General features: G+C 35.5%; 2 protein-coding genes and 1 long non-coding RNA gene across 3 annotated transcripts in view; 2 read left to right on the top strand and 1 right to left on the bottom strand.

The window, feature by feature from the left end:
• The window catches only part of LOC148946201 (uncharacterized), a 14,419-nt gene extending 10,720 nt beyond the window's left edge, over positions 1-3,699 (top strand). Inside the window, exon 2 of the long non-coding RNA XR_016142516.1 lies at positions 1,697-3,699. This is a non-coding gene — a long non-coding RNA (uncharacterized LOC148946201). The remainder of the gene's footprint in view (positions 1-1,696) is intronic.
• A 16,223-nt stretch (positions 3,700-19,922) lies between these two features.
• LOC148946200 (uncharacterized) lies at positions 19,923-20,447 on the top strand. The gene has a single exon (XM_089097632.1). It carries the CDS (start codon positions 19,923-19,925, stop codon positions 20,445-20,447), a length of 525 nt encoding a protein of 174 aa, XP_088953758.1.
• A 26,054-nt stretch (positions 20,448-46,501) lies between these two features.
• Positions 46,502-140,080, bottom strand: LOC148946199 (cleavage and polyadenylation specificity factor subunit 1-like). The gene is made up of 19 exons (XM_089097864.1): positions 139,900-140,080; positions 133,255-133,396; positions 129,190-129,458; positions 105,158-105,283; positions 98,253-98,567; positions 89,799-90,016; positions 87,565-87,728; positions 83,086-83,311; positions 77,759-77,855; positions 71,959-72,111; positions 70,423-70,608; positions 69,425-69,514; positions 61,869-62,027; positions 59,992-60,144; positions 56,094-56,270; positions 55,227-55,359; positions 53,843-53,983; positions 51,613-51,742; positions 46,502-46,736 (listed from the first exon to the last, which is right to left on the bottom strand). Exons 1-19 carry the CDS (start codon positions 139,957-139,959, stop codon positions 46,550-46,552), a joined length of 3,126 nt encoding a protein of 1,041 aa, XP_088953990.1. The 5' UTR covers positions 139,960-140,080; the 3' UTR covers positions 46,502-46,549.
• Positions 140,081-144,179: the final 4,099 nt, after the last annotated feature.

The raw sequence follows: 144,179 nt of genomic DNA, 5'->3' as shown, positions 1-144,179 counted from the left end.
TTCGTTTTGAAAGCTAGAAATGGCCGTATATATCCAAAGTGGACTTATTTTAGGCCATATTTCGATCCAAGAACTGTTTCCAGATTAATGCTCCTTTTGTGGGGTTTTACGCTGACTTATATTTAAGTTTGAGAATTTGATTTAATAAAATTGAATATTTTCAGTGCTTCACAAAACTATCGATTTTATAATCATTTTGTCTCTTTTTATAGAAATAATTCTTGGTCTTTAGAAAAAAGTTTCTTATGAAGTGTGGAATTCCTTAGAATATTTAAAGCTAGCTTATACTTGTGATTTTTTGCTTTTGCGAATTGTAATGCAGAATAATGGCGTAAATTATAACTATTTGTTCGAAGTGTCTTTATGTATATTTTCATGTGACGCCAAGGTTCTTTTAATATCTCAAAACGCATGTTTTTTTATGTATTCAGTATTGAGAAGTTCTTTCTCTTTTATTTAGGGTAAATAAAATGAACATGTGCAGTATATAAATAATGGATATTACTTAAAAGCTTTACAAATTTTCATATTTTGATTTATTTCTTTGACGGGGAGGTAGTGTGGCCTTAGAAATTATTGAATGAACCTTTGCTGTGTGGGCTTTAGTAACTAAGAGAGCGAACAAAATTCTTCCAGGGGATGGGGAGTGCAAGCCTAGGATTTTTCCAGAGGGCTGTAATCTTACTTCATTGAAAGGCGAGAAAAGTATACAAAATTTTCAGAATACTAAAAGGTTGTGTGTGCTTTTTTTCAATTTTTAATTCCAAAGGGGAGGAGGAGAAAGGGTAAAAGCCTATTCCGTCGCACTTTCCTGCAGACACAAATTATGAAGGAACCTGAACATACGAAGTCAAAGGTCGACACAGTCATTTGATACTTCTTTTTAAATTTTGTGTATATATCTTTATTTTTAGGGGCTTACAATTTTGAACTAAAAAAAATTCAGGTCAAGTGCCTGATTGCTAAAAACTTGACGAATAGTTGGTTCACCAATAAGCGTGTTAAAAGGAAAAGCATTATATATTCTGAAAAAGAGTGTCAAAGAGGAGGAAAAAGAGGGAGAGAGGAAACGGAGATAGAGCTTTAAAATTAGAAAAAAAGAGCGCTTGATTGTGTTATATAGGAGAATTTGAGCTAAAAAGCTGCACAAGAATCCGGAGTTGCGAATTCTTCAGAGATTATTTTCAGGCAGTGGAACTTTATCTATTAATTGAATATTCTATTTGTGCATACCTCTTATTGTGTTCAAGAAAAGGCTGGCTCACTCATAATTATGGTAAGGGGAAACATCCATATAGTGAATTAAGCAGGACCTGGTCAGCTGCTGTCAATCACTACGGTGTGCTCTCAATCAGTCGGAGCTCCGAAGTAGCAAATTGTCTCCAGTCACTGTTGTGTTTAGCATACTCTCAAGGGGTTCTAGAACACACTTGACTTCAAATTATTATGGATTTCAAATTAAAAAAAAAGTTTAACTGTCAAAAAGTTGATTTACTTAACTGTAAATGTAATTGGATGAATGATGCTGCCTTATATTTTATATTTTGTTTTGACATTTCTATTATACAGCATTGAAAGTGCCGATTAGACCAGCTAATCCCCCCTAAAATTCAGCTTATGGGTGCCAATGACGTGTTTACTATATCTTAGAGCTGAGGGGACATTTTTTATTCATTATTTTTTTCTGTATTTTTAGGTTCGACGAATGATTGGTTCGCTTATAAGTCTAGCAAAGGGAAAAGCATCCATAGAGGGAATTAAGGCTGTATTAAAAAGCAACGAATATGCATGGAATGATTCTTGGGTTGTAGCCCCTGCCTATGCCTTGTACTTAGCTGATGTTGAATATCCATCCAAAGTTCTTAAAAGAGACTACATTAAGCCTTATGACATTGACATAGGACTAAATGCTACATTGGATGCAGTTGAAGATATTAAAATACAAACTGAAACAGATGAAGTGCAATAAATCTGGGGCTTTTTAGGTAGTTTGAACTGGAATCAGTTGATTACTATTTTAGGTTTCTATTTTTGACAGAATCAACTGAATTTCTAACTAGTGATAACGTTTGGTTTTGAGATCTCAACGTTGGAAGCAGTTGAAGATACTAAAATAAATGCTGAAACTAAGGAGACTGGTAAACTTGGTGATTTTTTTCAGTTCATAAAAATGCTCATAACTGAGTTTTGTTGTGTGTTTGATATAATGGCCTGAATTTCTTAATAGTAATTATATTTCACCTTGCAAAACCAAAAGTTGAAATAGCTGAAGATATTAAAATATACACTGAAACTGAAGAAGTTCAATGAACCTAATGCTTTTTATGAAGTCTGAACTGGAATCAGTTTATATTGAGAAAGTCGCCTGAATTCTCTAATAGTCACCAGTTTTGTGAAATGCCCATTTTAGGTAGTAGAAGATAATAAAAACAAATGTGAAATTGATGGGACACATAATGCTTTGTTTTAAGTTGGAATCTTTTGCTTGCTGATTTAAGCCTTATTTTTGATAGAATCCACTGAATTTCTTTATTGCAGTTACATTTAGTCATTAGAAGCCAATAACGGATGTAGTTGAAGGCATTAAAATAGGAACTGAAACTTGGTGGTATACTCTAGCTTGAATTAGAATCAGTTGTTCTTTTATTCACGTTTAAATACTGACAGAATTGTCCGTGTACCTTCGCAGCGATTCATTCAGCTTTGTGAGATGAATATTGGGAGTTGTTAAAGATATTAAAATATAAGCTGAAACTCTATGAACACGATGCTTTGTTTTAGTATTAATTAGAATCAGTTGGTGTTTAATTCAGGTTTAAATACTGACAGAATTGTCTTAACACTTTAGCAGCGATTCATTCAGCTTTATGAAATGAATATTGGAAGTTGTTGAAGGTATTGAAATAGAAGTATAAGTTCTATTAACTTAACGCTTCATTTTAAATCAGCTGGTCCTTAATTCAGGCTTAAATACTGACAGAATTGCCTGAATACCTTGGCAGAGATCCATTCAGCTTTTTAAAATAAATGTTGGAAGTTATTGTTGATATTAAAACAGGAGTTGAAATTCAAAAAAAGCCTCTGCTTTGCTTTCAGTTTGAACTGGAATCAATTGTTTGCTAATAGGTATTTGATTTCCAACAGTGAATTCCTTAACAGTATTTATATTCGGCTTTATGAAGTCAACATTACAGGTTGATCAAGATAATAAAATAGAAGTTGAAATCAATAAACTTGATGCTTTGTTTTAGTCTGAACAGAACTAGAATCAGTGTATAATTAATTTATATTATATTGTTGACATAAACTTTCTAAGTAAAAATATCAGATTTAGAGGAAGTAGTTAAAATAGAGCCAGCATCTTACCAACATTGAGTCTAATACAGCTAATGAGGTCAATATTTTCGGTTGTCCTCCAATTGCATTGATAATATTCTTATGCATGACCTTTGCTGTACCTAACACTATAATAACAAACTCTTAGTACCATTCATTTCCCATTTTAACAGTGTTTCGAAATATAATGGTTGCTGCCTGATTGAATACAACTGAATTGAAAAATATTTACTCTGTAGGAAACAACTATTAATTCGCAGGAAAATCTTAATTTTTCCACTAAGAAAATAAGCGTTGACGTAATCGTTGGACAGTATTACAATTGAAACTGAAATTCAATAAACTAGATGTCCAGCTTTAGCTTCTTCGCTGAAAGCTTTCACAGCTAAAGACATGTTCTGTTATCATTTGGATTGAAGTAGACTGAGTAAATTGTAGAGTTATGTTTTTTTGTAGTTATAAAATATATAGCTGCAACGTAATGACTTACTGTTCGTTTGTATTTATTATATTGATAGGTTACTAACAAAAATTAGTAAAAAATTTAATTTATTTCGTTTTTAATCTAAAAAAGAGATTTGACGTGTGGATTTTGAACTTAAGGTGTACTAATCCAAATCTTGAATTTTTTAGTTGATTTAAAGCGTTACGAACAACAGGCACGAAACAACTGATAACAAACATTTAAGTATTTTTGTTGAAATAAGATATAGATGCAAAGGTAGGACTTCCAGGACTTGATAATAAAGAAGATTGAGCTTGGACTGAAACCTATTAGTACTAGAATTACATACGCTTCTGGTGTTCAAGTAATTGAAGACAAGGCATCATCTTCATATATAGGAAAGTCTTTTGGATTTGTTGTCGATCACAAACCTGATCTCGAATTGGCTGAAATAGCCCCCAAATTCTTCATCGGTTCGCAGGATGTTGCTGCAGATATAGCCCTATTAAAGTCAAGAAATGTGACACATGTAGTGAACCTGGTTGGGTCAAGTATTGAATGCTCGTTCAAAAATGAGATTGGATACAAAACTTATGAATGGTTAGATACAACAGATTTTGATATACTACCATATTTAGAGGAAATAGTGTCTTTCATAAAAAATGTCACGAGGAATCATGGTTGTGTCTTTGTTCACTGTAACGCGGGTGTGTCTAGAGCTCCAAGTGTTGCTGTGGCTAATTTAATTTATGAAGTGATTACTATGGAAAAGATATTTGAAGGATTGATGGTTTAATTAATTTATAATAATCATCCTATTGGATTTTTTAGTAGATATAAATAGTTAAAAACAACAGCAACGAAACTCCAGAGCAAAAAGATTTTAAAAAAAGCGTATATTCCATTCAAGTTATATTTATTCTTGATTAATTGTTTGCAGTTAACGGGCCAGACTAATAAAATTTTCAAATCATTTAAGAGTTTTAAGAAGATATGCAATGAACGAATTTTATTTTCTGTCTCCAGACAAAATACGTTTATTTTTTGTCTTTGTTTAATAGAATTCTTCCCTGAGGATCTTCCCAAGAGGAGAGTGTCACAGCCCTGTGGCATCATTTGCACCATAAATTTACGTTTTTGGGGTCGTTCTCTTGGTCTTATCACGTTTTATGGTCCAAGTTGTTTAACAAAAATTTTCTCTTGTTCAAAAGAATTATTAGTAACAACTTGGACCATCATTTTAGTTTTTTGGATATTACTCTACGCACATTTTTATAATTATAGTACTGTTTAGAACCCTTCTTAAAAAAAAATAGTTTCGTAATAAAGATGTGATCCTATTCCCTTAAAGATATGTTTATTCTAGTTTATTTTGTTTAAGTTAACGTGCTAAACTAATAAACTGTTCAACTATTTCAAGGGTTTCAAGAGATTTTTTTGCAAGGGTTGTTGAAAATGAATTTTATTTTTTGTCTCCTGATAAAATAGTTTATTTTTTGTGTGGTTTTAATAGAATTCTCACTTGAGATCTTCTCAAGAGGAGAGTCTTTTTCCGTTTTTGCTTTTGAAAAGCTCGTTTTTATTAAATTGCTGATTGTTTTCCAAATCATACGCAGGCCTAACCAAAATATAATCTGAGGTAGGCCCCTTAAATCCCCGGTTGATTATTTTGGAAATGTGTAAATCAATAATTGTAAGTTGATTAGTGACGTCCTACGTTTAAATTTGCATTTTCAATTTTGGATAAAATTTGAATATGCTTGAAAAATTGGCGATAAATAGTGATTTTGGTAAAAATTGAAGTAATCCATATAAGTAGAAAAAGAAAATAACACCATTTAAAATTGCTGAAAACTGTTTTTCTGGCAGTATTTGCCATCCCAAAGAAATTTCCTGGCGGGGCTTATGATGACCAGCCTTGCATTTTCCAACTCTGTGCTGGTAGATATGGGAATGTAAAATATTAGCTGTAAAGAGAAACAATTCAATTAATTCCTACTCCACGCCTTACCTCTTTCAACATTTATCTGAAGCATCTTGAAGAGTAGGCAGTTTGTTCCTTAAAAGGTAATTTCTTAGGAATCTACCCTACCTTTACCTAAAAAATGACTCCCCCCGCTTCATTCTAGCTGATACGTAATTACAGATCACCAAACGTAGCCTAATTTTACGACGAATAAAACAAATCAACTTGGTTGAATCCAGTATTGCCACCATGTGGCATTACTTCTTTTGCAAGTGGGAGGCCTAAAATACAGTTATTGGTGCTTTTAAATCAATTAGCTTCTCAGAATTTAAAATCGCTCGCAAATTCATCCTTTTCGGTGTAAAGTCGTAGTTTGATGCCCTAAAATAGCAAGAAAACCAGACTTTCACCTGGCCCAATCTGTATGGTCGCACAAAAAAGAGCTTTAAATTCACGTATGAATGATCTCCCTTCCAATTATCTTGGACTTTGGGTTTGATACCCCTGGAAAGAAACAAAACAAATAACCATGCATCAAACATGTTTCTTCTGAAATGCGACATTCCTCATTTTGAAGATTGGAGCTTGAAACTTCTATGGTAGGGTTGTCTTATATGATGTATCTAATAAAGGGATTTTCAATAAGATCGCTTGCTTTTTTGGGGGGTGTTTCCCCTTTTTTCAAGAATAATGCAAATTTTCTCAGATTTTTGGTTTTAGGTTATAGATTTAGAATCAGCATAAAAAGCCATTACTGCCGGTGTAGCAATTCTCATGAGAATTTCATTTTTAGTTTTGGTGAATATTGGTCCAAGTCCTTTTTTACTTCCAGTTTTTTTTTCAAAATCTATTTTATCAGATTCTCTTGTGACGAAAATTTTTTTGAACCTGTTCATTTTATTTAGTTGAATAGGACAATAAAAAGAAAGAGGGTCAATTTGTCAGCTGGATAGTAAGTTTAAATTTTGTTTTTCTTTCGCTATTCTATTTTTTTAATGTCAGGATTATAAGGGATTTAAGTTCGAGGGGGAGAATTGTCCTGTTATGGAAGAGGCACATTTTACACGGCCGTTATAAAATCAAAACGTGGTATCTATGCAGGCAGGATGATTTTTGAGTATCTCTACGCCTTCTTAAACTATTCTAAGGCGTAGGCAACTGCAAAAAGACAAATCTACATCTGTTATAATCTACTGCAGCAATTAATCTTTCTGTAATTTTGTTTTGAGTTTGATTTTTTTTTAAAGATTAAATGCATAATAATTAAGTATATTTTTAATTAAATAAATTGATCCCTTTGCCAGGAATCCTTGTCGTTTAAATTTACTGTATTTCGTTTTCTTTTGCATGTAATTTAATTGTTATTTTTATTTGAAAGTTCTTTCCTAAACGTATTTAAAAAAAAATTATTCCAACAAAAAAAATCCCTGAAATATGTTCCCTGTCACCCAACGACCACTGATATTTTGGAATTCCCCCCCCCCTGGAAAATTTTCTCCCGGCGCCCTTGTTCGGCCTTTTCAGATCATCAATCCATCTCAATAGTAATCTCCCTCCCCTTCTACTCAAAATCTCATTGTAAAACTATTATTAAAATTGTTAACACAAAACTTTTGTTATCCAAACCGTTTGACTGGATGTTCACCTTTCGTCTAAAACTTAAATAAAATCCAAAAACTAATTCTTAACAAAAAAATACTTTACTAATGTTCCTATTAAAAACCATTAAACAAATTGTGTTAATTGTGAAAGAACCCAAATCAATTTTTAAAAACGACGGTTATTCCGAATTCAGAACCAAATAGCGGTATGACGAGCTTCCTACTGCTTTGCTGTAGTGAGAATTAGAATTTGTAAAAGTAAATACTGAATCACTTCTTCGAACAATTAAATCGTTGTTATGGTACATTTCCTAGTAAATGAACAATTGCACGTTTAATACCATTATATAAAAAGGAGATAAATCTATCTAAATAACTATCGCCCAATTAAAATTTTATCACCATTGTCTAAACTCTTAGAGATCATTTCAAAATTGCACGTGTAATACCATTATCAAAAGGAGATAAATCTAATGTAAATAACTGTCACCCCGTTAGAAATATATATTATCATTGTCCAAACTCTTGGAGAATATTTCAAAATGATTGGCTCTTACTTTTTTAGCTGTTTTTTTTTTTTTTTTTAATTGGATATCAGTTTCAACTTCTAGCAGGATATTCAACAGAACAAGTTGTCGCAGGTCTTTTGTTGGAATTAACAATATAAAAATCAATTAGATATCAATGACCATATATCGAATGAATTTTTTGATGTTCAAAAAAAGCATGGGATACTCAACCCAACCCTGATATTCTTTTTAACAAAACGGAAAGTTCAGATTTATGAGGAAGGAGACATTAAATAATAATCATATCCTTGTCAAATCCATTGTCTTAAGCAGTAATCGATATTGCTTAGTAGAACATTGAAGTTCGTAAGATGTGCGACAAATCCCTTGTCATACTACCAATTTTATTGTATTAATAAAAAAAATTATAGCTCTGGAAAAATGAGAGTTTTCCCATGGCCTATAATTGATGCCACCTACCTTATAAGCTGTTTCTGTTCGCGAGTACGGACAAATTTACAACTTTCCTTTCTATGATTAGGACTGAGGCAGAGGAATATCATCAGAAGTGCATCCAAAATTTAATAGATCTAAATAGATAAATAGAAGAAGTGGACAGATGAGTCAACTTCAATAGATAGAAATAGGGTGCCATAACCCCTTTGAAAACGAAAAACAGAAAGCGTCATTTTGAAGGCGTTCCTCTTATTTCTCTTACTCCTATTTTCTCGGAACTTTATGAAGGATTCCTTGTAGATTGGCTAAAGGAAAATACTCTTACTGACCTGAGGCAATTCGGGAACCTAAAATCTATTTCAATTTCCCACTACCTCGTTTTTCTTATCGACCGCATCGGGAAAATCCTCGAAGAGCTTAATTCCTGGATAAATTTAATTTCCATTGACTTTCAGAAAGCATTTGACCTAGTTAACCACAATTTTCTTCGTTATGAAACTTGTCAACGAACTTAATATTGATCCATAACGGTTAAATTGGATGCCTTCTTCTTATCAAATAGATTCCAGGTTGTCATATATCAGAATCATTATTCTAATCCTCTCTCTATTCACAATAGCATACGCCAAGGTACTTAGATACCCTCCTAAGTCCCTCTTTTTTTCAGTCATGATTAAGAGCCTTGTGAAAGAACTTCCTGACAGATGGAAATTTGTTGATGACCTAACGGTTGTTTAAACTTGCTTCAGATATTTAATAAGCAACCCTATGAGTATCCACAATGAAATTACAGGTGACACCTCAGACTTAACGTGGCAGTAAACCCATCTAAGTCCATGATAATACCGACTTGTTTCCTCAAATCTTCACCCTATTGTCTTAATCCTATCCCTTCTGAAATCTATGTGTTGACGCCTATTGGCGTCAAAAGTTCTTCAAATTTAAAGTGATCCATGTTAAAGATATCATCCATAGAGCTAATGTGTCTGTCACCCTCCTTAAGCTCCTAAATAAATTTAACGTCCCCACTCTACATTCCTTAAAGATTCACACGTCTTTTGACCACCTGCATCTCGAATATGCTTTTTCAGTTTGGCACCCTGGTATCTCCCGCGAAGAATTGAAAAAATTGAATCGGTCAAGGAAAGAGCTTTGCGAATAATTTTCAAAGAATTTTTGAAAAAGTATTTTCCCCAAGCCTCACTCCCCATCCAGATTAAAGCCACCTCGAGCTGTTTCTGAACTTATCCATATTTTGTCCCTCATTCGCTGCGTTGCTTTCAGATATGAAACAACATTTGTCCCATGCATTAAAGAAAAAATTAATAAAATATCCCACTAGTTTCCCCCTCTTTTTGTCTTTTTTTTTATTGGATGATGGCGCTGCCCAGGTTTTTGAAAATATTTACTTGTTTTGCCCACCCACCCTCCTCCCATCTTTTTTGATGTGCCATTTAATTTTTATATAGGTTTATGTTTCGTTATCTTTTTGTGTTTATTCTTATATCCCCTTCCCTCCTTTTTTTTAGTTTGACCAGTTTTTAAATTATTACTTTATCCTTCTGACGACCCTTGTCCCTCTGGGTAGACTTACAGTTAATATTTTTTGGCGAAAGTGTTATTAGTTTGAACACCATCTACGTGCCACAGTTGGAATCAGCGTATCTGTATTACCAGCTGTGATTTTTTTTTTCAGCTTGTTATTGGTAATGGAAGAGTTGTTTATGTATTAAAGAAATAGAGGAAATTTCGAAATCGATCAAGAACAGGAGGGCAAGAGGTAAGAAAATTTCTAATTTTTCTTTGAATGAAAGGTGGAGCCTGGAAAAAAATAAGCTTACTTGGAAGGATTACTACTTCATTTTGGGATGAATTTTGCCTCATATATCTATTACGCCATCTACTGGTGGGTGAATAAAGTTCAATGTCCATTCAGTATTTTGAAGTTGAGAGCTGGACACAATAGAACAAATTTTTATTTTGATTGTGTTTTCCTTACCACAGATGAAATTTGGTGTAACTATTCAACGTCCAAAATAGATAGGCAAAATGGTATACCGTGAAGGGGAATGGTTCCAAAACAGTAGAAACTGTTTAATTCTGGCAGGGAAAGAGACTGTTTTCCGGAATATTCCTTTGATCTAATAAGGTCTAGCAACCTCATAAAAATAGAAAACCATTCCAAAATCAAATAAGGCATCATTACTTGGAATACGGAAAGCAACAGCTGGGAAAAATAGGCACACTTGAACCAAACAAACATTTTTTTTTCATCCAGGCAATATGCCACCTTACTCTCTATGGTTTTAATATTAGGTCATAAGCGCTTATCTTTTTAATTGACTGTATAGTTAACTTATTGATACCTTTTTAGTTTCCCTTTTAATTTTATATAGATGCATATCTTGTTCTTTTTTTGTTTTTATTCACTTATTTTACCCCCCCCTCTTTTTAATGTTCCTTTTATTTATTTTTTAGCTTGTATTTATGTTATTTTTTTTTAGTTTAGTTTGACAAGTTTTTATCTTTTCAACTTTTTAATTGACTTCTTACTGTAAAATTACTAAGTCACAAATAATTGTTCATTCTGATTTTCTTTTTCGTTGTTGTTTTTGCATTTTTGCCGGTTTTCGTGTTTTCATATGATAATTTGACTCCAAAGTCTGAATTTTGTCTTTTATGGGCTTGTGGTAGTAATTTTGTTTGATCAATATTTTACTTTACCAACCCCGTAGAGATCATAAAATTAATCTAACTCCAGGGTGGAGGTTCTAAAGCTTAATGAAAAATGTTAATGAATGAACTTGAAACTACATTATTAACGAAAAATGTTTTAAATTATTTTTCTTTACTGATTTGTGTTTTCTTTACTTTCGCTTATGGTTATCTTCAAAAGTTGAGAACTATGTTTTCTCTTATAGTTACCTTGTCTGATGCCTTTGCAATCATTGACGCTAATGATTTCGAGAGTCTTTCTACAGAGGGAAGTGGTGATGAACTCTTTGAGCCTCATGAATTAGAACTTGAAGATACAAGTGAAAAACCTGAACATACTTGAAGCCCTTCCAGGCCATGAAAGTATCATTGATGAGGAAGTATCTTAGCTTGAATCTGATATTGAAGATGATATACCTCTAGCCGATCGGGCTCGAATGCAGCAGCAACCTATGAAACAACCGAATTTGATGAAATGGAGGAAAAGCATAAGGTTTGAGATTCACTTGGGTCCAGTAAGAAATGAAGTTATCTTTACTGACCGTTCTGTTTGGAAACAAAAAGAGTTTTTCACACAGAGCTTCCCCCAGTCTTTTATCGATCAGACGGCATATGCCACAAACTACTCCTATAAAAAACAATACCACAAGAGCCTAAATGTCACTAGTGACAAACTTAAGAAATTTTTGGAATTGTAATATTGATGGGTAATGTCAAATATCCTCAAATCAAAATGTACTTGAAGGCACAGTACCGTGTAAACCAGATATCAGAAAATATTAGAAAAAACGGTTTCTTCACTCTAAGAAGCAATCAAAAATTTGTTGTAGATGAGGAAATTTCTGATGACCTTAAGAAGAACAATCGGTTGTGGAGAGTTCAGTCAATTATCGACTGTTTCCGTACCATTTGCCTCTCTTTCCCGAGAGACGAAAAATTGTTCAATTGATGAGCAGATGATGACAATTTTACGGAAAAACGTCGTTAAGGCAGTATTTACCTAATAAGCCAAACCCCGTCGACCTCAAAAACTTTGTTTTGGCTAATCCAAAGGGCCTCATACTTGACTTCGAGATTTATCAGGGTGCCACTACGCTTCCTGAAAGTATGCGATGCCATGGCCTTGCAGCTGGAATCGTACTCAGGCTATCTCAAACTCTCCCACCCGGATCTAGCCTCTACTTCGATTGATTTTTTAAATCAACAAAACTACTGGACCTTCTGTGTGAAATGCAGAGAAATGCAACTGGCACAATCATGCAAAATAGATTTGGAAAAGAGACCATACCTCTGAAGCCATAGAAAGAAATGAAGAAGAAAGGGAGAGGGTTGAGCGTTGAATTTGTGTGAGAAGATCAGAAGCTAGCCATCACGGAATGGTTTAATTCAAGAATTGTGACACTAGGCTCAAATTACAAGGCAGTAGAAGAAGAGACAACAGTGGAAAGATGGGGCGAAAAGCAAGGGAAGAGGATCACAATCTCTTGCCCAAGGTCTCTAGCCGACTACAACAAGTACATCGGTGGAATGGACATGGCTGACCGTAAGATCAGTTATTACCAATTCACTTCCAGAACTAGAAAATGGATTGTAAGATTCCTTCATCATTTTATTGATGCTGCATGCTCAAATGGTTATATCAAGATGCAGGCTCATGAACAAAATAGCAGGCAAAGCTTGAAAAAACTCATCTTATATCGTTTTCATGTTGCAGAGCACCTTTTCTGTCGGGCAAAACCGGAGCAGTATGTTGAGGAAGGTGACTATTGTGAAGTACTTTCGGCTGGTAATTTCATTAAGTGCCAACCTTTACCGCCTGAGAGACTTAGAGGAGCCATTCACTTACCCGAATACTAAAACCTAAAGAACGCAAAGAGGTGCAGCCTTCCTGGCTGCTCAATGAAGACGAAGTGATGGTGTGTTGAATGTAAAGTGTTTCTATCTCTTTTTGGTGACAGAAACTGCTTTTCTCGTTTCCACCAGTAAACTACTGGCGGAAAATAAATTCCCTACTTCTTTCTCTTGATAAAAATAAAAGTGTTAGATAGTTGACATATATGTTTGACTACTTGGTTAAGAACCGATGTCCACGGGAGTTGACATTGGAGTTCGGAGAGGGGGAGGGACTGAAATATTTTTTGAGGTCATTTTTGAAATCAGTGATTTTTTTCGCGTCTTCAATGCCTATATCTATGCCGGTAGTCAGGATGTTATACAATTAAATTATTGACACTTTTTATTGTCCCCTTTAACTTTTATACATATTAATATCTCTTTGTTTATTGTGTTTATCCGCTATTTTTGCCCCCTTCTTTTAATGTTTCTTTTAATTTTTATTAGCTAAGGGTATTTTTATTTAAGTTTATTTTGACCAGTATTTATCTTATAACTTTTTATTAGACTTTTTACAGTTAAATTATGGACCCACAAATGATTATCCATCCTGATTTTCTTTTTCATTGTTGTTTTTGGGTTTTTTGCCAGTTTTTGTGTATTCATAAGGTATTTTGACTCCAAAGTCCAAATTCGGACCTTTGTGAGCCTGTGATGGTGATTTTTGAAACAAATATTTTATCCTATCTTACCCTATGACGCAGAATATATCGAGTCACGCAAGGCTCTACAATAGATCCGCTTTTATGCTTCATGTATATTAAGAAAGCTTCAGTGGTACTTGCAGTGGAATGATATATTTGCGATTCTATACACAGGTGATACAGCTATGTCAGTTAAAGTAAAAAACATATCTATGTCGAGACAAAAATTAATTGTAACTACTAGTTTAGATAACAAATGGTTTGTCTCTGATTATTTAGTGTAAATAAGATAAGATAAGATATTTATTTCAAAAAAATGACTATCACCAACCCCGAAGGGCCGAATTCGCATTTCGGAGTCATAAAAATAACACAGCAACTAAAAATCTGGCTAAACAATGCCAAGAACAACAATATCAGAAAGGCAAAGCCATTCATTAGTAAAAAAAAAGTGTCTTATGTAAGAAAGTTAAAAAGGTAAAAACTAAAACAAAACCAAAAAAAGATTGAGATAAATATAGCGATAAAAAGGTTAAAAGAGAAGATATAAACAAGGGGGGAGGGAACAAAAGAACCTAACGGACACAAACTTGGGTATCACTAGTACAAAAAAAAACTAGTGGTTTAATTGTTAAGAAAGTTGAGTTTATGGTTTTTTGGTACTCACAATTGAGTCACAACGTGATACTTCAAAAGCTCTTTGAGACGCTCTTCGTTCATTCATTCATACACCTCATTTCTTTTACTCCTTAAAGAGGGCACTAAAACTTCAATTTTCAGATATGATGGGACATCTCCTGGAATTTTAAGACCACCGGTTGAATATTACAATCGCTTGAATAAAGTCAAACATTCCGTGACCATCCGTACCAGAAAAGTATGAAATTTTGTAATTCAGTAGATAAGAATTTGAGACCTCTGCTTCAGGCCTCTCAAACACGATCAATCTCGTGTTGTAGTTTTATATAGATTGCATTCGTTTCGAAAACATTTTCCATCCTGTCTTAAATTGTTCAAAATTCTTTACTATAATGACTTTTAAGGGATAAATTTAAAGTTTAGTACTTACTACAATGTCCAAATGCCATAAGAAGTTATACTTTTAATACTATATTAGTTCCTTCTCTTAGATTTGGCTTCACTTTTTCCGGATTACTCTCTCTGCCCCTTTATCCGAAACACAAAAAGACTTAAGATTTCACGGTGAAACTTAAACATATCAAACTCTTAACCGAAAATTTTTACTTAATTTTTATTAATTTATAATTTTGTTTGAGGGTGATATGATTTCAAAGGGAAGTTTCTACCCTCTTTTCAATTCCCGGTCTTTATGACGAACTTTAAGATTTGCATAAAAATGCATCAAAAATAAAAATACTACTGAAAAAGGCCTGTCCTCTGATCTTTTTAAAGCGAGGGAGGTGGGGACACTGAAATTTCCAAAATAATATTTAAGGTTGTTATGTTTGGATTTTTAAAGATGAGAGAAAGAGGGTTTATTGGAAACTTTTCGCTATTGAGGCTCCCTCCCTACCCTTTTTACCTTTGCAGAGGTAAGTATATGAGCATAAATATATATTTTCTTTCCTTTAACACCATTCTTTTCTGTGAAAATGTGAAACATATTCTTCTGCAAAAAAAAAGGGGAGCTATTCTCCCGTTGGCATTCATATTGCAAACTAAGTCCAAATATATACTTACAAATTAAGGGAGTGGTAAACTCTCCTCTATTTTAATCTTAAGGACCTCTCACGAAAACACGAAGAATCTGCCCCCGAAAAGTTAAAGTTTTTAGCTTTCAGACATCCACTCATTTCTCTCTTCCAGTATCTGACAACAATGGAATAGTTTAACCGTTAGTACTGCTACATAAATGCTCTCTACCAAAGCCGTTCATTTATTTTGGACTCCATATAATTTTATGATAAATGTGTCCGATCACTTTTGACTATTAATATGGGCACTAGCTCTCTCAACCCAGTTGAATAAGCCCTTTTTAGAGTTTCTAGGACAAGATTTTCAGTAAAAACCTTTTATTCCCCCGGGGCATAACTTACACCCTTTACCTTAGGGGCTGCGGGGGGTTTGTCATCCTCAAAGACATAATTTTCGGACTTTTCAACTACGTTGAACAAAATGCCTATCTCAAAATTTTGATTGGGTGTGTTCAGGGAAATGATGGACGTGGGAGGGTGGCTAGTTGCTTGCTCTCCAATCACTTTCAACGATTAAAAAGGCACTAGCCCTTTCAATTTCCAATTGAATGAGCTCTTTTCGAAGTTTCCACGCAACGCTTTCTATAAAAACCTTACATGCCCCCAGGGCATAACCTACAACCCTTGCCCTTAGGAATGTGGTGGGGGGGGTTCATCCTCAAAGACCTAATTTCTAGAAAATTTCAACTACCTTGAAAAAAATGGCTATCTTGAAATTTTGATTGGATATGTTTGGGGAAATGGTGAGCGTGGGAGGGGGTTAGTTGCCCTTAAATCACTTTCGACTACTAAAACGGGCACTAACCCTTTCAATTTCCAATTGAATGAGCCCTTTTGGAAGTTTCTACGACAACGCTTTCCATAAAAACCTTATATGCCTCCAGGGTACTACAGGGTATAACTTACAACCCTTGCCCTGAGGGTTGGGGGGGAGTGTCATCCTCAAAGAAATAATTTCCAGAACATTTAACTACGTTGAACAAAATGCATATCTCAAAATTTTGGATTGGATGTGTTAGGGGAAATGGTAGGCGTAAGAGGGGAGTTAATTGCCCTCCAATCTCCTTCGGCTATTAAAAAGGGCACTAGCCCTTTCTATTTCTAATTGAATCAGACCTTTTTGAAGTTTTTACGACAACACTTTCTATAAAAACCTTATATGCTCCCAGGGCATAACTTACAACCCTTGCCCTGAGGGCTGTAGAGGGAGTGTCTTCCTCAAAGACATAATTTCCAAACCTTTTAACTACGTTTAACAAAATGGATATCTCAAAATTTTAATTGGTTGTGTTTGGGGAAATGGTGGGCATTTTTCGAGCTTTTTTTGAAGTTTCTACGAAAACGCCTTATATAAAAACCTAATATGCCCCCAGGGTACAACTTACAACCTGAGGGCTGTGCCCTTTTTAAAGTTTCTACGACAACGCTTTCTATAAAAACCTTATATGTCCCCAGGGCATAAGTTACAACCCTTACCCTGAGGGCTGTGGGTGGAGTGTCATCCTCAAGGACACAATTTCCAGACCTTTCAACTATGTTGAATAAAATGGCTATCTCAAAATTTTGATTGGATGTGTTGGGGGAAATGGTGGGTGCGAGAGGGGTGTTAGTTGCCTTTTGATCGCTTTTGGCTATTAAAAAGGGCAGAAGCCCTTCTATTTTCCAATCTAATGAGCCCTTTTCAAAGTTTCTATGACAACTCCTTCGATACGAAGCTCCCTGGTCTAAAAGAAAAAAAATTAATTGTGCCAACATCGTTCTTTACTTAGGCATCTGCATTGCGCTACCTATAATAATTGCGTCAGAGGTAAGTCCGCTTCTTTACTAATTGTGTTCATGCATATTTATGAAGTTCATTGGCATGGCACAAGGTTAATGAACAAAATTTGTGTTAATAATTTGGTTACGTCTAGTTTAGGGTTTTCCCTTATTTTTAGAGGGGCTAAGCTATGGAATCCGTTAGATGAGAATGTTAGAAATAGTAATTTAAGTGAACTTAAAAGGCTGTTGAAGAATGAATTGTTTTCTAGATATGATTTTAATGATTAATGCAATAGGATGCAAAGTTGATAGATCAAATTGGTATTAAATCATTATAGTTAGTGTTTTATTTTATTCAGGTGTGTCAAGGAAGGACTTGAGTGTGGACTGCAAGGACTTGAGTGTGGACTGCCAAATGAGTGGTATCAGGGTATATAATGTTGTAGTTGCGTTTTATTTTTTTTAAACCCCTTCTAAGGTTTGTGTTAGTTTGTTTTTGTTTTTTATCCTTTTTTGGTTTTTTTATTTGTTTGGTTATCCCTCCTCCATATCATTTTGTGACATGTGGAGGGGATGTGTTTTATGTTAAGTTTTTGTCAATAATTGTTATTAAATAACTAAAAAAAAATATTGATTTGCGACACCCCAAATTAACTTTAATTTTTTTTTTCTCCAACCGGCTAATAAATTACTGGGGTGGCCAATAAACCTAAGACAAAAATAAAGACAAAATGAAAATAAGCTGTATAGATTCTTGAAACCCTAAAAGGGGCTAAACATCGTGTTCCCCCAACCTGCGTGAAACTTCCAAGGTTAGTAAAAATCAGAAAACTTGATGGAAAAACTAGTAAAAACGGTATGATTAGATTGTTTTTGTGGCTGATTAGATTCTTCTTTTTTTTCACTAGTTCTTTTTAAAATTTTGGCCCGTGCAGACACTTCTGTCAAAATTCTGTGAAAAAGAAACATTAACTAAAAAAAAAATACAAGTTCACAATCAAATTTACTCGTACTGATTCTTGACCTTCTATTTTTAATTCTTATTTCTTAAGCCCCAAAAAAACTTTCTAATAAATAAAATGACCCTAACATGCAATTATACAAGAAAAAAAAAACAGATTCAGCAAAATTCAATACGTAATTTCTTTTTAAAAATAAAACGGTGGCTCATTATATGTCAACTTAAAATAATGAATACAGAATGGGAGCCAGGGCTCAGCCCCACAAAAAAAACAACAGAACTGTTGCAGATTTTCAATTCATGTCAGTAATACTTTCCTTCTCCTCCTACTCAAAATTTCATTGTAGAATTATTATTAAAATCGGTAACTCAAAAATTAAAAAAAACTCAAGAATTGGTAACTATTGTTATTCAAAAATTTTGATCGAATGTTCACCTTTTGTCCAAAATTTAGATAATAATCTATTTTAATTCTTAACCAAAAGAAACTTTATAATATTCCTATTACTAACCATTAAAAAATTGTGTCATTTGTGAAAGAACAAAATGAATTTAAAAAAATGAATTTATTTAAAAAAAAATGAATAAATAACAGCATGACATGCTTCCCCTTATTTTGCTAATATATTTTGCATAAGTAAATACCAAATGACTTTCTTAGTATGATTATTCATTGTTTATGTATATATACTAGTAGATCGACAATTGTAAATTTTTACATAAAAAAGGAAATAAACCTATCCAAATAAATATCGCTCCATTAAAATTTTACAAACATTGTCCAAAGTTTTAGAGATCGTTCCAAAATTACATATGTAATACTATTATTAAAAGGAGATAAATCTAATGTAAATAACTATCACCCCGTCAGAAATTTAGGACCTTTGTCAAAGGTCTGAATTTTACTTTTTTTTTCTATTTTTATTAAATATTTTATGTTTTTATTAAATTTCGGGCAGTTTATTCAACAGAACAAGATATCGCAGCTGTGTTATTGGAGTTATTAAATTTGGAGTTATTAAGTTATTAATTTGGGAGCTTAGACAACATAAAGATACTCGTCCAAACCCTGATATTCTTTATAACAAATGGAAAAGGCAGATTTACATGGAAAAGGACAAGAAATAATTATGTTATTCATGTAATATCCATCGTCACAACCAATAGTCGATATTGATTGGCTGAACATAGAAGTTCTTAAGATATGCAACTGCTCCCTGACCCTATTACCAATTCTGTTTTATCTTAAATAGAAAATTTACAGCTCCAAAAATGAGTATTTTTTTATGGTCCATAATTGCTGCCATCTATTTTATACGCCGTTTTCTATTTCATTTTCTAGGATAAAAACTGATGAAGGGGAATGCCATCATAAGTGCCTCCAAAACTTTAATAGGTTCTGAATAGAAGAATAGCTGAAGTGTATAGATGATTCAACTTCTCAATCATCTGATGAATCAACTTCTGACTCAATAACTGCTTAGATAATAATGGGCATATATCGAATTTTGCTATGCCAAAAAAGAATTCAACCGTACTGTTGAGAAAATAAAAGCACAACAAGTGGAGAAGCTGTCAAGTAAATGTAAAAATGACCCAAACATCCTTGGAGGCAATTCCAATCAATCAGGGCTGACAATGATGTGCTAAGTCCCATTTCCGATGAAAGTTGGGTAAGTTATTACAAGCATATGTTCGCGCCACCACCCAGTGAGCTGGACTCCACTTTCAGGTCTAGCTAGAAAGACATACAGTTAGCTTGAAACTCCGCCGCACTGCGGTCATTATTTATAAATGGCATATTGAAACAATTGTAAAAATATTGAAAAGAAATAGTCTCCGGGGCTCGATGGGATCACTCCGGGACACTTAGAGCATAGCACAGAACTTCTTTATGAGTATTTAGCCTAACTTTTCCAAATGTGCATTGAGCAGGAACCCAAACCTACCAAATTTCACGGTGGCTGCACATCAACTACTCTGAAGAGGAATAAAGGCCCACTGCTTTGCAAAAGCTACAGGCCAATCACAGTTTTGTCGGCTATTAGCGAAGTTTTTGAAAAAGTACTGCAGCCTTATATTATTTCACATGCTCTAATGGGAGACAAACAGCTTGGATTCAGATATGGATTGGGCTGTGGACACGCACATAGGCTAATAATGGGAATAATAACAAATTCATCTCTGGTCAAAAAATCCACTGTTTTCTGCAGCGTCGACACTACTGCGGTGTTCGACTCTACTGTCCACTCGCAAGCACTGTGCTGCCTCTTAGATTCAGGCGAAGATACCAACATTATCCTTAGCTGTCCACTCTCAATGATTGATACTCCTAGACGCGCACTCGTCTTGTGTTGGGATGGGAAAAAATCGCTTGACACCATAGGAAAAAGCTTTCTAAACCCATTAAGCTTTCTAAGGGAGTTCGACAAGGGTCTGCTCTAAGCCCCATCATGTTCAATTCTGCAATTTATTCCGTAACTAGACTCATTCGAGGGCCGTTTTTATAGTGGCCCTGGATCTCAGTTTTATTTCATATGCAGACGATTTGTTGCTCCCAAGTAGCACACTAAGGGGTTTACAAGAGAGTCTTCACCTCCTAGTGACCTTATACAGAAGAATAAGACTACGGGTCAATATTGAAAAAAATGGAATTTATTGTTTTTAACGGTGCTAATTTGCCAGATGTTAATCTCGTCATCAGTAGTATTAGAATCCAGCAGCCACAGTCTCTGAAATACCTTGGCATTACTTATGGCCAGACGCTTAGATCCACTAGAGGCCTGTTGACCGATTCAATCTGTAGATCTATTCGATCGGCTTGTGGAAAAACAGTCAAATGCCAGAGGTCATTCAATCGTTTTATTATTTCAAAACTTTACGATGCCGTTGTCTCTCCCATAATTTTGTATATATCACCCTTGTGGGAAATTTTGTCTCTCACCGAACGTCGAAAAATACGGAGCACTTATTACCGATACGGAAAATTTTTGCTGGGACTTTTGCTGAAAGTTCTCTAACACGAGGAACTCATCGATATACGCCATAATACATCAACTAAAGTATATTATTATTTTTTTTAATAAAATTTTCTGGTAAACAGAAAATTTACAGCCTCAAAAAATAAGCGTTTTCTCATGGTCTATAATTGGGGTCATCTACCTTATAAGCAGTTTCTGTTTGAGATTACGGAAAATTGAGCTATTTTATCTTCTATGATTTGTTAAAGTGCTATTAGAAGTGCCTCTATAGATTTAATAGTTTTGAATAGATGAAGTCGATAGATGAATCAACTTCAATAGATGATGCAAAAGATTGGGTGGTCCCATTTATAGGTGTCCCGCAAAGCGCTACAATAGGTCCCCTTTATGTATAAAGGGGACCTTTATATTACATTTTCTTTATGTATATCAAAAATCTTGTATATCAAGAAAATTGACTTTATGATTTTCTTCCTCTCACAGTATGGCACTCTACAAGCTCTTTGAGACGTTCTTCGTTCATGCATTCATTCATGTGATCTCTTTTACTCCTTAAAGAAAGCAATAAAACTTCAAATCTCAGTTAGGATGAGACATTTCCTGGTATTTTCTGAGTACCGGTTCGATACGATGATCAACGGAACGAAGTCAAGTAATCCGAGGACTTACCAGAAAAAGTACAAAATTTTGTATTTCATTAAATAAGAATTTAAATCTTTGTTTCACGGTTCTCAAACGTGTTAAATCTCATGGCGCAATTTTAAATAGACTGCATCTGCTTTGAAAACATTTTCCATCTTTTCTAACATTGTTTGAAATAATATCCACAAGCCACATGAAATTATATTTTTTTTATGCTATTTAAGTTGCTTTTTCTTCGGTTTGGTTTCACTTGGCCCAGATCATTCTCTCTCTCTCTCTCTCTCTCTCTCTCTCTCTCTCTCTCTCTCTCTCTCTCTCTCTCTCTCTCTCTCTCTCTCTCTCTCTCTCTCTCTCTCTCTCTCTCTCTCTCTCTCTCTCTTTACCCGTAATATAAGAATGACTTACATAATTATTTGCATATATTTGCATAATACTACTTCAAAATAAAAATCGCGCCTGAAAAAGCCTGCCTTCCGATGTTTCTTGGGGCGAAGGGGGGGGGGGAGGGAGAGGTCGGAGGATGCTCTGAAATTTTAAAAAGCACTTTTTCAGGATGTTATGTTTAAGTGTTTTAAGGTGACACGGGGGGGGGGGGGTTCAATTGGATATTTACCACTTTACAGGTAAGTATACGAGCATACATACAATCTTTCCTTTAACACTATTCTTTTCTGCGATTAAATAAAAAAAAAAAGTTTTTTTAAACTGAAAGTAAGGAGCGACATTAAAACTTAAAACGAACAGAAATTATTCCGTATATGAAAGGGACTGTCCCCTCCTCAAAGCCTCGCTCTTTACGCTAAAGTTTTTTATTGTTTAAAAGAATAAAGTTGTGAGACAGAGTCAAACTTTTGCGTAAAGAGCGAGGCCTTAAGGAGGGGACAGCCCCTTTATATACAGAATAATTACTGTTCGTCTTAAGTTTTAATGTCGCTCCTTACTTTCAGTTTTAAAAACTTGTTTTTTTTAATTTAATTTCTGATCGTTTTTTATTTAATGCAGCTTTTATTTTGGCTCAACGTCATTGAATAAGTAAAAAAAATTTGCATAAATTTTACTTTTCTTTTGCTAAATGAATGTCTTTACAAATTGACTTACGTAACTAACTTCTATATTCGTATATTTTTCTTCTGGCAAAAAATAAAAAGTTACAGATTTTTGCAGATATGAGCTTGAAACCTATGTAATAGGGTTTTCTGATACGCTGAATCTGACGGTGTGATTTTCATTAAAATTCTTTCACTTGTAGGGGATGTTTCCCCCCTCTTTAAAAAATCGAGTAAATTTTCCCAGGCTCGTAGCCTTTGATGAGTAATACTAAACTTAATATAATTTATATATTTAGAATCAGCTTTATAAACACATTCTTTTGATACATTTATTGACATCAAAATTCCGTTTTTAAAAGTTTCGATTACTATTGAGCCGTATCGCTTGTTTTTTCATTGTTTTTTTTTTTATTACGTATATGAGGGGGTTCTCCCCTTAGTCAATAACACGCTCTTTACGTTAAAAGTTAAAAAAAATTTGATTCAAAAACCCCTGAATCACAAAGGCCGTTTAATTAGAATAGATAGCTCTTTTGAAAGCACTAAAAAAACTGTAGCGTAAAGAGTGAGGTATTGACTTGGGGGAGAACCCCCTCACATATGTTATAATTTCTGTTCGTTTTAAGTTCTAATGTTGCTTCTTACTTTCAGTTGAAAAAACTTGTTTTTTTTATTTAATTTCTGATCGTTTTTTAAATAATGCTTGGAACTCCGGCGCCCCCTTCATAGAAATGTACCTTACCCCAAATAAACATCCTCCACGGAAATATTCTCCAGAGTAACCCCCTCCTCTAGCCCCCCCCCCCTCCAGAAAAAAATCCTTCCTGAAAATGTCTGTATACTTCCCAATAACCAATAAATAATGCTGGCAAGTCCGGCACCCCCTTCATGGCAATTTCCCATCCCCCATGAAAACTTCCTTCATGGACAGATCCTCCAACATAACTCCCGACCCACCCTTCCCTCCCACTACCAGAAAAAAACCTCCTGAAAACTTCTGTATACTTCCCAATAACCAATACTATATGTTAACATTGGGTAAAGTTCATAACTTTTAGCCCTCCCCCTGGGGACTTCGGGGGATTAAGTCATCCTAAAAGACATATTTATCATATTTTCGACCATGCTGAACAAAATGGCTATCTCAAAATTTTGATCGGGTGACTTTGGGAAAAAAAACAAGCGTGGGAGGGGGCCTAGTTGCCCTCCATTTTTTTTGTCGCTTAAAAAGGGCACTAGAACTTTTAATTTCCGTTCCAATGATTCCTCCCACGATATTCTAGGACCACTGGGTCGATACGATCACCCCTGGGGGAAAAAAAAACAAAAAAAAACAAACATAAAACAAATAAACACGCATCTGTGATCTTTCTTCTGGCAAAAAATGCAAAATTCCACATTTTTGTAGATAGGAGCTTGAAACCTCTACAGTAGGGTTCTTTGATACACTGAATAGGATGGTGTGATTTTCATTAAGGTTCTATATAACTTTTAGGGGGTCTTTCCCCCTTTTTATGAAAATCAGCCAAATTTTCTCAGGCGCGTAACTTTTGATTGGTAGCACTAAACTTGATGAAAATTATATATTTGAAATCAGCATTGAAATCTGATTTTTTTGATGTATCTATTGGTATTAAAAACCTGTTTCCTAGAGTTTCGGTTACAATTGAGCCGGTTGGCTCCTTACTTACAGGTTACCACGAACTGTTTGAAAATGTAAAACGCATTCTTCGGCACAAGAGGAATAGCTACTTTCCCAATAGTTGTTATATTTCACACTATGTCCAAATATATACTTTCAAATTAAGGGTGTGGTAAAGTCTCCTCTGTTTTAATCTTGAGGACCACTCACGAAGACACGGAGAATTTGGCCCAGAAAATTAAAGTTTATAGCTTTCAGACATCCACTCATTTTCTTCTTCCGGTTCACTATCTTCTTCTTTTTTAAAATAAAATAAAATGCTAAGTCAATCCGGTGTTTTTTAATATTTACGTTGACAATTATTTTATTATTTCCACCATAAATTCTGCCAAAAATTATGGAATATAGATAGAATAGTCCCAAATTCCTTCTTTTCTGCATTATTTTATTTGTAATACTCTCTTTTAGGTTGAACAATTTTTCATAAAGGGGGAATTCTATGGGGAGAAAATACTTAAAACCTCTCATTAGGGTGAAATTTCTGTGAATAAGAATAACAATGGCCTTTGTAGGGATTAGGACCATGTATTTACTGTATACTTAATCTATTACAGAAATTCATTCAAGATTCTTCTACGCAAGATTTTACGGTAAAGCGTATCAAAGGTAAAGCTTATAACGGTAAAACTTATCAAAATTTTAAGTGAATTTGGCCCCAAAACTAAGAGTTATAAGCTTTGAGACATCCTCTGCTTTCTCTCTTGAAGTATATTGCTACAACGGAATAGTTTAAGCGTTAGTACTGCTGCATAAAGGCTTTCCACAACAGCCGCTCAAAAATCTTAGAGTCTACTTAATTTTACCATGAATGTGTCCCCGTGCACCGTTTGCCCTCTGTAGGTATATCAAAAGTTGTCGAAAGCTTTATATCGAAAGATTTTCCAAAGTTTTAAACCGATTGCCAAACTCAGAATGTTTGTTTGGTTACATATTGGTCCTTTTTGGAGCAACCTTTTGGCAAGCCACACAAGATGGCAGAAATCGAAAGTTTCTGGTGAAAGAAAATATTGTTATTTACCAAGGTAATATAACGCTTAGTTCCCCTTAGAATGAGCCCCTTCGATGTTTTACGACCAATAACTCGTTATATTAACCCCTGACAAAAAAAAGGTCATCTTCGAAAAAGTCTGACGTTTTGTGTTTTTGCATATATAAACTTGAAACCTCTGGTATAGGTCTCTTGGATGCGCTGAAATAGACAGCACAATTCTTATCAAAGTTGCTCCTTGTTTTTGTCCGCTTTTGAAAAATTATGAAAATTTCCAAGCGTCGAGTACTTTTAAAAGGTATTTTGAAACTAATTGAATTTTGGATTCTTGGCGACATTGTGCAACCGGATTTTTTTTTTAGTTTATGAATTTATATAAAATCTCAGTTACTTACAATTTTGGTTACTATAAGCAGAGGTCGCCCCTTCAACAGGATTTGTGAGCTCGAATTATTTGATATATTCAAAAGTAAGGCAACATTAGCATAAAAAATGTGCTAAATGTGCGTTCTTTAATTAGGCAGCGCAATAGCGCTGCCTAAGTAAAGAACGATGTTTGCACAATGTATTATATTTTTGTTTCTTTCTTTGTTTAGATCAGGGCACTTCGTATCAAAGAGGTTGTCGTAGAAACTTCGAAAAGGGCCCCGTTTTAATAGTCTAAAGTGATTGGAAGACAACTTACACCTCTTCCACGCCCACCATATCCCCAAACACATCCAATCAAAATTTTGATATAGCCGTTTTATTCAACGTAGTTGAAAGTTCTGGAAAATATGTCTTATAGGATGACACCCCCCCCCCCCCAACAGCCTTCACAGCAAGGCTTCTAAGTTATGCCTTGGGGACATATAAGTTTTTTATAAAACATATTGTCGTAGAAACTTCAAAAAGGCCTCATTCCATTGAAAATTCAAAGGGCTGGTGCCCTTTTTCATAGTCAAAAGTGGTTGGAGGGCAACAAACCTCCCTCTCTAGCCCACCATTTCCCCAAACACATCCAAGCAAAATTTGGAGATAGCCATTTTGTTCAACGTACTAAAAAGCTCTGGAAATTAGGTATTTGAGGATGACAACCCCCCCACAGCCCTCAGGGCAAGGGTTGTAAGTTATGAACTGGGGGCATATAAATTTTTTATAGAAATCATTGTCGTAGAAACTTCAAAAAGGGCTCATTCGATTGGAATTCAAAGGGCTAGTGCCCTTTTTAACGGTTGAAAGTGATTGGACGGCAACGAACCCCCGTCTCACGCCTACACTTTTCCCCAAACTCATCCAATCAAAATTTTGAGATAGCTATTTTGTTCAACGTAGTTAAAAGTTCTTGAAATTAGGTCTTTGAGGATGACAACCCCCCCCCCCCCATAGCCCTCAGGGTAAGGGCTGTTAGTTTAGCCCTGGGGGCATGTAAGGTTTTTATAGAAAGCGTTGTCGTAAAAACTTCAAAAAGTACTCGTTTGATTGGATATTGAAAGGGCTAGTGCCCCTTTTAATGGTTGAAAGTGATTGTTCAAGTTCAATATGGGTTCTAATTTGTAAAAAAAAATATGAAAATACATTTAACACAATTCCTTGTGCATTAATGCACGTTTGGGGCATTGGGACTAATAATATTTTATAGATAGTGTTGTCGTAGAAACTTCAAAAACGGCTCAATCAGTTGGAAATTGAAAGGCCTAGTGCCCTTTTTAATAGTTAAAACTGATTGGAGGGCAACTAACCCCCGTCTCACGCCCACCATTTCCCCAAACATATCCTATCTAAATTTTGAGATAGCCCTTTTGTTCAACGTAGTTGAAGGTTCTGGAACTTAGGTCTTTGAGAAGGATAACCCCGCCCCTACTTCCCTCAGGGAAAGGGTTGCGCCCTGGGGGCTTACGCCCTCAGGGTTACGCCCTGGGGGATTATAAGGTTTTTATAGAAAGCGTTGTTGTAAAACCTTCAAAAAGGGCTCATTCGATTCGAAATTGAAAGGGCTAGTGCCCTTTTTAATAGTCAAAAGTGATTGGAGGGCAACTAACCCCCCTCCCACACCCACCATTTCCCCAAACACATCCAATCAAATTTTGAGATAGCCATTTAGTTCAACGTAGTTTAAAGTCAATGAAATTAGGTCTTTTGGGATGACAACCCCTCATAACCCCTAGGGTAAGGGTTGTAAGTTCTGCCCTGCGGGTATATAAGGTGTTTATATAAAGTGTTGTCAAAGAAACTTCAAAAAAGGCTCATTCGATTGAATATTAGAAGGGCTAGTGCTGTTTTTAATACTCAAAAGTGTTTGGAGGGCAACTAACCTCCCTATCACGCCCACCGTTTCCCCATACATATCCGATCAAAATTTTGAGATAGCCATTTTATTCAATATTGTTGAAAGTTCTGGAAATTATGTCTTTAAGGCTGACAAACCCCCCACGCCTCTCAGGGCAAGGGTTGTAAGTTATGCCCTGGAGGGAATAAATTTTTATAGATAATGTTGTCGCAGAAACATCAAAAAGGGCTCATTTAATTGGAAAGTGAAAGGGCTAGTGCCCTTTTTAAAAGTCAAAATTGATTGGATTGAAACCAACCCCCTTCTCATGTCCACCATTTCCCCAAACACAACCTGTCAAAATTTTGAGATGGCCATTTTGACCAACGTAGTTGAAAGTTCTGGAAATAAGGTTTTTGAGGATGGCAATGCCCCTTTCGACAGCCATATGGGTTAGGGTTGTAAGTTACTCCCTGGCGGCATATAAAATTTTCATAGAAAGGATTGTCGTGGAAGCTTCAAAAAGAGCTCATTCAATTAGAAATTGAAAGAGCTAGTGCACTTTTTAATAGTACAGAGTAATTGGAGGGTATCTAACCCCCCTGTCACACCCACCATTTCCCCAAACACATCCAATTCAAAATTTCGAAATAGCCATTTTTACAAGGTAGTTGAAAATTCTGAAAATTAGGTCTATGAGGATGACAACCCTCCCACAGCCCTCAGGCTGTGAAAAAATTCAAACTTTACAGAAAAGTTCTTTTAAATGTTTTCATTTTTGCAACTTTAGGAAATCAAAAACTAGTTAAAATTTTAAGGAATAAATATGAGCGTATATACACTGAACTGACAATGGACATTTTTTTTCAGTAAATTCATTTGAATTTTTTCAATAAAGTACAAATTATATTCTGACTCTTAGAAAGTATAGGGTTTTAGAACCCTCCTCATATTGATTTCTGCTCGTTTTGAGTTTGACTCTATTATTTATTTTAATTCCAGTTTGTTTTGGGTTTCATTTATTTATTGATACTGATTTGTGGTAGTTGTAGGCTTGGTAGATTATTTGATTCTTTTTTTTCATTTTTGGTTTAATGAAATTATTTACTTTTTTTGAAAAACTTATTTTGTGGAAAAAGTTTTTTTAATTAATTCTTAACAAGAAATACTAAATTAAGAATAAAAGAAACAAACATATAAATAGCTGGAATAAGTTGTTTAAGTTACAGAAATGTTTTCTTTCCAGAACACATTCGAATTACACTAGCATCAGATCGATATAAGCCTAACACGCTAGGATAAACAGATTAAAAGTATGTTCTACAACTTGCGAAGAAGTTGAAATACAGCAAATGGCTGGGCTTGGAATATGAACCAATTCAAGGCACAGTTGAAGGAATCTCATGGCTTGAAACCTACCGATATAATTTGACCTCACTGTGTGAAACTATTTACGTTCAATAGGCTTCGTTTTAGTATATATAACACTTATAATGTCGCTTCTACCATTGCTGCTAAGAAACTGCCACCCCATTCGGTCATCTGAAGTAAAAATTCATCCTACCTTATCTAAAGCTTCTGTATTGTCCGCCTTGCGGGAAATACAAAGGAAAGAAATCCCGATGTTTATTTATACCTTAGGTATATAGCAAGAATTTCAGAAATTGTTGCATGGACTTTGTATATTGACCACTTCTCCCAATATTTATCTGAACTCCCTTTTGTCCAATTTTTAAAAAATTCTAAATTTGTTGATTCTCCTTTTTCTTTTTGTTACTCTCTTCTTAGCTTTGTTACATTTCCGTAGCTATTCCCCTTTTTCTCTATGTTCGTTCTCGCTTTTCTCTTCCTGGTATTTTTTTTACCTTGATTTTGTTTATTTTCGTCTCACAAAAGGTACTTTTTTTGGAATAAATACATAGATTTGAATTACTTTCTATCTGTTCTAGGGCTCATATTTAAAGCGTTAGTACTGCTCTAATAAATGCTCTTTACAACAGCCGCTCAAAACTTTTGGACTCAATATATTTTTATGATGAATATATCACTGTGTAGCCTATGGACCCTGAAATAGTAAGTCTAGGTATATCAAAAGATGTCAAAAGCCTTATATCAAAAGGTTTTTCGTAAGTTTTCAACTCATTGAATCTTTCAACTCAATAAATCTTTCATTCAATCTTTAAGATTAAAGATTTGGAACATACAAGTACATGGGTATTTATGCATTTACAAGCTAATATCTCTGAGGACATTGTTATTAAAAAAATATACTGATAGGCATATTATATAGTATATTTTTTTTTTTAACGAAATACAACATTTTGCTTTACAGATTATACTGTATTACATAGCCTACACATATGATATATATTATGTAAAGTTCTAGAGGAACTTGTATTTGTTTCATAAGTAAATTACTAACGGATTCGAGGGTTCACTGGACCTTATGTATTTAAAGATCCTAAATACTCTATTTAGATGTTTAATAGTTGAGCTTGAAATATTTGGTTCACATATATTTTTTCGTGTCTTTAAATATTTTACAAAGGTTTTCATATGTTTATGAAACACAAACATAAATTTATAGCCTATACATACACGTTTCATATTCGTGTGTTTACATATGTGTTTATACATAGCTGAACATACGTAGTACACGTAGTAAAACATATGTATTTATGCATAACAAACATACAACTTTTTACATAGCACTATTGAAAAGGGAAAAACGAAACTTCTACAGAAAGCTTATCGCATAAAACACTTTTTTTCGCATTATCGCATAAAACAATTTGGGTACAAATTTTCGGTTAGCCACACAAGATGGCTGAAGTCGAAAATTTCTTGTAACAAGATTTATTTATTATTTACAAAGGTATTATAACATTTAGTTCTTTTTAGAATGTGTCCTTTACAAAGGTAATATAACAGTTAGTTCCCTTTAGAATAGGCACTTTTAAAAAATAATTTGAAACCTAATGTATTATGGATTTTTGGGGACATAGTAAAATTAAATTTTTAAAAGTTTTGAATTAATATCAAATTTCAGTTTCACATAATTTCAGTTATTACAAGCATGGATTGCTCCTTCTGTATTCTTTGCTAACCCGAACTATTTAATGTACTTTAAATTAAAGAAAAATCAATGTAGCTCGTGGCTTAATGCTATTATCAACACTTCTTAAAACTTAAGAAAGAAAGACTGAATTAGAAATAAAAGATTCAAATATGTAAATAGGTGGAATGATTTTTTTAAGTTGCAGAAATTTTTACTTTCCAGAACATGTTCGAATAGTACTAGTATCAGATCTATACAAGCCAAACACTTTTGGAGAAATAGATTACAAGTACGTTCTACAACTTTTAGAAAAGTTGAAATGCAGCAAATGGCTCGTCATGGAATACGAAGTAATTCAAGGTACAGTTGAAGGAATCTCATGGATTCAAACCTACTGATAAAATTTGACCTCACTGTGCGAAACTATTTAGGGTCTATAGGCTTCTTGTTCGTATAGGTAACACTTATAGTGTGCTCTCTACTATTGCTGTTAAGAAAATGCCACCCTATTAGGCCATCTGAAGCAAAAACTCATCCTTCATGCTACCCTATCTAAAGCTTCTGCATTGTCCGTCTTGCGGGAAATCCCAAAGAAAGAAATCCCGATATATATTTACACCTTAGGTAAATAGCAAAATTTCAGACATTGTTTCATGGACTTTGTATATTGACCACTCCTCCCAATATTCATTTGAATTCCTTTTTGTACAATTTTTAATAATTTTAAATCTGTGGATTCTCTTTTTTCTTACTGATATTCTCTTCTAAGATTTGTTACATTTCCTTATCTGTTTCCCTTTTCTATATGATCGTTCCCACCTTTCTCTTTCTTTTTTTGGACCTTGATTTTATTCATTTTCGTCTCAGAAAAGCTTACCTGAAAAGCTGTCAGAAAAGCTGGCGGAGGTGAATCCTCCTTAGGTTGTTTGTTTTGCTCTGCACTTTGTTTAGTGGAATAAATGCCTAGATCAGTTGAATTACTTTCTATCTGTTCTAGGAATTTAGTAGGCTGGCAACATTTAAGATAAAGTAACAGCAATTTGACGTTTCAAGTAATGATTCCTCGGAATCGGAGTTGTAATATTTTGACACAAAGATAAACCAAATCTAAATAAGACATTTTAAAAAGCAGCTCTGAGTGTCTCGGTTGTGTTGTTTTGGCAACCGGGTGGATATGGACGTGGTGAAGAGGAACCTAAGTCCTTCTTTTCACGATATCTAAAAGTCTGAAATATAAACGTTTCTACTTCTAAGACTAAGTTTTAATTTCCCTAAGCTATTTCTACAGTTCCAATAATCTCAAAATGATCATATATTTAAATTTTACACCCGAAAAATCCAATACTTTTAGGATACAAAAAATTTAAAGTATTAGTTTAATTCCAAGGTTAACTACAATACAATCAAACAGTTCGCGGTAACGAAACTGTAAGTAACACGCGACCCGGCGCAATAGCAACCAAAACTCTAAGAAACGGAATTTTGATATTAATAGATGAATCAAAAGAAATGGATTTTTATGCTGATTTCAAATATAAAAGTTTCATCACGTTTAGTCTTACCCATCAAAAGTTACGAGCCTGAGAAAGTTAAAATCACACCATCAGATCCAGGATATCATAGAAACCTACTATAGAAGTTTAAAGCTCTTATTTGCAGAAATGTGGAATTTTATATTTTTTGGCAGAAGAAGGATCACGGATGCTTGTTTTTTTTTGATTTTTTCCAAGGGTAATCGTATCGATCCAGTGGTCATAGAATATTGATAGAGGGCTCATTTGAACGGAAATTGAAAGTTCAAGTGCCGTTTTTAAGTGACCAAAAAAAATTGTTGAGCAACTAGGCCCCTCCCAGGGTCATTTTTTCCAAAAGTCACCGGATCAACATTTTGAGATATCTATTTTATTCAGCATAGTCGAAAATCTAATAAATTTGTCTTTGAGGATGACTTAATCCCCTAAAGTATACCTTAATTAAAAAAACAAACAATTTTTTTCAACTGAAAGCAAGGAGCAACATTAAAACTTAAAACGAACAGAAATTATTACGTATATGAGGACGTTCCAGTCTGGGTTTATTACCCCAGACTGATGACATAGCCCGACGCTGGAAGGAGCATATTAGCGAGGTACTAAATCAGATGCCTCCCACAACTACTTTAAATATCCCTGAAGAACCACTGTTCGATCTCGGAATATGTTCCAAGTCAAGGAGGCCCTAAAGACTTTGAAAAACGGAAAGGCTGCAGGCAATGATGGCATATCACCAGAATTACTGAAGTACGGTAGAAGTGCCCTAGCCGAACCCATATTTGAACTTCTTTCCCGTGTTTGGGATGAAAAAAAAGTCCCTAGTGAATGGTCGAAGACAGTAATTGTAAACCTCTTCAAAAAAGGACAAAAGACTAAGTGTGATAATTGGAGAGGTATTGCTATACAGTCTGTTGGCAGCAAAGTCCTGTGCCAAATAATTCTTAACAGGATTCAGAGTAAAGTGGAGAAAATTCTGAGAGATGAGCTGCACGGATTCCGCCAGAATAGATCATGTTTTGACCTGATATTTAGCCTGAGAGTCCTGTTGGATGAATCCAATGAATGGCAAGTTCAGCTACTTATAGATTTTCTCAAAGCCTTCGACTCGATACATCGCGGAACCATGTGGAAGATTTTAGTGCATTATGGAATTCCGACCAAAATTGTAAATATAATTAAACCGCTATATCATGATATCATGTGCGCAGTACAGACAGAGGGTGGCTTAACGGAGTGGTTTTCTGTTCAGTCAGGTGTAAGGCAGGGCTGCATTCTATCACCATTACTGTTTGCCATAGTGATAGATTTGGTTCTCCGTGGATGCAGTTTTAGTGGCGGTCTACATTTAAATCCACTGAGAGAACTCAATGATGGTGATTTTGCTGACGATGTTGCACATATTACCCACGACCCAGAAGATATGCAACGCAACATTAATGAACTCGGTCGTATGGCAAATGCTGTCGGACTCTTCATAAATGCTAACAAGACCAAATCAATGTCGAATGCAGTCATACCTGACTTAGCCGAAGGACTTTTGGTTAACAACGAGGAAATTGAGGAAGTGAAAGAGTTCAAGTATCTCGGCAGCATTCTTACGCAAGATGCCAATTCCGAAAGAGAAATACTGTGCCGAATAGCATTGGCTGGGTCTGCTTTCAGCTACCTCAAAAATGTTTGGAGAAATAATAAATATTCTTAGAAGCTAAAGCTTAGAATTTACAATAGCAATGTGGTCTCCGTCCTTACGTACGGCTGCGAAACTTGGAGCATCACTGCTCAGCTAGAAAGACGACTCCAGGTATTCGACAACAATTGCCTAAGGTGTACCCTAAATATACATTGGACGGAAAGAATACGAAATGATGAAATCTCTCGTATGACAAATCATACCCCCATCCTTGATCTCATTAGAAAACGGCGATGGATGTATTGGGGGCATATGGTGCGAATGGGGGATGGAAGGCTGCCGCACGACGCATGGTGTTGGACACCCCCCGGTCTCCGCAAATCAGGGAGACCGAAAATGACCCTTGGCAGGTCGCTAATGAAGGAGGCGAAGCTGGCGAGGTCCTCGTTAGAGGAGCTATGGTTGAAGGCTCAGGACAGGTCGTCTTGGCGAACCGCTGTTGCTGCCTTATTCGTCCCCATGCGTAGGAGGACCTAAGTCTAAGTAAGTAAGTAATATGAGGACGTTCGTCCCCTCGTCAATACCTCACTCTCTACGCTAAGGTTTTTTTTAGTACTTTCAAAAGAGCTATTTATTCTAATTGAACGGCCTTTTTGATTCAGGGGTCATTCTTAGAGTATTTAAATTTAGCTTCAAGAGTTTGGTATTGACGTGGGGGCGAACCCCTCATACACGTAATGATTTCTCTTCGTTTTAAGTTTTAATGTTGCTCCTTACTTTCAGTTGAAAAAGCTTGTCTTTTTAAATTTAATTATCAAAAAGCAGCCAAGGAAAAGGAGAGACAATGTTGCATGTCAACAGTAAGTAATTCCGTTTCGCCCATAATGCATTACTGTCTGTAACACTCTGGCGCCATCTTCTCTTATGATTTTGCAGCGATGACCTTTGCGAATGTAACCTGTGTCGTCAGCTTCGAGAATACGGGTCGCTTCTCCAGCAACGTCAAGGATAGATAACCCACACTAGAAAATGCATAATTATAAGAATTAGAAAGGCTACTTCATCCTCATAGGTTCTCATCCTCATAGGTTCAATTAGATAATTAGGTTCTAATTATCCAAATTAGAAAGGTTACTTTTGTCTTTTTTTTTTAATAAACTTGAGTCTTTGGTACCACGTTAGTGCTCCTTGAGATTTGAAATTAGGGTAGCAGTTTTCTAAATCTGGCACTGAAAAACATCTATAAACTATAAACAGTTTCACAAAATATATAAACCATAAGCAAAGTTAAATAATTGTTTCAAGTTCATGTAGTCTTTTAAACACAAAAAAAACACCCCAATATGTCCTTTATATGTTGATGCATAAACGTAAAACATAGTAAGCAATACCATAGCAGACGTTAGTTACCTGTGGAGGACTACTGGAAAGGGACGGAGACCAAAACTAGTGGAAGGAGGCGAAAAGATAAAAAAAGACAGTTTGAAATATAGCAACTAATGGCAAAAACAAGTAAAAACCTGTTTCAAATGTAACACTCACAACTGGTAGAGTAAATATTTTGCCGAAAAAAGTTAAAGTTCCACAAATATTTTCACCGAACAGCTCGTGGTAACGAGCTATAAGTAAGGAGTAGCAGGGCGGAATAGTGACAGAAACTCTAAAAGACAGAGCTTCGGAAAGAACAGATACATCAAAAGAGTCAAATTTTTATGTTGATTCAAAATATATAAGGTTCATCAACTTAAATGTTACCCATCAAAAGTTAAGGGCCTGAGAAAATTTGTCCAATTTTCATAAAAGAGGAAACATCCCAATAACGTCAAGCGATCTTAATCAAAGTCTTACAATCAGATTCAGCGTATCAGAAATCCATACTGTAAAAGTTTCCAGCTCCTATATACAAACTACTAAAATGTGGAATTTTGCTTCTTTTGTTTTTGCCAGAAGAAAGATCTTGGATGCGTGTTTATTTGTTTTTTATATTTTTCTTTTTCTTAGGGGCGATTGTATCAAATATATGATTCTAGAACATTAGGAAAGGCCTCATTTGATTGGAATTTAAAGTTCTACCCTTTTTAAGTAACCAAAAATATTGGAAGGCAATTAGCCCCCCTCCCAAACCAATTTTTTCACCAAAGCTCTCCAATAAAACTTTGAGAGAATCATTATGTTCAGCATATTTGAAAGGTCTAATAACTATGCCTTTTAGGGATAGCATGAAAACCAAAGGGCTCTAATTTACAAAATTTATCCAATGTTTACATATACTATTTGTCATTGGATTAACTGAGATGTATATAGGCATCTTTTTTTTAAAGAGGGGAGGGGAATTTTCTGTTTGTGGGGATTTACTACTATGAGAATTTTTCGCGGAGAGGGAAGTTTCCGGGGATGAGCTTTCCAGAGGAAATTTTACACTGGATAAATATGTCAGAATACCTTCACGAAATTAGTTTTATTTGTCTTACTTTGTCTTTGCCAACTAAATATAACATGTGGAGATGTTCCAAGAAATTTTTCATTGGGGTTGGGAGTGTCTGGAGGGGTTTTCCATGGGGGGGGGGGAATTTTCTGCAAGAGAAATTCTCCATGGATAATTTTTCGCAGTAGCAACTTTCCACTAAGGGGGGGGGGGGGATCTAGAACAAAATTTCCAAAGAGGGGGGATACCCGACATGATTTGAAAAACGATCAGGAAGTAAGGTCCCTGGGGGTTTTCATCGAGAATGGAATAATCCAGGTGAATTTTCCAGGGGGTATTTTACGAGGGAGGAACTTTGCTTTGAGAAATTTTATGTTGGGGGAAGGAACTATCCATGGAGGGAAGCTGGATTTCACGGAACTATTTGAAAAAAGATCAGATATCAAATAATAAAATAAAAAACCTTTTTATGATCAATTTAAGGGTGCTATAGTAAGCATTTGAATTATAAATTACTAGTTTATTTAATATTTGGTATATAGGTGCATTGACTAATCACCAGAAAAATAGTTTATAAAAATAATTTGATGGATTCCCACAAGAAGAGACACTGCTGGGGTTTCTTCAAGCAAACATCTGTACAAATACCCCTTTACCAGCCCCAAAGCTGGGTAAATGCTGGAACTATAACCAATACAGTAATTTTAATAATTTGTTTTCTAGTAGTTATTTTCTAATGAAAATGTCTTTTTTAGTTTTATTGCGTACCATGGATCAATGTGAAAATAAATTATATCCGAGTCTCTAGCCCGAGTCCCCTTTTCTCTAATAAAGCTTTATGAACGTATAAGCGCTTTTCCTATTGGGGGGGGGGGATTCCAACATTATGTTTTAAAGCTTTCTTATTCGCAGTTTAAAATTATGAGAATAACTTTACATAGGTTGGACTGTGGCTGCCATGGATTGGGTAAAAACTACCAAATAACAAAATGGAAGCTTAGTGATCCGTTTGAATTTTCAATAGTTTTTTTTTTTAACGTTTGGGGCCATTTAAATTCAAACCCGGAGCATCTTTTGCAATAAATCATATTTACAAACTTAACAAAACTAAAAAAATGGCCCCAGCATGCACTTAAACAAGAAAAAAAACAGTCACAGCAAAATTCAATAAATAAGATTTTTTTTTTAATAAAATGGTGGTTCAGTATATGTCAATTTTCAAGAATGAATACAGAATGGAAGCCAAGGCTCAGCCACACACGAAAAAACAACAACAGAACTTTCGCAGATCTTCAATCCTTGTCAATAGTACTTTCCTTCTCCTTCTACCCAAAATTTCATTGTAGAATTATTATAAAAATCGGTAACTCAAAAATTAAGAAAAAAAAATCACTCACAATTTGGTAATTATTATTATTCAAAAATTTTGACGAATGTTTAGCTTTTGTTCAAAATTTAAAAAACAATTCAAATTTTAATTCTTAACCGAAAAAAAAACTGTATTATTATTCCTATTAATAACCATTAAAAGATTGCGTCATTTGTGAAAGAACAAAAATTAATTTTTAAAAATAAATTTATAAAAAAAAATGAATTAATAACGGCATGACAAGATTTCCATTATTTTGCTAATATATTTTGCATAAGTAAATACTAAATGACTTCTTAGTATGATTATTCATTGTTAAGGTATATCTAAAATAATATCACCCCATTCAAATTTTATTACCATTGTCCAAGGGCTTAGAGATCATTCAAAATTACACGTGTAATACCATTATTAAAAGGAGATAAATCTAATGTAAATAGCTATCACCCCATAAACAATTTATCACCTTTGTTCAAAGTCTGAATTGCACGTTTTTGTTTTTTTCTTTCTTTTCTTTTATTGAATATCGGCTTGAATTTCAGGCAGTCTTTTCAACAGAACAAGTTGTCGCAGCTGTGTTATTTGAGTTATTAAATTTTGGAGTTATTAAGTTATTAATTTGGAAGCTTAGATAACATAAAGATACTCGTCTAAACATTGATATTCTTTTTAACAAAATGGAAAACGCAAGTGTACGAGGAAGGGGACAAGAAATAATAATCATATCTTCGTGGTCATCAGATTGTCGTGGATGTTGGCAATAATTTGTCAAGCAGAAGAAATTGCTTAGCCCTGACCCTATAGCTAATTTTTGTATATATATATATATATATATATATATATATATATATATATATATATATATATATATATATCAAATAAACTCAGAGAGGAGAGAAAGTAACAAAATGAAAAATAAAATCAAAAAGGGTGAAAAATAAAAATAAAAAAGGGTATATATATATATATATATATATATATATATATATATATATATATATATATATATATATATATATATATATATATATATATATATATATATATATATATATATATATATATATATATATATATATATATATATATATATATATATATATATATATATATATATATATATATATATATATATATATATATATATATATATATATATATATATATATATATATATATATATATATATATATATATATATATATATATATATATGTTTGGGCTCCACCCCTTGTTTCTTTTCTTTTCTGTAATTATATTTGCCTATAAGATGATTTTAATCATAAGTTGAACTCTCGTTGCTGGGCTAGATTCTTTCGTAATAAGTAAGCTTTAAAGTAAATTCTATTTTTGTCTTCCGGGTCTGAGCCATTGAATGATCAAATTAAGAAAAAGTAGAATGGATTTTGAATGGTAATTGAGAGGATTGACTAGGGCCAAGCGAAGGTCCACCCCTATGCAAAGTTTGTGTACAGAACGAATATTATTTTTGAGTAGTCTAAATTGAGCCCCGTTACATTGAGTCTATTCTTTTTTGTTATATGTGTGTGACCTTTTGGAAGATTACAAGTAAGCTATTTTCTACAGCTATGTAGACTATTTTTCCGGGAACCCAGACAGGGTAGGAACAGAGTTACGAGGTACCGTCATTATTATATCGACAGCGGGGTTAGTAACCTTCCAAGGAGATAGCTAAAGAGTTTTAGTGGTGACCCGAGTCGGGTGCACCCTTGGCCTTAGAATTTGGCCATTTGACCGTTCGATCACGTTATCATACCCTGAAGCAGGGTATATTGTAAATTGGGTATTAACACACCCCATATTTACAGAACCGTTGTGGTAAGCGCGGGCATCCCATTATAATAATTGACGCCAGCAGGATCTTTCCCCTCCAGTAAGTGGTGTAGCACCATTTTTGCACCAATAAGTGGTGACAACCGTACTTTCCCACACGAATAATATATATATATATATATATATATATATATATATATATATATATATATATATCTATAGTATATATATATATATATATATATATATATCGCAATCTACTAGCATATATATATATATATATATATATATATATATATATATATATATATATATATATATATATATATATATATATATATATATATATATATATATATACATATATATATATTTTTGTCCGCTTTTGCAACCGGATCTTTTTTAGTTTTTGAATTTATATAAAATTTCAGTTACTTAGAATTTTGGTTACTATAAGCAGAAGTCACTCCTTCAGCAGGATTTGTGAGTTCGAATTATTTGATATATTCAAAAGTAAAGCAACATTAGCACAGAAAATGTCTTTATGTACAATGTATGTCTAATCTATCATCAACAATTCTTAAATCATAGGCAGCACAATTTCGCTGCCTAAGTAAAGAACGATGTTGCACAATGTATTATTTATTTGTTTATTTCTTTGTTTAGATCAGGGCACTTCGGATCGAAGGAGTTGTCGTAGAAACTTAAAGAAAAGGGCTCATTCGATTGGAAATTGGAAGGGCTTGTGCCCTTTTTAATATCCGAGAGCGATTGGAAAGCAGCTAACAGCCCTTCCACGCCCATCATTTCCCCAAAAAACATCCAATCAAAATTTTGAGATGGCCATTTTATTCAACGTAGTTGAAAGACCTTGAAAATATGTCGAAAGTGAGGGTCATCCTCAGGTCACCCTGAGGATGACCCTCAGGGTGAGGCTTGTACGTTCTGCCTTGGGGGATATAAAGTTTTTATAGAAAGGGGTTCATTCCATTGTATATTCAAAGTGCTAGTGTTCTTTTTAAAAGTCGAAAGTGATTGGAGGGCAACTAAACCCCCTCTCACGCCCATCATTTCCCCAAACATATCCAATGAAAATTTCGAGATAATTATTTTGTTCAACGTAGTAAAAGGTTCTGGAAATTAGGTCTTTGAGGATGACACCCCCCCCCCCCCCACCACAGCCCTCAGAGCAAGGGATGTAAGTTATGCCCTGGAACATTTATAAGGTTTTTATAGAAAGCGTTGTCGTAGAAATTCCAAAAAGGGCTCATTTGATTGAGAATTGAAAGGGCTAATGCCCTTTTCAATAGTTGAAAGTGATTGGAGGGCAACTTGCCCCCTTCTCACTCGCACCATTTCCCCAAACGCATCCAATCAGTATTTTGAGATAGCCATTTTGTTCAACGTAGTTGTAAATTCTGAAAATTAGGTCTTCGAGGATGATAACCCCCCCCTCACAATCCTCAGGGCAAGGGGTGTAAGCTATGGTTGGGGGCATATAAGGTTTTTATAGTAAGTGTTGCAGACACTTGAAAAAGGACTCATTTGATTGGAAATTGAAAGCACTATGGACCTTTTAGGTCTTTGAGGATGATCCCCCCCCCCCCCATAACCCTCAGGGCAAGGGTTGTAAGTTAAGCCCTGGGGGTATCTAAGATTTTCATAGAAAGTATTGTCGTAGAAACTTCAAAAAGGGCTCATTCGATTGGAAATTGAAAGGACTAGCGCCCTTTTAAACATTCGAAAGTGATTGGTTGGAAACTAACCCCCTCTCACGCCCACCATTTCCCCGAACACATTCAAGCAAAATTTTAAAAATTTTGTCAAAAGCAATCGGAGGGCAAATGCCCCCCCCCCACGCCCATCATTTCCCTAAACACTTGCGATCAACATTTTCATACAGCCATTTTGTTGAACGTAGTTTAAGGGTCTGGAAATTATGTCTTTGAGTATGACAAACCCCCCTACAGTCCTCAGGGCTAAAGTTGTAAGTTATACCCTGGAGCATATAAGGTTTTTACAGAAAGTGTTGTAGTAAAAAGTTTTCGCTTGGAAATTGAGTCCCTTTTTAATTGTCGAAAGTAATAAGAGGGAGAATCACCCCCCCCCCATGCCCATCATTTCCCCAAACATTTGGATCAACACTTTGATATGACTATTTTGTTCAACGTAGTTGAAAGGTCTGGAAATTATGTCCTTGAGCATGACAAGCCTCCCCCATAGCACTCAGGACAAGGGTCGTAAGTTATGCCCTTGATGCATATAAGGTTCTTATCGAACGTTTTGTTATAGAAGCTTCATAAAGGGCTCATTCAATTGGAAACTGTGAGGACTAGCGCCTTTTTTATTAGTCTAAAGTGATCAGAGGGCCCGCCTCCCCCCCCCCACGCCCATCATTTCCAAAACCACTTCCAATCAAAATTTGATATAGCCATTTTTTTCAACGTATTTGAAAGGTCTGGATATTACGTCTTTGAGAATAACAAATCTCCCAATTCCTCAGGGTAAGGGTTATAATTTATGCCCTGGGGGCATATAAGGTTTTGATAGAAAGCATGGTTATATAAACTTCGGAGGGGGCTCATCGTATTTTTAGTCAGACGCTCTAGTGATCTTTTTAAGAGTCGAAGTTATCGGAGGGCAGCTACCCCCCCCCCTCCACACACACAAATCGTATTGTCCCGAAATGCATCTAATAGAAATTTTGAGATAGCCATTCTATTCAAAACCTAGCCTAGCGAAACCTAGCCAAAGTCAACAATTCTTTGAGAATAGAAAACCTTTCTGTTTTGCCTCCGTATATGTTCAATTCTTCAATCACACACAGGTTCGCATTCAGGACTCTGTCTGGCATGGGGGCTCTTTCCAATAGCAGAAGTCCTCCTGACAGCGAAAACCCCTCTCTACGTCAGTACTGTTGTGCGATAATGCCAACGCAGCTTTTACAAGCTTGGACAAAATCATACACTTTTGCCCACCAAAAAAAATCCATCATTGAGAAGATTTGATGCCACTAATGGTCACGTGTGATGGTGTTGATTCTACTAAGTTATCGGCTTGCAGCAATATCCACTCACTTCTAACATCGTCAACAATTACTCATACAGAGATTTCTCGAAGAAGCACATCTATATCTGATAGACTTATTGTTCTTTTCTTTTCCGTGGGATCCAGGCACCTAAGCCTTTCGACAAGGCTATTAGAAGAGATGGGGCACTTCTTGATTGCCTGGAAATGCCTTCGCGACCTTTGATGAAACCCTTGTCTTTATGCCAAGGTGAGTTCCTGATCATATAACGCAAACTCAACCTGCTCACCTACAATAGTGTCCTGCAAATAGTTGTCCATGTTCTTAACCGAACTGGTAGGAATTTCATCAGCAGACATGATAATGTTGGGTTTCAGAAGTCTCGCAAAAACAGTGAGAAGTAAGTTTTTAAGCACGGCTGAAAGGTAAGCTTCAGCCGAAGTGCAACCCTACAATAGTGTCCTGCAAATAGTTGTCTAAGTTCTCATGCAAACTGGTAGAAATTTCTGCAGCAGACATGATAATATTGGGTTTCAGAAGTCTCGCAAAAACAGTAAGAAGTAAGCTTCAGATCGGCTTCGTGAATACACGAATTCGAGTTCTGCAAGCATATCTTTCCTTTTTAGGTAGCTTACGATCTTAAGGTACTCCGCTGACAACGCAACATTCTTCAAATGTTTCTTCGATGGCACGTAATGCAAAAAATACTCCAAGAGTGCCGGCCACTGATCAATCGCTCAGCAAACAGGAGGACCCAACGTCAGCCACCTTGTTAGGACGTGCTGAATGAAACTTTTGTATGGGACGCCTTTCTTTTTCTGGCATTCTAAAAAATCCTCACATCATTCAGGCCAGCTAAGTAAAAAAAAATGCCTCAAGATGACAACAAAGTTGAACGACTCCTCGTCAAATTCCTGGACCCCTTTCATTGCATGGGTGTTACGCGTTCCCAATGTTCACAAGCTCTTTTGAAGACTTTTTCTTCTTTAATAAGGGGTCGGCCGCAACGAAATGCACAAGAAAAGTGACTTTAGCGCCTTTTCCATTCAGAAAAAGTGACAAAAAGTGACTATTCAGAGGAATTCAGAACAGAGGTCCAGGGACTGCACAGGTCCTAGTCACTACTTTTTTTTTATATTTTGCCTCCAGGAAAGTCCTCCAGTTTGGCTGTGGATGAGGAGAGTAAAACATTAATATTTCATTCATTTGTTGTTGTTTTTATTACATTCATTATAAGAAGCAAATAGGAAAGTAACAAAAATAACAAGACTGTACTACTACAGTACAACTTCAAACATCATGGTTACCTAATAAAGGAAAAATCCCGGCCCAAAATAACCAAGAGTAAAAATATGCTTAAACAAACTCTTTTTCCTGATTTGAATCCAATACTATTCAGAATAGAATCCGATTCAAGAGTGGTAACTGTTACCCATATCCCACAAAACCGTGTTTCACTTTTCAATTTTTCAGCAACTGAACACTGACAGATCTGGAGGGCAAAAGTCCGGGGGGGGGGGGGGAGAGATGAAAAAAAAAATCGATACGGCATCCACTTTACGACTGAAGAATTTCGGTGTCAAAAAAAGGTTTAAAAACATATTTTTATTTGTTTTATGTCGCGAAGTGTATTTTTCACTATATTCACTTCTTCGATGCACATTTCAGAAAAGCAAATAATATTGAAAAACACAATTAGTATTTTATTATGCCACGAACAGGCAAACTTTCTGAGGTTATCATTAATAGTTGTCATTTTCTTCTTTTTACTCTCTTTTTGGGTGATCCAGACTTACAGAATTCTTTCAAAATTCGGTAGAGGGCCCTTACACTCCTTCTAAGCGAGGACCTTAAGCTCTGGACGGCTTAATTGGGGCAAGGGAAGACAAACTTGCAAAAAGTTTGAACCCATACAATTTTACAAATGATTTTAGGACCCATATACTTTCATCTATCCTATAGTTTTATCGTATGATTTTAGGACCTATATAATTTTATGAACTTGAATTGGCGACGGTTTTTACATCGATTTCAGTCCATTGAATATATCAAATCAAATAAAGGAAAAACAAATAGGACTTATTGGGGAAAGTGGGGACATTTCAACAAAAAAACTGATACTGCGTGACTGAGAATCTATAAGTTGATACTTAACTATAAGGGTTTGTTGTGATTGATTTGAAGGGCGCAAGACCTAAATGGAGGGAGAGGGATCACCCCCACCCCCTGTATCCACCAGTCCAACTAATAAGGGTTAAGGGCAAGATCAAAAGCTTGTGATGAAAAATAAATGCATAACTTATGCAAAATTAATCTGTAAACATATAAAGATGTTGCTTCGGAATTTAAATTATTTCTTTTTTTCATACTCCTGTGTAATAGTACCATTACTAATTTTCAACAGGCAACAGCCTCCTCTGCAATTGGTTTTTATATTACCTTTCCAGCTCTCTGAAATAAGTATTAAGTAAATCAAATTTTGAAATGGCAAAAGACAGTGACTTTAGTGGCAATTTCAAAGAAAAAGTGACAGGCTAAAATAAAAGTCACAAAAAATGATTTTAGTGACTGCGGCCGACCCCTGTTCAATGCGTTCATTTGCGACCATAGCTTTTTATTTATATGAAATAAAAAAAAAAAGTTTTTTTAACTGAAAGTAAGGAGCGACATTAAAACTTAAAACGAACAGAAATTATTCCGTATATGAAAGGGGCTGTCTTCTCCTCAACGTCTTGCTCTTTACGCTAAAGTTTTTACTGTTTAAAAAAAGTAGAGTTGTGAGAAAGAGTCAAACTTTAGCGAAAATCAACACGACCAAAACTAAAGTCATGGACCTAAATATACAGTCGGATTATCAGCTTGTGCTTTACGGACAAAAATTGGAAAAAGTCGACAGCTTCACCTATCTTGGCTCAATAATAGACCCTCGTGGCGGCTGTGACCTTGGCGTACAGAACAGAATCAACAAAGCCCAAGCAATCTTCTCACAACTCCGCCACCATTTGTGGATCCGGCGGGAGATACGCATGAAGACAAAAATTTCTGTCAATAAAGCGGCTGTTAGATCTGTACTCTTCTATGCAGTCAAAACTTGGCCGCTCAAGGCGCTTCATCTCCATGATTTGGAAGTCTTTGACCACCGCTGTCTACGAAAAATCCTGAGGATTCGATACTCCGACAGAATTTCAAATGTTGATGTGCACCACCGCTGCTGTAACATCGAACCCGCCGCCATGATTGTCAAACAGAGAAGACTGTGTTGGCTTGGTCATGTCCTTAGAAGACCCAATGACCGCATCATAAAGCAAGTGCTTCTAGCTGTCCCGTTGCCAGATTGGCACAGGCGACCTGGCGGTCACTTTAAGAATTGTTGGACAACTGCCAAAAAAGACCTCGACCCCATTGGCAGATTTCGAAAGTTTGGCAGAAAGTGGAAGAGCTGCTGGCTCCGGTTTACTGAAGAGCTGGCACAAGATCGCAACAAATGGGAGTAAATCATACGTAGTCTTCTAGATGCCGAGTGAGGCGTTCGTGTCTGGTCCCGCAACTAGTACAAGTACAAGTAAAAAAGATGTCACTTCTTTAATTAATTCTACTTTTTTTCCATTTAAATTGCATAACGTTTATTCCTTTTCTGCCACATCACGTTGAGCTCTAACTGAAAAGAGGAGTCTGTGAATCAGGATATCACTGCCATAATTAAATCAGTGCAAAGGCTAATAAGCGCAAGTCAATCATACGAAGATGGCAGTGTGTAGAGAACCAAAAGTCGCAGGTTACGCAACCCAGGCTACTATGAACCCCTAACAAAATAAATCTATCCAAAGTTTACAAAGGGGCTGTGAAAAAAAAACTGAGACGGTCAAGTTTCAAGAAAATCAAAAAAAAAAAAAAATGGAAAAATAACATAGGATTAGATTGCAAATCCCGAGGTTCTGAACAAGGGTAAACACTGGAGGTAAAAGTTCCTTGTCATTGTGATTTTATAGAAAATCCTGAATAAATCTTTACCTTCACGCCAATGACAATACAACGAAAACAAGAAAAAAAACATAGAAAAAGTACACTTTGAATTCATTGAAAAGGAATAAAAAAAATGAGCTAAAAGACAACAGCTAAGCGATCTGCCTCTATTAGATCTTCAACTAGTTCATCTGGTTTCGTTCCAAGTCTTTTGGATACTTCAACTCTTTCTTGATGTGAGAGATAGAGGAATTTAGTTACTAAATCACCATCCAAAACTCCTCTGGCTGGGCCACTAACCGACTTATGCCGTGGCTTATAAGTCCTAAAAAGAATAACAAAATTATTATCTTTTGTGTCAATGATGCTTCCTTTCCAAAAAGAATTTTAAATGAGAAGTACACTGTGTAATTCATCACTGGGCGAAACTCAAATGAATTTTCAATATAACTAGGTTGGTTTGATGTTTTTTAAAGCTTTTATGTAATTTTCCTCGTCCGCAAAGTTCACAAATGAAGGCAGAGAAATTCCAGTTCGATTTTAACTCCGACCTCTCTTCAGTTTTATTTTTCCGTTTGATAGCCAGGATAGGAAGACACTAGCATATCACTTTCAGTGAAAAAAAAAACTGTTTTTTATTTAATCAATATGAAAAGCCAATTCTTTTGACGCATTAATTATTATTGAAATTCTTTTTTGAGAGTTTCGGTTGCTACTGGGCCAAACTACTCCTTACTCACAGTTAGATTATACGAAATGTTTTAAACTTCAAAATAATGTCAGTATATATTACTTTCACTTGAAGGTCATCATCAATATCAAATACACGTATCGGAACTTGTATTTGGTGCTGCGATTATAAAAGAAATTCCAGTTCGATTATAACTCCAGTCTCTCTTCAATTTTATTTGTCCGTGTGATAGCCACGATAGGAAGACACTAGCATATCACTCCCTGTTTTCTCTCTTTTACCTTTTTTCACATGATTTCAAACTTCATACTTGTGGAATTTACTGAGTGAAACCTCAAATACTAGCATATTCTCCCTGTTCTCTTTTTTTTACCTTGTTTTTTTTCGCATGATTTCATACTTGATACTTTACAAAAAAATAAAGAAGAAGAAATGGCTAAGAAGATATGAAAATTCTATGAGGTTATTAATAAGCCAAGCAAAAAGAACACAAATAAATGGATGGAAATGAATTGTTCACGCTCCAATCATCCTGGAACTTTTATAACTTTTTATTTCTTGCCAAATTTCGATGTTACCGTAGCGTTACTGATTTTTAATTCTTATTTACGGCGTGGGGGACCAAAACACGTGTGCAAGGGACATAAAAAGACTGAATCTATTAAAGCTTTAGAAATTTGCTTTTTACATGTTTCAATAATGTTAGCACAAGAGGCATTTTCTTGAATTAAAGACATTAGGGAGCAGGAGATGGATCCAAAACAGCTTCATTTAAATGCAATAATCTAATAATCAAATAATTGATTGTTATAATTTTAAGTTGCTATTATCAAAACTGCGACCAAAAATCACTCGAAAGACAAAGAAAGTACTCCAAAATGTTTTAAACTTTCAAAACGTTCAAATCTAAAGTTTTACAACATTTCAGTAACAGATAGTCCTGATATTAGCATAACTATCCATCTATCTATGAAATCAAGCGTTGGTCTTTATGTGTGTACACTGCGAAAAAAAGATCAAATAATCAAGCTAGAAACGTCAGGTTTTTCAGAAGCATCTTGGATCCAATAAGATGGTTGTTTTTTTATTAGAATGGTTTTACACTATAGAAATACACCATAAATTCGCTCGCAAAGCCTCGGCTTTGAATACCGACATGCAACGGCCGAAGACCCGGGGAAAGCGAAGGTCAAAGATAGAGATACCAACCGTAATACACAGAAGGCGACAAAAACCACGCGAAGCGGTCTTTTCGTCACAAAAGAGCCGATGAAGATGTAGGTTAAGGTATAAAAGATGCAGATAAGGTAGGAGATGAGGTTAGTAGCTGGTTTCGTATTGAATTAGGAGCTAAGCATGGTTGTGTTCTATCCCCGTTTATATGGATCATTTTGATGGGTTTTACGTCTTAAGGAGCGCAGAAAAGGCAATGGGAGGACACGGAATCAAACGGGGAAGAAAAACGTTCCTGGACTTAGATTATGCTGATGATTTAAGCATCCTAGATGAAAGTGAGAGTAAAATGAATGAGCTTTTAGAGGTTTTGCGAATTCAGGGTACTAGAATGGGCTTGAAAATTAGTGTTAAGAAGAGTATATCGCTAAGGCTTGGAATAAGTGAAAAATGAAAAGGCTACGTTGGGTCACGAAAAGACTGATCAGGTAGACAGCTTCCCTTACCTTGGTATTATTATTAGTAAAGACGGTGGGAGCAGTGAAGATGTTAAAAGTAGAATAGCCATGGCTCAGGTTTTTTTTTTCACAGTTAAAAAAAAGTTTGGAAGAATAGGAAGATAAGTCTGCGAACGTAGATTAGAATACTGGAAGCTACAGAGAGGAAAGTGGTCAAGTACAGTCCTGAAGCATGGGCGCTCCGAAAAATAGAGGAAGATTTGCTACATGTTTTCCAGAGAAATTGCCTATGGATTATTTTGGGTACCCGGCTGACTGACCGTATATCAAACAGTAGGCTATACGAAAAATGTAGTTCAATCCCGCATTCTAGGGCTATAATGAGAGAAAGGTTAAGATGGCAAGGACACGTTCTGCGGATGAAAGATGATATATTGCACAAATAATTTCCTTTTCGGCCAACCGTCTAGGGTTAAACAAAAGAAAGGTCGTCCACTGTTGGGGTGTGAAATGGAAATGGGAACTTCCTGGGAGGGTGTAAATAGGGAGGCTTTAAACAGATTAGGACGGAGGAAGAGCGTACGTAGTTGTGTTGGTCTCAGGTAGCTTGGTGTTGGGTTGTTAGTAGTAGTAGTATAAAACTTGAAAAGTACAAGCTAAAAAAAATGCAAATAAAAGTTATGTACAGTGACAACCTTACAATTCATTTCTTAGTGTAGGGCTTATTGGCAAATACAGACGACTTAACGTCTTCTTGCTTACTTATCATGGCACTATTTGAGCATAATGTAGTAAGGCTCAAAACTTGTATTGAGAAAATACATTAAAATAGAACAAAAATATAGCATTTCGAAATTGGGATCTTTAACAATATTTGCGAAAACACCTCTTTTATACACCATTATTTATGCTTCGATTTATCGAAGAAATAAGATAAATGCAAAATGTGTTCGACGATGTTTCATTTCTAAACAGTTTCCTTGAAGCTAAGGCGCTTTATTTCTACAAATTGTAGCTGATTGCAATACAAAAATTAAAAAATACACAAAATCGTTGACTTTTATTCTTGATTAACTAATCTAGGTTCTAGTTCTTAGAAGACTAGTCCTATACATCTGCGTTAAAAATAAAATCTAGCCTGCAAAAAAAAAAGTTCTAAGATGTCAAGAAAAACTAACGAAAGATGACAACCTTAGAAATTATGTGTAGCATCACGAAACAGTTTAGTGTATAATTAATTGTAGGCATATCCCATCTTACTCGCTGTTCATACCATTATTAGATTAAAATGCAAGAGATATCAAAATAAGCAAAATAGTCAGAATTTTGGATTTCTTGGCCATCTTTTCCAGAATTAGTTCCCGAAAATCTTGTTGATTTTGTGAAGATAGCAAACAATCCTTTTCCTGTTATACTTTGCTTTGCATTATGCTGATGTTATTTGGTTAAAAGCAAAATTCTAAACAAATTGGCACGCGATTATTAAAATCTTTTGTCCCCGTATGTTAATTGGCTGAAAATTTGAACAAAAACTTAATACATGTTAAAATTTTCAGTTTAACATGGTTTAAATATATTTATACATAGTCAAAATAGTCTAAATATATTTAGACTTAAATAAGTCATAGCAAAATGAATATAGTTTCATCAATCAGCAAAAAGGGAAACCAAAGCCACAAAGCTAGTTAATAAGAAACAGTAAGCATCTCCCTTTATATAAATTTAATAACACGGGCTATGCCAAATTAGTAATTTCGTCTCGCCAAAAATCATTTTATGACACTGCTTATGAAGGTCCTTTTTATTAAAAATTGTGTTCCCATGTTTTTCTAATTTTTTAAGACGTATACGGATGTGCAAGTCTCACGGATGTGCAAGTCTCCACTTAACAAATTTAAAGAATAAGATTCAATTTTAGTGTCTTTGATACTTTAAGATAAGCTATACGATTCATAAGAAATTCAAATTCATTAGAAATTTAAATTATCGACAAAGAAAAAAATGATAAAAAAATGAAGGTTCATCTTCAAATTTGGCAAAACAGAATTCTATAAATTGTGTTTTGTAAATAAATACAGAAATTCATAGAAATTCAGCGAAAACATTACATGTATGTCCTTGATTTTTCCTAAAAAATGACGATAAGCAGTCTTCCCAGAACACAAGAAAGATACTGAAGCTCGGCAAGAAGCGACTTCTATTTCAAATCATAACCTGTGTAAAACTCATAAGGAAAACAAAATTCTTAATTCAAAATAAGGTGTTTATTAAGAAATATTTTACACTGTATAATATAGTCATCATTGTGATTAGATTTTGCAGCATTTTACATTATACTTTAGGAATAAACATCAAAATTTTGAGTTTAAGAGTAAATATATCTTCTGGATTCTATAATAACAATTATACAATAACTTCTGTATTATAGTAAAAAAGAGAGTTCACGAAATTTGGGAAGAGGCGACTTCTATCTGTACCTTAAATGTTTAATATATACAATTCATGTTATAAAGCTATAATATTAATATACAATTGGCATGTTTCAGAAACACCCAGAAAAACAGGTGAGGTTAAACACCGGTTAGCTGAAGGCAATATGTCTCCGGAGTGCTTTTACATTAATAGTGCAGTTGGTTTCCAAACATCACAAGAGAGTAACTTTGTTTTGCCTCACGGCGGGGGATCGAGATGAAACTTTCAAAATTGTTCTTTTTTTAGAGGAGGGGCAGGGGTAAGGGGACTTCTTATATTGCATTTAAGAAATTGGACGAACTATTTTTGATCAAAGGTTGTAGGCTATTTTTTTCCTAGGCCTATCATCATAGACTACCTTTGGCTAGTGTGTAAACAAATCAATGCTATTAGAGACTGAAATGTACCTGAATGCTCTATGGTTGAGACCACCATGTGGAGGGATCGTTACAGTTAAAATGTTCTGCAACATTTGTAATCTTCTGAAAGTCTTCTCAGCCAATGGGAGTACATATCCAATAGAACCATCCAGAGTTGCTGAAAAATAAAAGTATATCGATTTATTTGAAAAGCTCCACCAAAAAGGAATAACTATACACGACTTAAGATAATCCACAATAGAAACGAAAACTTTACCGAGCAACGAAGCAAATCAGATAAGAAACACATATGGGATAAAAAAGGAACAGCAAATAAAAAAATATATAATAGCGAACGGAGAGTAGGAGGAAGAGAGAGAAAGAGAGCAATAAGAGAACTAATATACGCACTTTATTGGGTCGAAGGACATGAACATACTGTTATTACGGAACGGGAACAAAAGTGGATACAGACAATAGGTACAAGGACAAATTCACTCTTTACTATTATACTTAAATAATAATAATTTATTTCAACCCTCTTTACATGAATGAAATGCGCTTAGAAGAGTACAAGAAAACAGAAAAATAATATAAAAATAGAATCAATAAAGAAGAAAAAAACTTACAGCTAAGAATAATATCACAGCTACTTAGGCAACACAATTAAGCTGTACAATCAAGTGGAAAGTCGACAATATTATCTCGACACTTACGGAACCTGTCTACAAGCTGTACATTTTTGAAGAAATGTCAAAAACGCCATATCTACTCGAAATGCACCGGTTGCGACTTCAAAGCGGCAACTGCAGAAGATAATTGCAAAAACGGAAAAACAGATATTTAATTTTGTTCCGCTCAGATATTGTGAAAAAATCCACAAAGGGACCAAGAAGAAGACATACGGGGCGAAAAGTGTTTTAATGTCTTCCCAGGGTTATTTTGTAAAACTAACCTTTAACTTGAGCAAGCAGCCCGTAAGATTTATGGGTTAACGACCAGCAGCCTCAAAAGTTTCAAAAAAAGTATTTAATGCATTGTACTTAAAAAATCATTTCTTTAGTATAGATCTTTTTTGTAACAAGATAATCTGAATTTTATAAATTATCCCAGCGAATGGGGTGTCATGACACAACGAATGCAGGATTATGATTGAATGGGGAATCCTTTGTAGTATCCTACTCCTAGAGATTTCCATAGGAAAAAGCCTTCTTTGAAAAACCTATCTAAAAAACATATCTCAAATAGATAAAATTAACTAAATACCTTATTAGGTTGCGCGTTTTCAGTAAAATTTCTAGTCCTTTATTAAAGAACAAAACTCTATCTTGTAAGTTGTAAGCGCTAGTTTCTTGATTCCTCTCGTTTATATTTGTTTACTCCCAAATTGTTTAAGTATCTTTCGGACAGATTATATAACAGAGAGGATCCTATCTTTTCTATGATTCCTAATTCAAATAATAGCGCAATTCGAACACAAATTTAAGTCTTACTTGTGCTTAAACTAGAAGCCTTTATTTATTTACACAATTTTGCCAGCTAATTTTTCCACCCTTAACCGAAACAGAAACGAATCAAACACAGCTTATTTCTTCTAACGGGATGACATGACATCTGAGTGCTGAAGCGCATCCTTTTCTTTTTCAAAAAATATCCGGATCATAAGGATAAATTGCATAATTTTAGACTCCTATTGTTTATATATGTTTTTATCCCAAATTTTTAGAGAATCTTTCGGAAGAATTATAGTAGAGAAGATCACCCTCCTTTATATAACTCTTTTTCAGGTAACTACGAATTTCGATTTGAAACTAAAGTCATACTTGTACTTAAACTCAAAACTTTTAATTATTTAAACAGTTCGTCAGGCATTTTTTCACTATAAACCGGTTCAGAGGCGAATCGAATATTCACCAAACTATTTGTATTATTTTAATGGCATGAAATCTGTGCGCTGAAGTATACTTCCCTGGTTGCTGCAATTCTCCCAGATTGAATTTTAACCAGGATTTTAAACGCAAATTTTACCAAAAAAAAAAAGAATCGAGAGTGCACCAACTGCTTGGAAAATCGCTTAACTTGAAAAAGAGTAAAGTATTTCCGAAGAAAACAATAAAACGGTTCCCATAGTCCTACAAATCCCAAAAAAGCTTTCAGTTGGAAACAAATTATAGGTATTCCTTGCCAAATATATATTGCATACTTTTGAATTATAAACTCCAAAAAGACCATAGGCAGCGATGCATAGAGAACATTTGCATTTACACTGTGTACTCACCAAAATATGTGACATGTTTCTTTTCGGCAAGCGACACGTTGCGCTTATCACCAGTTACATCCATAATCCGGGATCGCACTCTAAACATACTTGTAATATGTTGGCCGATGTGAAAATCTCCCTTACGTACCAATTTTTGACCTAGGAAAAAAAGGTTAAATTACTCTGAGAATTCAGGGAGTCCCAAAGGTTTATCTACGTTTGTAAATACAATTATATTCATTACATGCCAGATATGTAACTCAACTGGTTCAGAAACTTCTTAAACAGATCAAAGATTTTTGCCAAAGACTTCAATAGACTTCTTGCAGCAGTATTTAGAGTGTCGATAAAATTAAAAGTATTTAGAGCATGATACCTAATTAGAGATACCTCAAATCTGGTTGCACTCTATCCTCTACCCCATCTGTGACAGTTGCAACATTATATTCCTGAGATTTTCATTCTTATCACGAGTTAAAGGCACTTGAAAAAACGCTATTGAAGAGGACTAAACCTTTTACAAATTCCTCTAGTCTCTACTAACCGACTAATCATTGTCAAATACTGATCTCACGCCAAGTTTTTGCCAATTTTGCTTCAGCCACCTAGAATAAAAAACATGAAAGAAATAGTAGCCTCCCCTGCCTCTTTCTTCCAAGTAAAAAGCACTAAATTTATATACATGTTAACGACATGTCTAAATTAGATTTTGTTTTGTAAGCAATCAAGAGTAGTCGTGATGTATCGAAGGAAGGACCGATACGAAATGAGGTCTTCCCCACCTCCCCCCTCCGAAATAATTCAGTAAAAAATCGACTTAGGCGAAACTTAACTTTCAAATCCTTGGCAGAAATACTCAAAAACAAATTAAATATTTTTTGAACTTAAATTGTCTTGATAAACCAGAGGCATTAGAGTACCAACGATTATTTATTGACCAGAGCCTAACCATGGTAATAACATGATAAAAATTTAGTTTTGATCCTCAGTTGCAGTACTGCCACTCCTCGCTGTTTTATTAAAGATCTTGAGATTTCAGTCCTGAGTTTGGGATCTTGGCAAAAGACAATATATTAAATATAACTTATTTGCAAAATTTCAGATATTTCGTAGGAATTTGTTTAACCGTAAGTACCCCTAACTCATGGCAGCCCTACACCAAGCGAAAGGATTGGTGAAACCAGGAATCGAACCCCCCTGAGGCTCATATACTGGGCACATGTAGAGGCACCAGTTTCTTTCAAAAAGTATATTAAGCATACATCTTATTATCATTCAATATTTGGGATTTTTTTTCAAAACTTGGGATTTTGAAAAAAAAAATGGGTTATATTGTTAAATTCTCAGTGGCACACCAGCTTAACTGCATTATCAAATATCAATTTTTAAAATATTTTCTTACCTCCATTGCTTTCCCGGGCCTCAGGAAGGTACATGTATACAGCTAAGTTCTTTTCAGCGTCGGACACAAGGAAACCAAGCTCAGAGCCATCTACAACAAAGTCGGCTGCGAAAGTTTCTATTGTCCTTGGGCCCTAGGTAAAACCAAGATAAATTCATATTATATATAAATATATATATATATAAATATATATATAAATAAACATATATATAAATAAATATATATATAATATATATATATATATATATATATATATATATATATATATATATATATATATATATATATATATATATATATATATATATATATATATATATATATATATATATATATATATATATATATATATATATATATATATATATATATATAATATATATATATATATATATATATATATATATATATATATATATATATATATATATATATATATATAAGTATAGGCTTCAAATAAAATAAATACAAGTGTCAAACTTTTGAACAAAGTACAAAAAAACAAGATTCTGAAAATGTTGTCAAAAACTACCAAACTTATGCAACTTGGTGTTAATCTTTGTTAATCTTTATATAACTATCATTTTCGTTACTCAGAAACTTTTTATTGAGCGGGGATTACGTATTGGTTTTCTAGAGAACGGAAAAAGGAGATGTTTGAATTACTGGATTATATTTCGAAAAAGGGCATATATTAGGAATGATATTCTTTTAAATAGTTCTTTGCTTCCAGGTGATTCTGTTTCTTGTTACTTATTTAAACCATTTACGTGTCTGTTTTTATTTTACCCTTTTTTTTTATTATTGAAATCTTAACAAATGGAAAAAATGAAGCACACGGCGCATTTACAAATAAATAAATCTTACCCTGCTAACAACGCAAAGAGTTCGATATTTCTCTTGATACATAATTAACGTGATTCCTTTGAAGGCATCCCCAACCAACAAGAAGTTTTTTACTGTTGCCAGTTGATGAATATATACATCAGAATCAATGAAGGCTGTCCCAACTAGGTCATTGTCTTTCAGCTGCCACACATATAACTAAAAAGAAAATTCGCCTTGAAACTTTCTGCTAATTCAAAATTTGCTTCAAATAAACGTTTTTCAAGTTACCCTCCCCCCCCCCAACCAAAGAAAAAACCGGCAAATCTTGCACCTACATAATTGCCTAATAGGTATCTGACATTTCAATTAATATTCAGAAGTAAAATACAAAAAATCTATGCTATCCGGAAGAAGTTTTTTATTAAAAAATAAAAATGAAATATTTATAGATAACTATTGCAGGGCGAAGCTGCACGATACAATTTATTTATTATATTTTCAGAAAATGGAAAGATGAGACTTAAATAAAGAAAACAAGTTTTTCAACTGAAAGTAAGGAGCAACATTAAAACTTAAAACGCAACAGAAATTATGTGTATGAGGGGGGTTGCCCCCTCCTCAACACCTCCATCTTTACGCTACAATTTTTAGGACCTTTTAAAAAGCTTCTTATTGTTCTAATTAAACGGCCCTTATGTTTGAGGAGTCATTCTTAAAGAATTGGGACAAAATTCAAACATTAGCGAAAAGAGTAAGTTATTGAGGAGGGGACAGCCCCCTTCATGTACGCAATAATTTCTGTTCGTTTCAAGTATTAATATTGCTCCTTAATTTTATTTTAAAAAAACGTGTTTCTTTTATTTAATTGCTGATCATTTTTTAAATAATGCCAGGAAATCCTGCTCCATCTCCACGCAGAAATCCCCCTCCCCACGGAAAGATCTTCTAGACACTTCGACCCCAGTGAAAACTGAAAATTCTCCACGAGTGATATAGTGTCGCGAAGAGAAATTAAGACGAATAAAAAGAATTTCGTAAAGGAACTCTGGCAAATTCTTCCAGTTTAAAATTTCCCCTGGAAAGTTCACCCACAAGAACCTTCCCTCCCCTTGGAAAATCCCTCCAGAAGAAAATTCACCCCTCCCCCATCCGAAAAATGTTTGCATACTTCCCAATAAAAAAATACTACACGTAAACAGTGGGCAAATTTTATAACTCAGACCTTTCCCCAGGGGCTGGGGAGGGGGTCATATTATCTCCCAAGGCATTATTAGAAGGCCTTTAAACTATTCTGAACAAAATAAAAATTTTGATTGGACGATTTTGGGAAAAAAGACATGGGAGGGGGCCTAGTGTCTCCAATCTTTTTGCCACTTAAAAAGGGCACTAGAACTATTAATATCCGTTAGAATTAACCCTCTTCCGATATTCTATTACCATTGGGTAGATACAATCACCTCTGCGAAAAAACAACAAACAAACATAGATCCGTCATCTTTCTTCTGGAAGAAAGTGAAATTCCACATTTTTCCAGATACGAGATTGAAACCTCTAAACCGCTGTTTTAGTTCGGGTTCTCTGCAACGCTGAATCTGATAGTGCGATTTTCATTAAGATTTTTTACTTTTAGGGTCTTTGCCCCTTTTATTGAAAAACAGGCAAATTTTCTCTGGCTCCTAGCCTTTGATGGTTACCGCTAAACTTAATGGATCTTCTATATAAGGAATCAGCAAAATAAGCCGATTCTTTTGATATATCTACTGGTATCAAAATTCTGTTTTTAGAGTTTCGGTTACTATTGAGCCGCGTCACTCCTTACTCAAGGATATTCAAAGGATAACAAAATTAGGAATGTGTCCGATCAGCCTAGACCAAAAAAGTTACCAGACATTGAAATTACCATCGGGTAGCTTCTATTGATTTACGCTGGTAAAAAATGATCCAAGTAACGAATTGGTAAAATGACTTTTGAAATATTACAAACAAAAGACGACAAATTTACCAAATATAACAGGCTGACAGAGCACTATTAGTTCTAAAGATAATTTCGTTAATCACATTGGCCTGCCATTACAAAAAAAAAAAAAACTAAAGAAAAGAAAAGCGAGAATGGGGTTTTAGAAGGCCAAAGAAAATACTGGAAATACAGATATTTCGAAAGGGTCTTCAGCGGCATAAAAACAGTTAGAAGAATACACGTTCACATTTTCTGAACATAATGTGAAGGAAACAAAGCGAATAAAAACAAACAAAACGAAAAAACCCATAAACATTTCGAAATATCCGTATTTTTTCCTCCAGTATTTTCGACGGCCTTATAAAACCTCATTCGCGCATTTCTTCTGTTTTTTATTACATTTCCGGACACTCCACAAAAAATCTATCATTCTCTAATTGTTGCAACTGAAGGCAGGAGGAAATGATTCTTAAGAAAGTTTAATCGCAGTTGTCTAGTTGCAAATGCATCTTCAGTCAATAGCAGCATATCGCAGTTGAAATATTTGTGAAAGTTGAGAAACCGTTTTGAATGAGGTGTGGTGAGACAGAACAGTAAGCTGAAGATAAAATAATTGGTGAAATAATGCAGATGTTAGTAGACCATTTTTTAAGATGTCGATGCGCAATTCTAATTCTAAGGCGAGAGTGGAAGTTGGGACAATTTTTGGAGGTACCTACCTCACCTGCCCAGAGTCTCAGGCAAGTGACCCTAAACTTGAAAAAGTGGAAATTAGCTCAGATTGCTAAACTGAGCTGAGACAATGAATAGATACTATTGGAAAATTGACTGGATACACTGGGCATTTGTGAACAAGAGCTAAAGTGAGAGAGTAGTTTGAGACAGTACTCGGGGGCGCCCACCCGCCAAGAGTCTCAGGCAAGTGACCCAAAAATTTCACAAATGTCTGAAAAATTCAAATTTCTTTCAGAATGTGGGGCTGAGCTTAAGCAACGAATAGGTACTATTTGAAAGATAAAGATGGCTTTAAACGATTGTTTGCCTGTTATTTCAAGCAAATTTATGGTCTTATGTCACTTTTAAATTCTTCTTGAGACCATAGGTGGCTTTGCCTTGTTTGCCTATTTTTGATCAGCAAGCCTATGACTCTTGGCACGTATACCAGTTCAAAAACTATCTTAACCAATGTGTGTCTAGTCAGAGGGTCATGACTAGTTTTTTCATGTACACATGCCCACCTAGTTAAACACGAGCTTTTCAATTACTTGAACTCCATGCCTTGACTTTTTTCTGTCCTACGATTACCCAGTCCAGTCTTGATGTAACCTATACAACCTATTGTAAAATACTTGATAACTTCAATTCAACCCGTCTCAGCTTTACAATGCCTGAAAACTGCGATGTTCCGATATTCTTCTTTTGGTTGTCTAAAAATTATGAAGTTTTTATAGCAGCACAGTAAGCTGAAGACAAAATATTTGGGTGGAATAATGCAGATGTTATAGATCTGTTGAAGGAACAGGCTATGAGGAACCGATGGTCTGTAATATCCTCGAGTTTTGTGAGCTTCTTGGCTTTCTTCTGTGAGGCTTAGACATTCAAATTCTACAAGGGGAATAAAAACAAGATTTATAAGAGTAGTTGAGGTTCACAAGTCAATAAGATATGACAATAAATTAATGCTTTTTCGAAACATAACAAAGGATACTGTACCAAACATAATACCCCTTAATATAACGTATCACATTAAAATATATCAAACGTTGAGCCCTGACAATTTATAAAGCTTAACACATATTTTATCAAAGTCTAAATTTTGATTAATTGGCTAAAAATATTACTATAATTTCAATTCATAGACACACTCCTTTTCTGTGGTCATCCATTTCATTTTGGATACACAAAAAAGTAAAATTAAAAAAAAAAATCAACGAAAAGAAAGAAAGACAAAATGAGATAGCGAAAAAATATTTAAAATACCTTTTGCCCTATGGCAGTGATGAGATTCCCATTAACGTGACCAATGCATGTCACAGGTCCTTTCTGTTCCTTTGAGTATATAGTTTTTAGTTTATTCTTGGTTAGCGGCTGACCTGGTTCTGGAACGACTTCTATAATGTCCATGATCATTACCTAAAGTAAACAAAATGAAACATTTTTCTGATAAAATATCGTAAACCACACATGTTATAACGGAAAAAGGATAAAGACAACATTAGGTTATGGTCAGTTTATTTTATAATATAAAATCAGTTGGACCATTTTTACTTCATTTTTGAAGTTGAAAAGATAAAAAAATAAAACACAGTACAAATTACATGATAAAATAAAATAATGAAATACGATTATTATAAAATAATTAAAATATAGAAAAATAAAAACATATTTATGAATATGAAAATTTATACAAATTATGAATATTTGTAAATGATGCAAAAACAAAATATAAAAAAAAGTATAATAAAATAACAAAATAATAAAAAGTATTTTATTTATAGTTTATTTTATAATCTGTAATGAGTTGAGCAATTTTCACTTCCCTTTTAAAATTGAGAAGATAAAAATAAAATAAAAACTACATAATAAAATAAAATGATGAAATATAATTATTATAAAATAAGTAAAATATAAAAAATAAAATATATGTATGAAAATGAAAATTATAAATTGTGATAAAACGTAAAATCAAAGAATCAATGACGTGCCATGGGTCAATTTCTTACAACGGCTCTTTTTTCCTAGGAAATCCAAAATAAACAAACATAAAAATATACGAAAAAGAATGATTTATTTGAACATTAAGAGCTAACATACACAAAATTACGGACGAGAATATACATCTCACATACGGGCTCAAATTGCGAGCTCAAAGAAGATGGCATGGTATGTTTTCTTCAAGATTTGAAGCCTCTCAGTATTGTAAGCATAAGCCTCTAATCTTAAATACACACCGTAGAGGCATTGTAAAATAAAATACATTAGCGAGTTCGTAGATAAACATGGAAGTAAAATTAATTCGTATTTGACTCTTGTTTTATATTTTTCAAAGCTACCAGTTTCAATTCAGTTAATTTTTCAATTTCTTGAAACATGTATGCATTTCCTATTCCTTTAGTGTTTATTAGACCACACTTTTGAAATGCCTTTTAATCCAATTTCTAGTCATCTTGAACAGAGGACTTCCCCCCCCCAAAAAAAAAACTAAAACAGATCCGTTTATATATCTACTTAAATAAAATATCGTACTAGAAAAGAATCAGGAGTTGAGTGAATCAAATAGTTTTTCTAACTCCTTTATTTCCATTACCCCAACATAAGTTAAACTTTATATTTGTAATTACATTCCCTAACTAAGTTCTAATTTATGAACCAGTACTAATTATTAAGTTCCAATTACCAAGTTCTCAGCATCACGGTAGACTTAAAGCGTTCTGAAAACATTTGATTTCCCTTCCAATTCAATGGGAACAAAATCCACTTGGCATTATTGTAATTCGAGGCTCCCAGCTTTTACTAGACAAATATCCTTCGTATTATAGTAGGGTGACTTATACTTATGTAGCGGTCTTACGTACTCATAACCGAAAATAAGTACTTGAAACTTCAATTGAGTCGAATAACAAATTATAAGGATAATCTCGTTCATTTTTAGACGAAGCATTTATGAGTTCTCCACATGGAATTTTTCAATCCCAGATTGGATACAAACTAAAATTTAATCGTCTTTCTATTAATTTTTGGCTAAATTTTGTCACATGAATGCAATATGTCATCTGCTTATGTTCGACAGCTTATATTTTGAAAGTTTTAGACTCGATTCATATTAATATATAGACTTCCATAGAAAGACATCTTACCCTTCCTCTGCTTACAATATCTTCACCATAGGAATAATTTGTACTTATCGCAATATAGTCTTTTCTTCCTGAAGCATGACCCTCATAGGCCAGACTAACAATCTTCAAGCAAGTAATAGTTTCCCAGTCATCCATAGTCATGCTAGCACCAGGGATTGCCTATAAAAAATAACCTAAAAAGGATCTAAGAAGATAATAAGTACAGTCTGATCTTAAACAGAGTCCTCTGTGCTTCCCTAAGATAAAATAGGGCAAGGTCATAATATTAAACTCTTTGATATTTGAACCAAATACAATGACATGATCTAAAACGCCTGCGGCTCGAAGTCACAAGGTTGCTTGAAAAATGATAGTCAACATACTGTTTTAACTACGGATAATAGTTTAACAAGTAAATACGAGGGGGAGAGGGGCTTCCGGCCCACTCCCGGAATCTAAAGTTTTTGCGAATGTCTCTGCAATTTATATATTTATAGAAAAAAATAACAATTTCTTCGTTTTTTTTTCCAAAGTTGTACAGCTGCAACATATCCTTACGTAAGTGTCTGAACTCGAGCATCTTTTTACAGTAATTAGTTTTAGTTTTGTACATGAATAAAGTTGGATATTGATTGCAGAGTGATAATGATAACCAAAAATTAAACTGTGATATAGGATTCTATGAACTTAAAAAAACAAGATGCAAGTTAATTTAATAATGATATTCTAGAACAATTGGATGGTTATAAAAACTTAGACCTGAAAAACAACCATAAGGCATATGAAAATTTAACAAGTTTATCTATTCCCTAACTTACGGGGTCAAATGGAGACTTCAGACCAAATAAGAATTGGGAAAAATTCCTTGTCAATCAAAACAATCCATAAATGCAAACACTTCATGAGCTAGATTTCATATTATATTCCCCAGAAGTTGCATGTTAACCCCGAAAAAGGAAAAGTGGTCCCATGAAAAGAAATTAAATTGTACTACTTACGTCATTAATGAAACACGCAGGTTTTGTGGAGGGGGGGGGGATTCTGACCAATTTTTTTCTCAATTTAATATATTTATTAAACAGTTGTAGTACTTAACAAAGATCCACAAACGAATTCAAGGTTTTACATAAATAAACGCGATAGTCAAAATCATACACTGAAAAGTTGCTTTTTACAGCTTTCCACCGATTGGAATTTCCAGAAGAACCTCAATAAAACAAATCTCGTAGGGACTCCAAAATCCCATTATTTAATTTTGAAATAGGCAAACGTTGAAGTTGGAACTTAAGCCTTGAGGCAGTTTAAGAATGAATAACAGACGTTGGGATAGGGATTGATTAAAAGCGGCCAACGTAGCTGCTGGACACAGTTCGGACACATTTGTAAATAGTCCAGTGTCCATGGTTGCTGGGAAAGATTCCCGGAGAAAGTAAAGCAGGCAAGTAGCAAAGTTCAAGCTACTAATTTTTGCTTAAAGTAAAATTCAAAATAATAAAGATTCAGACAACAAAACCAAAACCTAATCATATGCAGCGCGCTCGCACTGCCTAAGTAAAGAACGATGTGGGCACAATGTGTTTTTTCTCCACCCGGGCACTTCGTGTCGAAGGAGTTGTCGTAGAAACTTCGAAAAGGGGTCATTCGATTGGAAATTGGAGTGGCTAGTGCCCTTTTTAATGGTCGAAAGTAATTGGAGGGCGACTAGCCCCCCCCCCAGGCCCATCATTCCCCCAAACACATTCAATCAAAATTTTGAGACAGCCATTTTGTTCAGCGTAGTTGATTTCTAGATAGAAAATATGTTTTTTAGGAGGACACTCCCCAACAACCCTCAGGGCAAGGGTTTTAAGTTATGCCCTGGGGGCATAATGGTCTTTATAGAAGGCGTTGTCATAGAAACTTCAAAACAGGCTCATTCGATTGGAAATTCAAAGAGCTAGTACCCTTTTTAATAGTCGAAAGTGATTGGAGGGCAACTAGCCCCCCCCCGCCCATCATTCCCCCAAACACAGCCCATCAAAATTTTGAGCTAGCCATTTTGTTCAGCGTAGTTGATTTCCAGATAGGAAATATGTTTTTGAAGAGAACAATCCCCAAAAACCCTCAGGGCAAGGGTTATCAGTTATGCCCTCGGTGCATATAAGATTTTTATAGAAGGCGGTGTCGTTGAAACATCAAAACAGGCACATACAATTGGAAATTAAAAGGACTAGTGCCCTTTTTAATAGTCGAAAGTGATTGGAGGGCAACTAGCCCCCCCCCCCCGCCCATCAATCCCCCAAACACATCCAATCAAAATTTTGAGATAGCCATTTTGTTCAGCGTAGTTGATTTCCAGATAGAAAATACGTTTTTGAGGAGGACACTCCCCCACAACCCTGGGGGCATATAAGGTTTTTATAGAAGGTGTTGTCTTAGAAACTTCAAAACAGGCTCATTCGATTGGAATTTCAAAGAGCTAGTACCCTTTTTAATAGTCGAAAGTGATTAGAGGGCAACTAGCAAGGCCCCCCCCACGCCCATCATTCCCCCAAACACATCCAATTAAAATTTTGAGATAGCATTTTTGTTCAGAGTAATTGATTTCCAGATAGAAAAAATGTTTTTGAGGAGGACACTCCCCGAGAACCCTCAGGGAAAGGGTTTTAAGTTATGCCCTTGGGGCATTTAAGTTTTTTATAGAACGCGTTGTCGTGGAAACTTCAAAACACGCTCATTTGATAGGAACTTCATAGGACTAGTACCATTTTTAATAGTCGAAAGTCATTAGAGGGCAACTAGCTCCCCCCCACGCCCACCATTCCCCCAAACACATTCAATCAAAATTTGGAGATAGCGATTTTTTTCAGCGTACTTGATTTCCAGATAGAAAATATGTTTTCGAGGAGGAAACTCCCCCATATCCCTCAGGGCAGGGGTTTTAAGTTATTCCCTGGGGGTATATAAGGTTTTTAAAGAAGGCGTTGTCGTAGAAACTTCAATAAAAGCTGATTCGACTGGAAATTCAAAAGGCTAGTGCCCTTTTTAATGATCGAAAGTGATTGGAGGGCAACTAGCCCCCCCCCCACCCACACCCATCATTCCCCCAATATTTTGAGATAGCCATTTTGTTCAGGGTAGTTGATTTCCAGATAGAAAACATATTTTTCAGGAGGACACTCCCCCACGACCCTCAGGGCAAGGATTATAAGTTATGCCCTGGGGGCATATATGGTTTTTATTGAAATCTTTGTCGTAGAAACTTGAAAAAGGGCTCATTTGATTAAAAATTCAAAGCGCTAGTGTCCTTTTTAATAGTTGAAAGTGATTGGACGGTAACTAACCCCCCTCTGACGCCCACCTTTTCCCCAAACCTATCCAATCAAAATTCTAAGACAGCCACTTTTTTCAACGTAGTTTAAAGTTCGGGAAATTAACCCTCTGAGGATGACAACCCCCTCACAACCCTCAGGGCAAGGGTTGTAATTTTTGCCCTAGGGGCATATACAGTTTTTTATAGAAAGCGTTGTAGTAGAAACTTCAAACAGGGCTCATTCGATTAGAAATTGAAATGGCTTGTGCCTTTTTTTTAAAGTCGAAAGTAATTGGAAGGCAACTAACACCCCTTCCACGCCCACCATTTCCCCAAACACATCCAATCAAAATTTTGAAATAGCCATTTTGTTCCACGCAGTTAAAGTTCAAGAAATTATACCTTTGAGCAGGACACTCTGCTCACAGTCTTCAGAGCAAGGGTTATAAGTTATGCCCTGGGAGCATATAAGTTTTTATTGAAATCTTTGTCATAGAAACTTGAAAAAGGGCTCATTTAATTTGAATTTCAAAGGGCTAGGGCCCTTTTTAATAGCCGAAAGTAATTTGAGGGCAACTAGGCCCCCTCTTTCGCCCACCTTTTCCTCAAACACATCCAATCAAAGTTTTAGATATCCATTTTGTTCAGTGTTGTGGATTTCCAGATAGAAATTATGTTTTTGAGGAGGACACTCCACCACAGCCCTCAGGGCAAGGGTTGTAAGTTATGCCCTTGGGGTATATAGTTTTTTCTGAACGCGTCGTCGTGGAAACTTCAAAAACGCTCATTCGATTGAAAATTGAAATGGCTAGTGCCCTTTTTAATAGTCGAAAGTGATTGGAAGGCACCTAACACCCCTTACACGCCTACCATTTCCCCAAACATATCCAATTAAAAGTTTTAGATAGTCATATTGTTCCACGCAGTTTAAAGTTCAGGAAATTATACCTTTAAGCAGGACATCCCCCCCCCACAGTCTTTAGGGCAAGGGTTATAAGTTATGCCCAGGGGGAATATAAGGTTTTTATTGAAATGTTTGTCATAGAAACTTGAAAAAGGGCTCATTCGATTGGAAATTCGAAAGGGCTAGTCCTGTTTTCCATATTCAAAAGTGAATTGGGCAAAATTCACCCCTCTCACACGCCCACCTTTCCTTCAAAATCAATCCACCAAAATTTTAGAGAACATTTTTATTTAAAGGTGTGCAAAGTTTTGGACATTAGGTATTGGAGGATGACAACACATCCCCCCCACAACTATCTGGGCAAGGGTTGTAAGTTATCTCCTGGGAGCATGTAAGGTTTTTATTGAAATTTGATGTTGTAAAAACATCCAAAAGCGCTCACTCAATTGAAAATTGAAAGGGCTATTGCCCTTTTAATAGTTGAAAGTGTTTGAAGGCCAAATACCCTCCCCCCTCTCACGCCCACCATTTCCCCAAACACATCCAATCAAAATTTTGAGATATCCATTTTGTTCAACGTATTCGAAGGTTCTGGAAATTAGGTCTTTTAGGATGATAAACCCATCAGAGCTTTCAGTGCAAGGGTTGTAAGTTATGCCCTGGGGGCATATAAGGTTTATATAGAAAGTTGTTATTTAAATTTCAAAAGAGGCTCATTTGATTGGAAATTGAAATTGCCCTTTTTATTGGTCAAAAGTGAGTGGAGAGTAATTACCCCCCCCCCTCTTACGCCCTCCATTTCCCCTAACACATTCAATCAAAGTTTGGAGATAGCCATTTTGTTCAACGTAGTTGAAAGTTCTGGAAATTATGTATTTAAGGATGACAAACTCCCCAGACTCCCCAGGGCAAAGGTTGTAATTTATGCCCTGGGGGCATATAAGGTTTTTGATGATAGAGTTGTTGTAAAAACTTCAAAAGGGGCTCATTCAATTGGAAATTGAGAGGGCTAGCGCCCTTTTTAATAGTTGAAAGTGATTGGACGGTAACTAACCCTTCTCTCTCACCCACCATTCCCCCAAACACATCCAATCAAAATTTTCAGATAGCCATTGTCTTCAACGTAGTAGAAAGTTCTGGAAATTAGGTCTGTGAGGATAACAACCCCCCAGCCCTCAGGGCGAGGGTTGTAAGCTATTCCCTGGGAGCATATAAGGTTTTTATTGAAAGCATTGTAGTATAAACTTCAAAAGGGCTCATTCAATTGGAAATTGAAAGGGCTAGTGCCCTTTTTAATAGTTGAAAGTTATTGGAGAAAGACTAAAACCCCTCTCACGCCCACCATTTTCCCAGACACATCCAATCAAAATTTTGAGATAGCTATTTTGTTTAACATAGTTGAAAGTTCTGGAAATTAGGTCTTAGAAGATCACAACCACCCTCAAAGCCCTTAGGGTAAGGGTTGTAATTTATGCCCTGGTGGCATATAAGCTGTTTATAGGAAGTGTTGTCGTAGAAACTCAAAAAGGGCTCATTGGATTGGAAATCTAAAGGCCTAGTGTCCTTTTTCATAGTCGAAAGTGATTGGAAGGTTTGACATTTTTATAGTAAAGATTGATGTGGGTATAATGTATTATTTTTTTGTTGTTGTTGTTGTTTAGACCAGGGCACTTTGTATCGAAGGAGTTATCGTTAGAACTTCGAAAAGGGCTCATTCAATTGAAAATAGAAAGGGCTGATGCCCTTTTTAATAGTCGAAAGTGATTGGAGGAAAACTAATCCCCCTCCCACGCCCACCCCCCCCATTTACATTATGTTTAAAAAATAAATGTTTCCAAAAGATTAAATCAAAATGCACTGTGTTAATGCTAATTCCCAATAAGGCATCTCAGCAGTATCCTAAGAATGACTGAGGGTTTTATGTTCAAACTTTTGGGGCTGCTTCTGCTCTTAAAAATTAACCAAATCAAAACAGCGTAAGTGTATCCAAGCTATCAAAGAAAGTAAACAGATTTTTTTGCAAATGGTATCAAGTTTTCTATTTTAGGTCAACTAGACGAGGTATGAAACTAAATCAAACACTTCTATTTGTGTCCAGATTTTTAAGAGGGTGTATATTGTTAAAAATTGCTGAAAATTTTTCTCCAGCATACATACAGCAAGCAGAAGTATAAATCTTTAAAAAAACAAAAAGATTTAAAGCGCTATAGTCTTTTTCCCTGGATAGATAGTGTAAATATAAAACGAACAGAAATTAATTAAAAAAACTTTTTCCATACTATAAGTCTTCCAAAGAAAAGTAAAGAAGCACATTAAACAAAAAATGAACCAAAATAGTATAAAATTATGTACCATGCTTGAAACTACCACAAATCAGCATCGATAAATAAATGAAACTCAAAACAAATAGAAATTACAATAAACAACCGATTCAAACTCAAACGAGCAGAAATTATCATAAATTGGGCTCAACACCACTATGCCTTCCCAAGGCCAGAATATAATTTGCACTTTACTGAAAAAAATACAAATGAATGTGAATTGTCAGTTTAATATACATATACCGATATTTATTAATCAAAATGTTAATATAATTTGATTTATTAAAGTTATAAAAGTAAAAACATTTATATTTTTTCAGTTAAAAACCATTTAGACATGTATTTATTTAAGAGAACAGAACATAAAAGGTAATCTTAATATAATGGAGGGTTCAGATAACTCTATATTTAAGATTGTCTACAGCATAAGGGTCAGGATGGCTTCAGACAAATTTATGCAGGTTTTCAATCTGCATGATTGGAAGTCTCCATCCCGTCCACTTCAAATTTTCAAGTACAAGATTTATTAAAAAGTTATTGAACAAATCTAGAGCTTTGACATTTTGACCGAATCTTGAGATCATGCCTAAAATTTAGATTACAATCCAAAATTATAGTTTTCACCCAGAAAATCTGGAAAAGGAGAATTTCCAGCAGATTAGTATTGAAAATATCCCTTCTACCAATAAAAAATTCGAAAATAACAGAAATCGGTAAATTGAGTAACATACATTTTCTGAGTGGAATTTCCATCTTGAATCAGTTAAGCTTATTTTTCTATATTTCTTGATTACATAGAAGAATGGAACATCTTCTGCACTTCTTAAACTCGCAGACCTCAGGAACAGGACGACAATATAGTATATATTTTTTTCTTTTTGCTACAAAGGCCTTCTTTTCCTTATTTTTTTTACCAATTTATTTATTATTTCTTGGTATAAGCTAGAGAAAAAAAAAACTATCTAAGCAGTATCCCCTGAAACCTAAAATTCAAAAATGTTTCGGTTTGTTTTCTTATCAGAAGGGTCAAATCTATGATTTGAGTGCTGACTTTACATACCTCCCATGTCATTGGTGAGAAAAGTTGAACAGCAAATGTTTCCACTGAAGGGAAAGGGAATCTGTCATCTCTCTCTTCGGTGCAAAGTTCCTAAGAAAAGAGAGTACAAAAAAGATGTAAAAAACATGAAAGCATAACTTTATCCAATCTTTTCACATCATTACTATATACTTAAACTTAAATTATGTTACTCTTTTTTATCCAAAACTTTACTAAATAAAATCCTTGCATAGGAAAAGACATTATTTATAATTACTTTTTCATTGCAAAATCATTGTTTCAAATACCAACAAAATTGAGATTTTTCTTCAAGACATTGACATAGCTATCAAGATATGCGAAAGGGGAATGCATTTACCGTTTCCAAGTAATACATTTCGTTTTATTTTTCCTCGGATAGGGTGACAAAAAACACTTAAAAGGATTTGTAACCACTACTTTGTAGCGCTTACCATGCTCAAAGAAATAAAGTTATATTTCATTTCTGAATACCATCCATTAGGCAAGGCAACATTTAGATATATAATGAAGGTGGCAAATAGCTACCGTCAACTTAACCTTATTTTTATGGATGGATGGATGGATGGATGATAGACTATCTATCAACAAGTTAAATGACATCATTTTTATACAGTTCTGAAAAAGGCTTATGACAGCTTTGTCTCTCGCTCAGACTTTTAGATCTTGACTTTTTCTCCAATTAGCCATGGCTCTTAACTTTTTATTTATAGTGCATCAACTTGACATTATATTGCGATGGAAACAGAAAAAAAATAGAAAAAAAATACCGCGAAAGAGAAAAACAAAGGTTGACAGAGGACGGGATGGAGAGGGAAAGAGATAGGGGAAAAGAGAGAAGGGGAGTAAGAGAGAGATGATGGAAGAAACCGAAATAGAGAAAGAGACAGAGAAAGACAAAGAGAGTGGAAAGGGAGGGAGAAAGATAGGGATGGAAACTGGTCTTTAATAGAATTAATCTAAAGAAATTTGTGCCTTACCTTATCGTCACCGTTGAAACGGTAAATCTTATTTGTCGTTTGTGTTTCACTTGTCGAAACGATGTAAGTTTTTGTCTCCAAGTGGTAGCCAATCATGTGCGGGGTGACACGAAGAGGGACTTTTCGTACAGGCCAATCAGCATCGTACACAAGATGAGGGGGTAAGATAGCAATTCGCATCTCTTCCTGAAAATTGATAATTTGGTTCTCGTTTACACACGTTTGGACAAAAGTTCTTAATCTTAGGCAATTTTTTTTCTCTCAGATAATCCCTCAGTTTAATTCTTTTGTTGACAACTTTAGTTTTTCTTTTTCAATGAGTTAGCCTAAGTACCATGCTTAAGGAAAAAAAATAATAGAAAACTTCAATAACTTTTGAACAAAGTTCAATTCTGTTCCCTTCAGTTGTTGATCCATGAATTTTGGGTTGGGAGACTTCTGTCAGAAATCTTCTATTTAGCTGGAATTGTTAATACGACAAATTGGGCAAGCTGTATTTACTGACACACATCAAATGATCTTTAAGCAGGGTCTGATAGGAAATAGTACAAGATAGCCAAGCCCATATTAAAACAATTAGAGGTCTTCTTAGAAAAATAATACTAATAAAAATTGTAATTTGATAATAAAAAAAGGAAAAGGCTAGATAGACAGGTTAAGCTAAATAGGCACAAATAGGCCGAAAATACCGGAAGAAGATTAAATAAAATTAAAAACGAAGGAATTAGATTACACTTGGTAGACCAAAATAAGAATAACATTTACACAATAAAAAAAAATCAAACAGAAGTAAAAGCAAAAGTTAAAATATAATTAAAATTTTGAACGTAAGCAAAGAAAAATGCGTAATAATGAGCACTGAAAGTTACGGCAAAATTAGAGCTCAAAGTTGAAATACTTTAAAACATGCTAGGACCATAATAGGAGCCTTAGCGTAGCTTACTGGGGGAGGGGCTAAAAAATCACAAATTCTGAGGTTTACAGGTATACAGGTTCCTACAGGAAAGGAGGCTTTCCCTATGAAATGTTAGATTGTTCATCATTGAAGTCCAAGTGCTAGAAGGCTAGAAGGGCTCGCAGACAAAAAGATAGTTCAACACCGAGAAGGAGTGCACAATCTGTGCATAATTGTGTGCATATAAAATAAAGTAAGGTTACACTCCCATCCAAGTATATGTTCGTTGTAACATCAATTCATTTTTTGGACTTTATTTTTCTTGTTAATATTCTCTGTTCTCTCTTCTGTAAAATCTTGAGAATCACTTTCTAAAACACGAGTATATCTTAAGATATGACGAATGATAATAATGACAAGACTGTCATATATTATCTTGTCATCTTGTCGTCTAGTCTTGTCATATACTGTCATACTGATTCGTCTGCTGATTTATTGACTCCAACTATTGTTTGAGATTCAAAACCTGTACTTTGTTATATATCTTTGTTATATTTTTTTCTTGCTTTGTAGTATTTTATCGTATTTTTTCTTCTTTATTTTATGTTCCAGAAGAACCATGGCAAATAAAGAAAACAAACCTTTTTGTTAAAATAAAGGAAGCCTGAAACACAATTGACGTTGTTCAATGGGGCAAACGCAATGATGGAGCCATCAACTGGCATGGCATGAAAACGTAACTCTCCACGACCAGTCATAAACATCCAATGGGGATAATTCCCAGATAAGAATACCTAGAAAGAAAAATATTGAATACAATTTAATTTAAAGTTATTTTTATTTATTTATTTATTAATACCGACAGCGGTAAGCTATACAAAAAGCTTGTCGCACTAGGGAATAACATAATAAGGCAACGATAGATCTTACTTTACAAAATATACACACAACAGAAATTCCCTATAAATATACATGAAAACACATTTAAAATGGATCTTGAAAGGACCGACTGTGAAAATTCGTAGAAGCTAGTTTTGTTTTGAAAGTGTGGATTGTGAGAATATCAACGGTCTCTGGCGGAAGTGCATTCCAAGGCTTGCACACACGGCTGGACAGTGAGTTCTGACCTAATCTTGTACGTGGCCGTGGTGGGTGAATTTTGTGCTGGTGTTGACGGGTGGTGTTGTATCCTGAGAAGGCAAAGAAGTGAGATGGGGTGATATTGTCAATGTTCTTAGCGACTCTGAATGTATTTATTAGGTCACCTCTATCACGCCTGAACTGAAGACTGGCTAACTGTAGTCTCTGCATTCTCGGCTGGTATGGCAAATGTCTCAGATAAGGTACGAGTTTAGTTGCCCTACGTTGAACTTTTTCAATCCATGCTCGGTTTCTCTTGTTAAGGGGAAACCATACTGACGAGCAATACTCAAGTATTGGGCGGAGAGTTGAAACATAAAGTGATATGAATGAACGGAGGTTAAATCTGGAGAACGTGCGTTTTAAGCGCAACAGTTGGTAGTTTGCCCGATGGATAATCTCCGACACATGTTTATCAAACTTCAGGCATGAATCGAAGCAAACCCCAAGATCTCTAATATACTCAACGCTTGGAATTCGTTTTCCATCAAGGAGGTAAAGGTAATATTGAGAAGGTCTACGAAGATAATGAACAGTACTGCACTTAGTCTCGTTAATGAACATACAGTTTGCTATGCACCACTGACGCAGAGCATCCAAGTCACTTTGGAGCAGTGAAATCTCTTGTTCATTCAGTACTGATCTGTACAGCTTCACATCATCCGTGATCATTTTTACAGTCAAGTTATTAACAACAAACGGTAGATCGTTAATAAAAATTCAGAAAAGTACAGGCCCTAGGCAACTGCCCTGCGGAACTCCACTGATCACAGGTGTGGAATCTGATAGGGCTTCTCCTACAACAACCTGTAGGGTTCTGTGTGTTAGATAATCTGTTATCCATGCAGCAGTCCGAGAACCAATCCAGTATCGTTGACACTTCTTAATCAGAAGTGAGATAGAAATTTTGTCAAACGCCTTAGAAAAGTCAACATAAATGCAATCAAACAAAACCCCCCTATCCGCCATTGAGTGAAAGTCACCGATGACTTCCAGAAACTGTGTATTACAAGAGCGCCGCTTACGAAACCCGTGTTGGGCTGGATGCCACATATTATTTTCTTCAAAGTATGACTGTATTCTACAGACCAGGATTTTTTCCATAATTCGGGAAAAAATGGACATATTCGAAATCGGTCTGTAGTTGTGAAATTGGGATTTGGAACCATTCTTATAAAGTGGCGTAATGACCGCCTTTTTCCAGGCTGAGGGACAGACTCCAGACGAAAGACACAGATTAAATAGGTACGGGAGTGGCTCTGCCAGAACTGGCGCAAGTTCACGCAGCCTCTTGTTAGAAAAGCTGTCGATGTCGGGCGCCTTTCCTGTATCTAGTTTCTGAAGTGTCTGATAAACCTGCTGAAAGGTAAAATCCGAGTCATCGAATTCTTTTATTAAATTTGGAGGAGCGAATTGAGGGTCTGTTACTACCTGTGTTTGTGTGAAAACTGAAGCAAATAGTTTGTTGAATTGTTTTGATTTTAAATGATTACCATCTATGTGTGCAAGAGTGTCAAGGTCTATGAATGAAATCCATGATGGAGACTGTGTGTTTTGGATTCTTCTGACATGCTTTCAGAATTTTTGGGCAAGTGTGAACTAATAGAATCACATTAGCCTCCACCTCCTGGTGGTTCATTCTCAGGAATTTGGTTCCTTTATTTATCGCTTTTTTGTATCATAAACATGAATCTGCGGTTTTTATTTTTACGTGTTAACGCCATATATAAGCTTTTTACTTGAGCATTTGGATAATATACCGAGGAAGAGTTTGTCTTTTACTCTGGTACTGCCTACTAGTAAACACTGGTACATATCAATCTTGACCTTCCTTCAGCTCCTGCCTAATAGATTCAAAAGACGCATCAGTGGTAGCATTGAACTGTTTTAACTCACCTGGGATAGAGAGAGAAGAAATAAAATCACGAAACGCTACGTAATTTGCTCTACCATTTAGGTCAACCTTTAGGAGTTTCAGCAAAATTAGAAGAAAAATCAAAGAAATTGACATGACTACATGATCACTTTTTCCTAGTGGCGGTAAAAATTCAATACTATTGACATCCTCGGGAGATTTCGTGATTACAAGATGAAGCACTGAAGGTTTTGAATCAGCTCGTAAATGAGTGGGGTCTTGAATATGTTGGTGCAAGTAGTGGTCTTGTAAAGTTTGAACGAACCAATTCTCAAACGACTGATCTGAAAGCTGTGTTGTGTTACTCGTCCAATCAATATAAGGCAGATTAAAATCACCAACTACTAACAACTTAGAACTAAAAGACGAAACAGAAGACAAGAACTGCAAAATATTTTCATTATTACAAATTGACATTTCATTAACACTAGGACTACGATAAACTGCGAAAATTTGAACAGCGCTTTTGGAACCGGGCAATTTCACATCGATAACTAAGCATTCACTAATATTTGATGCGACTGGTTCATTAACTTCCAAATACTTCAGTGAGGTATGAACATACACGAAAATACCACGCTTATAGTTACTATTTACAACAAGGTTATACTCAAGCACTTGCAGAAAATACACCTCCAGCTGTAAGCAGCTTTTAGGCAAAGATTCTGTAACAATGATGACATGAGGCTTATAGACTGATATGAGAGCTAGAAATTCATCAAATTTTGAAGATAAGCAATCCGCGTTCGTATAAAGCACAGAAAGTTCACTACATGTTTCCACCACAAAAAGGATTTATTTCTAATATTATTAGTAAAATTCCCAACAGAAAAAGAAGAGTAACACGGATCAACTTCGTCTCACTGTTTGAAAGCTCGATCCTGGTTTGATGGGTCCCGTTTATTTGTTTATGGGTGGTGGAACTTGGGAAGGAGAATTTAAAAAATGATAAAAAACGACTCATCGACTCTACCAAAGAACCATATAAAATGCGTAAAAAGTTAAGTGTTGGGAACAAAATATACATCTTTTTTTAAATCCGTCCACATTTTATATTAAATTTCCTGGGATCCTTAGTGGTCTGACAAAGCATGCCTATGATATTGCAGAGATAGATAAGAATCTGAGAATAACTCCCCCCAAAGCACGTACCTGAGAGTAGATATCTATTTTCTCCCTTTCAAAATAGTCCGTAAGTCGGACCCCTCTTTTTCTCAATCATGACTGACAGCCTGGCAAAGCAATTTCATGACGGATGGACATTTCTTGACAGCCTTACGATCGTTGAAACTTGCCAAGGAAATTTAAGGGAAGATCTTACGAGAATCCTCAACGACACACAAGCCTCAAATTTAGACATTAGAGTAAACTCTTCTAAAACCCCTGATAATTCTAATTTGTTTCTTTTAGTCCCTGCCCCCCATTTTTAATCCTATCCATCCTGAAATTTTCCTGTCCTCATTTAAGTTGCTTAGCGTGACAATTTCTTCTAATTTAAAGCTGGGTATCAATGTTAAAAATATCATCCATACAGCTAATGCATCTATCTCCATCCTTAAACTTCTCAATAAATTTGGCATCTCCCCTTTCCCTTCTTTATGGATTTATGCTTTCTTTGTCCGTCCTCGCCTCAAATACGCTTGTCCAGTTCGGCACCCTGGCATTTCCAGGGAAGAGTCAGATAAAATTGAATCTATTCAAAAAAGAGTTCAGCGAATAATTTTCAAAGAAGATAAAGCTTCATATTCAGTCCTTCTAACAAAAGTTGCGTTAGAAACGCTGAGTACAGGAGAGGCAAGTCGTATCTCCATTAAAAAAAAAAATGCAACGAAAAACCCTCCCAAGGGATGCATTTTCCCTAAGAGATACCCAGATTGCCGCGCCCAGATTTCGCCCTCCTCGAGCCATTTTCGAGCCTGTTCTTACTTTGTCTCCCATTCAATCCTAATATGAAAAAGTATTTGCCCTCTGGAAAAAATATAAAAAAAAATTCCTCTAGATTCCCTCTTTTTATTTTTTCGTACAGGCACTACCAATGTTTTGTATTTGTTTGCTTGTGTGTTTTTTCCTTCTTTTTTTATGTCCCTCTTACTTTTCTTATATTTATATATTTTATTTGGTTTATTGAGTTGTACCTGTTTTTACTTCTTTAACAATTTTTGACTAACCTGAATTTGAATAATGACGAATAAATTGATTTCCATTCTGATAATTTTAATTTTAGCACTCTTTTGCAAATTTTTAGTTTTTTTGCTTTTAATGATTTTTGTTTGTCCTGTTTTTATTATTTACTCCAAAATTAAAATTCGCCTCTCCGGAGCTTGTTATAGCAATTTTTTAAAATAAATATCCTATCTTATCATCAGCCAGTCAGCAGGGACTATCAAAACATTTGACTCATCTATAACAACACTCATATAAAATTAGTATTCCTTCTCCGTGAGCTGATAATAATAATAAAGTAAAATAAAGGGAACAGAAATAAATGAAGACAAAAAAAAATTCAGCACAGTGTTACCAGATGTCTGGTTTAAAGTTGCGCCGCTATAAAAGTGAAAATGCGCCGAAAGCATAATTTTCCTACTGGAAATGCGCCAAATGAACAATTTTCCAAAAATTCTATGCGTAACCGCATCAAAAAAGCGCCCAAATGCACCCCATCTTCAACACTTCAAGTTTAGTTGAACATACTCAAGTTTTGAGCACTGGCCTATGGTTAACACAGAAGGCTATGCAGGGTAAGCATACTCAAGGCAAGGTTTTGCATAAAAGCAATAAACTGTTTTGCGCATTTTATTGCTTACGTATAACACAAGATTGAGGTAGAGGAGGACTAGGCACAGTCGTGATGACCTCGGGTGGATTTATGCTGTGACAAGCTGTTACTAGTAGCAATAAGTACCTATAGTGTTTACCAGAACTGAGGTAAAAAGAGTAACTGATTGTAACATAACACGCACAGGCTATTTTTATCGGCAATTTTCACCACCGGCACTTCTTTTGAGTCTAAAAAGCCTTCAAAGCCTACGTAATCCATTTTATGAAGAAATAGAAATTTGGGATATGCAAATTGGAGTTACGTTGAAAGAACTTGGCTTGGTTTTAATTTTCAGGTTCTATCTAATTTTTATTAAATCAACTTATTTCTACGCATATTGTCGACAAATTACATTCCAGTCTAACAATTTCCAAATAAAATGCAAATAATTCCTACATTTTAAGCTAATACACTTATGGAGACCTTTTTTTTACCAAGTTAGATTAGGAAAAGCATTTCAATTAGGAAAAACGTCTATTAGCTTCACCCGACTATCGGGTTAGCGACCACCTCGGTTTCCATATGAAACAACCTATGACATTCTTAGAGGAGAAAAATTTACACTTACTCCACTGTAGCCATTTACGTTAGCAAAATAATGGTACTGCTGGATTGTAAAATCATCTTTTCCAAATTGAATGTCCTGGTCTGGTTTCCTCCGGGCTCTATAAAAAGAAAAATCTGAAGGCCACATATCGAACCAAAACTAAAATTATTTACCTAGATCTAGCAAACATACAGCTTATTGTGTTTTTAGTTCGATTTATTTTTATTCTTAAGGCTCTTGTTTTCTGCGTTTTTTAGGCAAATGTAGGAACAGAAAATAAACAAGAAAATAAATTCATATACCAGTTTCGCTACCTCTTTATGCACGCATACATACATACATACTTATAAAGAAGAAGTAGAAATGTATCTAAGCAGTATTTTATTTTTTCCATCATTAAGTATTTAATTTTTTTCCAGTTGGGATAAACTGATCCTATTTAAGCATAATTCTATATTTTGGACGACAAATCAAACAGTAAATCGAGGATACTAAAGTATTTAGGAGTCCGGTTATTGAACTTAAAATTAAAGATTGCCAACTAGTAGAGTCTAGAGTTAATCTAAAGCTGAATCAAAGGAACCTTCTCGGTATTTATGACGTTAAAAGACTCCAGGGTGAGAATTTGATAGAAATGTTCGAGGAGCGGTTGGATATGAAACCGAAGAGTTTTGAATTTGATAGTATAAAACATTGATGGAATAGTCATAGGGAAATAGTTAGCGAAGTAGCAGAAGATGTATTAGGGAGGAAAGTTAAAATAGCAGCTAAGAATACTAGCAAATACGCTTGAAGCTAGATAGAATAGAGAAGACATCTGTACAAGAAGTTTCTGAGCGATAGATCTTACGAGAGTAAGAAAAAATAAGGGAAGTAGAGAAGGTATTCAAGTGTGAATTGGTCAAATAATATATTGTGATGAGGAAAGTCAAATAAATGCCCTGCTACAGCTGATTCAAACATTTTTAGTTTTTGATAATATTTTACCGAACAGTCAATGGCATTTTTATGTTGCTTCGATCTATAATCAAATATAATCAAAAACCAGAAACACTTGAATCAGCTGTAGCAGAGCATTTATTTGACTTGCCTCATCACAACATATTATTTGACAAAACACAAAATTACAAAGCTCTAGAGAAATTATTGAAATTTAAAAAAATATCTATGGGGTATTAGCATTAATAGAGATGACGGGGATTTAGAATTAATTCAACTTATAATAGTTTAATTAAGGGGCAGATAACATTTTCTAACAGTGATAATTTACATAATATTTCTCGAAGAAGTGACAACCATGTAGGCAAAAATTGGGAAGAGGTCAAGACTGGCAACAGTCAACGGACTGCAGGTAAACTTGCAAATCAAAAAAATTCATTTATTTTCTAATGCATGAGTTTCGTTGACTTGTTTTACCATATCTTAAATAGCACAAAGGTTTTAATCTATAAATTCAATCAGGGGTGGTGACCCGGCTTTTGTTTTTTGTAAATTTCTTTCAAATAAATATAGTTTATCTGAACTTTATTTTAGACAGATCCCATCTGCCAATCTGATCCTATGGAGGAAAAATATATAGAGATTTTGGTGTTTCTGTGCTGTTTTACAGTTAAGCAGTATTGAGTGTTTTATTAAAATGTGAGTTTTTATTTATCTGTTTGTCTTTTGTTCTTGTTTTCTCTCTTTCTTGTTGTGTTTGTTTTTAGTACGTCTTTAGTATGCTTTGTTCACTACTTGAAATCACCCTTCCCCGTAAAATTTCTTGCGGACGATTCAGCCTGAAAAATTATCCTTAACATACTTTCATTCGAAAAAGACTTTAATCCCTAATTGGTTTCTCGACCACTCCGGAAATGCCCTTTCCATGGAAATTTTTTTCCCGGAAATCAAAACACGCGGAAAATAGCCTTCGGATATTTCTTCCGGTACATCTCCACATGCAACATTGAGTTGGAAAAGAGAATGTAAGAAAATTAAAAAGAATTTCGTGTAAGAATTCTGTCAAATCCCCCCAGTGTAAAATTTTCCCTTGAATATCAACCCCCCCCCCCGAAAATTTCTCTCCCCAAGGAAGATTCTCCCAATGTAAATCCACCCCAGGCATCAAATCCCCCCCCCCAAATTAAAACTGTGTATATACTTCCCAATAACAAATACTATACGCAAACAATGGCAAATTTCAGAGCTTACAGGCCTCTCCCACGTACTGTGGGGGGTCATTTTACCCCTAAAAACATAGTTATTTGATCTTCCAACTATTCTGAACAAAATGGTTATCTCAAAATTTTGATCAGATAGCCTTGGAAAATAAATGGGCGTGGGAGGGGGTTCAGGTACCTTCCAATCTTTTTGTCACTAAAAAGGGCACTAGAACTTTTAATTTCCGTTCGAATGCACAGTCTCCCGATCTTCTAGGACCATTATTTCAACACGATCACCCCCTGGGAAAAAAACACACAAAGAAAAGAAACATAAATCCGTGATCTGTATTCTGGCAAAAATGGCAAAATTACTCATTTTGTATATAGGAGCTTGAAACTTCTAGTATAGGGTTCTCAGGTACGCTGAATCTGATGGTGTGATTTTCAAGATTCAAGATTTGTGAATTCAAGACTCCTTGAATTTTATGGAGTATTCCCCCTATTTCAAAAATCAGACAAATTTTCTCAGGCTCGTAACTTTGGATGGGTAACGCTAATAATACATAATTTTATATATTTGGAATCAGCCTAATAAGCTGATTGTTTTGATGCATCCATTGATATTAAAATTCCGTGTTTTAGAGTTTCGGTTCCTATTGAGCCGAGTCACCCTTTACTTAAAGTTCGTTATCACGAACTGTTTGAAATGGGAAGAGATCAATTATCTTAAGAAAGTTGGATTTTAATTGGGGGGGGGGAGGGGAGTAAAGAGTAAAGTTTTGAATAGATTGGAACGAATGAGGAGTCTGCGGAGCTGTATTGGGCTTACACGACGTTGTGACACAATAAGTTGTTGGTAGCCGTAATAGGAGTAGTTACAACAAACAAAACATATTGATGCACTAATTACCGTCTATCAGGAAATGGGCAGCTTTTTGTCGTTGTATTCTAAAATTGGTTGAATTAAACTGATTTTTTGCACTTTTCCTTAAGAAAGAAGCCATAGACGTGCCAGCTTCGATACACATACCCCAAGGCATGCCGTAACTTGATCTCGACTTATTCCAGGAAAAAAGGAGGCAGCAAAATTATACCAAATTCAAAATCAAATACCAACACTAAATATGCATACTGAAAACGAGAATTTAACACTGGAAAGCCTAATAAGTAAAAGCAGTAAAGAGACTGACGGTAAAATGGACCAAAGTGTTTCTGATTGGCAGAGACTACTTCGTTCATGAAAGAAAGAACAATTTTAAAGAGTGCTCTTTCCTTTTCATCCCAAGCAACCTCTACAAGAAATAGTAATACTTAAATAGTGAGAATCACAAATACATGCAATTATTTTGAACAAAGATTCCTTAACAAGTCTCCGCAAATCTATGAGAGAGACTTTTCCAGACTTCTAGAAGCTCAAGGATACAGGTTACTTTTCGTTTCCGACTTCGGTGAAAAACCTAATGTTTATATTATGCATTACAAAACCAAAATGAATATAAAAATGGCAGGTAAATTCAATTACAGGATATGGGGGAAAAAAGTAGTCTTCTTCACTAAGTAGGTCTTCACTCTTCGCTAAGTAGGTCTTCTTCACTGTTGTAGCACTTCACAGTGCTACAACAAGGAAAAAATAATTTTCTTTGTTGTTCAAGGAGGGGAACTATAATTCCTCTTCACAAGGTTTTCGACCATGCTGATTCCGATGGTCAACTTTTCATTTTGATTTGACGCCATTTTTGAGGGGTGTCAGGCTTTTTTCGAAATCATCATGAATTTCTTCTCGCAATAAACTTTCACTTTTAAGACGAACCAAAATAATAGTTACCATTCCTCAATCAGTGTGACATGGCAATTTAAAGTGTGAGATGGCACTTTTCTTAGAATGTTGATAGTTTATTGCCAATTCCTTGTATTTTATTTCTACCATCTCAAAATTACATTCTCTATTGTCTTTAAATATTAAAAACGAAAGTCCCATTTCCAGCATTGCTGAATATTTGAGCCCCAACATTAAATAACCCATTGTCGTTTCTTTACATCAACTAAAGGGATTGCTTTTATTTTAAATTGGAATGTTGAAAATTTTTTTAAATTAATCAACAAATAAAATCGAACAGGGTACAAATGACACCATGCAGTTGCTGAGATATCTTTTAAGGTTGAAATTAATTTTCTACACAAACAGCAAGCAGGTTTTTATAAGCTTTAGTATTTCTATAGCTCCAATATATTAACACTTTGCAAAGTACTTAAAGGACATTGAATTACGATTCTGCAAACGCAAAATACTGTTCCGTTTGCATGTTTATGAAACATCAATAATTAAACACCCGTGCACAGGGGTGGTCAGGGACAGTGAAATAAGAAGAGTTATCATTATGAGCTCCAAGTTAGAATAAAGAAAAACTTAAGCAAAAATTGGATCATTTGAGCGATTATATCAAACCTTCACATAATTCTTTGTCAAGTCCACCCTATTTGATAAAATTTAATTTGAAATTTACCCAACCACCAAATTTCGTTGCTTATTGTAATTATCGGACCATTTAAGTGAATGAGTCAAGAGTTTTTTTTCATATTACTCTCCGAGTTTCTATATTCTCAAAGTCTATTTTTTTAACCAGTAGTAGTTTTTTGTTTAGATAGCTAGTGCTTATGTTAACACAAGCTAACTATAATTGTTTCAAAAGATCCGATGTTGAAACTATAGATACAATTAGCTCCACGCACGGCGGAAAGGCAATACGTAGACACATAAATGTGCATTTGATGTCATATTTTAGACAAACAACAGTATTTTCTTCGACATTGATTTTAGGTACCAAGAAAAAACTTATATTTTCAGGAATAAGAAATTAATTTTGGCCTTAAACTGTGAGCCAAGAGCCTGAGACATGGACGCCCATATGGGGGGGGGGAGGGGCAGAGGGGGGCTACAGCCCCCCGGGTTGAATGAAACTGCCGTATATTGTATTTTTTGTTTTGAGATTTCTATTATACAGCATTGGAAATACCGAGTAGACCAGGCAAGCCCCCCCCCCTCCTAAAATTCAGCTTATTGGCGCTCATGGCCTGAGTTCAAGCTCCAGGTAATCTCTATTTATCTTGAAGTGAGGCTTCAAAACATTTTCAATTTCAGCTACACTAGAGGCATTAGCAAGAACCTTTCGGCCATTGTTTTTTTATTGAATCCTTAAAAGAACTTACGCGCTTTTTCTGTCTCTAAGTATCAAACCATGTTCAACTTTTCTAAATTTGATCTTTAGCTGTTCAGACGAAAGTCCATACGATGTTTGAACGACTTCATAGGCTAGAAGCTCTTCATCCCCTACCCGGGCAAGCAACATTGGTCGTCTCTGCTTATATCCCAAAGGCGCAACTAGCAATTCATGAGTGACGGGTGCGTCGGAGCTAATGGGCACAGGAAATTCGTCTAAAAAAAGAAATTTGTATCAGAATTTTAAAGTTTAAGGGTAAAACATGCAACTCAAAATTACACAGAGATTGCTATTTCCACAGGTTAATCCCACCAATCGAGCAAGTAGTATTCTAAATTAGCCCTTAAATGTAGCGTTTGCACTTATTGAGTTGAACGTGTCAATTGAACGTGCCTCTCCCCGCCCCCCCCCCTCGAGACGCCCCCGCCAATTTGCTGGAATTAATCCCATACAAGAAGTCGAATTCCTGTTAATAGCCTGTTTGAGCGGACCTTGTAGGTTAAAATGACAGCTATTGTCGATACAACTATATGCTTTCGACAGTATTGTCAAAGTTATGTGTCTTCTAAAGTCCTATGCTGCAGATTATTTGTTACTTTACGTTTTTTTACGACTTATTGGTCAATTGAGAGAACATTCCCACAATGTACCTCACCAAAAAATATAATCATATATTTTTCACCAGCAGAATATATTTAATTTGAGTATGCATTTCGAATAGTGTTTTTAATTGTTGACACATAGAAAAAAAAAGTTAAATATTGATCAAGTTTTCAGGAAAGAAACAAACAAACTCTTAGTAAAGTGGGAACAAACAACTTCAAAGGAAAAAGTTAATTATATTCCTTCGAATAAATATATCAGACTTCCAATCTGCTGCTACCAATTTAGTTATTATTAGTATTATTATTCATTTATAGCCCGTCAAAAAAAGGTACATAGACGGAGTAATCACTAAAGTAACAAGCAGATAGAGAAAAAAACACATCGAAAATCCAAATATATCACAAAAAAAAATCATTACATACATTACATTAATACAAACAAACTATTGTGAACAAATTAGTATTAGTAGTAGTAGGTGTAATAATAGCGTTAGTACCATGTGCATATTGCATTTTGGTTAGTTGAACAAAGGGGTGGATCCAGGATTTTTTTAGGGGGGAGGCAAAAAGGTTGAACCGGTAAACTTGCGTTAGGAGCAAGTTTAATTAACGCAAACTTGAGTTAACTAAGTAAATTACACTACTTTGGATTACGCTAGGGGGGGGCGCCCCTGCCCCCCCCCTCTGGATCTGCCACTGGTTGAACATCGCTTAAATACATTACATTAATACAAAGAAACTATTGTGAACAAATTGGTGACCATGGATGATTAAACTTACTTTGAAAACGGGATAGAGATTTATTAATGCTAATATTAGGGTCAGATAGCTTATACAAATGAATAATTTTACGGTTTCTTGTCCAAGGGGGCAAATGTAGAAGATATTTAGCAAATCTGAAGAAGATTGATCGTAGGTGCTTTTTATCCGAAACTGTAAAGAATTTCCAGAAAGGAGCAATGTACAATGAACAGTGGATTGATGCTCTGTTTAGCAATACGGGGTCTAGGGATTGATCCCTGCTGCGGTAAGGTAGAGGGACAGGCTGGCTACTTATCCCCGTGAAACAGACCGAACAAATGATTTCCAGAGAGGAGCAATGTACAATGAACAGTAGATTAATGCTCTGTTTAGCAATACGGGGTCCAAGAATTGATCCCTACTGCGGTAAGGTAGAGGGACAGGCTGGCTACTTATCCCCGTGAAACAGACCGAACAAATAATTTCCAGAAAGGAGCAATATACAATGAACAGTAGATTGATGCTCCGTTTAGCAATAAGGGGTCCAAGGATTGATCCTTGCTGCGGTAAGGTAGAGCGACAGGCTGGCTACTTATCCCCGTAAAACAGACCAAACAACTAAAAATTTTATTCGACGTCCTATGCACCAGCAATGGCTGTGGAGGATATTTTTCCTTTTTTTATCCCTTTCATTCCGAAGGAATCTGTTTAGTTCGCTGCAGCAATATTTGAAACTGGCAAACCATTAAATGATTCGCCAATAGTATTTGTATATATTTGAAAGGAATGAACTTAAAAAAAGGAAATGTGGAGGAAAATGTATTGCATATTCTAAGATTAAACTAAATTTGAGTTTTCAAGTATTTTGGCATATACAAGAAAAAACAATTCCTGGAAGCTATGACAGTGTTTAATTTATTTTAATAATAAAGAAATCATAACTGTTAAAAATATATTTAATTTTAATTATAGCAGGAGTGACAAAACAGCCTTTAGGGGATTTGAAGGGGCAACATCCCCACCCTTATTAGTAATAATTTGCATTCGTACTAAATGTAATTTGGGTATTTATTTTATTTTCTGTTCATTTTATTTCGGTCGACTTATTTATTCGATTTCCGGTCGTTTTAAGTTTGACTATAATATTAATTTCAGTTTCTAATCATTTTAGATTAATATTGATTTGTATTAGTTTTTTTAAGTTTGACTTCTTAAATGACGTTACTCATTTTAGGTTTATTACTTGTTTTTGGTTTTACTATCCTACTCCACTCTTCTTTGCGAAACCTTTTCCTTGGAAAATGTGTTAATTTCTGATCGTAGAAATATTCGCAAAGCTTTTTTGCTTGAAAACAAAAATGTTGGATCCCAGCTTAAGTTTAAGGCAAAATTTGAATATTGAGTCAAATTTTCGATCGCCCGTATGTACGAAAAAAATATTTAATAATCACAAATAAATCATTCAGCGTGGATGGAGAGAGAAATTTTCCGTCACACGAATTGAATATCTTTCCATGATTTTATACCTTCTATGGGACTACCCCTATTCTATCAGCAGCTGTGAATATAGAAAAATCGCATTCCACCTTTGTATCAAAACAGTTGTTTTAGGTTTTTGTTTGATATAACTGTTAATTTGTTTGAATAAACAACAATCATCTTCTCGTCTCTACACATCATTAAGTTTACGTTATCCTATCAAAGAATTTAATATTTTTGAAGGATACGTTCTTCGAATAAGATCTTTGAAGCATCTTAATAAACAAAGTTTATTTCACCAAAGATATATGTTATTATTTCAGGATATATACACCTATCTTTCGCAAAACACGCGTCTACTTTAAAACAAAAAGGTGAGATTATTGCAAGAATACGAGTCAAGAAATAGCGTTCTTGGCTTTGCCGGGGGTAAGGTTAGATAGATCCCAGATACTTTTTATATCTCAATCACAAGGTTCAAACATAAGAATAAACAAAAGCTACCAAGGAACTGCCTTGAGCCTATATATGAAGCTGCAAAGCCAACAAGCAGTAGCCTACACCAGGGCAGACACATTTTGAAAACATTCATCGATTTGCCAGGGATTGATTAATCACCTGCGATTGGGAACTACTGGGGCAGTTTCCTGGGGGGAGAGATTGAAAACGGAAGCCAGCTAGAGCCTCGACCAATAGTCAGCAGTCTAATATTTCCTGAAGGAAGTCTTCTTGACTTTACCTTCATGTCCACCAAATTTGAAATGGATGAGTAGGTTCGTAAGGAAACTGTTTGATGCTAGGGAGTAGCGCACGCTCCTGAAAATGCCTTTCCTCTTTTTCACTGGTCCAGTTTAAATGTTTCATCGGTTGCAAGCTGATCTGAGCTTTTTCACATAAAAGCCAGGGGCGTGCGTTTCTAAGAATTATCATGTCTCACTGACCAACAGCTGAGCGATTCATATTCCTCTGGAGGGTTATTTTTGGAAGTGTTCCATCACTCTCTGTGAAATAACTAACTATTTCAAAATAAGGAGTACCCGGGAGGCAAAAACAGAAGCAAAATGGCGGTTGTTAATCCTGCAATCCTTTCTGCCTTTTAAAGCAAGCCCCATAATTTTCATTTTTACAATTGAATAAGACATATCTCAAGTTTCTAAGACAATGTAGGAGACACATCGCTCTTTACACAGTCGGTGCTACTCTTAGGTGCCATTCTAAGAAATACAATTGCCCAGAACTTCTAAAAATAGTGTCAGATGTAAACAGAAAGTATACTATTAGCACCATCTTTCCTGAAATCCCAATATAGGAAGGACAATAACAATAGCACGAAGAACAATAGGGAAATCTTTTTTTTAAGATAGTGGATATAAATTCGAATGAATAGTTCGACCCTATGTCCAAGGGCCGTTTTCAGCAAGCCGAAAATATATAAAAGAAGAATCGCTGTGTCAGATGAGACACATCGCTCTTTACTCAGTCGGTGCTACTCTGTTTGTATAAAATCGTATTACCATCTTTTTTAGTGTTTTAATATATTCAGGAATCCAGGGATGCAAATCGAACGAAATAACTTAGAATAATTTATAAATTACATCCTGCAGCAGAGGAAATAACTTAAAATAATTTATAAATTACAGTACCTATTTCCGAGTAAACATCCTGGAGCAGACGAGGACCAACGGAGAAATTATTCGCTTGAAAAGCAAGCTGGAAATTTGGTAAGGAATAAATCCGAAGAACACCATTCTCTTTTACAACAAATAGCCAGTGAGTTGAAGGCATGTCCTTTACAAGGTCGGTCCATCTAAAAAATATTACGCCATTCTAACTAACATTAAATACACCATAGAAAGCAGTTTCAAAACCAAAAAAAAAGAAGACAGTAATGAAAACAGAGGGGCTGAATAAAATAACTAGAAAGTAAAAACACATTGAGAGTGGGAGGGAGGGAGAGAGAGAGAGAGAGAGAGAGAGAGAGAGAGAGAGAGAGAGAGAGAGAGAGAGAGAGAGAGAGAGAGAGAGAGAGAGAGAGAGAGAGAGAGAGAGAGAGAGAGAGAGAGAGAGAGAGAGAGAGAGAGAGAGAGAGAGAGAGAGATTAATTCCTCGTTAATTCCCTCAAAAGATATTCCATAAAAGATATAAATGCTTGGAAAAAATTTGATTCAATTTTTGAATTTAACATGCAAAATTACATGGAATTAATTTCCTAAATGATAAAAGAGAAAAATATGCCCTTTCGATCCAAAACACCACAATTCAACAAAACACAACTTGAAACACATTTTCCCCGATTTTATATCTTAGGAAGGAATTCTTATCGTATATTAGAGTTAAGCCTAGAAATGTTACATTGGACATACATGAAAGTTTCTATAAAAAAAAAGAAGAAAGTATTGTAGTGCTACGGAAGATATTTTTTTATAGTTTATAGTTATTTCTTCATTTGAATTACTATTACTACCACTAATAATTGACTGAAGCACCAAGCTGCCTGAGGCCAGCACACCTATGTATGCTCCTCCTCCATACTAATCAATTCAAAGCCTCTCTCTGTACACCCTCCTAAGAAGTTACCATTTCCCTTGAATTTTTCCTTATGACGTTCAGGGACGACCTGCTTTTCGTTTGCCAAAAGATGGTTGGCCCACAAGAACAATATTTGGCAATCTGTCACCCTTCATCCACAGAATGTGTCCTAGTCATCTCATCCTTTCTCTCTTTATAGCCCAAGAAAGCGGAATTGAACCACATTTTTGTATAGCTCACTGTTTGAGATATGGTCAGTCGGTCGGGTACCTAAAATAACCCTCTGGAAAATATATAGCTACTCCCCCTCCATTTTTGGAGCACCCACGTTTCAGAACCATCATTGACCACTGTCATCACTGTAGCTTCCGATATTCTAATCTTGGTTCGCAGACTTATCTCCCTATTCTTCCGTACTTTTTTAAACTGTGAAAAAGAATCCTCCTCTGAATATCTTAGATAAAGTAATTATGATGCCAATTTTTCCGGAAAATATCTAACAAATACCCCTCCGTTTTCCGGAGCACCCACGTTTCCGAACGGTCATTGACCACTGTCATTACTATAGCTTCCAATTTTCTAATGTTGGTGCGCAGACATATCTTACTATTCTTCCAAAGTTTTTTCAACTCTGAAAAAAAAACCTCATTTGAATTTTCTGAGATAAAGTGATTATGATGCCTCCTGCAAAAGATCTTTTATTGAGTCTGTAGCCTAGACAATGGCATTGGATTTAGCAGAACGTGTCTATTTTTGGTTCTATCTTCTTTATTTTCGCACTATCTTTTAAGACAGGTACTAGGAATAAGCCCGAACTATTCAATTTTTATCGTTTTGGAAGAAATTCGTCTCAGGTTTACGCAGAAATTTTTGCTTTTCAATGCAAAAAGCCTAAGGCAAAGATTTTTTTTTTTTTTTACTTTTCTCTACGATTAACAACAAGAAAGACCAACATTTCTACTGAAAAGAAATAAAAATGTTTACCGAAAAAAATCAAATTGGATTGAAACGATCGAATCATAATACTAATTCTTTCTGCACTTACAATTTTAAGAAATTACACACATACAAAAAATAAATGTGGACAGAACACAAAACAAATGCGGACAATAGAATGGTCAAGATTCTTTGTACATTCGCAAAGAAAAAATCGACATATTGAAACTGAAATTATAGCATTGAAAGCCAAATTTGCATATTTACATTAGCATTTTCTTTATTATTTCGATACATTTTTTCCTATTGGGAAAGATTAGGATAAAACCAAAAACGATACGAAATGGATCTTATTCTACTAGGGATTCAATAAAATTTTATCTAAAATTCAACAAAAAAGTGCATCTTTTACCTATCTCTGAAAGATTTTCTCTTTTCTTTCATAGGATCGTTATCTGTAGTTTGAGGGACAGCACCACCATACAAATAAGCTTCTTCATTATCAAATGAGGATGATGCTTGAGCAGAAAATGGGTTGGCTGGCTGGACTGAATCTTCTTCCTCCACTACTTTCTTTGTAAATATTCCAGCATTGTCGCGGTAACAGCAAATTGATGAAATAGGAGACTTCTAAAGATAAAATAAGCAAAACATAATTGCAAAAATGACAAAGTGATGAAGAACTTGTTTCAGTTCTACAATTTAAAAACAAATCAACGGTCCAGAATACGGCTACCCGTTACGCGATTGGGCCGAAAGACCCTCCTGGCACCTCTCAAGAAGCTGAAAAACAGAGCTAATTGAAAAGCTTGTAGCACGCGTCAGTTCAATTATTTCTTTTGAAGAAAATCAATGAATCACCGACCAGAACTAAGTTTCAAGTTCTTCCAGAACTAAATCGGTGATTCATTTAGTTTTTCCACAACTAAATCAATTCATATCTTTCTGAGAAGCTTTCTCTTCTTGTGCTACCACTTTTAAGGCGAGTAAGTAACACATAGACACAAAGTTTCCTCTGATAATCTGCAGAAGGAAACTTCTAAGACTGAATACTTGAGAAACAGCTTTGCTTAGAGCTGAACATCCATTTGGAACAGACTATCTCTGGTGGTTACCCCATCAAAACCATCCGTAAGGTTTTAGAACGACAATGGATACAGTCCACGTTTAAGCAAGGTAACCATTTGGCTCCTTTCTTAAGCAGCTGATTTTGAATATTGCCTATAAAATAAATGATAAGGTGTCACTGAACTCCAATAGAGTATTTTTTTTTTCAGCAAATTAATATAGACAACCTGGAAGGCCTAAAAAAGAAAAAAATTAAATAAAAATGATTTATTGTCAAGCACATCACGAAACATTTCATCCAAGCCTTCAGTCAATTGGGTAAGTTTCTTGATAATGAGCACACTGAACCAAAGGACCTTAAAATGTTCCACGTCCGTTTAGAACACATTGTTCACGATGGCTACCCCATCAAAATCATCAATAAATTTCTGAAACGAAGGTAAAAACTACGTATTTGAACTAGGTTAAAATTTGACCCCTTCTTCAGCATTTGATATTGGATACAAACAAAAGATGAGCATTCTTGGAACTACAGAACAACATTTTTGTTTTCTTTTTACCAACAAAATGAATATTGGGGATTGGGAAGGGGTTAAAAGGGGCAAAGGGGCAACAAATCGAAAATAATTCAGTTTTAAGCACATCATAAACTTCACGCTTCCTCTAAACCTTCATACAATTGGGTAAGTTACTTCATAATGAGTATGAAGAACCCAAGGACTCTAAAATGAGGTGGGGTTCAAATACAAAAAAAACTATGGAAATGGTCATATTCAGACTTTGTGTTTCCATAACGTGACCAAAATTGTGCATTTTAAAAATGTGTTTCTTATCAGATTTGGGGCTGGAGGGGGGGGGGTCGGGTAAATCTGTTGTAAGCTTCGAATGATTTTTTAACAGAATGTTAATATAATTGGAAGATAATATATATATATATATATATATATATATATATATATATATATATATATATATATATATATATATATATATATATATATATATATATATATATATATATATATATATATATATATATATATATATATTTTTTTAATACCGTCTAATCCATCATTCAACAGGAGTCGCACAGACAATACAGCCTAGGAGTAGAGACTTTTGGGAGTCGGAAAAGAGAGGAACTAGAGATCAGATTAAGGACCACTTTTCTATGTATTTAACTGAAGATAACCACTAATGAGCACCACCTCCATTCTATTCAGGAATACTAAATCTCATGCATATTTATGCATATTATCTAAAATTACGAATTTCGCCACTCTGCTTATACTTAAAACATATTGTCAGATCTATTCCTCATCTATTGCTATATTCCTTAGGGCAAGAGTTAAACCATTTCCTTGCCAAAGAATAATATAAAAAACGTGAAATGGGTCTCATGGGGTGAATTTTATTCAATTAATTAAAACAAATTTTAATTAATAGAATCAAATCCGCTTCGAGAGAATCCAAATCCACCCAATTTAAATTGTTAGACTCTCATGCCACCAAATCAACGTTAATAAACGGAGCAAATAGTTAAATTTAACTATTCAAGAAGCCATTCAAGAAAAAATATCCGTGTTAAAATGTATGAAAGAAACAGGCATTCTACGAAGTATTGATGGAATAAGAATAATCGTTATAAATGACCAGTACATCGGTGAAGTATATTGCCCAAAGTATGTTGATGAAGTCTTGGCATCAGCATCCATTAGAAGGTGCATTGGATTTCAAAAATCTAGTAGGGGTTAGCAGCTGCTACTATTAATGTGCCTTTAGAGGGTTAAGGTCCCATCTGATGGACAGAGTAACACAAGTTACTCTGCAACTATCACCGATGGTTAGCTGTTGCTGCAATATTTCACACGGTCTTGGCACCAGAGATCTGGGTATCCCTTACTAGACAAGCTACCGAGGTGCCAACTTCTCGTTCCATAACTAAAATATAATCACATTACTATAATAAACTGATTGATTAATCATAGTCCAAATCCCCGAATCCCGAACGGGATAATCTTATCTAATACCCAGACTCTAAACTAAATCCATCGCAATCTTTTTACAAAGAACCGCACTTACACAAGGAATAGTTTCTAAAAAAAACAACAACTGAAAAACCAAATTAAACTGTGGAAACCATAGGGGGAAAACGGGAAAGGGGGTAGATGCCCCACCTCCCTCCATTCGGCAACACCTTACTAAAACACCTTCTCTTTTTTTAATGATCACTAAATCAATTAGGTCAAAATGAAGTTCCCGAAATTAAGTCACATTAACTTTGCATCATTTGGCCTGGGTCACAATTTCAGTATAGATAAGTGTAATCAAAGGTGCTGGGGATAATAGCATCGTTAAGAATAGCTTACCAAGCTGCTGACAATTATCTAACAAGTGTGAAAATACGGACACGACCTTTAGACGTGGCAGCGGCAAAGTAGTCTTGAATTACTGCAGGAAGGCTCATTAAAACTGGAATTTAAAGTCCTATTGGGCTATTTAACTGATAAGTAGGCAAGCCACAGCAAAGTGTCAGTTTCAATAGTTTTGTTCGGCCATTTGCAAAACAAAAATTGGAAATTTTTCATTCAATTGGAAATTCGAGTGGCTAGTGCCCTCTTGATAGTCGAAAGGGATTTGAGGGCAACTAACCCCCCCCCCTCCCCCCACGCCCATCATTCCCCCAAAAACATCTAATCAAAATTTTGAGATAGCCATTTTGTTCAGCGTAGTTGATTTCCAGGTAAAAAATATGTTTTTGAGGAGGACACTCCCCCACAACCCTCAGGGCAAGGGTTTTAAGTTATGCCCTGGGGGCATATAAGAACGATTTGGGAAAATGTATTATTTTTTTTCCTTTGGACCAGGGCACTTCGTATCGAAGAAGTTGTCGTAGAAGCTTCGAAAAAGGCGTTGTCATAGAAGCTTCGAGAGTGGCTTGTGCCCTTTTTAATAATCGTAAGTGAATGGAAGGCAACTAACACCCCTTCCACGCCCACCATTTCTCAAAACACACCCAATCAAAATTTTGAGATAGCCATTTTGTTCATCGTAGTTGATTTCTAGATAAAAATTATATTTTTGAGGAGGACACTCCCCCACAACCCTCAGGGCAAGGGTTGTAGGTTATGCCCTGGGGGCATATAAGATTTTTATAGAAAGCATTGTCGTAGAAACTTCAAAAAGGCTCATTCGATTGAGAATTCGAAGGGCTCGTGCCCTTTTTAATACTCGAAAGTGATTGGAGGGCAACTGACCCCCTCTCACGCCCACCTTTTCTCCAAACACCAATCAAAAATTTAAGATAGCCATTTTGTTCAACGTAGTTGAAAGTTCTGGAAATTAGGTCTCTGAGGATGACAATCCCCAATAGCCCTCAGGTCAAGGGTTGTAAGTTATGCCCTGGGGCATATGAGGTTTTTATAGAACGCGTTGTCGTAGAAACTTCAAAAAGGGCTCATTCGATTGGAAACTAAAATGGCTAGTGGCTTTTTTGATATTCGGAAGGGACTGGAGGGCAACTAACCCCCCTTCCATGCCCACCATTTCCCCAAACTCATCCAATCAAAATTTTGAGATAGCCTTTTTGTTCCACGCAGTTTAAAAAGCAGAAAATTATACCTTTGAACAGGACACTCCCCCCAGAGTCTTCAGGGCAAGGGTTAAAAGTTATACCCTAGGGGCATATAAGTTTTTATTGAAATCTTTGTTGGAGAAACTTGAAAAAGGGCTCATTCGATTGGTAATTCAAAGGTCTAGTGCCCTTTTTAATAGTCGAAAGTGATTTGAGGGCAACTAACCCCCCTCTGACCCCCAACTTTTCCCCAAACACAGTCGATCAAAATTTTTAGATATCCATTTTGTTCAGCGTAATTGATTTCCAGACAGAAATTATGTTTTTGAGGAGAACACTCCCCCAAAGCCCTCGGGGCAAGGGTTGTAAGTTATTCCCTGGGAGCATATAAGGTTTTTATAGAAAGCATTGTCGTAGAAACTTCCAAAAAGGTTCATTCAATTGGAAATTCAAAGGGCTAGTCCTCTTTTTAATAGTCGAAAGTGATTGAAGGGCAACTAACCCGCCTCTCATTCCCACTTTTTTCCCAAACACATCCAATCAAAATTTTAAGATAGCCATTTTGTTCAACGTAGTTGAAAGCTCTGGAAATTAGGTCTTTGAGGATGACACCCCCCCTCCCAAAGCCCTCAGGGCAAGGGTTGTACGTTATGCCCTTGGGCAAATAAGGTTTCTATAGAACCCGTTGTCGTAGAAACTTCAAAACAGGCTCATTCGATTGCAAATTAAAGGGCTAGTGCCGTTTTTAATAGTCGAAAGTGATTGGAAGGCAACTAACACCCCTTCCACGCTCACCGTTTCCCCACACATATTCAATCAAAATTTTGAGAAATCCATTTTGTTCCCTGCAGTTTAAAGTTCAGGAAATTATACCTTTGATTAGAACAATCCCCCTAGAATCTTTAGGGCAAGGATGATAAGTTATTCCCTGAGGGTATACAAGTTTTTACTGATATCTTTATTGTAGAAGCTGAAAATATGGCCCATTAGATTGGAAATTCAAAGGGCTAGTGCCCTTTTTAATAGTCTCGAAAGTGATTTGAGGGCAACTAACCCCTGTCTCACGCCCACCTTTTCCCCTAACACATCCAATCAAATTTTTGATGGCCATTTTATTCAACGTAGTTGAAAGTTTTAGAAATTACGTCTTTAAGGATGACAGCCCCTCCACCCCCACAATCCTCGGGGCAAGGGTCGTAGGTCGTAAGTTATACCCTGGGGGCATAGAAGTTTTTACCATTTCCCCAAACTCATCCAATAAAAATTTTGAGATAGCCTTTTTGTTCCGCGCAGTTTAAAAAGCAGGAAATTATACCTTTGACCAGAACACTCCCCCCAAAGTCTTCAGGGCGAGGGTTATAATCTATACCCTGGGGACAAATAAGTTTTTATTGAAATCTTTGTCATAGAAACTTGAAAAGGGCTCATTCGACTGGAAATTCAAAGGTCTAGTGCCCCTTTTAATAGTCGAAAGTGATTTGAGGGCAACGAACACCCCTCTCACGCCCACCTTTTCCCCAAACACATCCAATCAAATTTTTAGATAGCCATTTTGTTCAGCGCAATTGATTTTCAGATAGAAATTATTTTTTGAGGAGGACACTCCCCCACAGCCCTAAGGGCAAGGGTTGTAAGTTATGCCCTGGGGGCATAACTTACAGGCTTTTATAGAAAGGTTTTTATAGAAAGCGTTGTCGTAGAAACTCCAAAAAAGGCTCATCCGATTGGAAATTCAAAGGACCAGTGCCCTTTTTAATAGTCAAAAGTGATTGGAGGGAAACTACCCCCCCCCCCCCCTCTCACGCCCACCTTTTCCCCAAACACATCCAATCAAAATTTTAAGATAGCCATTTTGTTCAACATAGGTGAAAGTTCTGGAAATTAGGTCTTTGAGGATTACAACCCCCCCCCCCCCAAAGTCCACAGGGCAAGAGTTGTAAGTTATGCCCTTGGGGCAAATAAGGTGTTTATAGAATGCGTTGTCGTAGAAATTTCAAAAAAGGCTCATTCGATTGGAAATTAAAATGGCTAGTGCCCTTTTTAATAGTCGAAAGTTATTGGAGGGCAACTGACACCCCTTCCACGCACACCATTTCCTCAAAAACATCCAATCAAAATTTTGAAATAGCTATTTCGGTCCACGTAGTTTAAAGTTCAGGAAATTATACCTTGGATTCAAACACTCCCCCCAAAATCTTCAGAGCAAGGGTTATAAGTTATGCCCTGGGGGCATATAAATTTTTATTGAAATCTTTGTCGTAGAATCTTGAAAAAGGGCTAATTCGATTGGAAATTCAAGTCTCACGACCACCTTTTCCCCAAACACGTCCAATCAAAATATTTGATAGCCATTTAATTCAACGTAACTGAAAGTTTTGGAAATTAGGTTTTTAAGGATGACAACCCCTCCACCCCCACCGCCCTCAGGGCAAGGGTCGTAAGTTATACCCTGGGGGCATACAAGGTTTTTACAGAAAGCGATGTTGAAGAAACTTCTAAAATGGTTCATTCGATCGGAAATTGAAAGGAATAGTCCCATTTTAATAGTCGAAAGTGATTGAATGGCAACTAACCCCCTCCCACGCCCACCTTTTCTACAAACACATCTAATGAAAAGTTCGAGATAGCCATTTGGTTCAACGTAGTTGAAAGTTCTGGACATTAGGTCTTTTAGGATGATAGCCCCATCAGAGCGCTCAGGGCAAGGGTTGTAAGTTATGCCCTGGGGGCATATAAGGTTTATATGGAAAGTTGTTGTAAAAATTTCAAAAAGGGCTCATTTGATTGGTAATTGAAATTGGCCTTTTAATAGTCGTAAGTGAGTGGAGAGTAATTAACCCTCCTCTCACGCCCACCATTTCCCCAAACACGTTCAATCAATGTTTAGAGATAGCCATTTTTAACAACGTAGTTGAAAGTTTTGGAAATTATGTATTTAAGGATGACAAAGCCCCCAAGGCAAAGGTTGTAAGTTATGCCCAGGGGGCATATAAAGTTTTATAGATAGAGTTGTCGTAAAAACTTCGAAAGGGGTTAATTCAATTGGAAATTGAGAGGGCTAGTGCCCTTTTTAATAGTTGAAAGTGATTGGAGGGTAACTACCCCCCCCCTCTCACGCCCACTTTTTCTCCAAACACATCCAATCAAAATTTTGGGATAGCCATTTTGTTCAACGTAATTGACAGTTCTGGAAATTAGGTTTTTTGGATGACAACCCCCCTCCCCTCAGCCCTCAGGGCTAGGGTTGTAAGTTATGCCCAGGGGGCATATAAGGTTTTTATTGAAAGTGTTGTCGTAGAAACTTTAAAAGGGCTCATTTGAATGGAAATTGAAAGGGCTAGTGCCTTTTTTAATAGTTGAAACTGATTGAAGAGCGACTAACGCCCCTCTCACGCTCACCATTTTCCCAAACACATCCAATCAAAATTTTGAGATAGCAATTGTGTTTGACGTAGTTAAAAGTTCTGGAAATTAGGTCTTAAAGGATGACAACCACCCTCACAGCTCTTAGGAAAAGCCCTTAGGAAAAACCCCTATGCCTGCCCAAGGCCAGAGCATAATTTCCACTTTACTGAAAAAAAAATACAAATGAATGTGCATTGTCAGTTTAATATACATATATTGATATTTAGTAATCAGAATGTTAATATTATTTGATTTACTAAAGTTATAAAAGTAAAAACATTTATATTTTTTTCAATAAAGTGCAAACTATGTTCTGGCCTTGGAAAGGCATAGGGGTTTTGAGCCCAACCTATGTTAATTTCTGCTCGTTTTGAGTTTGACTCGGTTATTTATTGTAATTTCTGTTCGTTTTGGGTTTCATTTATTTATCGATGCTGATTCGTGGTAGTTTCACGCTTTGTAGATTATTTGATTTTATTTTTGCTCATTTTTTTTTTTAATGGCGTTACTTTTCTTTGAAAAACTTATTTTGTGGATAAAGTTTTTTTAATTAATCCAAGTAAAGAGAAACTTTATATATGCGGGGATCTGCCATTCCCTAATCCTTTGCTGTTAACGCTAAAGTTTGAATTTTCTTCCTAATCCTTCAAGGACAAATCTAAGAGAACATCAATTTTATAAAAGTTTACATTTCCCTCAAGCCCTTAAGAATACGCTGAAATTTTTGAGGGCGGGCCCATATATAGACGCCCATCACAGCTGAAGAAAACAACAACTCAAAATAGCCAAGATGAGAAAAAAATAAAAAAGAGAAGTTACCACTGGATTTTTCTTAATGGACATGTCTAACTTAGGACCAGGTTGTCCACCCAAGACAGCGACTATAAGTGTGTCATCAGACATCCATAAAACCAAATATGGATCTGCAGCGGATGCCATTTTCACAGTTGACCCCAACGAGTCAAGACTTAATATATAAACAAGTACTGAGCCTTCTAAGAGCCGAATGCTTTTACTTGTCACTTGCGCAACATACTGACGTCCACCAAGGTTACAGGCATATATTGTGCTTGAACCAAGATCAAAGCCACTATCTTCTCGAACATCATTGATTTCTTCGCCAGTTTCAAGAACCTAAAAATATTGTGAATACATAAAAGTCAGATTTTTGTCTTACCTCTATTCATCCATTTCAAGTAGTCAATACTTCGCAATATTATCGCAGTGATAATATATTTACATATTTTTATACTAGCTTGAATAAACGCAGTCTCTTACAAAAGCCACTTGTGATGGTTTTTCCGTCACTATTTGTTAATTTAATTTTACCTATTTTGACGGAGAGCCGGGGCACTTTCTATTTCGTCCTGTTGTAGGCCTATGCGTCTTGTTTTTTTGTGTCTGAATATTATTTTATACTGGGTAAGCCATTCCTTGACGTCCGGCAATAAATATCTCTGGTAAAAACTCTGGACTTTGGCAATTTGGACAACGAAGAAAGTGAACTGGTTTTGAACTTGTGTTTTCATTTCTGCCTGCTGTGGCAAAAGCTGTTACATTTTGGATTCTAGTGGTGGGAAACGTAGACTGAATTTATAGTGGCGTTGAACAGTGGATCTGGCGTAGCAACAAGTGTCTGCTATTCCCACAAGTGATCCTGTCTGAAGCGCTCCTGAGGTAATGGTAATGGATTAATCCACTGTGACAAAGTTTTACTGTTTTAGCATTCCAGTTTTCCATTTTGGCGTTTGAGAAAGTCTAAACTATTTTATATATTGTCGCGAAATCTGCATATTAAAAGAAATGGAATATCTATATCAAATATTGATAAAGGGCTGAAATTTACAGTTATTTCATTGTGAGATCCGGATACCGGAACCCTCCCCTTTTTCCTTTCCTGTTACCGTTTTTCGACAACAAATTGTATAGCGCAGTGATATAGCAAATTTGTAAATTTTTCTTTGCCACGGTTCGTTTAATTGGTCAAGAGAGGAAGGTTTTGGTTTAGATCAGTGGTTTCCAAATTTCATTTTACCACGGCTCTCTTAAAAATGTTTGGTCCTGTGGTTCCTCCTTTCCATTTTAGAAAATATTACAGACACGAAAATTCTTAGTACTATGAAATTTATTAAGACAATTTCTCAGAAACAAGTAACAATCTTCTATTATTGTCTTTTAATGATATGGATACGCTTTAATGAGATGGATACTTTTCAAGCTTTATTTGACGAAATATTACATTCACTCTTAATATCTAGCCAAATTGAATTAAAGACACACAATTAAAATTTTATTTGTAAGAATTATCACAAGCTATGTCAATCAAGTTTCATTTCTCATTACTTGTTTAGTTTCCTTACAAGTTCCATAGTTTCCTTACAAATTCGTCATCTTCTTCATCGATAAATGGATTCTCTATCCACACATATTTTGTAAAATCGAGATCATATAAAAGTATCCAAGTGCTGAACAAATAAATTTTTGTTTTCTTCTATGTTATCTTGGAGACATAAATTTAAAAGTTGAAACCTGACCTGACTGACCTAACCTGACTGAAGTGATGTCCGAACGAAAGATCGTCAGTGTTTTTACTGATTTCTTTGTTTGGAGAGGTGCAGAGCATTCGTCTATGCTCCTCTTTGTTTGGAGAGGTGCAGAGCATTCGTCTATGCTCCTCTTTGTTTGGAGAGGTGCAGAGCATTCGTCTATGCTCCTCTTTGTTTGGAGAGGTGCAGAGCATTCGTCTATGCTCCTCTTTGTTTGGAGAGGTGCAGAGCATTCGTCTATGCTCCTCTTTGTTTGGAGAGGTGCAGAGCATTCGTCTATGCTCCTCTTTGTTTGGAGAGGTGCAGAGCATTCGTCTATGCTCCTCTTTGTTTGGAGAGGTGCAGAGCATTCGTCTATGCTCCTCTTTGTTTGGAGAGGTGCAGAGCATTCGTCTATGCTCCTCTTTTTCAGGAAGTTGATACGTTTCGTCTTTTATTGGTTTCCGTGACAATATTGGTGGTTTCTTCAGAAGACAATGAGGCTTCACGCTTTATGGTTTGACATTTATACCGGTGAAATTTACTATTTTTCTCAGAAGAAAGGAGCATCGAAGAATTCAGGGTTGTTCTTCAACCAGGCAGCATGGAAATAAAGACCAAGAGGAGACCGATTCTGTTGGTTATATATGTTTTAAGTTTTTCCATTTGCTGATGGTAATGTAAGGATGGTAGGGTCCCGCTTCGGAAAGGCTATGAAGATAAAATAAAATCTGCCTTCCATAGCTCCTTTCCTCATGAATGCTTCACATTATCTTTTTGAATCAATAGATGCATTTGTAGCCCTTATATCAATTTATTCAAAAAACTTAATGTCCTAAAATATCCACCAAACAGGTCAGCTACATAATTAAATTACAATCCCTAAAATATTTGCAGCCTCATTTTGATTTTCTTCAATAAAAATTGCCATTTCCACCTTGAGTTCATGTATTCTCTGAATCACTTTGGCAAGAAATAGCCAGCGTTCTTTACAATAGCATAAAAGGAACGTGTAAGTAACTTCCATATCGTCACATAGTTTTGTATATAATCTAACTTCTAATAAAATGTTTTTATGTAGTTTATAACTTGTGTTACTTTTGTAAAAATGTCTAAGCTCTTCCCTCATATTTTTGACACGAGACCTACTCTGGGGAGCTTGCAGTGCGTTCAAAGCAGAGCTGTTCCTAGGGGAGGATACCGGGGCAGTTGCCGTGGGCACCCACTTTGATCCAATTTTTTTACTTTGATTCGGCTTTTTTTGCTTATATTTGAGTCAGGAGGGGGCACTGTAATTAATTTTTCCCCGGGCACCACCGACCCAGGAACGGTTCCAATTGGGCTCCATGTTTTAAATGGCCCCGCCCTGGCATAAAAACGAACAATTTTTTTTGACATTGTAAAATAGCCTATTCTTGACGATTCCAATAAGCGTTGCTTTTGGAGAGAGATCATTTTACAAGTTGAAACCAATAGAAAAGTATCTTATATGAACAATGAATCAGGATAGATTGAATGGTTTAGCAGTTATATAGATTGAAAGTGAAGACTCAAGGAAATTAGGATTTCAATCAGTTTTAGAAGAATTTATTGAACCAGAACTTTGAAACATGTTAATTCATTTATTCATAATAGGTGATGTAAGTTTCAAAAGACACTTTCAGCAGCTTCAGAACATCTAGAGGACAAAAAAAATAAGTAAAGTAATCTCAAAATGAGAACAAAAAAGGACAAAAGAGGACAAAAACATAAGCTCAAAATGAACAAACTGGACCATCAAATGACACAAGATCAAGAGAACGACCTGAAAAGTGTAAATGTACGGGTGAAAATGAACAACGTAGCCCATCAAAAGTGACAAGACCAATCCGAGCAGCTAAGGTAAATGGCTTTGAAAAAAAAAAAACGTTTGAAACAATGATAAATAAAAATAAAGAACAAATAAATATACGGTTAGAAGATATACGACAGCAAGAACGAAGAAATACGCAGCTAGAAGATAAACGGCAACAAGAATTACAAGCAACAGCGGGAATCAGGACGTGTAAAAAATGAAAGTGAAGAACAAAGAAGTGTAGGGTTAGTAGAAACGTGACTGTTAGAAAACAAGAGACAGTGACATTCAGAACGAGTCAAAAATGAAAGTGAAGAAGAAAGAAATGTTGCATTAGAAGAACAACGCCATCACAATCTTCGACGCCAACAAACCATGGCGGAAAACCCAGTAAAAACCTATAAAGATGCCATCAACTATGCAAGTGATAATTACAAGTCATTGAATCCTTCAACGTTGTATGTATTCACTGTTGAATCCTTCATTTTCTCGCTTGAAAAGTAGGCAGCAAAAGTGATTTATTTGGAAGTTGCTGCGTGCTTGGTCGAATTGGGTTGCCACCTCCACAATTTTCAAATAAATTGGCTTGGCCTGCTATATGATATCACTTGGTCTCTAAAGAATTCCACAAACAAATTCAAAACTTGCACTCATGTTTTGCTTTAGCCTCATTCAACATAAGCGATGATTGAACCATCAATAGCCGTAATGTTCTCAGCTTCAAAGTAGCTGGACAAATTTATCACAAAATCGATCTAGCGGTACATCATTACAGACCCTGAAGGTGATTTTAAACCTCATTCATATCGCCAAATACACTTTTTAGACTTTTTAGATGAAGGTGTTAAAGGACAGCTTGCACATCTTTTAAATTATGGGATCTTTCGTCATCCAAAGGATCTCTTGGAAGAAATATTGCGATACACACACAACTATGCTACAGGTTACATGAAAATAAAAGAAGTGGAGGACCATTTAAAGCAACCTGTTGCTTCATACCTGTTGCTTCACTGATACAACAGGCTCATATAGAAGACAGGTAACAATGAGAATCAATATACATAAGCCTGCCGCGTAGCCGCTGGTCTCCCGGTATATATATATATATACTGTATCTGAATTTTGCTTAAAATTTAATACATAGAGGGGGCCACGCAAAAAAAAACATCCAATCGGGCCTCAGACCTAGTCAATCCAGCCCTGTTTGCACCGTCTGTACAAATTCAAATGCAATTTCTTCACAATATGCAATTCTCATTATAAAAAAATGCCAATCATATTAAAAATTTCAATGGATGTGGCTTTGTCACGAATGGGTTTTGCAAAAAAACATACCTTCACTATGGTGAACTCTGATGGTTCAGCATATTGAAAAAATAGTAGAAAAAAAGTTAAAAATGGTAGAGTAGTATCAGGCTAAAACTATCTAGGAAAAGTATTTAAAAATTCGCCTTTCCAATATGGAAAATGAGATATGGGAATTCTATACAGGAGATGAAACCCATTTCGAAACAAAAAAAAAATCGACAAAATGAAAATAAATTTAATGTACATAAATTTAAGCGGGTAGTTTTTCACAAAAGTTCCTGTCAAAGAAAGGCTAAAAATGTGAAACGTCAGTAGATTGTAATTTAATCGGTTACATGAAAAGTGCTAATCACTAATTTGACCACAACAACGCAACCGTTAGAAATCCAGAGTATCTTTCGGTAGGGGTACTTCTTCTATTTTAATACTCCAGCTAGGTTTGCAGAAGAGGGAAGCTAGGATATATGAAAGAGCCAAAATATAACATCCCATTGAAAGTGTACGTTTGGGAGCAACATTCCTCGACTGATGCCATTCCGGAATGTCTCAATTTTATTTAATACAAATTCGGAAGGTTATGTAACAAGAAATTTAATAAAATTGAGTAAGCTAAAGGATGTGATGGTGAAACTATCACTTTATATCCACTATGTTGAACACGAGCTATGGAACGATCTCGAGATGACTTGAAATCATTGGAAGTGAAGGAACTCCATGTGTCAATAAAAGTTTTATGTTTAGATAGTTATTATAGGGTGAGTTATGTAAGGTTGGGATGGGTATTTTGAATGGGTGTGGGAGAGTAAATGTCAGGTGTCTAAGGTTTTACAAAGGTTTCTGTATTGAGTGTGACTGATCGATTGTAACAGCCATAATGTAGGCGTGGTTAGGGTTTATTTTAGTTGCTTAGAGATACAAGGGAAAAAGATGCAGGATTAGGCATTGTATGCCTAATCCTAAAGGAAATAAAAAAATCACATCGCAGTTAAAAAAAACTAACCTATTATTAGCTAAGTACTACGCCACAGATTTTAATGTTTTTTATTACAAGATTTGTAATAAAATAGGAAAAGCTGGTCATATTTTACCTGATCCAAATTAATACTGTTTTATTAAGTTCGATAGTTCAAGTTTTTCTAAATACCGTGTCTCCCTTAATAGTCGAAGTACAAAAGACCTGATACAATGATTTTTCTCATTGGCAACTAACACCCCTTCCACGCCCACCATTTCCCCAAACACATCCAATCAAAATTTTGAGATAGCCATTTTGTTCAACGCAGTTGAAAGTTCTAGAAGTTATACTTTTGAGCAGGACAATCCCCCAACAATCCCCCAACATTTAACCTCTGGGAAGCATGGATGAGCTATATTATTTTATTTTATATACCTGCTTGTAGAAAAACAAAATTAAACCATTTTTTTTTAAATTTACCCCCTCCCCAAATAAATTCCTATATGGGTATCTGGTCAAAAGACTTGACGGAATCTTAATCTCTTACCTTCATAAAGAGATACATACCCCCTGAAAATAAAAATACTAGTGTCCCTGTTCCCCAACCCCACTAAAAAAATGAGTCTTTGGTTCTTTAAAGACCATCCTGAATACATATATAAAAACACAAATAAATATCGGATATTTTCTCAGCCAACATTGAACTAGTTATAATCAAAACCAGCAACTTATTTTCTTGCTCACTTGTCCTTATTACTTGCGTTACGGATTAAAACGATTTGGCAATCAATTCAGTCAAATAGCTAAAATACCAGGGCCAGAGACGTAAAGTAAATTTAAATCAGCTTTTTTATAAAATTTATTGTAAAATGCAGCCAATTCATGACTTCTTTTTAATCCAGCAAGTAATAAGTCACAATTGTGATACAAAAAAAAGACATTTTCCAGGGTATTAAGCTAATGGTAATATATGAAACATGTATACTAAACAGTACCAGCGTCTGAAAAACTTCTGAATCTCTCCTTTCAGATTTGTTTCAAAACTTTTTTTTCTTACAATATATCTTTTGGGTTTAGTGTTAAGAGTGGGAAACAAACTTACCATAGTGTTTTCAGCTCGTGATATGAACAGATGTGAATGGAGTGGATGCCGTCCTGGCTCCAATGGGCCGGCTCCATAAACCGTCCATATTGCTCTGACTTCAGTTACTTCGAATGTTGTAATAATCTAAAAATCAATTTGAATTACTGACAAAGGATAACCACAACAGAATGAATAGAAAATAAATGTCTCCTTCTTTTCAAAACTCTTTGCAGGAAATGGTTTTGAGCATTGAAATACATTTTTTGGCTTCACAATTTTAAATGCAATGCGGATTTTTTTTTTTATTTATTTTCTTTTTTTGCTAGTCAAATCCATAGTTTTTATTTTATCTATTTTTCCTAAGCTGGAAAGACTCAAAATCTGTAACAGTAAAAAACAAAATTTGTCATCATTGATTTCAACGACAAAAGACTTTCAGAACAATATTTTGCGCCTACAATTTAAGGTTTTGCGCCCACTGATTCGGAATACACTGCCTAGCAGCAAATACACTCCAATTTCATTTTTACCCGAATGGCATAAAATATATTAAGCACAAAAATTTACACACAAGATAGCAAATTTTTGAAAGAGCTAAGTAATAAGGGATCTACGTTTCCCCTCCCCCTTCCATTATGAAGTTGATTTGAGGGACTACGCCCAGAAAAACTGAAAGGCCCTTGGGTAATAACCAGACGTACCAATTTGGGGCGGGGTCAGTGAGGGCAGAGGGGTATTAATTGTTCTCAAGATTTCATTTCCCCTCCTCCCCAAGATTTTGAAATACACCTTTTTTGGTATTTTCACTCAAAAACAACAAAATTACCCCTTTTGGTTTTGAAAAATATATATTATCTTCCCCCAATACTTTCACAAAATGACACCTCTGATAAACATGTCCTTTTCGGTGTTTTCAGCCTCCCTCCCAACCCCACTCCTGAAAAAAACCTCTGGCAAAAATCTAAAAAGAATTTGATAGTATTGATGGTATCTAATACGAAGGCAAAACTCCTTAGATTCAGAGTATGAAGAGAATTAGACAGTCTTAGATATGAATATATGGGCTAGAGTTCGTTCTTCACTGTATACGTAATCCGCATTTAGTATATACTATTCCGGTCCCTTATGTAAGATACAAAGGGACTTTTTTTGAAAAAGTGGTTTTCCATTCATTTTATAAGAAATATAGCCGCTAATATTTATGATCAAAATGCTCACCATATTATAATAGAGCATCGAACGGTGTATCGAATAGTACTTTTGTTTTTAGGCATCTCTTTATGGACCTTTTCGCTTTTATGCCGGCTCAAGGCTCGGATCTTTGTAAATATAAGTTAATAAGGCCCATATTTCGTTCTTTACTATAAAACTAAGTCAACAGCTGCAAGTACAACTAAGCAAAAGTTGCAGGTACAACTAAGGCAACAGCCACATCTACGTTATTTCCAAAGTTTGTTGTCCTTCCTTTGTTTTTAAAACATTTCAGCAATGTTTTTGATGTTTTCTTCTTTTATTTGTCTATCAACTAATAATTGAAACAGGCCATTATTAACTTGATCCAATTCTAATTTTACATCCGTATTCCTGTTTTCATCAGTTTGATCTCTAATTTTTATAGAAACTGAGTTGAACTGTTTTTCTTTTTCTCCGACAAGAAGAATCATACTGTAATGTCTTTTTGTGACCTTTCTATTTTTTTTTTAAAATCATCGCTACCTTTATCTAAACTACAATGGAAACCAGCCGTTTTTATCTTTTTTTGAAAAAATTTTGCGGATTCAAGAATACTTGAAGTGTTCTTGTTTGAATTTACTTTTCTAGGTTTCAGCTATCTCTACAGTCATGATACAGATGAAACTTACATAACTTCCATTTATAATTATCTGCACCGATCCTTAATATAATGCAGATTATTGTGAATCATACTGCCCATTACCACTGTTCATTGTGAATCACTGCCCATTACCACTGTTGAAGATTGCGGCGCAAATCAAATCGGTTTCTCCAAGGGTCTTGATTCTCAACATGCTCCTCGATTTCTGTCTAAGATCTTTGTTGACGTGCAATCCAAGAATGATTCAGTGTTCCTTTGTACAGTTGATATTTTGAAGGCTTTTGATTCTGTGAATCATCATCATGCAATTGCTTCTTTGATTAAAGCGGTATTCATAAAAGTGTATGCGTGACGCTACTTTATTTGTACTGTAATTCTATTGTTTTTGCTAAATGGGATTCGAGGCTGATTGCTGAAATTCAAATAAAAAGTGGAGTCCGCCAAGGAACGTGCTATCGCCCAGCATATTTAAATCGGCTATTGCTGATGTTCTGGATAGTCTTTTGCCCACTTCGTTTCTTAACAGTGTGGAGATGACTTATTTAGCGATGTATTGCTGATGAGTAGAACGCGCTAAGCGCTTCAGTCGAATCTTGATAAGCTCTTGCATGGCTTTTTTAGTATTGGTCTGCGAATTAATAGATCGAAGTGTGATTTTTTTACCGTTTAACTGTAGTTATCCAGTTTCGTCCTTTAACATATATTAAATACACAAAACAAATTTTTTTTTAACTGAAAGTAAGGAGAGACATTAAAACTTAAAATGCACAGAAATTATTCCGTATATGAAAGGGGCTGTCCCCTCCCAAACGCCTCACTCTTTACGCTAAAGTTTTTTATCACAGGCAGCGCAATCGCGCTGCCTAAGTAAAGAACGATGTTGGCACAATGTATTATTTTTTTTTTCCTTTAGAACAGGGCACTTCGTATCGAAGGAGTTCTCGTAGAAACTTCAAAAAGGGCTTATTAGATTGGAAATTGGAATGGCTAGTGCCCTTTTTAATAGTCGAAAGTGATTGGAAGACAACTAACAACCCTTCCACGCCCACCATTTCCCCAAACACATCCAATCAAAATTTTGAGATAGCCATTTTGTTCAACGTAGATGATTTCCAGATAGACATTATGTTTTTCAGGATGACAAACCCCTCAGAGCCCCCAGGCCAACTGTTGCAGGTTGTAAAATGTTTTTATAGATAGCGTTGTCGTAGAAACTTCAAACGGGGCTCATTCGATTGGAAATTGGAATGGCTAGAGCCCTTTTTAACAGTCGAAAGTTATTGGAGGGCAATTAACACCTCTTCCAAGCGCACCTTTTCCCCACATACATTCAATCAAAATTTTGAGATAGCAATTTTGTTCAAAATAGTTGATTGCCAGCCAGAAATTATGTTTTTGAGGATGACCAACCCCTCAGAGCCCCCATGCCAAAAGTTGTAGGTTATGCCCTGGGGGCATAAAAGGTTTTTATAGATAGCGTTGTCGTAGAAGCTTCGAACAGGGCTCATTCGATTGGAAATTGGAATGGTTAGTGCCCTTTTTAATAGTCGAAAGTGTGGAAGGCAACTAACACCCCTTCTACGCCCACCATTTCCACAAACACATTCAATCAAAATTTTAAGATAACAATTTTGTTCAACGTAGTTGAATTCCAGACAGAAATTATGTTTTTGAGGAGGACACTCCCCCCACGGCCCACAGGGCAAGGGTTGTAAGTTATGCCCTGGGGGCATATAAGGTTTTTACAGAAAACTTTGTCGTAAAAACTTAAAAAAGGGCTCATTAGATTGGAAATTCAAAGAGATATTGCCTTTTTTAATAGTCGAATGTGATTGAAGGGCAACTAAACCCCCTCTCACCCCCACCTTAACGATGTTGGCACAATGTATTATTTTTTTTCTTTAGACCAGGGAACTTCGTATCGAAGGAGTTGTCGTAGAAACTTCAAAAAGGGCTCATTCCATTGGAAATTGGAGTGGCTTGTGCCCTTTTTAATAGTCGAAAGTGATTGGAAGGCAACTAACACCCATTCCACGCCCACCATTTCCCCAACATATTAAATCAAAATTTAGAGATAGCCATTTTGTTCAACGTAGTTGATTTCCAGATAGACAGTATGTTTTTGAGGATGACAAACCCCTCGGAGCCCCCAGGCCCAAGGTTGTAGGTTATGCCCTGGGGGCATATAAGGTTTTTATAAATAGCGTTGTCGTAGAAACTTCAAACAGGGCTCATTCGATTAGAAATTGGAAGGGCTAATGCCCTTTTTAATAGTCGAAAGTGATTGAAAGGCAACTAATACCCCTTCAACGCCCACCATTTCCCCAAACACATCCAATCAAAATTTTGAGACAGCCATTTTGTTCAACGTAGTTGAATTCCAGACAGAAATTATGTTTTTGAGGAGGACACTCCCCCCACAGTCCACAGGGCAAGAGTTTTAAGTTATGCCCTGGGGGCATATAAGGTTGTTATAGAAAGCTTTGTGGCAGAAACTTCAAAAAGGGCTCATTCGATTGGAAATTCAAAGGGATATTGCCCTTTTTAATAGTCGAAAGTGATTGGAGGGCAACTAACCCCCCTCTCACGTCCACTTTTTCCCCGAACACGTCTAATCAAAATTTTAAGATAGCGATTTTGTTCAACGTAATTGAAAGTTCTGGAAATTAGGTTTTTTAGAATGACACCCCCCCCCAAGAGCCCTCAGGGTAAGGGTTACAAGTTTTACACCGGGGGTATATTAGGTTTTTACAGAAAGCATTGTCGTAGAAACTTCAAAAAGGGCTCATTAGATTGGAAATTGGAATGGCTAGTGCCCTTTCTAATAGTCGAAAGTGATTGGAAGGCAGCTAAGACCCCTTCCACGCCCACCATTTCCCCAAACACATCCAATCAAAATTTTGAGATGGCCATTTTGTTCAACGCAGTTGAAAGTTCTGTAGATTAGGTCTTTGAGGATGACAACCTTTTGAGCAGGACAATCCCCCAACAGTCTTCAGGGCAAGCGTTATAAGTTAAGTCCTGGGGGCATATAAGGTTTTTATTGAAATCTTTGTGGTGGAAACTTGTAAACGGACTAATTTGAATGGAATTTCAAAGGGCTAGTGCCCTTTTTAATTGTCGAAAGTGATTTGAGGCAACTAACCCCCCTCTCACGCCCAACTTTTCCCTAAACAAATACAATCAAAATTTGTAGATAGCCATGTTATTCAACGTAGTTGAAAGTTTTGGAAATTAGGTCTTTAATGATAACAACACCCCCCCCCACAGTCCTCAGGGCAAGGGTTGTAAGTTGTGCCGTGGGGGCATATATGTTTTTCTTTATAGAAAGCGATGTGGTAGAAACTTCGAAAAGGGCTCATTCGATTGGAAATTGGAGTGGCTTGTGCCCTTTTTAATAGTCGAAAGTGATTGGAAGGCAACTAACACCCCTTCCACGCCCACCATTTCCCAAACATATTAAATCAAAATTTAGAGATAGCCATTTTGTTCAACGTAGTTGATTTCCAGATAGACAGTATGTTTTTGAGGATGACAAACCCCTCGGAGCCCCCAGGCCCAAGGTTGTAGGTTATGCCCTGGGGGCATATAAGGTTTTTATAAATAGCGTTGTCGTAGAAACTTCAAACAGGGCTCATTCGATTAGAAATTGGAAGGGCTAATGCCCTTTGTAATAGTCGAAAGTGATTGAAAGGCAACTAATACCCCTTCAACGCTCCCCATTTCCCCAAACACATCCAATCAAAATTTTGAGACAGCCATTTTGTTCAACGTAGTTGAATTCCAGACAGAAATTATGTTTTTGAGGAGGACACTCCCCCCACAGTCCACAGGGCAAGAGTTTTAAGTTATGCCCTGGGGGCATATAAGGTTGTTATAGAAAGCTTTGTGGCAGAAACTTCAAAAAGGGCCCATTCGATTGGAAATTCAAAGGGATATTGCCCTTTTTAATAGTCGAAAGTGATTGGAGGGCAACTAACCCCCCTCTCACGTCCACTTTTTCCCCGAACACGTCTAATCAAAATTTTGAGATAGCGATTTTGTTCAACGTAATTGAAAGTTCTGGAAATTAGGTTTTTTAGGCTGACACCCCCCCCCCCAAGAGCCCTCAGGGCAAGGGTTACAAGTTTTACACCGGGGGTATATTAGGTTTTTACAGAAAGCGTTGTCGTAGAAACTTTAAAATGGGCTCAATAGAATGGAAATGGAAATGGCTACTGCCCTTTTTAATAGTCGAAAGTGATTGGAAGGCAACTAACACCCCTACCAGGTCCACTTTGTCCCCTAACACGTCCAATCAGAATTTTGAGATAGCCAGTTTGTTCAACGCAGTTGAAAGTTCTGTAGATTAGGTCTTTGAGGATGACAACCTTTTGAGCAGGACAATCCCCCAACAGTCTTCAGGGCAAGCGTTATAAGTTAAGTCCTGGAGGCATATAAGCTTTTTATTGAAATCTTTGTGGTGGAAACTTGTAAAAGGACTCATTTGAATGGAATTTCAAAGGGCTAGTGCCCTTTTTAATTGTCGAAAGTGATTTGAGGCAACTAACCCCCCTCTCACGCCCAACTTTTCCCTAAACAAATACAATCAAAATTTGTAGATAGCCATGTTATTCAACGTAGTTGAAAGTTTTGGAAATTAGGTCTTTAATGATAACAACCCCCCCCCCCCCACAGTCCTCAGGGCAAGGGTTGTAAGTTGTGCCGTGGGGGCATATATGTTTTTCTTTATAGAAAGCGATGTGGTAGAAACTTCAAAAAGGGCTTAATCAATTGGAAACTGAAAGGGCTAGTGCCCTTTTTAATAGTCGAAAGTGATTGAAGGGCAACTAACCCCCCTCTCATGCCCATCATTTCCCCCAAAACATCCAATCACAATTTTTAGATATCCATTTTGTTCAACGAAGCTGAAAGTTCTGGAAATTAGTTCTTTGAAAATGATAGCCCCCTCAGAGCCCTCAGGGCAAGGGTCGTAAGCTATGCCCGGGGGCATATAAAGTTTACAAAGAAAGTAATCGAGTAAAGAACGATGTTGGCACAATACATTATTCACAATGTATTACAGGTAATTACTTGTGCCCTTTTTAATAGTCGAAAGTGATTGAAAGGCAACTAACACCCCTTCCAGGCCCACCATTTCCCCAGACACATCCAATCAAAATTTTGAGATAGCAATTTTGTTCAGCGTAGTTGATTTCCAGACAGAAATTATATTTTAGAGGAGGACACTCCCCACAGCCCTCAGGGCAAGGGTTGTAAGTTATGCCCTGGGGGCATATAAGGATTATATAGAAAGTAACCGAGTAAAGAACGATGTTGGCACAATGTATTATTTATAATGTATTACAGGTAATTACTTGTGCCCTTTTTAATATTCGAAAGTGATTGGAAGGCAACTAATACCCCTTCCACGCCCACCATTTCATCAAAAAAATCCAACCAAAATTTTGATACAGTCATTTTGTTCAGCGTAGTTGATTTCCAGACAGAAATTATATTTTTGATGAGGACACTCCCCAAAGCCCTCAGGGCAAGGGTTGTAAGTTATGCCCTGGGGGCATATAAGGTTTTTATAGAAAGCTTTGTTTTAGACTTGAAAAGGCTCATTCGATTGGAAATTCAAAGGGCTAGTGCCCTTTTTAATAGTCGAAAGTGATTGGAAGAAAACTGACCCCCTCTCCCGCAAACCTTTTCCCCAAACACATCCAATCAAAATTTTGAGATAGCCATTTTGTTCAACGTAGTTGAATGTTCTGTAAACTAGGTCTTTGAGGATGACAAGTTATTGCTGTGTTATGCCCTTGGTGCATAAAAGCTTTTTATAGAAAGCGTTCTCGTAAAAACTTCAAAAAGGGCTCATCCAATTGGAAATTGAAATGGGTTCATTTCAGTTTAATAGTCGAAAGTGATTGGAAGGCAACTAACACCCCCTTCCACGGCCACCATTTCCCCAACACATACAATCAAAATTTTGAGACAGCCATTTTGTTCAACGCAGTTGAAAGTTCTGGAAATTATACCTTTGAGCAGGACACTACCCCCACAGTCGTTAGGACAAGGGTTTTAAGTTATTCCCTGGGGGCATATAAGGTTTTTTATTGAAATCTTTGTCGTAGAAACTTGAAAAAGGGCTCATTCGATTGGAAATTCAAAGGGCTAGTATCCTTTTTAATAGTCGAAAGTGATTTGAGGGCATTTAACCCCCCTCTGACACCCACCTTTTTCTCCAAACACATCCAATCAAAATTTTTTTAAAGCCATTTTATTCAACGTAATTGAAAGTTTTGGAAATTAGGTCTTTAAGGATGACAAACCCTACCGCCAGAGCCCTCAGGGCAAGGATTGTAGGTTATGCCCTGGGGACATATAAGCTTTTTATAGATAGTGATGTTGTAGAAACTTCAAAAAGGGCTCATTCAATTGGAAATTACAAGGGCTTGTGCCCTTTTTAATAGTTGAAAGTGATTAGAGGGCAACTAACCCCCTTCTCACGCCCACCATTTCCCCAAATTCATCCAATCAAAGTTTTGAGATAGCCATTTTGTGGATGACACCCCCCCCCCCCAACAGTCCACAGGGCAAGGGTTGTATGTTATGCCCTGGGGGGCATATAAGGTTTTTATAGAAAGCTTTGTCGTAGAAACTTCAAAAAGGACTCATTCAATAGGAAATTCAAAGGGATATTCCCCTTTTAATAGTCGAGGGTGATTGGAGGACATCTAAACCCCCTCTCACGCGCACCATTTCCCCAAACACATCCAATTAAAATTTTGAGATAGCCATTTTGTTCGACCTAGTTAAAAAGTCCGGAAATTATGTTTTTGAGGATGACTCTCACCCAACAGCCCACAGGGCAAGGGTTGTAAGTTATGCCCTGGGGGCATATAACGTCTTTTTTATAGAAACCGTTGTCGTAAAAACTTCAAAAAGGAATTATTCGACTAGAAATTAAAAGAGCTAGTGCCCTTTTTAATAGTCAAAAGTGATTGGATGGCAAGTAACCCCCCTCTCAAGCCCACAATTTCCCCAAACACATCCAATCAAACTTTTGAGATAGCCATTTTGTTCAACGTAGTTGAAAGGTCTGGAAATTATGTCTTTGAGGATGACAACTCCCCCAGCCCTCAGGGCAAGGGTTGTAGGTTAAGCCCTGGGGGTATATAAGGTTTTTATTGAAAGTATTGTCATAGAAACTTCAAAACGGCTAATTCAATTGGAAATTGAAACGTCTAGTGCCCTTTTTAATAGTCGAAAGTGATTGGATAGCAACTAACGCCCCTCTCACGCCCACCATTTCCCCAAACACATCCAATCAAAATTTTTAGATAGCTGTTTTGTTTAACGTAGTTGGAAGTTCTGGAAATTTGGTCTGTCATTATGACAACCCCTCACAGCCGTCAGGGCAAGGGTTGTAACTTATGCCCTGGAGGCATATAAGTTGCTCATACAAAGCGTTGTCGTAGAAAATCAAAAAGGGCTCATTTGATCAGAAATTGAAAGGGCTAGTGTTCTTTCTAATAGACGAATGTGATTGGAAGGCTTGACATTTTTATAGTAAAGATCGATGTGTGTACAACGTTTTTTTTTTTTTTTAGACCAGGGCACTTCGTATCGAAGGAGTTATCGTAAGAACTTCGAAAGGGCTCATTCGATTGAAAATAGAAAGGGCTAATGCCCTTTTTAAGAGTCAAAAGTGATTGGAGGGCAACTAATCCCCCACTCACGCCCACCCTCCCATTTGCCCATTTTGTTTAAAAACTAAATGTTACCTTAAGATTAAATTGAATTTCACTGTGTTAATGCTAATTCCCAATAAGGCATCTCAGCAGTATCCCAAGAACGACTGAGGGTATTATGTTCAAATTTTCAGAGCTACTTATGCTCTTAAAATTTAACCAAATCAAAATAGCGTAAGTGTATCCAAGCTATCAAAGAAAATAAACAGATTTTTTTGCGAATAGTATCAAGTTTTCTATTTCAAGTCAACTAGAAGAGGTATGAAACTAAATTAAACACTACTATTTGTGCCCAGATTTTTAGAAGGGTGCATGTTGTTAAAAATTGCTGAAGATTTTTTTCCAGCATACAAATAGCATGCCAAACTATAAAGTCTTAAAAAAAGCTAAAAGATTTAAAGTATTATTTTCTTTTTCCCTGAAAAGACTATGTCAATATAAAACGAACAGAAATTAATTAAAAAAAACTTTTTCCACAAAAAAAGTTTTTCAAAGATAAGTGAAGAACTCCATTAAACCAAAAATGAGCAAAAATAAAATAAAACAATCTACCAAGCGTGAAACTACCACAAATCAGCATCTATAAATAAATGAAACCCTAAACGAACAGAAATTACAATAAATAACCGAGTCAAACTCAAAATAAGCAGAAATTAACATGAGTTTCAAAATCCTTATGCCTTCCCAAGGCATTTGTAGATTCTTTTGATGTATCTATTGGTATCCAAATTACGGTTTTTATAATTTCGGTTACTATTGAGCCAGGTCACTCCTTTCTTACAATTCGTTACTTCGTGGTATATTTACTTAACTGTTTGATATATTTTGGTTGCTAAGGGGTATGGTTCACCTTTTACTGAGTTATTCTTGCAACCATGATGTTAAATCAACGTTCATGTAGTTATTTATATAAATACCTTAGTTACTATGGGCTGTAGCTCGTTATTTAATATAAATTTTTTGACAAACTTCCCCTTTGTATACAAGGTGATGTGGCATTTGGTATGATGGCAAGTTTGGGTGAATCTGCTCCCTCATATCCTAGATTCCTTCTTAGCTATAAAACAATTCCTTTAAAATGAGCCATTAAACAGCTCTCTATGATATTCCAGTGCCCTGGTAGCTGAGAGGAATAGAGAAAAAAGATGCTGTCGATGTCGAATATCGTGGTTGCCGCACCTTTTCTTGTTTTTCAAGCAAGAAAAGGTGCTACCTATATTTCTTATATAGGGTTTTCGGACAAGGCGGTTCTAATAGCGTAATTCTGGTTTTGATTTGACAATATTTTTAGGAGTTATGGGTACTGTAGTTTTTACTATGGTACGTGATCGTGTCTTACTAGGTTGCTAGCTACCGCTGCATCCCGGATTACGAACAAGAAAAAGCCGTAAGGCTTTTTCTTAGTTGGAATGGTAATAGACGAAACTCGGTATGGCATTATACCCCAGACAAGTAACTTTTCAAAAGATGATTGTATTATCTTTACTTTTAGTTACTATATGCCGCGGTTTGTTCTTTACTAGGTTTCAGCTGTATCCGATGAAACTTACATAGTCTCCAATAAATCGATCTTTCTCTTTTCCCAAATAATATAAATTATAAGTCCTACTACAGCAATAACTCCAAGGCCTCCAACAACGCATCCGGCTGTTAATCCAACATACTGCATGGAACTATTTCCAGAACCGTTTTGATCATTCTTCTTTTTGTTTCCAATAATCTGTTTTTTATTGTCTATATCCTCGTTTTTTTTATTAGAATCATTGTTTTTATCTCCATCATGACCGGATTGCCTCATCCTACTTTCATCTTTTATATCCTTCACTTTTTTGGTTGTATTATCATTTTCGTCTCTCTCATGATCTGAATGTCTCATCTGATTTTCATACTCTATACCTTCTTTCATTTGAGTGATTGAGTGATCTTTTTCATTTGAGTGATTGGTTTTGTCTCCGTTATGATCGGACTGCTTAAGCTGATTTTCATCCTCTATATCCTCATCTTTTTTATTAAAGTAATTGTTTTCATCTTTGTTTTGGTCTGTCATGCTTGTCTCAAATTGAGGGTGATTCTTACCTGCAGTTGTCGTACTTGCAGGATCGAACTCCCTTATCTGATTTTCATTCTCTATATCCTCATCTTTTTTATTAGAATCATTGTTTTTATCTCCATCATGACCGGATTGCCTCATCCTACTTTCATCTTTTATATACTCCACTTTTTTAATTGTATTATCATTTTCGTCTCTCTCATGATCTGAATGTCTCATCTGATTTTCATACTCTATATCTTCTTTCATTTGAGTGATTGAGTGATCTTTTTCATTTGAGTGATTGGTTTTGTCTCCGTTATGATTCGTACCTACATGATCGAACTCCCTTATCTCTTTTTCATTCTCTATATCCTCATCTTTTTTATTAGAATCATTGTTTTCGTCTCCATCATGATCCGATTGCCTCGTCCGATTTTCATCCTTTATATCCTTATCTTTTTTACTTAAGACATAATTTTCTTCTCCATCATGATCAGACTGCCACGTCTGATTTTGATTCTTTGTGTTTCCATTCGTATCAGAAGTGTTTTTCAGTGGCAAACTACTTGTGCTGTTTTCTTGCATTGAATATCTTTGAGCTGTCATTGAAGATGGGCCTTTCTTTTTCATTATATTATCCGTCTCAGTTAGCTTTTCCTTATTATAATCTATTTTGACAGTCTTTTTACTTTTTTTGTAGCCTTCTAAATCAAAATGTATCATTTCATCCCAAGGAATCGTTATATTCTCCTGTTTAAAATGTTTTTGAGTTTCCAATGATACATCGTCCTCTTTCATTTGCTTTCCCTTCTCGGATATTGGTTTCTTAGTGCTAAATCTTTCTAAATCAAAAGGAATCATTTTGATGAGAGGAACCCGCTGATTTGGGACCTTATCAAAATCCATTCGTGCATTAAAACCCACCGATGGTCCAGTTACTGACGACTCATCTATACTTGACCGGTTGAACACAGGTCTTGTCTCTACAGAAACCAATGATTCAAGGATAACAATTAACAGTACCACTAAACAAAATGCCATTTTACAAATTATGGAGACGATTAACTGCAATTAAAAAGTTCTTCCTCATGTTCTAAAATCCGCTGTTGGATAGTATTTTTTAAAGCTAATTATCCAAAATCTTAAAGTTCCATATGAAGCAGTTCCATGGCAAAATTCTTTATGCAATTATCCAAAAGGTGATTAATTTAATTCCAAGATGTTAAAACTGAAACACATTAGTAATATTTCTCCAGTGACGTTTCTTCCCGTTATTTTAACAATTATTTTTGTTAAGTACAAAAGGCTTCTAAACTAAGCAATTTCTTTTAAAATGAGCCATTAAACAGTTTTCTATCGATGTTCCAGTGCCCCATTAGCTGCAGAGGAAAAAAACAGAAAAAAAGATGCCTTCAATACAAATATCATGGTTGCAGCCACTTTTCTTGTTTTTCAAGCCAATAGATTTTCCTTTTTGTTCAAGCCAGACGAACCGTAGGTTTCCTACATATGGTTCTTAGCCAAGATGACTTAAATAGTATGCTTTCTGTTTACATGTAAACCTATTTTTAGGAGTTATGGGCAACTATATCAAAAAGTACGTAGTAACGAACTGTAAGTAAGGAGCGAATGGGCTTAATAGTAACCGAAACTCTAAAAAACGGAATTTTGATACCAATAGATACATCAAAAGAATCTGATTTTTATGCTGATTTCGAATATTTATATATATTTCATCAAGTTTAGTCAAACAGTTCGTGGTATGTACAGTAAGAGCAACTCGTCTCAGTAATAACCGAAACTTTTAAAAACGAAATTTTGATACCAATAGATACATCATAAGAAATGGATTTTTACGCTGATTTTTATAAGTTTCACCAAGTTTAATGTTACCCATCAAAAGCTACGAGCCCGAGAAAATTTGCCTTATTTTAGAAAAAGGGACAAACAACCCCTAAAAGTCATAGAATCTTCAAGAAAACCACACTATCAGATTCAGCGCATCAGAGAACCTTAATGTAGAGGTTTCAAGCTCCTATCTGCAAAAATGTGGAATTTTGTAATTTTTGCCAGAAGAAAGATCACGGATGCGTGTTTATTTGTTTGTTTGTTTGTTCGTTCCTTTCTTTTTCCCAGGGGTGATCGTATCGACCCAGTGGTCCTGGAATGTCGCGAGAGGGCTCATTCGAGCGGAAATTAAAAGTTCTAGTGCCTATTTAATCAAAAACGAAAAATTTAATAATAGAATCACTTTATTACAAAAAGAACTGCATTTTTGATGTTTTTTCATACTGCAGTCTTTTCAAAGATATTTGATTTTTGAAGCAATCAAACAGTTCGTGGTAACGAACTGTATAGTAAGGCGACTCGTCTCAATAGTAACGAAACTTTAAAAAACGGAATTTTGATACCAATAGATACATCAAAAGAATCGAATTTTTATGCTTATTTTAAATATTTAAGTTTATTTAAGTTTTCAAACAGTTCGTGGTAACGAACTGTATAGTAAGAGCGACTCGTCTCAGTAGTAACCGAAACTTTTAAAAACGGCATTTTGATACCAATAGATACATCAAAAGAATTAGATTTTTACCCTGATTTTCAATATATTAGTTTCATCAAGTTTAATGTTACCTATCAAAATTTACGAGCCTGAGAAAATTTGCCTTATTTTCGACAAAAAAAGGAGAAACAACCCCTAAGAGTCATAGAATCTTAACGAAAATCATACTATCAGATTCAGCATATCAGGGAACCGTAATGTAGAGATTTCAAGCTCTTATCTGTAAAAACGTGGGATTTGGTATTTTTGCCAGAATAAAGATCCCGGATATGCGTTTATTTGTTTGTTTTTCTTTTCCCCAAGGGTGATCGTATCGACCCAGTGGTCCTAGAATGTTGCGAGAGGGCTCATTCGAACTGAAATTAAAATTTCTAGTGCCTTTTCTAATCAAAAATAAAAAAATTAAAAATAGAATCACTTTTTACAAAATCTTAACCAATCTTAACCAAAATCACACTATTAGATTCAGCGCATCAGAGAACCTTACTGTGGAGGTTTCAAGCTCCTATCTATAAAAATGTTGAATTTGGTATTTTTTGCCAGAAGAAAGATCACGGATTCGTGTTTATTTGTTTGTTTGTTTCTTTCTTTTCCCCAGGGGTGATCGTATCGACCTAGTGGTCCTATAATGTCGCGACAGCGCTCATTCGAGCGGAAATTAAAAGTTCTAGTGAATTTTTTGATGAAAAACAAAAACAAATTATAAATATAATCACTTTTAACAAAAAACTGAATTTTTGATGTCTTCATACTGCAGTCTTTTCAAAGATATTTGATTTTTGAAGCAATCAAACAGTTCGTGGTAACGAACTGTATAGTAAGGCGACTCGTCTAAATAGTAACGAAACTTTAAAAAACGGAATTTTGATACCAATAGATACATCAAAAGAATCGGATTTTTATGCTGATTTTAAATATTTAAGTTTCGTTAAGTTTTACATTAAAAGACGATCATTGGAATAACAAACCATTGCATACATCGGACTTAGTTAGCTACTTGATTGTTTAGGGGTTCGTCTCTTACTATTTCAAAGAAGAAAAGGCCGTAGGCTTTTTCCTGTTTGTAATCAGGTTTTTATATACAATAAGGACCGAAGTCTATCTCATAGTAACGGATACAACAGGGAAAAGAAAAAGAGGTCTCTGGTGTATATGACATCATTATAATGATGAACTAACTCTTGCCTATACTAACTTGCAAAGCAAAAGGTATGAGAAAAAACTGTAAAGCCTTGTAAACTGCAAAAATATTTAGGATGTTTTTACAGTAATTATATAAAGGAACGGTCTATTCAATTAAAAAAAGAAAAAAAAACCTGCTGTTGATGCGGAATATCAACATATTCCGATATGGCGCAGCCACTTTTCTTGATTTTCAAACCAATATATTTTCCTTGCTTTTCACGCCAAGGGAAAGTTAGTTTCCTAACTAGGGATATTGAACAATGCGGTTCTAATAGTGCACTTCGTTTTTTGATCTGATCCTAGTTTTAGTATATAAAGGATCGCTACTGTAAAATTTGTAAGTATCATCCGTATCATGGTTTTATTGATAGCTGAATTACAAACTAAAAGAAATCGAACCCAGCTGGCCTTGAACCACCAACCTTTCGGTTAACAGCCGATCGTGCTAGCAACTTTCACTATGACGTCATTAATTAAATTTTTAAAATTAACAATATGATATATAAAGGATCGATACTGTTCAATATAAATGAGGACTATGTAACTTTCATCGGATATAGCTGAAACCTAGTAAACAACAAATCAGACAGTTCGTGGTAACGAACTGTATAGTAAGAGCGACTCGTCTCAATAGCAACCGAAACTAAAAAACACAGAATTTTGATGCCAATAGATACATCAAAAGAATCGGATTTTTATGCTAATTTTAAATTTATAAGTTTCGTCAAATTTAGTCTTACCCTTCAAAAGTTACAGGCCTGCCTGAGAAAATTTGCCTTATTTTGAAAAAAGGGGAAAACACCCACTAAAAGTCATAGAGTCTTAATGATAAATAACACCATCATATTCAGAGTATCAGAGAACCTTACTGTAGAGGTCTCAGGCTCCTATCTGCAAAATGTGGAATTTGGTATTTTTTGCCTGAAAAAAGATCACGGATGCGTGTTTATTTGTTATTTTTTTCCAGGGGTGATCATATAGGCCCAGTGGTCCTAGAATGTCGTGAGAGGGATCATTCGAACGGAAATTAAAAGCCCTAGTGCCTTTTTTAATAAAAAATGTAAAAAATAAAATCACTTTTACCAAAAAACTGCATTTTTTATGTCTTTTCATACTGCAGTCTTTTCAAAGATATTTAATTTTTGAAGCAATTACATAAGGAATCATGTTAAAGATTGATCAATAATGTCATATTCCGGGTTGCAGCAGTAGCTAGCAACCTAGTAAGAGACAATCACGTCCAATGTTAAGAAATATAATAACCCACAACTCCTAAAAATAGAGTCAGATCAAAACACAAGTACACCAATAGAACCACCTTGTCCGAGACCCCTATATAGGAAACTTTCCGTCCCTTGGCTTGAACAGCAACGGAAATATATTGGTTTGAAAATAAAGAAAAGTGGCAGCTACTGCAGCATTCTGCCTAAACGGCATCTTTTTTTTCTTTTTTTTTTCTTTTCCAGAGATAGCTTGGCCCTGGAACATCCTAGAGAGTTGCTCAATGGCTCTTTTTAAAGGAAATTAATGGGGTAAAAAACCTTTTGTAATTAAAAAAAATTAAATAAAATCAATTTTTCTACTATAAACTGCATTTTTATGGCCAAACTTGATGAATGCCAACTATCAACGCCCCCTATTCTTACCATTGTATCATCGGAGACTTATGAAAAATCATAGGCAGCGCAATAGCGCTGCCTAAGTAAAGAACGATGTTGGCACAATGTTTTTTTTCTTTTCTTTTTTTTTTTTTGGTTTCTTGGTCTTAGACCAGAGCACCTCGTATCGAAGGCGTTGTCGTAGAAACTTCGAAACGGGCTCATTCGATTGAAAATTGGAGTGGCTTGTGCCCCTTTTAATAGTCGAAAATGATTGGAAGGCAACTAATACCCCTTCCACGCCCACAATTTCCCCAAACACATCTAATCAAATTTTTAGATAGACATTTTGTTCAGCGTAGTTGATTTTCAGATATAAATTATGTTTTTGAGGAGGACACTCCCCCACAGCCCTCAGGGCAAGGATTTTAAGTTATACCCTCGGGGCATATTAGGTTTTTTTTACAGAAACCGTTGTCGTAGAAACTTCAAAAAAGGCTCATTTGATTAGAAATTTTAATGGCTAGTGCCCTTTTTAATAGTCGAAAGTGATCGGAGGACAACTAACACCCCTCTCACAGACAGCCATTATTTAGATAGCCATATTGTTCATCGTAATTGAAAAGTCCGGAAATTATGTCTTTGAGGAAGACGACCCCGTCACAGCCCTCTGGTCAAGGTTTGTAAGTTATGCCCTGCGGCATATAAGGTTTTTATAGAAAGCGTTGTCGCAGAAACTTCAAACACGACTCATTCGATTGGAGAGCAGCTAGCGCCCCTCTCACGCGCACCATTTCTCCAAACAAATCCAATAAAAATTTTGAGATAGCAATTTTCTTAAAAGTAGTTGAAAGTTCTGGAAATTAGGTCTTTTAGGATGACAACCCCCCCCCCCAGCCCTCAGGGCATGGGTTGCAAGTTTATGCCCTGGGGACCTATAAGTCTCACGTCCAACATTTCTCCAAACACATCCATCAAAATTTTAAGATAGCCATTTTGTTTAACGTAGTTGAAAGTTCTGGAAATTAGATCTTTGAGGATGACAACCCCCTCACAGCCCTCAGGGCAAGGGTTGTAAGTTATGTCCTGGGGCATATAAAGTTTTTATAGAAACCGTAGTAGTAGAAACTCAAAAAAGGCTCATTCGACTGGAAATTGAAGGGGCTAGTGCCTTTTTTCATAGTCGAAAGTGATTGGAAGGCTTGACATTTTTATAGTAAAGATCGATGTGGGTACCATGTATTATTATTTTTTTCTTCTTTTTTTTTTGTTTAGACCAGGGCACTTCGTTTCGATGGAGTTGTCTTAGGAACTTCGAAAAGGTCTCATTCGATTGAAAATAGAAAGTGCTAATGCCCTTTTTAATGGTTGAAAGTGATTAGAGGGAAACTAGTCCCCCTCCCACGCCCACACTCCCATTTGCCCATTATGTTCGAAAACTAAATGTTGCATTAAGGTTAAATCAATATGCACTGTGTTAATACTAATTCCCAATAAGGCATTTCAGCAGTATCCTAAGAACAACTGAGGGTATTATGTTCAAACTTTCGGGGCTACCTCTGCTCTTTAAATGTAACCAAATAAAAATAGCGTAAGTGTATCCAAGCTATCAAAGAAAGTAAACAGATTTTTTTTGTGAATGGTATCAAGTTTTCTATTTCAGGTCAACTAGAGGCTGTATGAAACAAAATTAAACACTCCTATTCATGGGCGTAGGCACCATATTGTCTAGGGGGGGGGCAGTCGATAGTGGGATGGAGGGCCTTTTATCGACTTTACAACCATCTGCTTTTTCAGCCATATTTAATGTAAATTTGAAGGTCTAGTGGGGGCAGCGGCCCCCCCCCCCTTTTTACGCCCATGCTCCTATTTGTGTCTATATTTTTAAAAGGGTGTATGTTGTTAAAAATTGCTGAAAATTTTTCTCCAGCATACAAATAGCAGGCCAAACTATAAAGTATTAAAAAACGAAAAGATTTAAAGAATTATTTTCTTTTTCCCTGCAAAGACTATGTCAATATAAAACGAGCAAAAATTAATAAAAAAAAAATTCCACAAAAAAATTTTTCAAAGAAACGTAAAGAACTCCATTAAACACTTTACTGAAAAAATATAATAAAAAATATAGATTTGCACTTTACTGAAAAAATATAAATGTTTTTATTTTTATAACTTCAATAAATCAAATATATTTTATAACATTTTGATTACTAAATATCAGTATATGTATATTAAACTGACCATGCACATTCATTTGTATTTTTTTCAGTCAAGTGCAAATTATGTTCTGGCCTTGGGAAGGCATAGGGGTTTTGAGCATTACTCATGTTAATTTCTGCTCGTTTTGAATTTGAATCGGTTATTTATTGTAATTTCTGTTCACTTTGGGTTTCATTTATGTATAGACGCTGATTTGTGGTAGTTGCACGTAGACTATTGGTAGACTATTTGATTTTATTTTTTGCTAATTTTTGGTTTAATGGAGTTCTTTACTTTTCTTTGAAATACTTATTTTGTGGAAAAAGTTTTTTTTTTAATTAATTGCATTAAAAGATGATCATTGGAATAAAAAACCATTGTATACATTGAGCTTAGTTAGCAACTTGATTGTTTGAGGTTCGTCTTTTATTATTTCAAAAAAGTTTTGGGTCACTTGCCCGAGACTCTGGGAAGGTGGGTGCCCCCAAAAATTGTCCCAAATGCCTCTCTCGCCTTAGCACTGGTTTACTGATGCCTAAAGCCGTGAATGATTAGACCGTTGCTCAGGCGGTAACCATGGGGTAAACACATACCAACATTATTTTTTTATGTTCACATGGATTCCAATCCAGCCCATGTCCACCCCTCATCATTCAAGCTTCTCTCTTCAGGATAGGCGGGGAGGGGGTGCCCGCCGTCTCCTGCCGTTGAGTGGAAAATATCATGATAATGAGCAATTTCCTTGTTTTTCAAGTAAATGGATTTTCTTTGTTGTTCACGTCAAGGAGCTGCAAATTTCCTTTATAGGGGTCTCAAACAGGGCTGTTCTAGTGGTGTACTTTTTAGTTCAACTTAACATATTTTTAGAAGTTATGTGCTGTTTTATTTCTTAGTATGGGATGTGATCGTCTCTTACTAGGTTGCTAGCTGGCACTGCAACCCTGACTAGCAATCGCTGCAACCCTAGTGATGTCAATGAAACTTTCATAAACACCATTTATAAAGAACTATACGAATGCTTTGTGTAACTTAGGTAATTCCGATTATAATTAATTATACCAAAACTTTGTACTATCACTTACTATGGACTATAATTCGCTCTTTAATATAATTAAACATACAACATTTCTTTTCTATTTTACTATGCAGTTTCGCCAGAGCATTTCTAACCGACTTTTCAACAACATCAGCTCTTTCAAAGAGAATTTTAATCTGTAACTTTGAACATTTTTCGTAATCCTGATACAAAAATTCGTAAAATGTTTCTCAATTTGTGAAAATCAGCCTGCATATTTGCATTGTTTTTGGACTTCTGAATGTAATTTTCAACTTTGTCTTACGCGTTCTTTGGTGCAGCCTCGCAAAGATTTTAATCTTTTATTACAGCTTTCGTCACCCCAGTATCTACACATTATTCTGGTAGCAACCTTTTTCTTATATTTATTTTGATAATCATCATCATTGTGATAACGCTCTTTGAAGTTTTGTTTGGCTCTCTTAATTATTAAGTCTCGATATCCTTGATCTGTGGAATACCGTTATTTTTCTCTGTCATATTTCAGTTTCTTAAAACCTAGATTAATATTTTTTTTTTATTTCAGGATGCAACCTCTATTTTTTGTGTAGTACTGTTTTCTTACAGTAGATCTTTGGATTGCTCGGCTCTGATACTTTTCCCGGTTATTCTTTCTTTTCTTTCGTTCACTTTTAACCGTATTTTTTCAATGTATATACTTCTAACCATAAAAAGATGTGACGAGTTCATTGAATCGAAAGAAAAAACAACTTATTTTAAAATTTTAAGATATTGTTCTAGTTGGAAATCAAAAATTAAAATTATTACTCAGATGACATAAATTCTTTTGCAGTTAACATAATAACCATTGCGATTTATAACTGAAAACTAAAAAAATAATTATTTTGATTTTTTTTTCTACCGAAATAAAGCACAACGTTATAGATACTCACTTTTGGAGTTGAGCCAAAAAGTTTGGTTTCAGAGCACAATTATAACTGAACTGAGAGATGAAATAAAATTATTTAATTTAAAATTTTCAGGAATTATTCTAGTTTCGATTGACAAATCAGATTTTTGTTAAAAATCTAAGTAAGTTATAGCATTTTATACAACTATATCTACGATGTACGACTATAAGTATATATACTTCTATAATGTTAAAAATCCTATTTTGATCTTTGTATGCAAGATGATGTTAATAACATTTGCTACTACAGTGTCATAGAAAAATGAAGTTTTTCGTAAAAAACAGATTTTATTTAGAATTGTTTTTATTACAAAAGGCACTAGATGTAGAAAATTTCATTAAAATGAGCCATTAAACAGCTCTCTAAGACCTTCCAGTACCCCGCTAACTGAGGAGGAAAAATGGAAAAGAAAAAAGATGCCGTTTATGCAGAATATCGTAGTTCAAGCAACTTTTCTTGTTTTTCAAGCCAACATGTTTTCTTTGGTTCAAGCCAAAGGACAGTTAGTTTCCTATATAGGGGTATTGGACAAGGCAGTTTTAAAAGTATCCTTCGTTTCTTGATCTCAATCTAATTTTAGGAGTTATGAGCTATTGCATTTTTTACTATGGGACGTGATCGTCTCTTACTAGGTTGCTAGCTACCGCTTCAATCCGGATTATCGAAATTAATTAACTTTTGGAGGTTATGAGGGTTCAGGGTGCGAGTAAAAGTTCAAAATTAAATTTTAAGAAGGCTAAATCGCTTAAACCAGAAATATATGAGGACGAAGAAGTGATATTAGGCAAAAAAAAAAATTTTTTAATTTTAGAACCAAGATTGACATAAGAGGCCACGGCAATGACAGAGGTCAAATATAACTCTTAAACGTCGGCACCTGCAAAGCTTAAGGAAGGTATGCTGCATGTTTTCCAGAGTAACAGTCTAAGGATAGTTGTAGGTTCTCATTTTAATAGCCATTAAGCAACAAGTTTAAAAAAAAAGTGGTTCGATCTCACTTTTTTAGATTTCGTCGTTTAGCGTACATGGTGGAACTTGTTAGCCAGATCAGAAGTAGAATTGACCACAAAGACGAAACATTGAAAGCACTGTCACTTTTGGATCCTGAAATTGTCCTTGGTGGAAAGCACGACAGCATTCTGTCTGCCCAGTCGGTTTTTCCACTTGTTTGGGGAACCGAATTTTAACACGGGAAGGCCCGAAGCGATCTTGACGAACTTTGGAACTCCATTTTTGACGAAAAAGAACATGTTAAACGCGTAACCGCTGCAGAAGCGAATCCATCAGTTTTCTAGTCTGCCTTAAGAAAAAGTAAGAATGCCAAGGGGGATGAAAAATATAAAGCTCTTTGTGATTTTATGATGATTTTATGTGGCCTACCTACTCTTCGGCAGCTGCTGAAAGATTATTTACGCTACTTGGTAATATCTAGACCAAATTATGAAATGGTCTTCTAGTGCAAACGACTATTCGTTTACTTCATGTGAAGCAACTAATTTGACGTTCTGGAGCGTCGCTGGAATCCTGGATTATACATTTTGAAATGGGCAAGAAATACTCCGATTGGCAAAAAGCCAGCAAAGGAAGAGAGAATGCTGACTCTATACCTTTCGAGAGGAATTCTCGTTAGAAGATTAGGCTTAAGCCCCCACAAGTTATTTTTTAGTGTTTACACGTTCTTATGAGTTTTGTGCTCGTATTAAATGATTCTTTTTCGTTTTCCTTGTATTTGATGCTAACTGGTCGTGTTGAAAGAGGATTTTAAAGCGTCTTTTGGTCAATATCCCAAGCGATACGAAAAACAACCTGGAGTATCTGATATGAAAAGATAGACATATTATGGATAGATTTTAGACGAAATATGGACATATTTTGGCTAAAAATTACATATTTTTTATGCTCAAGGGACAAATTCATGTACTAAAAAGTTGGTAACCCTGAATATATACCCAACATTTCTTGTTTTTTATGCTTGTTGTCCCATTATTGGTGACTATTCGACTATTTGGCAAGTTTACAACCCCCCCCCCACACCTTAGACCCTTTTCTATATTTTTCTGAAGGCTCTCAGAGAGTTAGAAAATTTGAGCGTAAATTTGCACTTTTGAGACTTCAGAAAGCCTAACAACTGTCTTAATTACACCTTTCAGAAATCAACAATAAGAATAGATTATCAGAAACACATATACAAGAAAAGGTAATTAAAAACAGATTAAAAAAAGAAACTGTAATTCAATGCTCGCCACAAATCAAATGAAATAAAAAATGGTTAACACCAAAGCTTTTAGGGAATTCTGAAATAAAAGTTTTCAAAAAAGCAGACTTTATAGTTCTATAACTCTAGTTCTATAGCTTTATAAGTGATTTTTCTTAATTAGAAAAAACATTTGATACATTAATATACTATAATTTGTTTATAATATAATACACTATAACATGTTGAAATGACATTTTGGACACCAGCTTTCATTACATTTTATTGTGTAGTCTTTGCGTCATTATATTTTATTATATATTCTATTAATTATAAAATATAATCTATAATGTTTTAGAGGTAATTACTTGGCAAGAAAAAAAAAATCAAAAATAAGAGACAGAGAAGAAGAAAAGGACTGTCATCCTAATCCAGTAATTGAGATAAATGTGCATATTTTCTATTTATTATAACATCAGATTTATTCAAAGTTCTTTTTGCAATCCCTTTATATTGTCTTTTTAAAGTCAAAGTTCAATAAGGTCCCATAATCACGAGTACTAAAAATATAACTCAATGCAGCTAAAATGCAGCTAAAATTCGACCCCCTTTTGCGATAACTTGGATTCTTTCAAATTTACTTCATAGATATATCGAATATCTTTCTTCTTCTTACTTGTATTTGTGATGGCTGTCAGAAATATGCAAGAAATTAAAGAATACCTGAGGTCGAACTGTTCTCTGGAGAACACATAAAGCACCATTTTTTCCATACCCAGAAGTAGTAACAATCTCCATATCTGGATCAATACTGCTTTCAAACTCTTGAGAACGCAGGAATGGCTGACCAACGGCTACATTACCACAAGGTCCGATATTTAGCAGACTATCACATACTTCAAATTGGTAGTGAACAATGGCTTGTGTCGCAGCCACTTCAGTGCCATATAATGCAATATCAATTGGACTTTGATCGACTTCCATCCAACCTCCTTAAATCAAACACCAGGATTTAAAAAAATTCTCAATAGATGTCTATATTACTAGATTTTATCATGACTTACAGTTATACTGCATTTTATTAAGGTTTAAGGCAGTTGTTAGTTATATTCTTAACTGACAACCTGTTTTTTTGTCTGTATCTGCGATGGAACTTAATTTATTCTGTGTCCTCTCATTAAACCCATAGATAAGAGATATGATCTCGAGTGTATATTTTCATGTAAAATATAAATAATAATCTTTTCTAAATAAAATATGTGAGTGAATAAAAATCATTGTGCAATAGCTTGAATTCTTAGCACCTCTGGCTTACATAAAGCTCAGCATTCATATTTTCATTTTTCTTTTCTTTTTACATGGCTTTCAATAGCCTATCAATTCAAGGTTTCCAAATAAAATCAAAAATTTGCAATGAAATACAATTTCAAGTTTTCAGCAACACAAATTTATTACGGTAGTTCTGGGTATATTTATTTTTGGTAAAAAAAAAAAATTAAAGTGATAATAACGAGTTTGCGTCCTACTGAAGACGAAAATTTACAAAAAAAAATCCAAATTCTAGCTCGAAGTTTTCAATAATTTGTAGAAAACCAATAATAAATTCCGTTAGCATTGTTTTCAAACAGTTCATGGTAACGAACTGTAAGTAAGGAGCGAACCGGCTCAATAGTAACCGAAACTCTAGAAAACGGGTTTTTGATACCAATAAATACATCAAAAGAATCAGATTTTAATGCTGATTTCAAATATATAACTTTCATCAAGTTTAGTCCTTCCCGCGCCTGAGAAAATTTGGCTGATTTTCGAAAAAAAGGGGGAAAGACCCTGTAAGTTATAGAACCTTAATGAAAATCACACCATCATATTCAGCGTATAAGAGAGCCCTACTGCAGAAGTTTCAAGCTCTTATCTACAAAAATGTGGAAATTTGTATTTTTTGCCAGAAGAAAGATCACGGATGCGTGTTTATTTGTTTGTTTTTTTTTTTTTCCCCAGGGGTGATCGTATCGACCCAGTGGTCCTAGAATATCATGGGAGGACTCATTGGAATGGAAACTAAAAGTTCCAGTGCCATTTTTAAGTGACCAAAAAAATGGAGGGCAACTAGGCCCCCTCCCACGCTCATTTTTTTCCCAAAGTCACCCGATAAAAATTTTGAGATAGCCATTTTGTTTAACATGGTCGAAAATATGATAACTATGTCTTTTAGGATGACTGAATCCCCCAAAGTCCCCGGGGGGGGGGCTGAAAGTTATGAACTTTACCCAATGTTAACATATAGTATTGGTTATTGGGAAGTATACAGACGTTTTCAGAGGGGATTTTTTCTGGTAGTGGGGGGGGGGTCGGGGCTTATGTGGAAGGATCTTTCCGTGGAGGAAGTTCTCATGGGGGAAGGTAGATTGCTATAAAGGGGGTACCGGATTTCCCAGCATTATTTAAAAAACGATCAGAAATTAAATTAAAAAAAAACAAATTTTTCAACTGAAAGCAAGGAACAGCATCAAAACTTAAAACGAAAAGAAAATATTGCGTATACGATTGGGTTCGCCCCCTAGTCAAAACCTCGCTCTTTAAGCCAAATATTTTTTAGTACTTTCATGAGAGCTATTTATTCTAATTGACGGCCTTTGTAATTAAGGGGTCATTTTTAAAGAATTGGAAGAAAATTCGAACTTTAGCTTAAAGAGTAAGGTATTGAATAGGGGGTGAATCCCGTAATATACGTATTAAAAATATATGAATATAGAAGTTCGTTAAGTAAGTTAATTCGTAAGTTACGGATATTTATTACTAATAAAAACGTTCGTAAATAAAATGAAACAAGTTTCAAGAAAGCCATTTAACCAAATAAATATAAAATTAATATGCAAATTTTGTTTTAATTATTCATGTACGGTGAGCCAAAATCAAAACCTGCATTAATTCCAAAACGTTCAAAAATTAAAGAAAAAAACAAGTTTTTTAACTGAAAGTAAGGATCGACGTTAAAACTTAAAACGAGCAGAAATTATTCCGTATATGAAAGGGGCTGTCCCCTCCTCACCGCCTCGCTCTTTACGCTATAGTTTTTTATTGTTTAAAAAAAACAGAGTTGTGAGACAAAGTCAATATACATATATACATATATTTTCATCTTGGTTTGTCTGTCTATGAATTCCCGCCTCGCGTTCCTGGACATTACTCCTGATGCTTTTGCTATGCACCCTGTTTACTTGTATGCTTGAAAATGAAGAAAACTGTTAAATCCATTTTAGAATACAATTAATCAAAATTAAATTCCAACAAATTATTTAGTGTTTGATGGAAAAATATTTCAACTTTTTATTATTAGTCCTAATTATAAGTAATATCCTAATGACTGTACTTGAAAAGTTTGGCTTTTCCAAAACTAACTCGTTCGTTAGCTTAATAGCATTTTAACCTTAAGTTGCAAACTCTCCCGTTGTCAATTACTTCCAATTATTTTTGGGATAAACCGACTCAAAGAAACCCTAAAAAATGATTTATCGGAGGATGACAATGTATATTGACAGGCAATATACGAAAGAAATACCTCTAATTAAATTTTTTTGTGATTCAGTAAATATCATAAATTCCAAAGGCTAGTATAAAAATAGGTATTCTCAGGCATTTTCATAAAAATAGAATCAATGACAATAATTTGATAGCACAGGAGGATATGCGTATTGTGATTACTAAACAATGTATAAAAATATGTGACATCTCGTACACATCCTTAAACTGCCAACGAGTCAAACAGTTTTATAAGCCAAATTTGTACTACAATATCTCCCCTATTCTAGCACCACCCCCGCCCCCACTGCATGTAAACATGATTTGACCTGCATGAAGGTAACAAGTTTGACTTTGAAACAATAAAGTTATTTTTCGATCATTATTTTCATTCAAGCACATATTTCCCATGCATATAATTAAGTATTTCTTTTTTTGCTTCTTTTTTTGTTAAAAGACTAAAATGTGTGAATATGTTGAGACGTTTCACGCTGAGTTCCAAAATACAATCAAAATGCTCCCATCAATCCAAGTTTTTGCGTAATTATTTTAAATTATCTTTTATGTTGCACTTTAGAATTATGACTTTATTTTTGAGAAAAATCCACCACAAACCGAAATTTCTGCAATACCAATTCTGTTTAGTTTAAAATAAAAGTCACGTTTTTCTTTCTCTTTTTTTGGCAAAATAACTGTTCAAGCATAAGGAAAATTCTACCAATATTTTTTGTCAAAACATCGGAACAAAAAAAAAAAAAAATTACTGCCCAAATTATGGGCGGGGAAAATGTTCGATTCATTTACACTAGAAACAAAATTTACAAAACTCAAGTGTTAAATTACTTGATTTATCAATTACTTGTTCAAATTACTTGAAAATTTTCAAGAATTTCCACCAAAAGTACTATGAAATTTTCTCAAGTGAAGAGTTTTCACTTTCGTTTGCATCCTGATATAAGTAAAATACTGGCCATATTTTAATAGATGACGTATTTTTGGATATGCTCTGGAACTGCTGTAGCAAATCTAATAGGAATAGACATCTAAAAAAAACCAAAATAGTACCACCAGAGCCAGTTCTCTGTTTCTTGTTTAAACGCTTTTCTCGAGTTTTAAATAATCTTGAGTAAAGAGCTTCTACTTTCGTTTGCATCCCGATATAACTAAAATACTGGCCAGATTTTAATAAATGACGAATTTTTAGATATGCCCTGGAACTTTTGTACCAAATCTAACAGGAATAGACATCTAAAAAACACAAAATAATACCATCAGAGCCAGTTCTCTGTTTTTTGTTTAAGGGCTGAGTGACAGGGTTGCGTTTTGCTGATGCGGTTTCTTTGTATCTCAAAAGTAAAGAGTTGCCAAGTCTAGACCCCAGGAATATGTGGTTTTCTTCACAAACTGTAACCTGTAAATACAAAGAAAACTAACCAAAACAAAATAATACAAAACAAGATTTTAAATTTAACAAGAAAGACTTGGGTAAGCTGCACAGTCAACAAGGGAATAATGCAATGATACGACTTCCCTCAGTACTTTCCAAAGGATAAAATTTGTCCTTGGTAATATCACTCCGTGACAGAAAAAAAACTATCGCGGAGGAAAATAATGCTTACTTAACTTCCCTAGCTAAGATATTGGCTTAAGATACTGCAGTAAGAACGCGGTGGTTTAAGCATGACTTTCAAGCAGATGGAAAGTAGACAGATAGACAGTTAATGTTAGTCTACCACCATTTTTTTATTATTATTATTATTCTTTTTTATTGAAATTACTTTTAAAGGGAAACATTGAAACAGAAACAAACATAAATAATCGTGTATATGAGGAGTACTCCCACTCCTCTCAAGCCTCCACACTAAAGTTTAACTGGTACTTATTATCGATTGCAATTGTTTTATATACTAATTACCTTTCAAAATGTTTGAGTTAAAAATTGTATTCCTTAAATTTAATACAGAAAACGACCCTTCTATTCTCAGGGCACTATAAACGAAAAAATTATTTTATCGCGTTGCTCGTGTGTTAGAGCAACTGCTCTCGAAATGTTAGTTGAAAACTGTCAAACTTTAGTATAGAGAGGGTATTTGAGAGAAATAACAGTCCCCTCACATACAGAATAATTTCTGTTCGTGTTTTAGTTTTAATGTAGCTCTTTACTTTCATTACTTTTTTTATGTTTAAGGGTATTCCAGGCAATTTGCCTCCAAAAACAGCCCTTGTATATTTCATTTTTGCTCACTGCAATAACTGTTTTGACTTTCATTCTTAAATGACATTTTTCGACACTGGGCTCCGGGGCCAAAAAGAGTGGAAGGGAGCCTTGTTAACCCCCATAAGTTCCTACTTATGAAAAAGACACTTGGAATCACAATTTCCGTCCAAAGGAGCCCTCGTCCAAAATTTCACTGCCGTCATTTCAATCCAACCAACACTTGCAATCGTAGTCTTAGAGGGCATAGGAAAAAAGATGGCATACAGCACTTCCTTATGTAGATAACAACTGCTCTCAATGTTCAATTCAGTGTTATAATATGCCCATTTTTCTCCTATAGTCTATCAATTAGTCCTTGGACCTAGAATGCGCCAATTGCATAATGTACTCATTTGTGTAAAAAATAGAAGATTACAAGGATTATAGAGCTGTTTCAGATAAACTTCAATGCAATCCAAATTCCAATAGGGCAGAACATTCTCACCTTTTCAATGCATTCACTAATATATTTTTTTTATTTGAAATTACCCAAATTAGTCATTTACAAAAGAATGGATTGTTGATCAAGAATACCTCCCGGAAAACTTAAAATATCCTTGACCTAATACATAAGACCCTGAGTTCAACAATTTATAACAGGCTGACCTATTTTCAAAGATCCATTTACGTCTCTACCAATAGAAAATAAACCAAATAAACCCGTGGTGAGAAAAAAATAGACCCCCCCCCCCAAAAAAAAAAAAAAAACACCCACGAAGAATACGAAATGTCTCATCTTCGCAGTTAGAGCCCTGAAAATTATGCTGGGGGTTTTATGGATTTCAGAATTTCATCAAGAGCAGATCATTTTTGGGGGACGTCTCCCCCTCATGTCCTAAAGTTATGCAAGCTAAGTTATGCTAATAACTTTTGACAGGTACCTTTAAAATTACATATTTAGAATCAGTATAAAATAGAAATACTTTTGATTTATATTTTGCTGCCAAACTTTCGTTTTCCAGTTTTGTTTCTATTGGCATAGGTTGCTCTTTACTTTCAGCTTGTTACTACGAGCTGCTTGATATGCAGGAAAAAAAAAATAGTATCTAATAGGACAGGCCTTTTTTCGTAAGGGGGTCCAGCTTTATGTAATTAGAACCGTAGTTGGAAAGACCTGTTACTTGGAATATCGACACGTTTCTAATAATAGACAACAAATCAAAATGGAAGCAATATAAGTCCGCTTTTATTCGTATCATTTTGTAAAAACATCGCAAACCTGATTCTAAAACACCAGAAACTCTGAAAACTTTAGTGGACTTCATTGCAAGTCAATAAATTAAACAACAACAAAAATAAATTGCTTTCTTGATTCAGATAAATGTATCAAAACTGAGCTTCAAGATACGTGTGTTGGTCCAAAACTAAACTTAATGGACATACGATATTTAAAGCTAAAGGCCTCCTATAAACCTAACATCTTGAAAGTTTAAATTCAGTTTAATCAAAGTTTTCGGTCTCGAGAACCGTTTCAGAAATATAGATACAGGATTTTTACTGTTTAACCGTGATATTTACCATTCAAGTAAATTTTTGTCATGAAGACTTCCGCAAGTAGTTGCAATCAGATCTCAACTAAACTTGGTGGAAAGTAAGAGTAAGCTCCAGAGTTTAAATTTTTCGTATTTTTGTAGAGACCAACAATCCAACCTATATGCAATGAGTTAGGTTATCCCTCCATTCCTCTCACCAAGATAGTCAGATAAAATAATCACGTTGTCAGACATAAATCAAAGTTGGTAGGAAGTGAGAGCTAGTGTCATATTTGTTATTTTTCGGGGTGTGGAAATAATTCTGCCTCAGTAACGAATGGTGCAAGGGTAGGGGCTTAATTCTTATAGTCAGAACATCAACATTCTAGATTGCAACTCAATTTTGCAGAAGGTAAGATGATATTTCCACAGTGTGCTTTACTGGGGTTGGGACCCAGGCCAACCTTCGAGAGGGAAACAATACCCTAATTTTGTCATCGTTTTGTTGCGTCAGCGTGCCTCTTCAGGGTTTGGACTCCACCCAGTCTTTGAGGGGGTAGCAGATTCCTATATTCTTGTCACTGTTCTAATGTCTTCTGTTTAATCTACCAGGGGAAGGTGTAAAAAGACGCCTTAGTTGTGGCTTTCGGGGTCTATAAGCGATCAGTTCATCACAGGGGAAGGGCGACACTACATCCTAGTCAACAGGGTACCTGCTGAAATGCGTTGTTGGATCTAGGCCAAATTTAATGAAAAGTGACTGTTAGTTTCTTATTCAGTGTCTACACCTGATCCGGCTTCTAGAGATTTCAAATGCCTTACAATCAACCTAATTATTAATCGGGCTGGCGGAATTCATTCAATGGAGAATAGTTACCATCTACAATTACTTATTCCGGTACATGTACTTGATAAGACCCATGCAAGGGAGGAGTATTCTTGTTATTCATATTCATCAGGAGAGCTTATTGGATCTTAATTACATTTGGTCTGGAATAAGAGCTAGTGATTTAGTTGTAAATTTAGTGGGTTCGAGTCCGAAAGACATAGTTGGCCCACAATTGTCAACCATTGGTCAAACTTGCTGCAACATATTACGGGGCCTGAGCACCAGAGGTATAGTTAATCATCGACACTAAAACAGCAATTGAAATTAAGAGTAGTTCATGGGCTTCCTCGGGGATTTTGGACTGTATAAAAAATATATATTCTTTTCGCATCGCTCTCAGACAAAGCTTTTCGTCCATGAAGAACGACTCCCTTACTTATATTCAAAATTCAAGTAGCACGAGCAATATCAGCCACCGTTTTACAAACTTTATACGGTTCTTTGTATTTGAACCATGGGTCAAACTTGCAGGAATATATCACGGGGCCTGAGCAACAGAGGTCTAGTGAATCATCGACACTAAAACAGGGATTAAAATGAAGAGCAACTCACGAGGGTCCTCGGGGATACTCCAACCGTGGACGACCTGCTTTCCGTTTAGCCCTTGACAGTTGGCCAAAAAGGACAATCTTTGGCAATCTGTCATCTTTCATTCGCAGAACGTGCCCAAGCTGTCTCAACCTTTCTCTTATTATAGCCCAATAAAGCGGAATTCAATCGCACTCTTCGAACGGCCTACTGTTTGAAATACGGCCAGTGAACAAGGTACCCAGAAAAAACCGTAGGCAGTTTCTCTGGAAACAAAATCTACCAAATCTTCATCCACTTTTCAGAACGCCCATGCTTCAGAACCATATTCAACCACTTTCATCACTGTAGCATCCAATACTCCAATCTCGGTTTGCAGACTTGTCTTTCTATTCTCCCAAACTTTATTCAACTGTGAAAAAAAAAACCTGGGCCATGTCTATTATACTTTTAACATCTTCACTGCTCCCACCGTCTTTACTAATAATAATACCAAGGTAAGTGAAGCTGTCTACCTGATCAGTCTTTTCGTGACCCAACGTAGCCTTTTCATTTTTCACTTATTCCAAGCCTTAGCGACTTACTCCTCTTAACACTAATTTTCAAGCCCATTCTAGTACCCTGAATTCGCAAAACCTCTAAAAGCTCATTCATTTTACTCTCACTTTCATCTAGGATGCTTTAATCATCAGCATAATCGAAGTTAAGAAAAGAATTTTTCTCCCCAATTTATTACGTGTTCCCCCATTGCCTTTTCTGTGCTCCTTAAGACAAAGTCCTTCAAAATAATCCATATAAAAGGCAAAAGAACACAACCCTGTTTATCTCCTGATTTAATACGAAACCAGCTGCTAATCTCATTTCCTATCTTAACTGCAGCAGCGTTATTCTCGCACATAACACTAATCAATTTAATGTATTTGTCTGGTATACCATACGAGGATGAGACCTTCGCTAAAGCTCTTTATATCAGCAGAATTAAACGCCTGCTCGTAATCTATACAACTGAGGACCAAAGGTGTTAGCTAACTCAGGCACTTCTCAATTATTAACCTAAGAAAGAAAACTGGGTCGACATATCCTCTACCCTTTCTAAAACCGCACTCTTCTAGTCTTATCACTTTGTCTACAACATCTCTCAGTCTAAAAAGTATCATGTTACTAAGTAATTTGCTACTTACAGAGACCAGGCTAATGCCTTGATAATTAATCGAGGCATAATTAATACCTCGACTCTTATCAACTTTCTTATATAGTTGTTTAATTAGCGTTTTCCTATAATCGCTAGGTACTTCCCCATTTTCATAAATCATATTAATAATCTTCAGTAGCTAATTTCTAGCCTCAGAGCCACCATATTTAAGAAACTCATTTACCACAGTATCAGCACCTGGAGCCTTATTATTTTTCATTCCTTTTAGTCCTTTTTAATTCTTTTAGAACTATCGCTAATTCTTTCTCTCAAAACAAATCTTCCTTCACACCCAAGGTATAACAAACTTTTTCATTTTCCTCTATATCTTTTCCTGCAACTCTATCTCGGCTTAGCACATTCTCAAAATGTTCCACCCATCTCTCTTTAACTCTTTGCTTCTCACTAACTGTGGTTCCGTTCCTATCTTTAACTGGGACAAGTCCGGATTGACTACTCACTCTCAATTTATTAACCCCTCACTTATATTCACAATTCCGGTAGCACAAGCAACCTTTTTATATACAACCTAATAGGTCACCTTTTTACAAACTTTGGGATTCGGCCTCCCTTTATTGAAGCTCAAGAGCACACAGCACGTGGTCATCTTACTCTAGTGTTCCGGATCAAGTAAGGTTCTTCGTACTTTTTGTTCATTATGGTTTTCTCTATTTCGTTGTTGTTCTTTGCATTTTTAGTGTAACCATTTATATTGTCGACTCCAAAGTCCGAATTCGGCCCTTTGTGGGCTTGTGATAGCGATTTTTTTGAAATAAATATCTCATCTCATATTTCGACGACATCGTAGACTTTTGAAAGTTTCTTAAATTGGTCATAAATAGATAATTTCGGAGACCACACTGATTATTAATGACCCCTCAGACCACATGAGACATAATTAGTGAGACCGTACTAATTATGGTCATAAATAGGAAGTGTAGCTTACGAAAAGTCATCGATAAAGCTCTAAATAGAAGCACAATTTAACCTCCTTTGCAGTGGCGCTTGAAATATATAATACCAAGTTAAGCCAGTCTGTGGAGCTCACTCAAAGATCGCTGTCGCAGGATTTAGGGTTCGTCAGAGATTAAGGAAACCAGGTTTCAGGTTTCCTAAATCTTACGATTTAGTAAGCTAGATATCGATCAAATTATGGGACAGGGTGTGGAGGGATTTGGAAGACACAAATTTCTGCGGCTTCTACTGAATAAAGCGAATTTTTGCAGTATAAAATGTTATTCATCTTTGTATAGTTGTAATGTTGATGTCGCTTCGGTTTTTGATTCACCTGCTCAGCCCAGGTTCTTGAATCGTTTTAAAAACAAAATAAACAAAGCGAACACAATATCCAACAATAACCAAGATAGAATAACCAAGGGCAGGTCAGATCGTGACACCAACACTATAAATCCTTGATATTGGAATAATATTTTGTTTTAAAATTGTAACATAGAATTATTAATAATTCAGGTCGTTTCCGCGTTTTAGTGCTTTTGGGCGCGATCAATATCTTTGGCACCCCTGCGTTGAGCAGAAGAGAACCAGGAGCGTGCAGTATTACGTAAATATTACTTACGCAAGTGGTTAAGACACTACTTGCTGAACGCTCCAGGTTGATTCCACGAACAGATCGCATAGGGTCAGACAGCAATGTCAATATATACAGATCTCCAGTTTTCAGAGAAATCAGGATACGTTCAGGACTTAAAGAAGCAGTTGCACAACAATCCAGGGATATTTTCAAACCTTCGTATGGCTCTGAAAAAAAAATTTATATATTTTAATTAAAAATAAACCCTTTAATAGACCCAAGGGCAGGCCCGACTTCCAAACACTGGGAAGTAGTTTTTTGTTAAACAGGAGGATGAGTTCTGCCAAATTTCTTGCCCATTTTTAAAATAGCCATAATCACTCTGCTTCGTCTTCTTTATCGACTGGTTTTATCGTTACAGGTGTCACTGTTAAGTAGTTTATGTCGGCCCAGTTGAGTGAGTAATTGCTAAATCGTGTTTCTATCTTTCGTATGGTTCAGAAAAAACTTAAGTATTCATTGGCAAGAAACAATCATTTTCCTGACAAAAATTAAATAAGCTTTGCTACAGGATAAAAACTTAAAAAACACATAATTACAATTGACAACGATTAATTATAATTAAAAAAATAAACAAGGCTAATTATACCCAACTAAAAATACTACCTTACTCATACTGGGAAATTTTGCAATGCAACGCAGCAATCGTGGAGAATTTTAAGTGCAAGTTTTTTTAGAAACACCATTGCAGATCTCTTTTGCTAATATCAAACTAAATTTTACTTGCAAATATTTATTTTACAAAGCTGCGGAGATAATTCAAACATATAGGTTTGCCGAGTTCCATTTCATCTACTGGCCTTACATAGATAGATAATAAAAGCTGTGATTTTGAAACCCTCCATAGTGCTATATGGTTAAATATTTAAATTGTTTTGCTTTACATTAAAGTAAAACAATTTGTTCACATTAAATGTCTAATTGTCATACTGAGTATCCTGGAGGAGCTTTCTTGATATCTAGGCTTTTTTAAATATTTAAATAACATAGTTATTGAATGAAATTGCCCTAGACGACTGTCAAACTAACTCTAGAAAATATCAGAGCCACTTGAAAATTAATTTGGATTATACTTCATTAACACCACCCAGAATTCAGAAGCTTTTAAAAACATACTTTCACATTTTTCAAGAAATCTTCGGAACGTTGTTCACTCAGAAAGGTCAATCTTTTGTAAAAAAAAAAAATTAAAGTTCAATCTCTTGTAAAAATTTGTGATGCGCATTTCACTTAAAATATGTCTTTTGCGGCATAAATTAGCAATGAAAATTATATAAAACTTGATGTGTAGGAAAGAAGGACCCATAGGAATTAGTAAGTATGGGGCTTATTTTGGGAGTAATGAATTAGCATTCATGCACAGATACTTTAGATGGGAGAAGCCTTTTGTTTCGAGAAAATTTGCTATGGTTTTTCAATTGAAAAAGCCTTTTTCCAGGCTCTTTTAGAGAAAAATATAAAACAACTATTGAAACGACAATTTGCGAAATTTAGACATGAATTTAATGTTTCCGGACATGCTAGTGCTTTCATTTTGTCATTTGGAAATCGATAGTTACTTATGATACTTATGATGATTGTCTTGTTAAAAAAGCGTTCTTTTCTTTTTTTTTTTTTTAATAAATTACAATATAGGAAAGCATAAGCCTAACCATAGTGTATAAAGTTGAAAGGCTATTCCAGTAGGCTAGTTATTTTATGCTCATAAGAAGCCATAGATAAATTAGGATTCCCAAACAGGCCAATAAATGGAATATTAATTTTTTCCATTAGCTTTCAGTTCTTGCTATGACAATATATATATATATATATATATATATATATATATATATATATATATATATATATATATATATATATATATATATATATATATATATATATATATATATATATATATATATATATATATATATATATATATATATATATATATATATATATATATATATATATATATATATATATATGCTGGCAACGCTGGTGATAACATGTGCTATTTATTCTAAGTGAAAAAAAACTTGATTTTTGTGGCAAACGCTATCAATTTTGACAGACTTTGGTATCTATCAATCGGCTGGAAAATAATCAGTGAATCGACTGCGATTGAAAACAAGACTCAAAACCTCTGTCTCTTCTCTTTTCTGGTCCTTCATAACTATACAAATACGGCGTAAATAAATTTTAATCTGAGCAGTGTTGCCGGTGATTGACTGTCGCGCTGGTGGAGTTGTACCCGAAATTCGTAGTGCAGTGTTGCCACCTTATGTACTGATTCAAAATTAGCCAAAAAAGCAAAAACAAAATTTGTGACGAATATGAACACAGCATCAAAACGTCCCCGTCAGTCTCCCAAAAAAGGTGTAGATAAATGCTCAGCATGTGGATTGGGACTGGAAGAAGACGGAAAAGCCGTCCTTTGCGACGGTTGTGAACTCTGGTTGTGCGCCACATGTCTCGACATGTCTGATCCCGAATATGAACTATTTACTAGAATGAGTCGCCGTTTGGGATCCACGTGGCACTGCCCTAGGTGTAAACATAGTGATAAGCCTATCACACCTGAAATCATTCGTGAAATAGTGATTGATTCCCTTGCCACGGTCAAAGCAGATCTACAAAACGAACTTGAGATAAAATTCCAGTCACTGTTGAAACCTCTGGCTGAACGGATTTCCCTAATAGAGCAAGAAATAGCTTCTAAATGTTCCCAAGGTGATTTAAAACAACAGGCTACCACCGTAGTGTCAGTCGAAGTTTCTAAGGCTAAACAGTGCTTGTTCGATGAAATTTTCGGTAAAATTGACATAGACCTGCAGAGCCGAGTTCCAGTGCAGGATACTAACAAGGTTCAGCGTGAGCTTGGAGAAATTGCACTAAAACAAAAGAATTCAATTTTATTTGGCCCAGAAGAAGACGCTGCAGTGAACCAAAAGTTACTGAATCAGGTGGACTTAAAGTTTATCAACGAAGAACCCTTGCGCGATTGCCCTGTGAAATGTTTTTTTTACGTGAGATTGGGTCGTAAACAAGTTAATAAAAGTAGGCTGATAAAAATGATATTCAAGTCCCCGCTCAATCGCGATCTGGCCGCCTTCTTCTTAGTGAGTGAACAAGATGCTCTTAAAACTAAAATACCAAATTTTCGAGTTTCTCATGACAAAAGTGAAGCCGAGTTAATCGATAAGAAGAAGTATGTTGTTGTAAAAAATAAGCTGAATGAGAAAACTGCAGCCGGAGAGAGCAGTTGGAAGATCAAGACACGCAAAAACGGACTGGACTTAGTTCACGAGGAGCCTTTTCTTCGCCAAGCCGGATTTGAGATGTCCGAGGGAAAATCTGCAAGTGATTTATACTGATGCTGACTCTTTTTATACTAAATGGGAAGAATTTAGTGAGTTAACGCGGGTCCGTGTGCCACATGTGGTTGTTGTAACTGAAGTTTTGCCAAAACATTGTAATGACCCATTAGCTTACTTTCAGCATCTAACTGATTATAGTTTAGTGTTTAATAAACAAGCATAACGAGGGATATGCATTTATATTCATACATCCGTTAAGTTCAGTGAGATTGTTAGCCCCATTTTTGATTTGGTTTCTGAGTGCCTTGTAGTTGATATTAAGTTACCTTCGCTGAATAATTATCTGCGTCTTGCTGCCTTTTACAGCAGCCCAACACTTGATCCATATAGTTGTGTAAATGATGCCAATGTTTTGAATTGTTTCACTTATCTTGTGAAAAATAATCACAAATTCCTTGTGGTGGGTGATTTCAACCTCCCTAATATTGATTGGCAGACGCTGAGCACAAGTCATCCAGGTGAATCATATGAACAGACTTTCTTAGATAGACTTGATGATTTATTTTTGCACCAACATGTAAATTGCCCCACACGAGCAAGAGGCGATTCTCTTCCCTCAATTTTGGATTTAGTAATTACGAAATATGTTTATGATATTTTAGGCTTGGAAATTTTTTCTCCACTAGGAAAAAGTGACCATTCTGTAATTCAAATTACTATGAATACGTTTGTCCAGTGAGAAAATACTGATTCTCGTAGGTATGATTATGGTAGGGCTGACTATCAGTCAATGAGGGAATTCCGTGTGTCTTTGAATATCACGGATGAGCTGCAGAAAGGAAAAGTGGCGCCTGACGTTGCATTGGAATTTTTTAAACAGGCATTGATAGAATGTAGGGATAGATTTGTTCCTTTGATTAAAAAACATTCTGGCCAAAGGAAGAGACCAAAACTACCTAGACA

The sequence above is a fragment of the Artemia sp. Qi Xiang Cuo genome, chromosome 12 (genome assembly GCF_049724085.1).
Source record: "Artemia sp. Qi Xiang Cuo chromosome 12, ASM4972408v1, whole genome shotgun sequence".
NCBI lineage: Eukaryota > Metazoa > Arthropoda > Branchiopoda > Anostraca > Artemiidae > Artemia > Artemia sp. Qi Xiang Cuo.
This window is presented reverse-complemented; position numbering and strand designations above follow the sequence as displayed.

Excerpts from the sequence above, each read along its gene's own strand:
- LOC148946200 (XM_089097632.1), top strand. The coding sequence starts at position 19,923 with ATGTGCATTGAGCAGGAACCCAAACCTACCAAATTTCACGGTGGCTGC.
- LOC148946199 (XM_089097864.1), bottom strand. The coding sequence starts at position 139,959 with ATGCGATCTGTTCGTGGAATCAACCTGGAGCGTTCAGCAAGTAGTGTC. Across the intron at positions 87,729-89,798 it reads AGAAAATCTTTCAGAGATAG|ATGGACCGACCTTGTAAAGG; the intron begins GTAAAAGATGCA and ends AATATTTTTTAG. Across the intron at positions 62,028-69,424 it reads TCTCACCAATGACATGGGAG|GCAATCCCTGGTGCTAGCAT; the intron begins GTATGTAAAGTC and ends TATTTTTTATAG.